The sequence below is a fragment of the Bos indicus genome, chromosome 7 (assembly GCF_029378745.1).
Source record: "Bos indicus isolate NIAB-ARS_2022 breed Sahiwal x Tharparkar chromosome 7, NIAB-ARS_B.indTharparkar_mat_pri_1.0, whole genome shotgun sequence".
Taxonomy (NCBI): domain Eukaryota; kingdom Metazoa; phylum Chordata; class Mammalia; order Artiodactyla; family Bovidae; genus Bos; species Bos indicus.
In genome coordinates, this window is record NC_091766.1 from 40105822 (window position 1) to 40245780 (window position 139959).

General features: G+C 45.9%; 6 protein-coding genes, 1 long non-coding RNA gene, 9 other non-coding genes and 1 pseudogene across 25 annotated transcripts; 6 read left to right on the forward strand and 11 right to left on the reverse strand.

Annotated features, from left to right (window-relative positions):
* The first annotated feature begins 4683 nt into the window (after positions 1–4683).
* Positions 4684–5226, forward strand: LOC109561007 (EP300-interacting inhibitor of differentiation 1-like; annotated as a pseudogene).
* Positions 5227–8355: 3129 nt separating this feature from the next.
* TRNAL-AAG (transfer RNA leucine (anticodon AAG)) lies at positions 8356–8437 on the forward strand. Its single transcript has one exon. It is a non-coding gene; the product is annotated as a tRNA-Leu (tRNA).
* Positions 8438–13225: 4788 nt separating this feature from the next.
* On the reverse strand, positions 13226–13298 carry TRNAT-UGU (transfer RNA threonine (anticodon UGU)). Its single transcript has one exon. It is a non-coding gene; the product is annotated as a tRNA-Thr (tRNA).
* Positions 13299–15819: 2521 nt separating this feature from the next.
* Positions 15820–30298, reverse strand: TRIM7 (tripartite motif containing 7). 3 transcript variants are annotated; one of them, XM_019964784.2, is made up of 7 exons: positions 29399–30288; positions 28422–28517; positions 21477–21707; positions 19964–19986; positions 19563–19678; positions 19045–19080; positions 15820–17410 (listed from the first exon to the last, which is right to left on the reverse strand). In XM_019964784.2, exons 1-7 carry the CDS (start codon positions 29903–29905, stop codon positions 16899–16901), a joined length of 1521 nt encoding a protein of 506 aa, XP_019820343.2. In that variant the 5' UTR covers positions 29906–30288; the 3' UTR covers positions 15820–16898. The 3 variants fall into 3 exon arrangements, 2 of the variants coding, with proteins under 2 accessions (XP_019820343.2, XP_070649476.1); XM_070793375.1 differs by lacking the exon at positions 29399–30288 and adding an exon at positions 29319–29337; XR_002181108.2 differs by having other exon boundaries at positions 17310–17410; positions 19563–19694; positions 29399–30298.
* Positions 30299–33918: 3620 nt separating this feature from the next.
* Positions 33919–33990, forward strand: TRNAA-UGC (transfer RNA alanine (anticodon UGC)). Its single transcript has one exon. It is a non-coding gene; the product is annotated as a tRNA-Ala (tRNA).
* Positions 33991–34458: 468 nt separating this feature from the next.
* On the forward strand, positions 34459–34531 carry TRNAK-CUU (transfer RNA lysine (anticodon CUU)). The gene has a single exon. It is a non-coding gene; the product is annotated as a tRNA-Lys (tRNA).
* A 6675-nt stretch (positions 34532–41206) lies between these two features.
* Positions 41207–43193, forward strand: LOC139184132 (uncharacterized). The gene is made up of 2 exons (XR_011567641.1): positions 41207–41801; positions 42719–43193. It is a non-coding gene; the product is annotated as an uncharacterized lncRNA (long non-coding RNA).
* Positions 42374–42446, reverse strand: TRNAV-AAC (transfer RNA valine (anticodon AAC)). The gene has a single exon. It is a non-coding gene; the product is annotated as a tRNA-Val (tRNA).
* Positions 43194–46594: 3401 nt separating the features above from the next.
* On the reverse strand, positions 46595–46667 carry TRNAK-CUU (transfer RNA lysine (anticodon CUU)). Its single transcript has one exon. It is a non-coding gene; the product is annotated as a tRNA-Lys (tRNA).
* A 659-nt stretch (positions 46668–47326) lies between these two features.
* On the reverse strand, positions 47327–47399 carry TRNAV-CAC (transfer RNA valine (anticodon CAC)). The gene has a single exon. It is a non-coding gene; the product is annotated as a tRNA-Val (tRNA).
* Positions 47400–48452: 1053 nt separating this feature from the next.
* TRIM41 (tripartite motif containing 41) lies at positions 48453–59244 on the forward strand. Of its 4 annotated transcripts, none has more exons than XM_019964774.2 (6): positions 48454–50299; positions 54082–54177; positions 56096–56359; positions 56898–56920; positions 57117–57244; positions 57623–57830. In XM_019964774.2, the coding sequence occupies exons 1-6, from the start codon at positions 49490–49492 to the stop codon at positions 57673–57675; spliced, it is 1374 nt and encodes a 457-aa protein (XP_019820333.1). In that variant the 5' UTR covers positions 48454–49489; the 3' UTR covers positions 57676–57830. The 4 variants fall into 4 exon arrangements, with proteins under 4 accessions (XP_070649469.1, XP_019820333.1, XP_070649468.1 ...); XM_070793367.1 differs by having other exon boundaries at positions 48456–50299; positions 57654–59244; XM_019964772.2 differs by having other exon boundaries at positions 48459–50299; positions 56129–56359; positions 57654–59244.
* Positions 59245–59999: 755 nt separating this feature from the next.
* Positions 60000–64829, reverse strand: RACK1 (receptor for activated C kinase 1). Its single transcript, XM_019964793.2, has 8 exons — positions 64593–64829; positions 63229–63400; positions 62544–62691; positions 62189–62284; positions 61673–61783; positions 61138–61278; positions 60497–60607; positions 60000–60112 (listed from the first exon to the last, which is right to left on the reverse strand). The coding sequence occupies exons 1-8, from the start codon at positions 64699–64701 to the stop codon at positions 60047–60049; spliced, it is 954 nt and encodes a 317-aa protein (XP_019820352.1). The 5' UTR covers positions 64702–64829; the 3' UTR covers positions 60000–60046.
* Positions 62857–62935, reverse strand: LOC139184274 (small nucleolar RNA SNORD96 family). Its single transcript, XR_011567864.1, has one exon. It is a non-coding gene; the product is annotated as a small nucleolar RNA SNORD96 family (small nucleolar RNA).
* On the reverse strand, positions 64272–64339 carry LOC139184283 (small nucleolar RNA SNORD95). The gene has a single exon (XR_011567872.1). It is a non-coding gene; the product is annotated as a small nucleolar RNA SNORD95 (small nucleolar RNA).
* A 4952-nt stretch (positions 64830–69781) lies between the features above and the next one.
* Positions 69782–86718, reverse strand: TRIM52 (tripartite motif containing 52). 4 transcript variants are annotated; one of them, XM_070793377.1, is made up of 2 exons: positions 77658–86718; positions 69782–71108 (listed from the first exon to the last, which is right to left on the reverse strand). In XM_070793377.1, exons 1-2 carry the CDS (start codon positions 78453–78455, stop codon positions 70998–71000), a joined length of 909 nt encoding a protein of 302 aa, XP_070649478.1. In that variant the 5' UTR covers positions 78456–86718; the 3' UTR covers positions 69782–70997. The 4 variants fall into 4 exon arrangements, with proteins under 4 accessions (XP_070649478.1, XP_019820350.2, XP_019820351.2 ...); XM_019964791.2 differs by lacking the exon at positions 69782–71108 and adding an exon at positions 71115–73014; XM_019964792.2 differs by lacking the exon at positions 69782–71108 and adding an exon at positions 73216–74474.
* Positions 86719–86865: 147 nt separating this feature from the next.
* LOC109561936 (H-2 class I histocompatibility antigen, Q10 alpha chain) lies at positions 86866–104962 on the reverse strand. Its single transcript, XM_019964790.2, has 9 exons — positions 104919–104962; positions 104457–104806; positions 102123–102230; positions 95841–96101; positions 94480–94755; positions 90186–90461; positions 89976–90074; positions 89606–89647; positions 86866–89367 (listed from the first exon to the last, which is right to left on the reverse strand). The coding sequence occupies exons 1-9, from the start codon at positions 104960–104962 to the stop codon at positions 89363–89365; spliced, it is 1461 nt and encodes a 486-aa protein (XP_019820349.2). The 3' UTR covers positions 86866–89362.
* Positions 104963–122006: 17044 nt separating this feature from the next.
* LOC109561935 (interferon-gamma-inducible GTPase 10-like) lies at positions 122007–138343 on the reverse strand. Of its 2 annotated transcripts, none has more exons than XM_019964787.2 (2): positions 138059–138275; positions 122007–123603 (listed from the first exon to the last, which is right to left on the reverse strand). In XM_019964787.2, exon 2 carries the CDS (start codon positions 123583–123585, stop codon positions 122326–122328), a length of 1260 nt encoding a protein of 419 aa, XP_019820346.2. In that variant the 5' UTR covers positions 123586–123603; positions 138059–138275; the 3' UTR covers positions 122007–122325. The 2 variants fall into 2 exon arrangements, 1 of the variants encoding a protein (XP_019820346.2); XR_011567640.1 differs by lacking the exon at positions 122007–123603 and adding an exon at positions 135056–135203 and having other exon boundaries at positions 138059–138343.
* Positions 138344–139959: the final 1616 nt, after the last annotated feature.

The following is a 139959-nucleotide window of genomic DNA, read 5'->3' on the forward strand; positions in this document are numbered from 1 at the left end:
GCCGCAGGTGAGGTCTGATGTAAGAATGCACCTGCGTGCACCAGAACCACGAATGCTGCCCCTGCTGCACTCTGACTCTCCCATGTGCCTGAAAACTTGTACTTCTCCCTTTGCAGCTTTCTGCCTCTCCCCCGCCCCTCCTCCATTTAGGGCACATTCACTTGTCTCTCAGTATGAAACCCTATCTTCCCCACAAGTCCATGAGTTCTCTAAGGCACACATCCCTTTATGCTTAAGATCTAGAGCAGGGCCTAGAACAGGAGCAGGTCACAGAAATGTATGAATGAACTGAGTATATGAATGAATAAAAAGTAAAAGTGTGGTTTGCAATAATCCTTCATTCCTTCAACAAGCAAATTCTGACCAGCCCATACTCTTGACGAGGGACATTTCTTGCAGAAGTAGACTTAACTCTAGCCCTGACCAGTCCCAGATGGCATGCCAGTTTCCACCAACTTCTCCCCAGTGTGCTAGTGGAGACCACCAGCACCTCTTTGCTACTTTACAAGTGTGAAACTCTCCCTAACCACCCTGGGTTCTGGGCCCTCCTGGTTCTTGGAAAGTCACTGCTCTTTTATTAAAGGGGGTTGTGTTCCACCTCTCTTGCACTATTTCCAAGAGTCTCAACATTTTTGGGATCGTGAACCCCTTGGTAAGTCTGGTGAACATTATGGACCTTCTCTCAGAATCATGCTTTATGTGTACAAAATACATTGCATCTTAAAGAACCCAATTCTACTGAAAAGAAAGAAAGAAAGTGAAGTCGTTCAATCTTGTCCAACTCTTTGCGACTCCATGGGCTGTAGTCCACCAGGCTCCTCCATCCATGGAATTTTCTAGGCAAGAGTACTGGAGTGGGTTGCCATTTCCTTCTCCAGGGGATCTTCCCAACTCAGAGACAGAAACAAGGTCTTCTGCATTGCAGGTAGATGCTTTACCATCTGAGCCACCAGTTACCATTAAATCAATTTTCAGTATAGAAATAAATATACTGCTTTATTAACACACTTAATAACAAGATCCAGAAGCATATCTAGTAATTATCATAATTTTTTTAAATACTAAGGAGCATAAAGGATAAAAAGTATTTACAACAACTGTGATGAGATGTGAAAACATCTGCAATTTCTATTGGCAGTGAAGTCACAGGTCCTGTTAATCCTACTGGGGTCTGTTTCCTGCATTAAGAATGGAAATAAAGACTCTATTTCACTTAGTGATTAGGAAAAATATGAATTCTGTTCTTTTTTCCCATCCAGGTTCACAGAACCGCCCCCTCACCTCCAAAGAATTCTCTTCCAAGATTGCAACTACCGCTTATTGGCAGTAGAGGGCGCCAACAGCAAGGGGTTCCCTCTGCCTGTTGGGAATAGAACCAGAACAGGCAGAATTGAGTCCTCAAGCTTTGACAGAAGAGTTTCCTTCTGTTAAATCGTGAATATCATTATTAGAAAAACTAAGAATGCTCTTATCTAGATGACCGTTATTTAGCTAAAATTATTATTTTAGCTAAAAGATTCATCTAAATGATTTCTTCAATGAGACAAGACATTACCCACACGGTTTGAAAGGATTCTATCCAGGTGATAGAGTTTGTCATGCCGGGTACCTGCTCACCTATTACTTTCTGGTTTCCCCCCTTGTTGCTTAACATCCATCGCCAGTGTCAATTGTGTTTTATTTCTTACTGAAAATTCTGGGCTTTGTCCACACATCCCTTTGAGCTTGGTTAATAGAGTAAGCAGAGAAGAAATGGACAACTTTCTGATGTTCTGGAAGGAGGTGTTGTGGGGGTTCCTGATGAAGGGTATATCAACAATCCTGAAGAGAGATGATGGCGGCAATAGTGTTGGATGGAGCTACGCTGTGGGCTTGTGAGTTGAACAGCGGGAAGGATGCTGGCAGCACTTCCTGAAGGCAAAGAAAATGTGATGTATCTATAGATACAGGTTCCCACAATGGTGCCCATGCCTAGTATAATCCTTTTCCCATGAGTGGCTATGACCGGATGTCACTCCCAGGATCATGTTACGTTTTATAGAAACAATGATTTTGCAGAGGAAATTAAGGTTACTGGTCAGTTGGCTATGAGCTAATCGAAAGGGGAATCATCTGGCTGGGACTGACTTAATCGGTGGGAACCTTTTCAGTTCAGTTCAGTTCAGTCGCTCAGTCGTGTCTGACTCTGCGACCCCACGAGTTGCAGCATGCCAGGCCTCCCTGTCCATCACCAACTCCCTAAGTTCATCCAAACTCATGTCCATCGAGTCGGTGATGCCATCCAGCCATCTCATCCTTTGTCGTCCCCTTCTCCTCCTGCCCCCAATCCCTCCCAGTGTCAGGGTCTTTTCCAATGAGTCAACTCTTCGAATGAGGTGGCCAAAGTATTGGAGTTTCAGCTTTAGCATCAGTCCTTCCAAAGAACACCCAGGACTGATCTCCTTTAGAATGGACTAGTTGGATCTCCTTGCAGTCCAAGGACCTTTAGAAGAAGATAAAGTCTTAGAGAGGCCTTACAGTGACCTCAAAGGAGGAGTAAACTGCCCTACTGTGAGATGGCCAGTGAACCAGCAGAGGGGCTCTTAGAAGAGCCCCCAGCCAACAGCTAACAGGGAAATGGGGATTTCAGTCCTACAACAGCAAGGAACTGAACTCTGCCAACAGCTAGTGAGGATGGGATAGAACCTGAGCCTGCTGCCATGTAGCAGCAACAGCCAACACCTTGATTTTACCTGGTAAGCCATGAGGAGAGGACCTTGCTAACCTGTCGCCAGGCTCCTGACTCACCAAAACTATATGGTAATAAATTTGTGTTGTTTTAAGCCACTAAATTTGTGGAAAATTTTTATGCAGTAATAAAAAACTACTGCAGTGGTTTTCTCATTAACTCATATTCTTTATAATTTTTGTGCAAAGATATCTTTGTTATGTACTCTTATATGTGCAAAACTCATAAGTGCACAACTAAGTGAATACATGTCTGTGTCTGTGTGTGTCACCCAGATTAATACAGAACATTTTCAGCACCCAAAACACTTTCCTCATGTCACTTGTCAGTATCAGTACTTCCTTCCCCACAGTAACAAAATTTCTAACCTCACCACTGATTAGTTTTACTCATTCTTGAGTGTCATATGTATGAAATCAACAGAATTCAAACTGGTTTTTTGTTGCTATTTAGTCACAAAGTCATGTGTTGTTGTTTTTGTTTAGTTGCTAAGTCTGACTCTTTGCAACCCCGTGGACTGTAGCCCACCAGGCTCCTCTGTCCATGGGATTTCCCAGGCAAGAATACTGGAGTGGGGACTTCCCTGGTGGTCCATTGGGTAGAACACCGAGCTCCCAATGCAGGGAGCCTGAGTTTGATCCCTGGACAGGGGACTAGATCCCACATGCTACAACAAAGGCCTGGCACAGCCAAATAAATAAAAAAATTTTTAAAAAATACTAGAGTGGGTTGCCATTTCCTTCTCCAGAGGATCTTCCCAACCCAGGGTTCAAACCTGGGTCTCTTGCTTGTCAAGTGGATTCTTTACCTCTGAGCCACCTGGGAAGCCCGTACAAACTGTTTTACATCCAATTTATTGTGCTCGATATTAATGTCAATGAAATCATTCATGTTGTTGTTTGTAGCTGTAAGCCTGTCTTAGTCTGTTCAGGCTGCTGTGATACAATACCACAGACTGGGTGACTTATAAACAGAAAAAAATTATTTCTCACAGTTCTGGAAGCTGGAAGTCTGAGATCAGAGTGCCAACCAAGCCAAGTTCTGGTGAGGGCCGTTTTTCAGACGGTCAGTCAGTCTGTTCAGTTGCTTAGTCCTGTCCAGCTCTGTAGCCCACCAGGCTCCTCTGTCCATAGAACTCTCCAGGCAATAATACTGGAGTGGGTTGCCATTCCCTTCTCTAGGGGATCTTCCCGACCCAGGGATCAAACCCACGTCTCCTGTATTGCTGGCAGATGCTTTACCATCTGAGCTATCAGGGAAGCAATGTGTAGACAGCAAAAGCTCTGCTGCTGTCAGGGGCTGTGGTCAATTAATGATTCCGTGTAGTTTTACAGACACATTTTCTAATCCACACTGAGGTCCTCACTGTAGAGCAGAGGAAGGCCCTGTTATTAAAATGATTGAGAGGAAGTTCGTGTTATTAATATTAAAACAAAATACTTAGCCGAGGCCATCTCTGCAAGCCCATGAGGCCTGAAATACACACATGTTGGCTGAAAAACAGACAGCTATACAGTTCTAAAAATCACACCATCATCTTTACATTAAGGTTTAACATAAGCACCAAGAACACGGCCACACAATGCCGCAGTTATCTCAGTGTAGTCTATTCTAGCATTGGTAACCATCCTGTCTTTCAATCTCCCATTCAAAGTCAGGGGCCAGGGGCAGAAATCTGGCTACTTTTTTCTTCTAGAAATTGAGCTTTCAAGTGAAGTTTTGCACTCTGGGAAATGTGGGACTGTGCCATCTAGATTCTAGATTCTAAATTAAAGTTGAATATTCATAATCAGGGGAAAAAAGACAAATGAGATTTTGGAATATTTAATGACACAAAATCTGTCATTTTTTTAAATGACAAAAATCTGAGTTTAAAAAAAACTTGTCTCAAAGCATAGCTCCCTTCTTAGTATAATCGCCTTTTGGGAGGTTGAGCCACTTGCACAATATTGGAAATGTACAATCAGTCTCAGCTCTATGAAGAGAGTATTGACATGCAGACGGATCTGATACATGGCAAGACTGACCTTCCGCAGATGCAGGTAGGTAGCTGGAGCCAGGAGCATCCCCGAACCACCCACAAAGGAGACCTGCCACAGCCGACCAGGAGGCCCAGTCGAGCAGGAGGAGACACAGCCAACGGCAGAGCAAGAGAGGGACCAGGGTTTTGCTAACTGGTCCAAGTCTGGGGAGCAGCCAAGCCAGATTGCCAGCCCTGGCTTCGAGAAGGGGGGTGGGGGTAGGCGGACACAAGGAAGGCTGGGAATTTGATGACTAGGACTATCTGGAAGAGGAGCAATCAAGTGGTGCAGATTACAGAATTTCAGCAGCCCTTGAAGAAGCCAATAAGATGTTTCTGAGAACATCCTGAGCAAGAGAAGCAACTCTGGATGGTGGGTTTCAGATGCATTATGAGAAGACCTCGTTTCATCAGTTGGCTTTTATCGAAGAGCTTTTTTCCACTCATGATTGTCAATCATTTGACTGAAAAACAATGATTAGGTTATCTATATGATAGTAGTTCAACGATGCTATAAGAGGAAACTAGTCGGAAAAGACCCAGCATTCCATTGTCTCTAGGGTTCATTCCAAATAGTTACTTGCCAATGCTTCAATAGTAAGTTTCCCCTTGGTCTCATGGCGCCAAGAATTGAACCTGTGCCTTTGGTAGCAATTCCAAAGAGTCCTTTCTGCTAGTTCAGTTCAGTTCAGTTTAGTCGCTCAGTCGTATCCGACTCTGCGACCCCATGGACCGCAGCATGCCAGGCCTCCCTGTCCATCACCAGCTCCCGGAGCTTACTCAAACTCATGGTGCCATCCAACCATCTCATCCTCTGTTGTCTCCTTCTCCTCTTGCCCTCTGTCTTTCCCAGCCTCAGGGTCTTTTCCAATGATTCAGCACTTCCCATCAGGTGGCCAAAGTATTGGAGTTTCAGCTTCAGCTTCCAATGAATATTCAGGACTAGTTTCCTTTAGGATGGACTGGTTGGATCTCCTTGCAGTCCAAGGGACTCTCAAGAGTCTTCTCCAACACCACAGTTCAAAAGCATCAATTCACTGGTGCTCAGCTTTCTTTGTTATCCAACTCTCACATTCATACATGACCACTGGAAAAACCATAGCTTTGACTAGATGGACCTTTGTTGGCAAAGTAATGTCTCTTCTTTTTAATATGCTGTCTAGGTTGGTCATAACTTTTCTTCCAAGGATCAAGCATCTTTTAATTTCATGGCTGCAGTCACCACCTGCAGTGATTTTGGAGCCCCCAAAATAAAGTCTATCACTGTTTCCATTGTTTCCCCATCTATTTGCCATGAAGTGATGGGACCAGATGCCATCATTTTAGTTTTCTGAATGTTGAGTTTTAAGCCAGTTTTTTCACTCTTCTCTTTCACTTTCATTAAGAGGCTCTTTAGTTCTTCTTCACTTTCTGCCATAAGGGTGGAGTCATCTGTATATCTGAGGCTATTGATATTTCTCCCAGCAATCTTGATTACAGCTTGTGCTTCATCCAGCCCAGCATTTCTCATGATGTACTCTGCATAGAAGTTAAATAAGCAGAGTGACAATATATAGCCTTATACTCCTTTCCCGATTTGGAAACAGTCTGTTGTTCCATGTCCAGTTCTAACTATTGCTTCTTGATCTGCATACAGATTTCTCAGGAGGCAGGTCAGGTGGTCTGGTATTCCCATCTCTTTAAGAATTTTCAACAGTTTGTTGTGGTCCACACGGTCAAAGGCTTTGGCATAGTCAATAAAATAGATGTTTTTCTGGAATTCTCTTGCTTTTTCATAGGTCCAACAGATGTTGGCAATTTGATCTCTGGTTCCTGTGCCTTTTCTAAATCCAGCTTGAACATCTGGAAGTTCATGGTTCATGTACTGCTGAAGACTGACTTGGAGAATTTTGAGCATTATTTTGCTAGTGTGTGAGATGAGTGCAATTCCGCTAGGCCACCAGGGAATTCCCCAGACTGAGGGTATATTGAGAAACCTTTGAAGATTCCACTTTGTGCTCTATCCAAGTTGTGGTTATCAAAGGCTAAATTTGTAATGTAAGATAAACTGAGTATTCTTCAATATCTCAAAAGGATAATCAAGCCCCCAAAGACATATGTATCATGTGTGCTGTATCCAAAAATGTACTTCCAAGAGCATCTGAGATTTTGCTTGTACTTGTATCTTAAACGTTTAGAAAGCTACTGTGATCTGTAAATCAAGAAAATTCTTTGTCTTGACAATTTTTAAAAGTCAAAATTAAGACTTCCTTAATGAAGTTTCAAATTTTATACATTAAGATGTTTGTGAAAGGAAACCAAACTATTTCTAACATCTTTATACTCTAGAGAAATTGTTTATTTCTCTCGCTCTCTATTTTTCATTTGCTTTACAGGTAAAAGACTATTTCAACTTCATAATGTAAGAACTGTTAAGTGAAAATTGTCAAGTGGAAGGAAAGCCCTACATCTAAAAGAGATTTCGTGAACACTCATGTCTGTCAACCCTTAAAGATTTTAAACCTGCCCAGAAATCTACCTCAGTATCTGAAGTTTCCCTCTGTCTCCTCCTCTAATTAAGCTTGTCATAAGTTATGCACTGGCATGGAGATAGATAATTTTTTTTAAAAAAAAAGCTTAATTCAAATCTGTATCTGTAGCATGATCACAAGTAAAGACATAGCCTCACTGTTGTTCAGTCTCTAGGTCCTGTGGGACTCTTGGCGGCCCCATGGACTGCAGCATGCCAGGCTTCCCTGTCCTACACTATCTCCTGGAGTTTGCTTAAGCCCATGTCAGTTGAGTCCGTGACGCCATCCAACCATCTCATCCTCTGTCACCTTCTTCTCCACTGGTGCAGGTAAAAATCAAGAGAAAAGCAAACTGGAGATTAGTTCACCAAGTATTGATGGTTGTCTCTGAGTTTGGGGCTTGCGAGGGGATTTTTTTCTATACATTTTTCTAGGATTTGCTATTTTTTAAGAAATTGGTTTTTATGATTGGTGAGGGGCGGGGAGGCGGGGAGGTCTCCATACAGTGTTCAATCAAGCTTGTTTTGTTAAGGCCCTATACCTCCACCTGGAACATTTGTTTCAAGGGTGGAAACATCAGGCAACAAAACTGCAAGGATGGAGGCTTCTGAGATGGTGGCCACGCGATCGTTAATGAGCCACTTCTGAATGTGTCCATGTTATTACCAAAAAATGTTATGGGGTAAACAAAAAAGAACCGGGAGAAGTAATGTAGGGTTCCTTTCTGTTTTTTTTTTTTTTTAATTTATAAAACCAACAGAAGATCACAGTTAAAATATAAAAATAAAACAAGTGATAATGTAGAAGTCTTCCCCTGCGTCCACGCCCACTTCCCAAAAGTGAAAAGTCGGAGTGACTGGAATGTTCTTCCCCAAACCATTGTGTGCGGTGGTCTGGACTTCACGACTCATCCTTTGTCAGAGGAGCGCAGGGTGCAGATTCCGCTCCAGAGATTCTGGACAATCTAATTCTGCTAGTTGGGGTGTGGTTGGTTCTGCTCTGACCTGTAGAGGCACCGGAACACAAGATTTCCCTCAGGAGCCTGGGGACGTTATCTAAATTGAAAAACAACACCAAAAAAAGTCACTTCCCGGTACGGTAGCGTGGCCGAGCGGTCTAAGGCGCTGGATTAAGGCTCCAGTCTCTCCGGGGGCGTGGGTTCGAATCCCACCGCTGCCAGCTTGTTGACAACTTTTTTTCTCCCGCCCCCTCGCCCCTTCAATCCTCCACACAAAAAGATTATGCATATTGGTCGCTCAATCGCGACCTTACCTTTATTCTGAACATGAGACTGTGTTTGCCAGCTTTCAGCGAAATACCCCTTGGATCATAGAAAAAGCAAGAGAATTCCAGAAAAACATCAACTTCTGCTTCATTGACTATGTTAAAGCCTTTGACTGTGTGGATCACAACAAATTGTAAAAAATTCTTAAAGAGATGGTAATACCAGACCTCCTTACCTACCTCCTGGGAAACCTGTATGCAGGTCAAGAAGCAACAGTTGGAACAACAGACTGGTTCAAAATTGGGAAAGGAGTAGACAAGCCTGTATATTGTCATCCTGCTTATTTAACTTATATGCAGAGTACATCATGCAAAATGCTGGAACGGATGAAGTACAAGCTGGAATCAAGATTGCTGGGAGAAATATCACTACCCTCAGATACTCAGATGACACCACCCTAAGGGCAGAAATCGAAGAACTAAAGAGCCTCTTGATAAAAGTGAAAGAGGAGAGTGTAAAAGCTGGCTTAAAGCTCAACATTCAAAAAAGGAAGATCATGGCATCCAGTCCCATCACTTTATGGCAAATAGAAAGGGGAAAAGTGGAAACAGTGACAGGCTTTATTTTCTTAGGCTCCAAAATCACTGCAGAAGGTGACCGTAGCCACGAAATCAAAAGATGCTTGCTCCTTGGAAGAAAGGCTATGACAAACCTAGACAGCATATTAAAAAGCAGAGATATTACTTTGCTGACAAAGGTCCGTCTAGTCAAAGCTATGATTTTTCCAGTAGTCATGTATGGATGTGAGAGTTGGACCATAGAGAAGGCTGAATGCAGAAGAATTGATGCTTTTGAACTGTGGTGTTGGAAAAGACTCTTGAGAGTCCCTTGGGCTGCAAGGAGAACAAACCATCAATCCTAAAGGAAATCAACCCTGAATGTTCATTTGAAAAATAGATGCTCAAGTTGAAGCTCCAATACTTCCGGTGTGAAGAGTTGACTCATTGGGAAAGACCTTGATGCTGGGAAAGACTGAAGGCAGGAAGAGAAGGGGACGACAAAGGATGAGATGGTTGGATGGCACCACCGACTCAATGGACATGAGTCTGAGCAAGCTCCAGGAGATGGTGAAGGACAGGGAAGCCTGGTATGCTGCAGTCCATGGCGACACAGAGTTGGACACGACTGAGCGACTGAAAACAAGCAAAATCACCCAACTTAGTGAGTGCAAAGTCCCAAAGTGAAAGTGGGGTGGGTTAATACTACTTTCATGGGTTAATGCCTCTTGAGTATGAGAATCCAGAGGTGTAAATGTTAAATTTCTCTTCCCTGGAAAAGTGTACACCTCTGTAACCAGGTGAAGGTGATGACTGGATGTCTTGGACTGGGACGTCCTGGACTAGGACTAAATTTACCTCCAAGTAATAAATTTCCAATAGTGGAAAAAAACAAAAACCCTCAAGATGCTACCAACTTTGTTTCCCCTCAGCTTCAAACTGGAGACCTTTCACCTGTTAGATGAAGATAATATCTACTACAATACAGAAACGCCTGAGCTTGGTCATCTTTGTGACACTATTGATTTTTAGGAAAACTGGTGGGATCAGTGAATATACAGTTCTGTGGTGGGAAAGGATGGTCCCACGACCCAATCAGTGGAAACACCCGTGGGAGGCTCTGCTCCCAGTCTCTCACCGGGAACCATGGGCTCTGAAGCGCCTCACCCACTCTACTACCCGAACTTCTTTCCCATCCCCGAACGTTTGGTAATGCCCATTACCCGTCCAGGACCAAAACTGTCCACATGAGAGATTTTTAGAAAGAAAGGGACAAAGGAAAAAAAGAAAAGGGCTCGTCTGGAGTCTGAACCTGGGACCTCTCACGTCAGAGGCAAAAACTGTAACCTGTAGACAAAATAGCCTGCCCCCCACTCGGGAATGATTGGGTCAGTCCCTGGTATGACGCTATGTGGACTCTTTTACCCACTGAGAAACCAATTTTTCTTTCTGGCACGTTGAAAATGTTCTGTGCATCTCGGACTTTCTCACGCCCGACCTATCCCAGTTCGACGATATCCACGTCCGCCTCCACGTCCGCCGTCTCAGCTGTTAGTTCTGCTGCTGCTGCTGCTGCTGCTAAGTCGCTTCAGTCGTGTCCAACTTTGTGCGACCCCATAGACTGCAGCCCACCAGGCTCCACCATTCCTGGGATTCTCCAGGCAAGAACACTGGAGTGGGTTGCCATTTCCTTCTCCAATGCATGAAAGTGAAAAGTGAAAGTGAAGTCGCTCAGTTGTGTCCGACTCTTCGCGACCCCATGGACTGCAGCCCACCAGGCTCCTCCGTCCATGGGATTTTCCAGGCAAGAGTGCTGGAGTGGGGTGCCATTGCTTTCTCCGGTAGATAGTTCACTCAGCATCAATTCTCAGTATCTCTCGGCCCCTCTGAGACCTCCTGGAATGCCAACGAGCGGCTCGTTGCTAAGATTTCTCGGGCAGCAGGCAGGGGCACCCTTCCACTGTGGGGACTCTTTTCCCAGTGGAGCCCAAATAAGGCGCAAGTCTGGAGAACTGGAGGCAGGGCACAGAAGCCGGGAGAGCCTGAGGGTCCCTGAAGAGAGTCGGGGACGAGGAGAGATAGACTGGGTCAGTACCTGCCGCAGACGAAAGGAAATCTGGATAATCGCTTCCTATCGAGCGCCTGATAAGGGGGCGGGGGCTTTTCTCTATCATTTTATGAAAATGTTTTCTAAAACAACTACTTATTTGCAAAGTATTCCGAAAATGTAGAAAAGTGAGAAATGAAAAGCATACATGAGATGACCAGGAACCCCGCTCCTTCAAGGGTGACCGGCAGCGGCGGTTGGTGCACACCCGGCAAAGTTCGCCTCCGTGCCCTCGCGCACACATAGGCGCGGCGCCCAGGCCGCGTGTCCCGGCTATCCGCCCTTGCTGCCTTCGGCCGGGATCGTCCCACAACAGTCTTAGGTCGGGTGAACCGAAGGCCCAGACTCTGCGGGTGCTTTCCTGTTCCAATTCCACTGGGTAACCCAGTTGTGAAAAGCGGTTATTCTGATTCCTTGCTAGAAAAATTCACGAAAATCCACTTAGAGTTGACCCCAAAGTGTATTTTTGTGCCACTAGCAGAGAAATTCCCCTACACAGATGGCTGTTACAAAACAGCGTGGGAGATGAATGCTGGAAAACCCACTTCGGGATGGGGGTGGGAGGGTGGGGCAGAGAGTGCTCTTTTTTCCTATTGCCATTCTCTTAGATCTTAGCTCAGCGCTCTGCCGTGGCCTCTCCACTCAAGTGCTCCTCCTCTCGGCCTCTTCCTTGGAGACTACGATGCTCACGCACCTCATCTCCACGCGCTGTGTCTTCCCCTTCTCCATTGCGCATTCAGCAATGGAGGTAGGTGGGCTCACCTCTGCTTACCGCCGCGGTGCGTCCTTGGCCCCTTGGCCACTACTGCCTCGGTGTTGTAAGCATTCGCCTGTCTTCTCTATGGAATTATATAAAGAAAAATGCAACAAAAAGAAAGAAAGAAAGAATCCACATTCGTGATACCTGGACCTAAAGACCACAACTTTGTCACATTCACTTCCAATCTTTAAAAAAAAAAAAAAAAAAACTTTTGGTTTTCCTTTTAACGAACCAAAAGCAGTAATTCATGATGACCTGTCTGATTGATTTATTAATGCCGTGAATGGAAATCAAGTGCACAAATAAGCCTAAATCCTAAGTGAACAATGGGGGCCCTGCCCAATGGGCAGAACCAGGCCCGCTGGAGGTCTTGGGTGCCCGCCCGCCATGGCCTTCGCAGGCATGACCCATGGCAGGGGGTGGGGGTCTTGGCAGAGGCAGAGACGTGATTAATCCCGCCGCGCCATCCGGCGGGTGAGGACCCTCAGAAAAGCCCCGAGTGAGTCGCCAGTCCACATGAGGTCTAGCTTGGATCAGCTTTGGAAAATAGAGCCCGGGCCGTATCACCAGAGGAGAGAATACTGCTCTCGGGAACCTGGGCAGACGCCCAGGAGGGGTGAATGAGATAGGTGGGGTGAGTGGCAGAGGAGGGACTCGCTTCTCTCCGTCACACAAGGCAGATCTCACCCAAAGAATCACGCTTTGCGTCAAGAGCCGAATGGACCTGCCCCACACTGGCACGATGGGGCATTTGTGCGGCCCGAACTCCTGGATTCTTCAATCCCAAAGTGACTACCCTACTGGAAGGCCACCTCATTGAAGAAGCCAGATTTCGGGGACCAAAGGCAGACTTCCCGGGGTCTTAAACACAGCCCCACTCTCAACTAAAATAATAGATTCCCAGAGTACGGAGGTGGGTGTGGAGCGTTCACAGGTGCTCCCCGCTCAAGGAAGAAGAACGAATTAGAGAACACGGCAAAGCCCCTGGCCCGAGTCAGTGACGGGAGGGGAACAAAAAGACTCGCTATGAATTTGCCAAGACGACGCGCAGAAAGAAGCGAGGGAGGGGTCGCTGGGGAGAAGGCGCGCGGAGCCAGCGGAATCTGTGACCGCAAGTCCAAGGGAGCAGTGGGTCTGGTTCTTAAAGAGATAATGTTAGAGGAGGGGTGGAGGGAGCGATAAGTGACGGCCACTTGAGGGGCAAAAACACTCAGATCTGCTTAATTTAAGTCTACCCTTTCAGTATGGCGGAAAGTCGTGTTGGCAAGCGCATCTTCTCCTCTCCAGAAATAGGGGGGTGGGGGAAAAAAGGGCAATTAGGCCCCAGCGAGATTTGAACTCGCGACCCCTGGTTTACAAGACCAGTGCTCTAACCCCTGAGCTATGGAGCCAACTGCGATTCTGCACTCTGCGCACGAGCAGTTGATACCGCTATGGTCACCGCGCAGCCGCAGACAGAAGAGCGACGCGGAAAGGCGGGGCCCACGCTCCTCAGCCAGTGACCGCCCTGTCCGGCTGCCACAGCTGAGTCTGCAGCGTCAGTAAGTGTCAGTGTCACAGACTGAGCCGCAAATCCTGGGAGAAGTCCAGCGTAGAGGGGACCACGTGGGTGGGCGGAAGCTGGGAAGGATCGGGTGAGGGCGGGGCGCGCTGCGGAAGAGGGTGGGGCCACCAGTGGGCGGAATTGTTGGAGGGCCGGGGGCCTTCCTCCTGCCCTCGGGATCAGGGGCAAGACTTGAGTAGAGAGGTCCACTAGTAATTGTGTATGAGAACAGGGTTCAGGGAGAAGGCAATGGCACCCCACTCCAGTACTCTTGCCTGGAAAATCCCATGGACGGAGGAGCCTGGTAGGCTGCAGTCCATGGGGTCGCTAAGAGTCGGACACGACTGAGCAACTTCACTTTCACTTTTCACTTTCATGCATTGGAGGAGGAAATGGCAACCCACTCCAGTGTTCTTGCCTGGAGAATCCCAGGGACGGCGGGGCCTGGTGGGCTGCGGTCTATGGGGTCGCACAGAGTCGGACACGACTGAAGCGACTTAGCAGCAGCAGCATAGGGTTCAAGGCCGAGGCCCTGAGGGGAAGGCTAAAGGAATGGTGTCAACATGCCTGTCCTGAGAGGAATCCAGCTAGGCTGGTAGAAGAGATGATCAGGAGGGAGAGATTGGTAGAGAATGTGAGAAAATCAGGTGGTCAGTGTGTTAACAACTGCATCAAGACAGGAGACCCAGATCGCTGGGTAGCCAGGCCCAACGAAGTTTCCTAGGTGCCTTCCTGCCTGGATGCTGAGGACCAGTGTGAGGGTCTGGTGTCAAGGATGTGGGTTCTCATATCTATCGCAACTTAAAGCAAATTAGGAAAAAGCAACCCTTAGAAGCCTGTCTTGGACTTTGGGAAAGCTGGGTCCATCATGGCTCCCCAAAGGACCCACGGAGCAAAGGGCAGAGGTTGAAAGCCCAGGTAAGGGACAGGAACCCTAGCCCAGAAATGGTCAGAAAATGTGTCTGTAGTTGGTAGAACTTGGTCTGATGGCCCAATCTGTTCTTTGGTGCCTTCAAGGCCAGATGACTTTGATCACTGGGTAGCCAGGCCCAAGGAAGTTCCCTAGGTCCCTCCTGTCTGGATGCTGAGGACTAGTGTGAGGGTCTGGTGTCAAGGATGTGAGTTCTCGTATCAAAGTAGCTCTCAAGGATCTAGGACCAATGAACAGGTTGTGTCAGAAGGAAACCAAATTAGGCCAGTCATTGCTTTCAGAGGCCCAGACATCTCAGAGAGCTTACAATGGTCACAGGATGGAAGAGGAAAATGTATACACAGGCATACTCACACCAGTATTGTGACATCCTAAGTCACTGCACCACCCTGGAGACCAAGAGAGAACATCTCTCTTACCAACCACGTGTGATTGTTATGTACTGTTGTTACGTCTTCGGATATGTATATATCTATCTAGTTATTCTACAAACTCTGAAAGACATATAGTCATATTCACAAACATAAAAGCTGAAAATATACACACAGACAGCCAGCTCTGCAGTGCCCAGGCCTGATCCTACAGGCACCTCCACAAGTCACCCTACCTTCTGTGATCCATAATGTGTTGCCGTACTTCAGCACAGTTATTAGAGGATAGAAAGGGTAATTGTGACACTCAGTCAAAAAGCCATACAAGCCATACAGCCATACATAAGGGCTTGATGATTTTCCTTGTAGAAATCAGTATATTCAAATACATGGATTGGGTACAGTGTTCTAGAGCTATACAACATAGGATTTACCCTTTGGGATGCTGCTGTAGGCTGGACTCTTAAATGATCCTGTCCCCAGCCTATAGGACACTGGATTCTGATTGCCTGGTGTTATGTCCACTGGGTCTACCTCTAGAACAGTGTCATGCTGGCCTGACCAAAACATCTCTCTTACAGTCCCTTGTATGCAAAGTGTGCTTGAAGTATCTCAGGGACAGAGCATGGAAACTCCAAGATGCTTGTAAGTCAGACTATTTAATTGTCAGTGTCCCTGCATGCCAACAATATGTGCAGGACAGAATTAGGTCTGAGACTGGCTTTCATCTAGCTAGGTAGCTAGGTAATGGGGGAAGGAAACCTTTGACCTTCACCTAAATATGGGGTGGCTAATATTAATATTTTACAACAACAAATCAATAATAGGGTGTAACCATACTGACTTAGGTCTGTTCGTACCTAAACCCTATATGCATACTTATAAATGCCCTCTATAAAATTTACATGGCCCTGCACCCCATTCCTGAGATCTAAGACATATACACACATACAGATGTTCCTCACACACATAACACACATGGCCACCTAGTCTGGCAGAAACTTTGCTCACAACTGCTCTTGCATTCAAACTGGGGGAGTTAAGAATTCGCCAAGGCACCATACAAATGAGCTCACAGTCTGTATTTCCATCCTCTTTTCCAGGAGCATACTAAGCAGTGAACAGCCCACCTCCACACTCCCAGAAATGCAGCCATACAGAAGCTGGGGAACAGTTAGCCAAGGGAATAACACAGGCCAGGGTACAGACTGAGCAGAGCTTGAAACCAGGGTCTTCTGCCGTTGGCATACATTTGAGAAGCTCCAGGAACTGTCAGGGGTATGCCTGTGCCCTGCACATTTCCATTAATTGGAGTTAATTGCTTCTGTAAAATTATAAGTGCTGCCTTGAGTTTCAAAATTCCATAATCTTTGGTCTCCTTTCCCAGGGGAGACTGTACTTTGGCACTTGGAAAGGTTTAGGCAAATGTGAGAATGTGGGACTGTCATTGTGGCCAAGGATATACATATAATCTCATCAGGCTAAGCTGTGTTGAGTGACAGCAATGTCAATAGGCTGTTATCCTGGGCTGTTCCTATTGTACATATCAAGGGTCTCTTCCCACTTCTGGCCTAGACTCTCCTTTGGGCTGGGAATACCATGCTCCTCCCTGAGTAGACGACTTTGTCAAGCTAGCCAGATTCAGGTTCTGAAGGCAAAGCTGGCAGCTGACAAGAAGGCAAAGCAGAAGGGATCATGAAGCTGAGCAGTCTGGGAGGAAGCTGCTCCCTTGCACAGCCAAGAGCTTGGTTTTGTTCCATGAAACTAGAGGTCCTGGTGAATTGGGGCAGTGATAGGAAGCACCTCTGATGGAGCTGGGCTCCTCTCATCCACCTCCACCTCCTTACAGCTCATGCCAAATCCTCACCAGGACAACAGGCAAGAGACAGAAGGGAGAGTCCAAGGCCATATATTCCCCTGCTGAATTAACCTTAGAACACTTTTCCCCAGTAGCCCAATCTCATGTGTTTGATGTTGTGGTCTGCAGAAGCCCCTCTAAGGCAGCCTGGGGCAACAGTCAGGAAGACAGACCCAAAGTATCCAGGAGGTTCCATCCGAGGGCAACAACCCTTCCCATGGGCAGCCAGGACTGGGAGGAGTTCACCCTTGACTGGTTTACTCCCTCCGGGAGGCTGGACAATGACTCTCAAGGCCAGATTCGCAAGTAGGTGCCGGTAGAGCAGACAGAGAAAAGAGGGAACACGCGCTCTTGGAAGTTGACGCGGAAGGTATAGATGTGGCGCATGTCCTCTGCAGCGTAGAAGGACACAGCCCCCACCTCCAGGTCCAGGGCGACCCGCACGCGGGACAGGTGCCCACAGCTGAGGGGCGTCCGTTCAGGGCTGGTCACCGCCCAGTACTGCCCGTTGTTGAGCTGCAGCGCCCAGACGCCCTCCTCCGGGGTGAAGGGCGTGAGACCCTTGCGGCGCACGCTCTCACGGGCCACGCCGAAGGCCCAGCCGTCCTTGGAGCCCACTTCCACTTCCCAGTGGTGCCTCCCAGAGGAGAAACCGCAGGAAGCCAGAACTCGTGTGTTGGTGTCGAAGCGGCGCGGGTGGCTGGGCAGGTCCTGGGCTTGTTGTCCAAGGCGCACGCTCTTAAGATCCAGAGAGAGGATGAGGCGGGGGTTGGCCGTGTCGGGGTCCAAGGTCAGCTCCACTGCGGGGGATGGGTGGTTTAGGGAGGTGGGGAGACAGAGGACTTCCCATGCAGGCTCCTTGCACAGCTCCCCTTGCCCAACTGTCCCCTCAAATAAGTATATGTTGAAATCACACAGCTACAGTTTATGGGTTTGATTTGGATCTCAATTCACACAAATTGATAAATCCAATTTAAAACACTTGTATCATAATTTATGGAAAAGTTTTTCCATAAAGTTTTCTTTGATATTGTATTACCTTTGTGATACTATGTAAAATTTTACTTAAAACATATATGTATTATGAAACTGTATTTTATAGCAAAAAGACACCTGGGGAATTTTGGACACTAGATACTGGAAAGAATCATTAATTTTATATTTATAACAATGGTTTCCTCTTTATGCTTTTTAAAAAGTATGTCTCTTTAGAGACAGCATACTGAGATATATATGAAATGATATATATGAAATCACAGTTATCTATGATTTGCTTCAAAATAATCCAGTGGCAAGAAGTGGGTAGGGATGTTTATGAAAAATACTAGTCATGAGTTGATAATTGCTGAAGGTATATGATGAATACATAATACTTGTTATGTTCTTCTCTCTACTTTAGTGCATGTTTGAAACCTTCCATAATGAAAAGTTAAAATACGCACAGTTGCTGTAAATACTACTATGTTCCACGTCTGTGCTAGGCCCTGTGAATCCCACAGAGGAATATCCCTGCCCTCCTGCAGCTTCCTTTCTATGGGGAGAAGGAGGAGAGACAATAAATGATAAAGGGATCAGAAGAGCAGGCTGTAATTTCAACTAGACAGGCCAGGGAAGGCCTTACCGAAAATGTGCATATGAGCATAGACATCAAGGAGATGAGAAAGCCAGACAGGTGGCTGTCTGTGGGAAGGGTGTTCCAGGCCCTGGCACAGCCAGTGCAGTGCAAAGGCCCTGAGGTAGCTGTGTGCTCCTGGTGCATTCCAGGAGCAGCAAGCACGTGTGTGACTGCACAGAGTGAACCAGGGGAAGAGTATGCAGTGAGGCTAGATTTCATGAGACCTTGAAGACCAGTTACTCCACCCCTTACTGAGTGAGAGGGAGAGGCAGGGCTGTCACAGAGTCCTGAGCAGAGGAGGACATAGTCTGACTCAGTTGGTTCACTAGGTAAGATATGACTTAGCTTAGTCATCAGCATCAGGAATATTTGCCTTCCCTTCCCCACTTTCCCAGCCCATTGGGGTTAGATCCCACTCACCCCAGAACTCTGCAAGAGTAATAACCGCTTCCCTTCCTGTTTTCAGTCTGACCCCTGACCCAGTACACAATCCCTGTCCCAAGAAGAGGTCTCCGTCTGTCTGGGAGTGGGAACAGGGAAGAGAGATTTGTCCAGGTGACTGACAAGCACTTCCAGATCTAAATACCCCAAGGTGCAGGGCACTCCTACTCTGGAATGACCCATAGCTTTATCAGCCTATGGGCCCCGCTGTGACATGAAGGAATCATAATTATGAGGATGAGGGAGAAAGGACAGCTGATGGCAGAGTTGCTTAGGTAGATGGGCAGAAGGAACCAACCATGCACAGAGCCCAGAGACAGTTACTGTATCTCCACATGGCCAAATGACAGGTACTCACTGTCACAACAACCATCGTACCTTTTTCCTCTTTGTCCAGCTCTCCCCGAAGATCCTCTGAAGAGAAGAAACAGAGCAGGTTGTGCATGAATGACATGGAAAATTTCTATCTGGCAATGACAGTGACACCATCTCTTGACTTGTAAGCCCCACTGACTCACTCACTCCCTAGATAACCTAGAGATGACAGGCAGGTACCGGGCCAAGCACAAGGGTGGAAAGGGGACAGTAGTCTAACTCTACCTCTCCCACTTCCCCCTCTTTTGTCTGGAGCCATTCTGAGCTGAGCTCTCCTTCCTCATCCTTCTTTCCGCCCCTAATGACCCTCGACTCCATCTGTCTTCAGTTGAAGCTTTGTGTCCTGGGGTAGGGATGGGGGTTCTAAATAAATTAGCCACCACTAACTGCCCAAACCAATCTGGCTTTGAGAGACACACTAGTTCCTGTTTTATCACACAGCTTCTGGAAAGGCACATCCTTAGGACCCTAAAACACCAACACCAGGACTGCAAGACCCAGCCCCACACACAGGCCCCTACCTTTGAACTTCTTGAGCAGCCCCTTTAAGACAAAGGTCTTGAGGGAAGCATTCCAGACTTTATTCTTCATCTCAGAAGAGACTGTGGTTGGCTTGGGGGCAGGCACATTGCTGCACCTGCAGGACAAGGACCCTGAAAAAGGCCCACAACCACTGTCCCACTCCCCCTGGGCTTGACAATTAGAATAGTGAGGTCCTCTGGGTAAAGAAAGGTGAAAAGAAGAGCCTGACCCTGTGCCAAATACCCATGGCCAGGCAGCAGATGTTTGCCTCAGAAAGTACTCAGGTAAGTTGGTGAGGGGAACAGGAGGTGAGAAGTCAGGATGGGGAATGACAAGAGGAAGCACAGTAGAAGAGAAGAGCCACCTTAGAGAGGCCTCAGGTATTGTTAGGTCCACTCACCTGCTTAGTGTGTTTTTGAATTCCTGGAAGGAAGGGTGAGAGAAAACCAAATCAGCATTCACCTTTGAGAAAATAAAACTGGTCCCTTGCCCTGCTTCCAGAGGAATAAGCAATACGGAGATGCATTACCCCCTCTACACACACTGCTTGCATGGGCCCCATGTGGCAACAGCTTCCTCATATGGCAGACCACTGCGTGTCTCATCAACAAGGTAGACCCCTCAACCCTGCCCACACCTCTGCAATTGCTCCCATCATTACAGAATCATCACTGGAGACAAGTGCCAGGAGTCAACGTTGCTTCTGCTTTTAACATAGCCTAAGAAAACTGATGGGGCTTCTCTAGTGGCTCAGATGGTAAAGAATCTGCCTAAAATGCCAGAGACCTGGGTTCGATCCCTGGGTAGGGAAGATCCCCTGGGAAAGGAAACGGCAACCCACTCTAGTATTCTTGCCTATACAGAAGACCCTGGCTGGCTATAGTCCATGGGATTGCAAAGAGTTGGACATCACTGAGTGACTAACACTTTCAAGAAAACTGACAGCCCCTATGCAACAACTGGTCACTCAGATCAGTGCTTTTTTCCCCCCATATATTATTATTTTTCTTCTTTTTTATTTTTCAAATTATGAAAGTATGATAACACATTTACCAGAGACTTGGAAAATACAGAAAAAAGTTACATACAGTTCCATTATATATCACAATTATTTTTTAAGTAGATAAGAATTTTAGTTGAATTTTCAATATCAGACTCTCAAAAATTAAAAAAATGAATAGATAAGTAGAAGGATATAATAGATCTGAAAAGCACTGTGAACTAATCCAACATAATTAAGATTTATACAATTTTCAGACAACAGCAAGATACAAATTCTATTCAAGTTCCTATAGACTATAAACCAGGAAACATTGGAACATATCTAGGGACATAAAGTGTTAATTGCTCGGTCATGTCCATAAAACAAGGTGAAAAAATTCTTAGACCAGTGCCTTTTAAATGACCCTTCTTTTTGGGGGGGGGGGGGCGCTGCATGGCTTGTGGGATCTTATTTCCCTGATCTGTGTGGAAGCACGAGAGTCCTAACCACCAGGGAATTCCCTTAAATGACCTCTCAATCCATTTGTCCATTTGTGACTTGTGAAGTTTAATTAGTGGGTTGTGACTATTTATTTTAGAAGGACATATGATAGGAAAGATCAAAGTGCATCATATGTAGTACAGGTGTTATTTTCTGAGACTTTTTTCACACATATGTATATAATAGAATGCATTGTAAGATATATTATTGTGGATCATGGTCAAGAAAAATTTTAATCACATCCTTTTAGACTGCTAACCCCAGGAAAATCAGGGCTTTTCTCTTCAATACCCTTTGGCTCCAGATTGTGTGATTCTACTAAACTAATTCTGTTCTCGCTGCTGTTTCCTCATTTGAAAAGTTGGAGGGATACATTCAAGCCTCCTGCCTTAAAATTAATGACTCATACCCTTGGCCAAGCCAGACTCACCTGGAGAAAGTCAAGATCAGGCTTGCAAGTTGTCTCCTGGATCTGACTGCTGAGCTTGGAGAGCTGGGCAATCTCATCCCCAAGCCGGGCCAAGTTCTCATTCTGCTTCTGTGTCACCTCCCGGGACAGCTCCTCCAGGCGGCCTAGGAGTCGACCCTCCTGCTCCACCAGGAAGGCCCGCAAAGCCTGGAACTCCGCCCCTACCTTCTCCTGCTCAGCTGCCATCTGCTTCTGTCTCAGGAGAAACGAAGTTGAAGAAGGCAAGGGATGTGATCATCGATGGGTCATCGATCCCATCCCATTTGGATGGGAGCCTCTGTGCCATTTCACAGGACAGGGTTCCATCTCCCTCCGTGCTCGGGGGTCAGAGACTCATGTACACATACCCACAGTGCGCACACTCTAGTTAAGTATCACAGTTCCGAGCATGCGGTAGCCTCGACATGTGCTTTCCCTTCCCCTGTCACAGTTGTGCCCATGTGTCACTTTAGACCTGGGCTCTCCCATCAACCTAGAACAACTTCAAATTCACTCCAGAACCACCCAGGGCTGCAGTTTCCTCATTTGAAAAATGGAAGGGATAAATCAGTGCCTTCTGTAGTTACTGTAAAGATTAAGCTGAGGTCCCCAAACACATTTATTTTGTGTTAAAAACAAGACAACAGGCTCCAAATGGAGTCACTTATGCTAAGCCCCATGTCACCAAACCGAGACCTAATTACAGTTTCAGCTCTCCCAGAAATATTACCTTAAACCATCCTATAAGGAATGGCCTCCTCAACATTTGTTTAGTAACCTGTCTGATAAAACCATGCCAGCCACTACAAGGAAAGTAACTTTGCAGTAGCCAACCCACTTTTCTGTGTGTGTGACCAAATTTATGATCTTTATTCTGCGGAAATCCAAACATTATGGTTTCAAGTTACTAGAGTTGGAAAGTTGGAAAACATTAAAGTTGCAGAGTTGGAAAGCACCTTTTATAGCACACAGTGAGATCTCAAACGTAATGCTGTCAAACTCTTCTCACTTCTTTTTAGTTCAACATTTTTGGCAATGATTTAATAGATGATTTACAAGGCAACTTTAAGGTGTGACTTTGAAGCAAAACCTTTGTGGAGCTGGGGGTGCCAGTGAAAATTCATTTTAAGACACAGAAATTTAAAGTGAACCAACAATGTCACTGGCTGTCAGATGGACAAGCCAACATAGTACCCTAAGTCATTGTTAGGCTGCAAGGCTGAAGCAAGGTGTGGAGAGATGGTGTCAGATCTCACATTTAAAGAAGCACATTCAGTGTTAAAACACGTACTAATAGAATATCAAAATTGAAAAATTGGAAGTAAATTTTAAATAACTCTACTTTCACAGCTTTTTGTTTTGTTTTTTTTTGTTTTTGGCCACATGGCATGTGGGATCTTAGTCCCCTGAGTAGGGATTGAACCCATGCCCTTGCAGTTGTAGCATGGAATTCTAAACACTGGACCTGCCAGGGAAGTCCCTCAGAGCACTTCTGATATTTAAATTCCCTCTCTAATCAGACACCCAAGTCACTTTAGGACCGTAAATCATGTTGATGAATCAGTTTATAAGCCCTTACTAGTGCTGACTGAGGCTCCACAGGCAGCAAAGACAGTTCTTATTCAGAATATGTGTCAGTTTCAGCCAAGATAAAATACTTTCCCTTCCAGGGTGGAAGAGGTCCGAGGCTATCCATCTGCTACCAAGTAACTGGTTTCCTTCAAGGATGATGCTGTATCAGGCCTCCACATTGCTTCTGTTGCTACCAGGCTGAATATTGTGTGGATCACAACAAACTGTGGAAAATTTTTAAAGAGGTGGGAATACCAGACCACCTTACCTGCCACATGAGAAACCTGTATGCAGGTCAAGAATCAACAGTTAGAACCAGACGTGGAACAACAGACTGGTTCCAAATTGGGAAAGGAGTACGTCAAGGCTGTATATTGTTACCCTGCTTATTTAATTTCTATGCAGAGTACATCAGCCAAAACACTGGGCTGGATGAATCACAAGCTAAAATCAAGATTGCTGAGAGAAATAGCAAACTCAGATATGCAGTTGATACCACTCTAATGACAGAAAATGAAGAGGATCTAAAGAGCCTCTTGATGAGGGTGCCAGAGGAGAGTGAAAAAGCTGGCTTGAAACTCAACATTCAAAAAACGAAGATCATGACATCCGGTCCCATCACTTCATGGCAAATAGAGGGGGAAAAGTGGAAACCAGATTTTATTTTCTTGGGCTCTAAAATCACTGCAGATGGTAACTGCAGCCATAAAATTAAAAGACACTTGCTCCTTGGAAGGAAAGCTATGACTAACCTAGACAGTGCAGTAAAAAGCAGAGACATCACTTTGCCGACAAAGTGGTAGCCATTTAGTCAAAGCTATGGTTTTTCCAGTAGTCGTGTATGGATGTGAGAGTTGAACCATAAAGAAGGCTGAGCACCAAAGAATTGATGCTTTTGAATTGTTGTAATGGAGAAGATTCTTGAGTTCCTTGGACTGCAAGGAGATAAAACCTGTCAATCCTAAAATAAATTAATCCTGAATATTCATTGGAAGGACTGATACTCAAACTGAAATTCCAATACTTCGGCCACCTGATGTGAAGAGCCAACTTGTTGGAAAATTGAAGGCAAAAGGAGAAGGGGGTGGCAGAGGATAAGATGGTTATATAGCATCACCGACTCAATGGACATGAGTTTGGGCGGACTCCAGCAGATGGTGAAGGAAGCCTGCTGTGCTACAGTCCAGGGGGTCAAAAAGAGTTGGACAGGACTTAGCGACTGAATACAACAGCAAAGAAAGAAGAAAGTGAAATCAATGCCAGTGATCAGAGGTAACAGCATATCCACAAGAACTAAGTGAGAATATGCTGTGTGCAAGCTTTATATTCTATTCTTTCCATTATTACCATTCACGGGATTTTCTCCCCTGTGTTTTTAGACCCAGACTCTCGCCCAGGGACGGGGGAGCCTGGTGGGCTGCCATCTCTGGGGTCGCTCAGAGTCGGACAAAACTGAAGCGACTTAGCAACAGCAGCAGCTCGCCCCTGATCCTCTTGATTCTTGACACAAACACATGGGAGGGACTCTGTGTGATATCACAAGTGGGGCCTCTCGTGGCCAGTGAGAAGAATCCCATCCCTCCAGGACAAGCTCAAATGTCAAAGTTCCTTTTCCCTGAAAATGTTATGGGAGGAAAGAGTAGCTAGAAGAGCAGACTGTAAGTGAGTTCTGAAGTCAGGCAACCCGGGGTTCAGGTCACTGCTGCCTAGTCTTCAGGATGTTGGGCAAACCGGCAGCAGCAATAAGGGGCACTTTACAGGTATCAGCTCCCTCAGTGATGACAACCACACAATGGCATGGATATACTCTCATCCCAATTTACAAATGGGGAGACGAAGACAGGTGAATTACCAGGAAGCGTGAAGTCAGGATTCTAATCCAGGGAGTCTGACCTCAAAGTCCAAGCTTCTTACACAACAACACAAGTGGAAATAACACAAGTGTAACAATATTTGCCAAAGTACTCTAAATCAGGGTTTCCTGCCTGGGTGCTATTGACATTTGAGGCTAGATAATTATTTGTTGTGGAGGGCTTTGTCCTGTGCTTTGCAGGATGTTTAAGCAGTACCCTGGCCTCTACCAGTAAACACCAGTAGCACCTCTGCCCCAGTGTTGACAACCAAAAATATCTCCAGGCATTGCCAAATGTTCCCTGGGGCCCAAAATTGCCACCAGTTGAGAACCACTTCTCTAAATAGTAAAAGCATTTTCCAATAAAAACGTTCTTTCTCTTTGTTCTCATGGCAGCAATAATTGTTTCATTAAGCAGGTATCTTGCAGTTCTAAAGGATGTATGGGCCAGAGAGGGGTTGGCTGGGTGGGTGTAGGACAGAGTAGAAAGTGCTAAGCAAGGCCATGGGATGTAGGATCAGAGACCATGAAGCTGCCCAAGCTGGAGAAGGCCCTCTGGTCATAGATGTACAGTAATGGCCAAAGAACCACAGGTTTATTCCTTTTTCCAGCAGAGAGGGTGGAGGTGTGGAGAGGTAAGTTCTTCCTTATGGAGGGAAGTGAATTTTCAGAAAAGAAGGCCTGAGGTGTGCACCGAATGCAAGTGTACCGGATGCAGTTCAGGATCAGGAAAGAACACTGGGGCATCTATACACATGCCTCCCCTTCACCCCACCTGTCCTCCCTTTAAGGATAGAGGGGTCCTCAGATTCCTTTCCCTCCATTTTCCAACTTCACAACTACACAGTCCTGTGCTAACAAGCAGGAACTGAATTTTCGAGATAGAAAATAACAGTGACCCACATTTTCCCACCTTAAACAAAATGAACCCCATTTCACTTTCCTGTTTCACTTCAAGGAAGACAAAATACCACCCCAAGCTCTGGGCACAGGGGTGCTGGCACAGTCAGCTGCTGAAAACCCAAGTCCGCAAACCTTCTGCCCTCTGCTGGGTGGGGAACAGCTCTGCCATCCTCTCCTCCACCCCCAACCCCCTCTCTCCTAGCCTCAATTTCAAAATCTAAAAAACTCTAAAAATGAAGAAAAAGTTTTTTTCATAACTCCTTTAGTGGTAAAATTTGCCCTAAAACTGACAGAAGGCTACTTATTTTCCATTTATATGTTTCTCTACAGGAATATTAATGTATTCAATTACAAGATGCTCCACAGACCCTAACTGAGGTGTTATGTCATATTAGGGGGACTATACTTCCTGATTCACTGGGACAGTTCCAGTTTAAGCCAGATGTTCGAAAATAATTATTTTAGCTGTCCCTTTTACTCTCAAAAGCTCTGGTTACATAATAAATTATATGGTCACACTATATGATATGCATACTATTATATTTCCAAGAAGAGAAATCCAAAAAAGCAAAATGGCTGTCTCAGGAGGCCTTACAAATATCTGTGAAAAGAAAAGAAGCAAACAGCAAAGGAGAAAAGGAAAGATATACCCATTTGAATGAAGAGTTCCAAAGAATAGCAAAGAGAGATAAGAAAGCCTTCCTCAGTGATCAGTGCAAAGAAATAGAGGAAAACAATAGAATGGGAAAGACTAGAGATCTCTTCAAGAACATTAGAGATACCAAGGGAACATTTCATGCAAAGATGGGCACAATAAAGGACAGAAATGGTATGGACCTAAGAGAAGCAGACGATATTGGGAACAGGTGGCAAGAATACACAGAAGAATTGTACAAAAAAAGATATTCATGACCCAGATAATCACGATGGTGTGATCACTCACCTAGAGCCAGACGTCCTGGAATGTGAAGTCAAGTGGGCCTGAGGAAGCATCACTATGAACAAAGCTAGTGGAGGTGATGGAATTCCAGTTGAGCTATTTCGAATCCTGAAAGATGATGCTGTGAAAGTGCTGCACTCAATATGCCAGCAAATTTGTAAAACTCAGCAGTGGCCACAGGACTGGGAAAGGTCAGTTTTCATTCCAATCCCAAAGAAAGGCAATGCCAAAGAATGCTCAAACTACCGCACAATTGCACTCATTTCACACGCTAGTAAAGTAACGCTCAAAATTCTCCAGGCCAGGCCTCAACAATACATGAACCGTGAACTTCCAGATGTTCAAGGTGGTTTTAGAAAAGGCAGAGAAACCAGAGATTGAATTTCCAATGTCCACTGGATCATCGAAAGAGCAAGAGAGTTCCAGAAAAACATCTGTTTCTGCTTTATTAACTATGCCAAAGGCTTTGTGTGGATCACAACAAACTGTGGAGAATTCTTAAAGAGAAGGGAATACCAGACCACCTGACCTGCCTCTTGAGAAACCTGTATGCAGGTCAGGAAGCAACAGTTAGAACTGGACATGGAACAACAAACTGGTTCCAAATTAGGAAAAGGAGTATGTCAAGGCTGTATATTGTCACCCTGCTTATTTAACTTATTTGCAGAGTACATCATGAGAAACGCTGGGCTGGAAGAAACACAAGCTGGAATCAAGATTTCCAGGAGAAATATCGATAACCTCAGATATGCAGATGACACCACCCTTATGGCAGAAAGTGAAGAAGAACTAAAGAGCCTCTTGATGAAAGTGAAAGAGGAGAGTGAAAAAGTTGGCTTAAAGCTCAACATTCAGAAAACTAAGATCATGGCATCCAGTTCCATCACTTCATGGCAAATAGACGGGGAAACAGTGGAAATAGTGGCTGACTTTATTTTGGGGGGCTCCAAAATCTCTGCAGATGGTGATTGCAGCCATGAAATTAAAAGACGCTTACTTCCTGGAAGGAAAGTTATGACCAACCTAGATAGCATATTCAAAAGAAGAGACATTACTTTGCCAACAAAGGTCCATCTAGTCAAGGCTATGGTTTTTCCAGTAGTCATGTATGGATGTGAGAGATGGACTATAAAGAAAGCTGAGCACTGAAGAATTGATGCTTTTGAACTGTGGTGTTGGAGAAGACTCTTGAGAGTCCCTTGGACTGCAAGGAGATCCAACCAGTCCATCCTAAAGGAGATCAGTCCTGAGTGTTCATTCGATGGACTGATGTTGAAGCTGAACCTCCAATACTTTGGCCACCTGATGTGAAGTGCTGACTCGTTTGAAAAGACCCTGATGCTGAGAAAGATTGAGGGCAGGAGGAGAAGGGGACGGCAGAGGATAAGATGGTTGGATGGCATCACTGACTCACTGGAGATGAGTTAGGGTAAACTCCGGGAGTTGGTGATGGACAGGGAGGCCTGGTGTGCTGCAGTCCACGGAGTCGTAAAGCGTCGGACATGACTGAGTGACTGAACTGAACTGAACTGATATTTCTAAAATCCACCTCTGTTCCACAGGCACACACTTCAAAGCCAGAGTGGTAGGTGGCCCTGTGTTGTCAGCCTGGGCACAGGGTTGGGGGAGGGGGAGCCAACCTGGGGGTTGCCATTCTCACCAGGAGCTCCTTGCTCTCCTTCTCTTCTGTGGAACGAAAGGCCTCATAGTCCTCCAAATCCTTCTTCAAGACCTTCAGCCTGGACTCCAGAAGCTCCTGCAGGAGGGTGAGAAGGAAGACATTGGAGGGAGAAGATTCTGGAAACCCCCACATGGGCCTTCCTGAAACCACCCAGAAGAAACTGAAGGCCCTGCTCACTGAGGTGGAGGAGGCAGGATTGAAGCCACCTCTGGAAGTTGGGATGGATACAGCCTACACAGTCTGCACTTAAGGGTACAGGGCAACTGCAAGCTGATTCCAAAGACCTCAGGGTCTCCGGTCCTCAAGATCATCTGTGCACAATCTAGGCTGAAATGCAAGCACTCCAGCGCCCAGTCTGCCTAGTCCTCTTTTCTACTCTCCTCACCAGCATCAGAAAGCCATCTGGGTAGGAGGGCTGGAGCAGAGTCAGAGCAAAGAGAGACTGGGGACTGTGCCGCAGGCCTCCTAGTGCACACTCCAGCAAGTTGGCAGGAAAGGGAGGCGGCAGGCACCCAGAATCCCAGGTGGCTCTTGGCACTCTACTCAACCCTGGATCCACTCACCCCCTTAGCCCAACCTCCTGGGAAGGTCGTTTCACTTGGCCACAAGAGGTGAGAGAACATTGAACAGAGCTATGCCCGTGGTAAGGGTTGATAGTAGGGGTAGCAGATATGGGGGTGTGAAGGAGGCACTACTAGAAGCCAGGGACCGACAGAAAAATCGCCAAATCTGTGCGGTATCATGCAGTTGGTCCAGTATGGGCCCCAGAGGAAATGATAGGGGTGTGGGAGGCTGGTGACGGAGAAGAGAGCCGCGTTGAGTCCCGAAGCTAATGCCAGGCAGCATGGGATAGGACAAAAAAAAGCAAGGGCTCACCTGGGCCTTCCTGCGTGCGCGGGAATGTAGAACCGGGACTGCAGGTCCCGAGAACCCGCATGGGTGGGGACGACGCTCACCTTAGCCTCCTGAACTGCCTCGTCCAGCGGCAACACGGCGTGAGCGCGGTGCTCGCGGGCGCGGTCGCACACCACGCAAATAGCCCGTCCGTCGTCCTGGCAGTAAAGCTTGAGCGGTTCGCCGTGCTGCGCGCACCCGGCCGCCACGGCCTCCGGAGGCCCGCGTTCTCCTGGTGCTCCGGCCGGCAGGCTGAAACGCCGCAGCAATGTGGCCACCGCGGCCAGCTGCCGGTTGGGCCGCAGCTGGCTGGGGCGCGCGGGCTCGCGACACTGCGGGCAGGGCAGCGAGAAGGACAGCGTGTGGGACACGGCGGTGGCCCTCGTCCCCGGGCGCTCCCAGCAGCGCGCGATGCAGGCGCGGCAGAAGCTGTGGCCGCACTCGACGGACACTGGCTCGCGGAAGAGCTCCAGGCAGATGGAGCAGGTCGCCTCTCCTTGCAGCTCTGCTGCCAGCGCCAGCGCCTCGGCCCCGGCGCCTGGGCCAGTCCGCGGCCCCACTGCCGCCATGCGCGCCCCCAGCTCACTGAAGTCGGGCGACGCTGGGGAAGTTGCTGGACCCGACAGTGCGCGGCCGGGGCGGGCGTCCGAGCGGCCGCTGAAAGAGGAAGGGCGGGGCTGACGCCGGCTGGCAGAGACTAGAGCTGAGTGCTCCAGGCTGAGAAACGCTAGAGGAGGGTGCGTCTTGACAGCTGGCGGAGATGCACAGGTCAAGGGGATCCAAGCGCGGGCCAGTGCCTTGCGTTCCCGCTCTGAGCCCCCTCAATACCCCGCCTTGGCCAGCGGCCTCGGAGGTCCCGCGGCCCTCTCTCCGTCTCTCCCTTATTTCAGCTCTAACGCGAACCTACGCTGTCCAAGCCTGACTCCGTCGGCCGTGAGAAACGGGCCGGGACGGGTGGAAGCACACGCCCACCTGGGCGCCACTCCCAGTTGCTGCCCGAGGCCGACCCAGCACAGCCCGAGGGTCTGGCGCCCGACCACGGTGTCGGGTTCCCGGAGCACAGGTTTGTCCGGCCCTGTACTAAGTTAAATTTAGAATCTGGAACCTGGTTCTTGCTCCTACCCCCACCCACATGAGTGGCCTTTTATCCACTTTTGTAGCTACCTTTCTTGCATTTGTGTCCTCCCCTGCCCGTTTATTCTTTTTTTTTTTTTTAATGCAAGTAATACACTTACAGTCAATACCCCCGCTTTATTCAGTGTTATCCTCCTCCCCTAAAAAAAAAAAAAACCCCATCCTCTATTGTCTCTTTATCTTTATTTGTACAGCTCTCTGCAGCCCTTCTGGAGCTGCCAATAATATTTGCTCACGCCCGGTCTCCCCTCGGGGGCTTCCCTGGTGGCTCAGACAGTAAAGAGTTTGCTCGCAATTCGAAAACTCGGGTTTGATCCCTGGATCGGGTAGATCCCCTGGAGAAGAGAATGGCTACCCACTCCAATATTCTTCCCTGGAGAATTCCATGGACAGAGGAGTCTGGCAGGTTACAGTCCCTGGGGTCACAATGAGTCGGACACGACAGAGCGGGTAACACACACACGTCTGTCATGACTCCCTCTGGAGGGCACTCGAAGCAGATTTCTTCCTCAGCCTCCTCAGAAACCGCGCTTGTCAAGGTCACGGGTGACCGCAGCGATCATAACCCAAAGACTAAGGCAGGCGGCTTCTTAGGCTTTACCTCCTCTCTCCTGGGATGTTTCCTCCTTCTAGCACCATCTCTTCCTTCCGGGGTACTGTACTCCCTGGCTTTTCTCCCACTTCTATGGCCTCCTACCAGCTTCTTGGTCACCATGGTTGTTTCCTCTTCCTCTCCCTGCCCTTGCTTGGTCCTTGGACTTTCTGTCTAGGCTCACTTCCTTGTGATCTCTTCCACTTTCTTGCTTGAAAGACTTTCTCTCTGCTCTACGGACAAATCTCCAGCCCAACTCTTCCTAGGATACCTGGCTCCCACAGCCAACTCACTGGGCAGCATCTCCACATGAGGCGTTCTAAGGGAGAGTTGCACACTCGACACTTCCACAATGCACTTCTGTCTGCCCCTCCACCTGCTCTTCCCATAGCCTTCCCCACTACACTCCATTTAACAGCAACTCCATCCATCCAGGTGCTCAGGCCCAAACCGGTGAGTCTTCTGAGACTCCCCAAGAGACGGGAAATGTACAGGACCCACCCCTAATCCTCAGCATCTCTTCAGTTCTTCCACAGCATCATCACCTATAATTTGATGATCACAACATTTCTTTCCCCTTCTGTCCCTCTCCTGCCCTATCTTCTCCATCCAGCTGTGAGAACAATCCTGTTAAAATGTTAAGTCAGATAGGGGCCCTCCTTTCCTCAAATTCTCCCGTGGCTCCCACCTCTCTCAGAGTAAAAGTTGAAGTCTTCACACCGTCTAAAGGTACTATCCATTCTTTCTCTCCATCCCCTGCATACAAAGTGATAGGGGATGCATCCCCTCACCTCCTGTCACTCTCCCCTGCTGCATGGACCCCCTTATTATTCCTGCAATAACATTTCACAAAGCTCCTACCTCAGGGCCTTTAAACTGGCTCTCACCTTTACTTGGACCTCTCTTTTCACAGACACTTTCATGGCTCACATTCCATCTCCTTTCAACCCTTTTCTTCAAACGTCACCTTCTCAGAATCATGCTTTACTCCATTCTCTCTCTCAAGGCTGGCTCTATTTTCTCTTTAGCACTCAACCTCCTCTGAAACCAGAGCTGAAAGATGTAATGAACTATGTCAGTTTTGCTTATGGCCGAACTCCCAGTTTTCTACAGCAGTTCTAGGTACACAACAGAGCTTGATTAACTTTTCTTGGATTCAATTAATTTAAATATGGCTCAAAATTCAGATGTACAGAGCATTTAACAGTGAAAACCTTTGCCCATCGCCTATGCCCCAGCCCCCTTCCAATCCTGAGCGTCAACTTTGCAATTCTGAATTACTTTGTACAAATATTGCACACTTTACTACACTCCCTCTTCTCAACAATACTTGAAACAAGAACTTCCAGATGTACAAGCTGGATCTAGAAAAGGCAGAGGAATCAGAGATGAAATTGCTAACATCTGTTGGATTATAGAAAAAGCAAGAATATTCCAGAAAAACATCAACTTCTGCTTCATTGACTAAGCTAAAGCCTTTGACTATGTGGATCACAACAAACTGTGGGAAATTCTTAAAGAAATGGAAATACCAGACCACCTTACCTGCCTCCTGAGAAACTGGTATGCATGTCAAGATACAACAGTTAGAATCAGACATGAAACAATGGACTGGTTCCAAATTGGGAAAGGAGTACATCAGGGCTGTGTATTGTCACCCTGCTTATTTAACATCTGTGCAGAGTACATCAAGTGAAATGCCAGGCTGGATGAATCCCAAGCTGGAATCAAGATTGCTGGGAGAAATATCGATAACCTCAGATATGCAGATGACACAACCCTAATGGCGGAAAGTGAAGAGGAACTAAAAAGCCTCTTGATGGAGGTGAAAGAGCAGAGTGGAAAAACTGGCTTAAAACTCAACATTCAAAAAACTAAGATTATGGCATCCAATCCCATCACTTCATGGCAAATAGGTGGGGAAACAATGAAAGCAGTGAGAGACTTATTTTCTTGGGCTCCAAAAGCACTGCAGATGGTGACTGTAGCCATGAAATTAAAAAACGCTTACTTCATGGAAGAAAAGCTATGACAAACCTAGACAGCTCCTTAAAAAGCAGACGTCACTTTGCAGACAAAGGTCTGCAGAGTCAAGCTATGGTTTTTCCAGTAGTCATGCATGGATGTGAGAGCTGCACAGTAAAGAAGCTGAACGCCAAAGAATTGATGTTTTCCAACTGTGGTGCTGGAGAAGACTTCTTGAGAGTTCCTTGAACAGCAAGGAGATCAAATCAGTAATCCTAAAGGAAATCAACTCTAAATATTCATTGGAAGGGCTGATACTGAAGCTCCAATACTTTGACCACCCGATGCGAAGAACTGACTCATTGGAAAAGACCCTGATGCTGGGAAAGATTGAAGGCAGGAGGAGAAGGGAACAACAGAGGATGAGATGGTTGGATGGCATTACCGACTCAATGGACGTGATTTTGAGCAAGCTCTGGGAGACAGTGGACGGGGAAGCCGGGCATGCTACAGTCCATGTGGTGGCAGAGTCGGACACAACTGAGCGACTGAACAACTCTTCTCTTTGTTTAACAAACGTAGCATCCTGCAGCTAATCTTACTTTGCTTCTTTCGGCTCACAATTCATTTTGGGGCCTCGTGCCGGATGACTTTCCCTTCTTTTTTCACCGCTGCCTCCAAGTGTTTATCCTGGTCCTGTGCTACCCTTGGTCGTCATCTCGGTCGAAGTCCACTCGCTTAGAGTCAGTAGAGGACCCTGGAATAGCTCCCAGCGCTGGCCGCTGGCCTTTGCAGCCTTTCGATTGTCAAAACCAGCAGATGCCTTTCGTTCGACCGTGCTTTTTGCCAATAACCACCTAACAGAAATTAGAGGAGCATTTGCGGCGGGCTGGGGATGTAGCTCAGTGGTAGAGCGCATGCTTTGCATGTATGAGGCCCCGGGTTCGATCCCCGGCATCTCCAGAACAAGCAGCAGTTTCTGTTTTGCTTTCTCTCGACCCCAGAGTTTAGAAATGCAGAACCCAAGGAAACACCCTAAATCGTGGAGTTTGCGCAGGTTGTGGGCACGGCGGCGGCCTTCACCCACTCTAGGCTCAACCCCGCGACGGTGCATTTAAACTTCGGACTGAAAATTCACGGATTAAGCTCTGCTATTGCATCAGGATGCAAACATTATCCCTCCTCAGAGCCTGTGTTTCTCAGGGATGGAAAAGGGCTAGGGTGATGGCAGAAAAGGGCGAGCAGAAAAGGGACGGAAGTGGGAAGGACGGTCAGTCAAGCATGATTGGTAGAGTTTGAATTTCTCAGGTTGCCAATAATCTTGTCTTTAGTGGCCCAATTTTGTCCCAATTAAATTCAACTTTAAACTTGAAGCTAGATACAACCGGAAGCCTTCCTTCAAGTAAAAGTTAATGAAAAAGAAGTTCACGTGCCCGGCTAGCTCAGTCGGTAGAGCATGAGACTCTTAATCTCAGGGTCGTGGGTTCGAGCCCCACGTTGGGCGGCAGGTGTATTTTGCTCTTAACTACCGGAAGGTTGATAGGGAAAAATACTTCTGTTCTTGATCCATGTGTATAAGTTGATGTGGGCTTCTTGCTGTTATGCTCTTGTTCGTCGATTACTGTATCCTTTACCTACTAGCAAAGCAACATTTTAGAAATTATTTAAAAAATCCGCCATTCAGTGCAGGGGACGTTAGTTGGATCCCTGGTCTGGGAGGAAGCCGCATTGCCTTGGGCAACTAAGCCCATGGGTAACAACTGTTCAGCCTGGGCTCTGGAGGCATAGCCGCAACTTCTGAAGCCTAGGTACTCTAAGCCTGAGCTCCACAAGATATACCACTGCAATGAGAAGCTTGTGCACCGCAATTAGAGAAAGCATCCGCCCAGCAAGGAAGACCCAATGCAGCCAAAAATAAATATTTTTTTAAATTGTTCAAAATGTATGTAATAAAATATACTATTTTCACTATTAAAAAATAATTATAGCTGATACACAATGTGTTAGTTTCTGCTATACAGCAGATATATATATCAGTTCAGTTCAGTTCAGTCGCTCAGTCGTGTCCGACTCTTTGCCTGTATGTATATGTATATATGTCTATATACATATAGACATATGTATGTATACGTATATACTTTGTCATATTCTTTTCCACTATGGTTTATTAGAAGATTAGTGAGTATAGTTTCCTGTGCTATACAGTAGGATCTTGTTCGTTTTCACTATTTTAAAGTGCACAATTCTGTGCCTCTAAACACACTTACTTGCTAGGCAACCCTCATCACCATCCATCCTCAGAACTTTTCCATATTGCCCAACTGCAATTCTACCCAATGAACATTAGCTCCCTATCTATCTTTCTCCCAGTCCCTGGCAACCACCATTCTACTCTCTGTCTCTATGCATTTGGCTATTCTTTGTTGTTGTTGTCTAGTCACTAAATCGAGTCCGACTCTTTGAGATCCCATGGGCTGTAGCCCACCAGGGATCCTCCGTCCTTGGGATTTCCCAGGCAAGAATACTGGAGTGGGTTACCATTTCCTTCTCTGGGATCTTCCAGACCCGGGGATCCAACCCACTTCTCCTGCATTGCCTGGTGAATTCTTCACTGCTGTGCCACTCTAGGAACCTCATATAAGATGAATCAAAATTATTTTTCCTTTGTGATTGGGTTATTTCACTTAGTGTGATGTCTTCAAGATTCTTCCATGTTGTAGCATGCTCCAAATTTCTTCCTTTCAAGGCTAAACAACAGGGGGTTCCCTTGTGGCTCAGACGATAAAGAATCTGCCTGCTTTGTGGGAGACCTGGGTTTGATCGCTGGGGTCCCAAAGAGTCAGACACGCCTGAGCGACTAACACTTTCACTTTTCAATATTCCATTGTATGTATATATCATATTTTGTTTATCCATTTATCTCTCAGTAGACACTTCAGCTCAGTTCAGTCGCTCAGTCCTGTCTGACTCTTTGTGACCCCATGGACTGCAGCATGCCAGGCTTCCCTGTCCATCACCAACTCTCCAAGCTTGCTCAAACTTATTTCCATCAAGTCGGTGATGCCATTCAACCATTTCATCCTCTGTTGTCCCCGTCTCCTCCTGCCTTCAACCTTTCCCAGCATTGGGGTCTTTTCAAATGAATCGGGGTCTTTTCAGTCCTTTGAATCAGGTGGCCAAAGTACCGCAGTTTCAGCTTCAGCATCAGTCCACTTAGATTCCTTTCATCTTTCAGCAACTGTGAATAATGCTGCTGTGAATATGGGTTTACTTATATCTGTTCTGTTCAAGTTCCTGCTTTCACTTCTGCACATATATCTAGAAGTGGATTTGCTGATCATAAGGTATTTCTATGTTTATTTTTTTTAAATCGTCATACCATTTTCCACAGAGGCTGCATCACGAAATGAGTTTTTAAAACATCTTTTGAGTAGGTAATATACTGTACTGTTCAAAAAGTGAAACATCTATAAAAATATTCAGTGAAAAGTATCCAACTTCTATTCTCCTTTTTTAGGTAACAAGTTTGTATCCATGTACATATTCTTCCAGAATTTTTTTAATGCAAAGATATTTTTATTTTCCTCTATCTTACATAAAGATATAATTACAACTCTGTTATATTTTGATTTTCTTTCTATCTCAAGACATAGAAATTTTACTCAGTCTTTTTTGCAGCTGTCTAATATCCCACTGTAGATGAATCCTAGTTCATTCAGCAGATCACCTACTGATGGATATTTATAGTTTCCAATCTCATGCTATTTCAAGTGATGCTACATTAATAAGCATGTAGTGTAGTCATTTTGCACTTTTGAACTTACATCTGCAAGGAAAATTACCAGAAGTAAGATTCCTGGGTCAAGTAAGATTCATTATATATGAAGCTGTAATTTTACAGAAATAGACAAATTACCAGGCGAGGGCTCCTACAGGGTATTATTACTTCCCACCAGTCATGAATGAGACTGATTATTTCTCCACTGCCTTGGTGGCATCAAGCTGCTTGAAAAACAAACCTAACATGTGGCTGTCCCTATCCCCTTAATATTGCCAGGGTCCGTCATTGTCTGTCTTATAAGATAATAACCATTGCAGGGCCTACAGGATACTACCTACAGAGAAAGGGACCTTCCTTTTGCCTCTCATAGGAGCATACTTGGACAAAAGATTTTGAAGATCACATTGTCACTCTAACTTATGATTTCTAATCCAACTGTATAGGATAACACTGTTTTCTCTTTTCAGACATGTTTTTGTGGGAGCCATCGTGTTTTCTTCACTTGCAAAGCCATGACATCATTGGAAGGCCTGTTAAGTTATTTTTACTTGGCAAATTTTCTCCCTTGGGCAGGAAGACTCCAGTCAGATATAGGAAATTAAATTTGTATGTGATTTTCTATAAGGTCTCGATGTCATGTAGGGCATATATAAATTATTAGATCATGCATGTAGATTGTGAAGTGATCTCGAATAACAATCATATATAATTTATATGTAAAGGGGCTTCCCTGCTGGCTGAGAGGTTAAAGCGTCTGCCTGGAATGCGGGAGACGAGGGTTTGATCCCTGGGTCGGGAAGATCCTCCTGGAGAAGGAAATGGCAACCCACTCCAGTACTCTTGCCTGGAGAATCCCATGGAGCCAGGAGCCTGGTAGGCTACAGTCCATGGGCTCGCAAAGAGTCAGACACGATTGAGCGACTTCACTTTCACTGATCAACCATCTACTTTTTTATTTAAAAATCTCATTTGAAACAGAAAATTATCTTCAGGTTTACTATATTCATGGCTAGCGGGTAAAGAACCTGCCTGCAATGCAGGAGACACAGGAGATGCAGTTTTGATCCTTGGGTCAGGAAAATCCCCTAGAGGAGGAAAGGGCAACTCACTCCAGTATTCTTGCCTGGGAAATTCCATAAACAGAGGAGCCTGGTGGGCTATACAGTTCATGGGATTGCAAAGAGTCGGACACAACTGAGCATAAACAAGTAGACGGATATTCTGACCAGTCTAAAAATATTCTAGTATCAAAAATAAAAATACTCCTGTATCTTTAACAGTTACTGGTTTCCCTTTCCTTAACTTGAGAAAATCATTCTTCTATGGTCTCTGTAGCATCAGCAAAGATGGTTCAAACATCATCAAATTCTCACCCCATTATTTCAATGCTATTTATATCACATTGGTTTAAGGGTGCAAGTCCCCCTAGAAAAAGGCATATCTCAGTCACGTCATGGGGAATATGAATTTTGGGTAAGGAAGAAGACAAAATGTCAACTAGAGCAAGCTAACTCTGGAGGACTCCCTGCAAAAGGAATAATGGCCAAAAAAGATGACCCAGAATGACCTGCTCCTCTAGTCTGTGTCAGGACCAATTGGATTAAAATCACTGCCTATTTTGGGAAACCCTTTCTGCTGTCATTTGAGATGTTCAGTGTCTAAGGGCAGTGGAAGGCTTTTGAAAAAGGAAAGGAATATATACTTCTTTTGTGATTAATATTCATTGTATTATAGTTACAAATGTTAAAGTCTAGTTTTTCTCAAGGTTTTAAATTCAATTAAAAAATATTGTTGTTTTTCTTATAAAGCTAGAAAATGTTGAAACAACTGGAACAATCCCTTTCATTGGTTCTTATGTGAATTAAAGCCACCGAAAGGCATCATTCTGAACATCTAAGCCACTGATGATATTCTCTAAAACATTTTAAATGATAATTACAGACTTTATCTGAACCCTTAATTCACGACGAGGTGAGGGAGGCGCTGGTGAGGTCACACAGCTAGGACCTAGAGCTGATGTTTATTGTTTATTTGAAAATTTCTGAATGAACCTGTGTGTTCATCTTAAAAACTCCGCACTGTTAAGATTCCTACTGTGTTCATTTGCTTGGGAGTCCTCAAACACATAAAATCCTGTGTCCTCCACTCATTTTTCTACCCATCTGCAAACAAAACCAGCAAATGGTGTGGATGCAGTCATCAGAATGCGGGGCCTTGAGGGTATAGCTGTGGCTCCTTAACCTCCAAGGTTGGTTAAGGAGGTCTTGGTTTTTTCCCCCATCCTTAAATCCACCAAATTTATGCCTACTTCAGGGCCTTTGAACCTTCTGCCCCTTCTCCCAAAGTCCATTTCTCCACGATATTTCTAAGGTGGCTCTTTCTTATCTTTCTCAGCTCATTGTCACCTCTTGTGATGTATCTTTCCTGGACTATCTCTCTAATACTGTCCTCTGCCTACCACTCTGTTAGATAACCCTCACTAATTTTCTCACAGTCTGTATCACTCTCTAAGATTCCTTTTCTATCTGCTTATTTGTTTGTTGTTTTAATTGCCTGTTAGAAGGTAAACATCAGGAGGTCAAGTCTTTTTCACTGGCCTGTCTTTTTCACTGCAGTGTAAATGAATGAATGAATGAATGAAGTTTCCCTTTAATGGTGGCACACCATAGGTTTGTTGCAAGAGTGGAAAGAATCAATGTGTGCCCAGCATCTAGAACAGTTTTTAGTCCATGGTAAGGATTCAATTCACAAGGTTTGTAGCTATTAATATTATTTCCTAACACTGAAGTTTTATACAGTAACAGAATAACCAGAGGGAAAGGGAGATGATCAATAGAGTGACTATAGAAGGATATATCATGAGATCTATGAGGAATATAAAGAAATGAGCCAGGGGGTGGGAACTGGTGAATGTAGAGATAAAACAGAAATGGTGAGAGAAAAGTGTTGAAGCTGAGTGATGAGTACTTGGGACTTCTTAATACCATTCTGTCTACTTTAAATTTCTTAATAAAAGTTTAAAAAATAAAAGCAAAAAGTAACACAATTACTTTTGAGTGAGAGATTTAGGTAAATAATTTTGTAGAGTATTGATGTTGAGTATATTTGATTGAGGTTTATTTGGGGGAAAAAAAAAAAGGTAAAGATCCAGCAAAGCTACAATTAAATAGAGCTCTTAGTGTACGTTTACATCCTTTAAAGGATTTCCCTAGGGAACCTCAGAAGTGGGGGAGCCAACCTTTGGTCCCATGCATTGTGTCCTGGTACCCATATTTGACTCTTTTATTTTTTACTAAAAAAAAAAAAACACCTTTCTGAACTTGATTCTTTCAAGAATTCTTCCAAGTGAGGTCCAAAATTATTCTTTATCTAGGAAAAATTAAAGATAGGCCTGAAGTGTGAGTTTCTACCAGGAAACAGTGTGCTTTCAAATTGTCAGGGCAGTGCTGAAAGGATAAAGGGGCCAATTTTAAAGGGGCTTCCACTGACAAGCAGCAACAATTTAAGCATCAAAAAGAGGATAACTTTAGCATTAATTGAAACAAGATGAAACTAATAAAGCTCTCAAGCCATATTGACAAGTTAGCATTAAATGTAACCCAAAAGAAATATGACCCACATGAGACAACTTCCTGTGGAGCTTATTGCCCAGCCCAGCTGCCTCTTTGGTGTTAACTGTGTTGCAGTGGATTTGTTTACTGTCTCCCCAAGGAAGTCAGAGGAGACTCTAATGTTAGCTGAGGAAGGGACCAAAATCCATCTGGTGAAGAGTGACAGGACTGAGTGATGATCCTGGCCTCCCGGAGTCTTGGGTGGGCTTGGAGGGGATACAGCAAGAGACACTCTGACAGTCCAGAGCCTGGGATGCAGGGACTGTTCTGATTTATCTCAAATCAGTCAGTAAAATATGAGGGGGGAAAAAAAAAGAAATTGAGTGAGCAGGGGAAACTCTGGGAAAATTCTTCCAAGTGGGGTCCAAAATTCTTCACTCTTCTAGGGCTCTAAGTTGTACAGCTGGGCCCTAGCCGTTTTGGTCGGGTTTACATCTGTAAACCAAGCTAACGCATATGAGTGAGTATTTTTTAAAAAGCACTGATAAAGATATGGGCATGATATTGATTTTGTGTCTGTGAAAGTTATGTGAATGCAGGTAACCTAACAAGCTTTGCCATCACGTAGCTAGTTTTGATTATGCATTATCTGCATTTAAGATGTGAAAGTGCTTTCACTGCCAGGGCCTGGGATTTGATTCCTGGCCTGGCAACTAAAATCTCTCAAGCTGCCCAGCACGGCATCCCAACCTTCCACCCCGCCCCCACCTCCGCACAACCAACACCCCCGGCCCCAGCCCCGCCCCAATGCAAAAAACAAAAACAAAAACAAAAACACCCTGTGAAACTTTATTTAAAAAGAATTTGATTTACCACTTAGATATTTTATCTATTTGACTTTCAAGCTTGACAGAAGTCCTAGGGAAAGAAGTAGTTGCTTTTCGCTCGTGTAAATTGTTGTACCGTCAGGTGTATGAAAGTGTAAACCCCATTTTCCATGCATAGAAGCAGGCTATACTTCTTCAGAAGTCCACACCGTGTGCCTGTCTGCAGACATCTTTCAGGCCGGGAACTCTGGCCTGAGGATTCCAAGTACCGCTGGTCTGCTTCTCTGAAGCCTTCGCTGACGTTTTGCCCTTGACCTCTGGAGCCCGTTTCCTAAACCACCCTTCGAGTCGCATAGGCACGCAGCAGATACGCAGCAAGTGAGGACGGATGAAGAAGGCGGCTGACCGAGACACCTGTGGAGAGGCTGATGTTCTTTTTACTGTTCTATTCTGCCGCTGAAGACGGATGCGTAGGTGCAGGCCGGGAGTGAAACCAGTCAGGATAGAAGAACTCAGACTCGCTCACGGTGGTGTCCCGTAAGGTGAAGGTTGTCGCGCTAATATTCGTCAGCGCTAAGCGGGAACGAGTCACCAGCACATCTCTGGCAGAACCAGGTACTTTCCCGGCTATGCTAACTTGAATTTCTCTCGGTGCCGTTTCATTCCGCATTCTCCGTCCTTTAGCTCCGTCTGCTACTTCCTCTACCCCACATTTAGTCACCTCGTGTGACGTGTCTGTGGCTCAGTGGCCTCACCTGCAGGAGAGGGAGACACCGACAACAGGACCAGTTAACGTGATTGTGATAGATGGTGAGGTTATTACTGCTCTTTCCTGTGAACTCTCTTTCCCAGTCTGACTTCCACTATATGATTCCAACGCACTTTTTGTACTTTCTACTATTTCATTTGTCTTTGAGTGGCATTCCTGCCTTCTGATCTTCTAGGATTTTAAGTTCTGTGAAGGATGGCTCTAATGACAGACCACCTTCTCTTGCGCTACAGACCTAGAGATCCGTAATATACTCGCTTGAAGTGAACTGGTAATAGATTGGAAAAGAGAGCGATAGTATAAAACTGTAAAAGCTAAGCATACTTTTACGCACACACATTCCAGGGACAGATGATAGAACTTGACAAAACGACCAGAAGAAAGTGGTTGTAGCTGGGGAAAATAGAAACATTCTTGTTGTTTCCGCCCGGTTTCGAACCGGGGACCTTTCGCGTGTTAGGCGAACGTGATAACCACTACACTACGGAAACACCTGATGGTCACCCCTTTCAAATCCCTTATAGACTATAGTCATTGTCATTGCCCGGGCCCTCCTGGAGCCCTTGGAACAATTCTACTCTAGGACATCGGTCCCCTGGTGGCCCCAGGTAGCAGTGTTTGTCAAACTTGTGGAGCACGACAGGTTGGTAGGTTATGAAATCAGTCAAGTTCAGCAATTTTTAAAAAGGCGTGAATGAAAGCAGCGAGCCTCGCCGAAGGGAAGGTAAAACGTGGATAACCCTTTTCATTATCTGTCTTCTAGGGAGACTGCTGATGCTGGGTAAGATTGCGGGCAGGAGGAGAAAGGGACGACGGAGAATGAGATGGTTGGATGGCATCACCGACTCAATGGACATGAGTTTGGGTAAACTCCGGGAGTTGGTGATGGACAGGGAGGCCTGGCATGCTGCGGTTCCTGGGGTCGCAAAGAGTCGGACACGACTGAGCAACTGAACTGAACTGAGGGGGACTGCTGCCGGGTTTAAATTTTCACATAATTTGTGCTCTATTGATAGTTACACTCTAAAGGATTCAAATACAAAGTACATGAGATTTGAATATATTTTCATCAAAATATATATTAAATACGAACAAGCAACAAGGAAATTAATTTTACATATGCTTTCAGAATAACTATTTCTTAGAAATAATATAAAATTATTAAGAATAAAGAGGAGATTGAAACATATCAAGTTTTAAGTCGATGTTACTTAAATAAAGCTGAAATTTTTATTAAATTTTGAAAATGTAGTGAAATCTCTTAAGTACCTTATAAAAATAAAATTCATCAATCCTAGCATTCGATGCCCAGAATTGGGATGAAATTTAATGTATATTATATGTAGTTTACACATATGCAAATTTAAGAGCAGTATGGATGGTTTAAAATACTGCAAAGTGTTTTTCTGCCACCAGCGCTGGTTGCCAAAGACCAAGGTAACCAGGAATTGGAAAAGAGGCTGGGTCGTACTGAGTGGGGATTCTTAATGTGTGAGTAGGGATTCTGTGACAGGGAAGCCCCTCTCCCCCAGAGCACTGGGCAGGAGACTCTCTTGTCAGAGTCTAGTTCAAGGTTAGCAAGGAGACTGCAAGTGGCTGAATTCATGCACGCGTTACAATTTTCCCTTCCTAAACCATAATTTGACTCTACCCATTTGTCCTTCCTTTTTTTGCACATCTCCACTCCCTTGGCTTCAGTGGAAGTTTTGCTGCTGGGTTTCCATCTAATCGGACTCTTCCATGTACTTGAGGCCATGTCCCTGAGGGTCAAATCTCAGCTCACACTTGACCCACTCTCCTTCCCTGCATCTGTGACTCCAGCTGTGACTGCTCTCCCCAAGCTTCAGAACTTCCTGCCTTGGACATGTCCTTTTAGACATCTCCCAACCTGTGCAAGACTGAACTGACTAAACCTCTCTCCTCCCTTCCCTAACAGCCCCAATCTTCAGTATCTGATCTTGATTATTAACCCATATAAAACAGAAATCCAGGAGACCCCTTTCCTACCCTGAGTACAAACCATACATCCAGCTCCTTTGCCGCTTCTCCGTCTGGCTGCTGCCTTGACCCTGGCGCAAGCCCCTTCCTGTCTGGACTGTGGTTGTGTCCTTCCAGCCCCTCTCCCTGAGGAAGTCTCACTTCCCTCACACCTTCAGCTCTTCATTCCTGAAAGGCTCCAAAATGTACATCAGAGTCTTTCTGCCTCTTCGGCCTTTAAAGAGCAAAGATCCTACCGTGCATTAGCCTGATTTCTGAACTGCTGAACGCCAAGAGCCTCATAGGTTACTTACTAGCAGAGGGATCGGAGAAGACAATGGCACCCCACTCCAGTACTCTTGCCCGGAAAATCCCATGGATGGAGGAGCCTGGTGGGCTACAACCCGTGGAGTCGCTAAGAGTCGGACACAACTGAACGACTTCACTTTCACTTTTCACTTTCATGCATTGGACAAGGAAATGGCAACCCACTCCAGTGTTCTTGCCTTGAGAATCCCAGCGACAGGGGAGCCTGGTGGGCTGCTGTCTATGGGGTCGAACAGAGTCCGACACAACTGAAACGACTTAGCAGCAGCAGCAGCAGCAGCAGAGGGATTCCAAACAAGACCTGACCTGAGGGGCTTCTGTGGAATGGGTGGAGAGGAGAGAAAAGCAGAAATTGTAGCAAAAAGCTGGGGAGGGTGTGGCCTTGGCTTGTTGGGAGACAGGGAAGAGAAATGTGCACATTTGGACATTCTCTTAATGAAAAAGTCAGAATCTTTTAATAATGTTTTCCAGTCCCAGTAAAGGTGGTAAAAACAAAAACAAAAACAAAAACAAAAAAACCCTAAAGCAACTTTGCAGATGAATTTGCAAGCCTTTTGCAACACGAAATGCCAAAGTCCGAACTATTTCAACACTGGCTTGTTTAGACCCGTCTATTCCAAGAAAAGATGGTAATAACAGTAACTCCCCAGGGATCTGTGAGTTATGACTGTACTAGGAACTCTACCTGTTTTACCAGCTCTGCCCAATTCCTGTCTTGCACTGTCTTCAGAGGGTGTCATGCTAAACTCTCCCTAACTCTTCCTTTCCATACACTTCTGAGACTGAAGGTGATAACTATCCTTCACTTAGCGAGTTTAATAAACCAGCTTTATATAATCAGCCGACTTCTGTTGTGGTCTGGAATGTATGTGGGGAGACTTCTACAGATGGAAAATAGAAAATGAGATGAATTTACAGGACCGAGGAACAATAAATGGAAAAGAATGAATTCATGTGAAGTTAAGGAAGAAGCTGGTGACAAGACCTGCTGAAGATGTTCATGTTAGGGTCTTTTTAAAAAAGGGCATTTTAGCTGGAGAGGATGTGAAGAAAAGGGAACACTCTTACATTGTTGGTGGGAATATAAACTAGTACAGCCACTATGGAGAACAGTGTGGAGATGCCTTAAAAAACAGGAAACAGAACTGCCATATGACCCAGCAATCCCACTGCTGGGCATACACAATGAGGAAACCATTGAAAGAGATTGAAAGAGACATGTGTACCCCAGTGTTCATCAAAGCACTGTTTACAACAGCTAGGACATGGATGCAACCTAGATGTCCGTTGGCAGACAAATAAGGAAGTTGTGGTACATATACACAATGGAATATTACTCAACTATTAAAAAGAATGGATTTGAGTCAGTTCTAATGAGGTGGATGAAACTGGAGCCTATTATACAGATTGAGATAAGTCAGAAAGAAAAGCACCAATACAGTATATTAATGCATATGTATGGAATTTAGAAAGATGGTAACAATGACCTTATGTGCAAGACAGCAAAAGAGACACAGATATAAAGAACAGACTTTTGGACTCCCTCGGAGAAGCCAAGGGTGGGATGACTTGAGAGACTACCACTGAAACATGTATATCACCATATGTGAAATAGATGACCAGTCCAAGTTTGATGCATGAAACAGGGCACTAAAAGACATTGCACTGGGACCACCCAGACGGACGGGATGGGGAGGGATGTGGGAGGGGGGATCCGGTGACTGATTCATGTCAATGTATGGCAAAAACTACAATATTGTAAAGTAATTAGCCTCTAATTAAAATAAATTAATAAAGAAAACAAAAAATAATTTTTTAAAGAACTGTAAAGACCTGTCATAAGCATATCCTCCAACGCTGACCAAATGCCTTTTCCCAGAATAATGTGTTTGATAGGTCATCAGTCTTAGAACTCTATAAATAAAATGTATCATGATTTTAAGATTTAAAAAGGGGGGGTTATTTTAACATTCCTTTACGTGTGGGGGGAATGAGGAGACTAGGATGTGTAGGGCAACATTTCACAAAAGATCGACTCAGTATCAAGCTTAAAGAGAATATATTGAATGTGAGGGCTTCAGACTTCGAAATAGGGCCGTGGCTTTAAGAGCCCGGAATACTAACCTCAAAATCACCTCGTAAAGTGGTCGCTAATCAGGGTGCCCTGTCGCCCGGTACTCAACCTTCACTGTCCCCTTAGAGCTTGGTGCACTCCATCTGTTCTGTAGCCCAGCTTCTGGGCATCATCAGCGGGAAGATGGATCCCAGAAGGGTCTCGGACTGCTGCCCTTACACTGAGATCTCTTTTATTGTCTCATTTTCCAAAATCAATCATCGCCCAACGTGGGGCTCGAACCCACGACCCTGAGATTAAGAGTCTCATGCTCTACCGACTGAGCTAGCCGGGCTACAAGTAGACGCATGCCTTCTGTCCCAGGAGACCAAAATCCACAAGCAAGGATGCAGCTCACTACTGCTGCTAAGTCGCTTCAGTCGTGTCCGACTCTGTGCGACCTTGTAGACGGCAGTCCACTAGGCTCCCCTGTCCCTAGGCTTCTCCAGGCAAGAACACTGGAGTGGGTTGCCATTTCCTTCTCCAATGCGTGAAAGTGAAAAGTGAAAGTGAAGTCGCTCAGTCGTGTCTGACTCTTAGCGACCCCATGGACTGCAGGCTACCAGGCTCCTCCATCCATGGGATTTTCCAGGCAAGAGTACTGGAGTGGGGGACCATTGCCTTCTCCGGCAGCTCACTACTAAACAACTACAAAAGTACTATGGAGCTCCTACTGTGCGCCTGGCGAAGGGATCTGAAATCTACACCCTCTCAACGTGGGACAGCTGGCCTTGCAGGCTTCCGAGGGGAAGAGCAAGGAGATTAGCTAAGGTGCCAGAACCGAATTTCCACTGGAGCACTTAGGTAGAGTATTGCCTGCTACAGTGCCGCTTCACTGCCTGTCTCCGAGAAACAGAAATACAGGTAAACATAGTCACACACACACTTTTTTGATGTGACGGTCTTCAATCCAGGACGCGAGAGAGGTAATGACTAGAATTGAAAAGTAAAACATGTTTCCGCCCGGTTTCGAACCGGGGACCTTTCGCGTGTGAGGCGAACGTGATAACCACTACACTACGGAAACGCCCACAACAACTCTCTGGCTGATTACTCCCTGAATCTACACATGGCCCCTACTGGTCAGGATGATACAAGATTCCAAAGGGACATGGGGCTCCGTTTAGGGGCCGTCTGAACCACGTTCAGGTCTGGTGGTCCCATTTATCTGCCACAGTAGCGCTTGCAGCTCCTGGCACGGCCTAGTACATAGTTTATGCACGAAGATTCGTAGTTTGGGCGCGTTCCGACCACCATTTTATAAAGTACATGTCCTTTTGTGGAGTTTCCACAAGAGGCGTGAAGCGCCTCGCGATCAGGGTCAATTCTGCGTGCCCAGTTCTGGCATCGCGCAGCGCCCGACACTCACTAGGGAGTCCCGTAAGTTTCCCTGCTGTTTAAAAAAATTTTTTTTAATTAAGCAAGATCATGTTTTTTAAAAACATCAAGTATTATTTCTATCGCACAAATAATCCATTTGGCTGAGATGCTCCAGGTACCACAGTAGCATCTTTACTGATACCGTTCTACATCCTAGCTAGGATTCTCTCAAGTAAAACCCAATGCCGCAAACCCAGTTTGAGCCCCTGCTCTTACACTGGGACTCCACGAAGACAGACCTCGAAGTATTCTGGGCGTGCAGCACGCGTGGTGCACAGCTCAGAAAGAGTTGAAAGACTCAATAGCACTTTGGGGGTGGGAAACAAAATTATTATTTTTTTCTTTAAGGCAATAAATTGACTTGGTTCAAGTTCAAAAGATACAGAACAACATTTACAGAAAAGTGTCCTAGATAAACTAGTATTCATCCAGAGATAGACAACAACGATGATAATGATGGATAACTAAACCTTGTATCTCACTTACTATGTGCTAGGCAATATTATAATAGTTCTGCACGACAGTAATTTCACTAAACCCTCTGAGAACTACCTTTATGAATTAGTACAGGACTATAAAGCTATTACATACATTTAACATCCTATCCCCCTCCCTTCTTTACAATTATACTCTACACATTGTTTAGCACCTTGTTTTTTTCATTTCATTTGTACATTTTGGGGAGGATTCCCTTTTCTACATCTGAAGTGTTCCACTGTGTGAATGTGCATGTCATGATTTGCTACGGTTCCTTTACTGATGGCAGTTAAGAAAGTTCATCCAAACGAAGCGACAGTGACCGATGGTAGTTTCTACAGTGTTTGGAAATGCCAACTACAGCGGGGAGTATGGGAAGGGTCTCCGGTCCCACCTCCACCGTACTTCTACAGACCCCGCCCCCTAGTCAGTCTCGGACCGACTCTCGGAGTCTTCAAACAACAAAGTCCTTCGCCTAGATGGGCCGGAAGTACTTCAGGGTTCTCACCGACACCCGCCCTTCCCATTTCCGGCATCGGCCTTGGGGAGTTCCTGCTGCAGTTCTCCGTGTCCGGTCGGTAGGATGGCGCCGGGCCGATACGGTCATAGCAACGAGAGTAGACGGGTGCCAAGCCCTTCCAAGGTCCCCCGAAATTTATCCCCAGTGGCGGGCGATGGGGGAGGCCGGGCTTTCAGTTTCGTCTTCGTTCCCCACTCCCTCGCATTACAGAGTCGTACGCCTCCGTCCTTCTAGGCCTCCCTCCCTGTTCCTGAGTGCCTGCTAGAGCGTCGCCCCACCGTTTCCTGTCATCTGGGGACCCGGGGCGGGGAAGCGGGGGGAGAAAGGGGCGTAGCGTGACCTAGGAAGGAGCTCGCGATCTTGGATGGTTAGCAGCACCGGAAGTGTTAGGGGAAGCCGGAAGTGAGGGGGCGGAGCCAGGAAGTGAGGAGGGGCGGGGGTTTATGAGGAGGCCAAGGGAGCGTTGGGGCAGATTTGCACTCAGGGCCACCTGAGGGACTTGGCGGTATAGCTCAACTCTGTCCCCTCCCCTTTCAGGGACTCGGTTGTGGTTTGGGAGTAGGGAACTCTGTGTGCAGGGGTGTGTTGTCGGGAGGACATTTCTTTGGCTGCGCTTGAGGCGAGGTGTGGAGGGGCAGGGCTGGGGGTGGGGCTGGGTCGTCAGGGAGTCTGAGAGGGAAGACCCCCCCCCGCCCCCTACCACCCACCACCCGTCTATACTGGCTGACTGGACACTTAAGATGGCTGCCGTTGCCATGGCACCCAACCCTGTGCAGACCCTTCAGGAGGAGGCGGTGTGCGCTATCTGCCTCGATTACTTCACGGACCCCGTGTCCATCGGCTGCGGGCACAACTTCTGCCGAGTGTGTGTAACCCAGTTGTGGGGAGGGGAGGATGAAGAGGATAGAGAAGAGTTAGACCGGGAGGAAGAGGAGGAGGATGCAGAGGAGGAAGAAGTGGAGGCTGTGGGGGCCGGTGGGGGTTGGGACACCCCCATGCGCGATGAAGACTATGAGGGCGACATGGAGGAGGAGGTCGAGGAGGAAGAAGAGGGTGTGTTCTGGACCAGTGGCATGGGCGGATCCAACTGGGACAACATGGACTACGTGTGGGAGGAGGAGGAGGAGGAGGAAGACCTGGACTACTACTTGGGGGACATGGAGGAGGACCTGAGGGGAGAGGAGGAGGAGGACGAGGAGGAAGTGCTGGAGGAGGACGAGGAAGAGGAGCTAGATCCCGTCACCCCACTGCCCCCGCCTCCAACTCCTCGGAGGTGCTTCACCTGCCCTCAGTGCCGCAAGAGCTTTCCGAGGCGGAGCTTCCGGCCCAACCTGCAGCTGGCCAACATGGTCCAGGTGATTCGGCAGATGCACCCAACTGCTGGTCGGGGGAGCCGTGGGAACGAGCAGGGCATTTGTCCTAAACACCAAGAAGCCCTGAAGCTCTTCTGCGAGGTGGATGAAGAGGCCATCTGTGTGGTATGTCGAGAATCCAGGAACCACAAACAGCACAGCGTGGTGCCATTGGAGGAGGTGGTGCAGGAGTACAAGGTGAGAGTAGAAGATGGGAGTTTAGTTGGGGTGGAGAAGAAGTAAGAGGAACTGGGGAAAGGAGATGGTGTCTTTCCCGTTCAGAGAGCCTCGTGTACTGTTGAGCTGATTCTCCTTACCTAAGCACTTACTGGCACCAGGATGATTAGAATGAGAAGGATCCTGGACACAAAGTAGACACAGTGAAGAAGACCAGGGAAGACTGGCTTCCTCAAACGAAATCTGGTGATGTCATATCACTGGACTTTGTCTTTTGGGGAAAAGCCACTGCTGTTTTGCACTTCCACTGTCCCTAAGTTATAGAAATGCAAGTGACAAGCCCTTAGGGCTTTACTACCAGTCTTATTTAACTGTGAATGACTCTTACAACTCTATCCTTGATTAAAACCTCTAGAATTGGAAAGAACTTGCTCAGTCACAAAGTCCTGGCCGACTCTTTGCGACCCCATAGACTGTAGCCTGCCAGGCTCCTCTGTCCATGGAATTTTCCAGGCAAGAATACTGGAGTGGGTTGCCATTTCCTTCTCTAGGAAAGAGCTTGGGCCTCAAATAATAAAGTGCTCTGAGGAACAGAAGTGTATATTGACTAACTACTAGTATTAGACTCATATGCTCTGCTCTTGTTCTAATGGGTTCCCCACCCACTCCAAGATATGGCTTTGTTTTCCCCTTGAGGAATTTTGTTGGATCTGAATCATTCTGATGTACTGGCCAGGACTTCTTACCTTTCCTGGGTATTTAGAAAAGAGGGATAGGCTTTTAAGTCAGAAGATCTGGCCCTTAGTCTCTGAATGTCTTTGAACTTTAATTTCTGCAGGATTAAAAGTTAATATTTACTCTACACTTACTATGTACCCCTGCACTGTACTAAGCACTTTTTCATGGACTGTCTCATTTAAAATCGAAAACAACCCCGTGTGTTTGCTGCGGTTTGTATTCCCGTTTTACAGATTGGGAAACGGAAGGGAAACAGAACCAGAGAGATGTAAGTAATATACACACAGGGCCACACAGTTACTAGTAACTACACCCCCCACCCCACCCCGCCTTTCCTGGCCTATACTGTTTATAACATCACCACTATTAGGTGTCTGTTGTTTGATTTTTCTGACATGTGACTTTTCTTCTCGAAGTTTAATTCTAATTTAGTTAATATCTTTTTGGACACAGGTAAAGGAGATTTGTGTGTGAGATAGCTGGTAGAAATAACATTTACCGAAGGGCCAGATGGTTTGTAGAAGTGGAACCAGGAGGAGAGGGTAGCTTCTTCTGTGTAGTCTGCACAGAGCTTTTCTGTTTCATGGCTTGTGTTTTCATAATCTTCTCCTGATTTGTACAGTAACTTCATTTGGGTTTTATTATCATTACCCCAGTTTTAGAGTAAGATGTCTAGAGCTTCTCAGCTGGAAGTGGTATGTACAGTTAAGACAAACCTACACACCTTATGACAAGTAACTGTTCCTCCCACAGAGTGATTGTCAAACCTGGCTGATTGTTCCAGTTATTAGTGGAGGTTTTCAGAAGTACAGTGGGCCCTACCATCATTGATTCTGAACCACTGACAGGGAGGGTTATCTTTAGGAAGCCCAGGCTACTATGGAAATCACTGCACTGGTACTACCACCTGCCTTTTGGGCCCTACATTAGGGGACATTGTGAGCTCCTTTTGTCCTTCCCTTTTGTATCCTCTTGGCTTCTAGTTACCTGTACCCATCAGTGTGTAGTCACTTTGTTAACTGGATCCCAGGGTGGCATATCCATGGGGCATTCCATCCCTTCTCCACCCTCTCCTTGCAGAACTCTTCTGAAGAGCTTCTGAAACTGGATTTTAATTTGTGTTAGCCGTGGCTGTTGAATGCCAGCCCAGTAGAGCTCTGCAATTTGAAAAGGCCACTAAACACCAAGTCTGACATTAACTGATCAGTAAATATAAATACATAAGTTTTATTGACTAATTTGAGTCTCTTCTAAATTACAGGGTATTTTACAGGCAGGTAGTTTCTTTTCAGATACATACACTAACTAGCACTAGCTTAGCACAGTGTTGTTTTGTAGAAATATTTCTTTATTGAATAGGTAATAATGCACAAGTGATATAAAGCTTCAAAAAGTTAAAGGTTCTTGAAAATTTCTCTTAAATGGTACTCTATTTGGATTCGTGTATGAATTTTTTGTCCATAATTTAGGAAGAATATTAAATGAGAAATATAAGCATAAATGTTGAATTAATAGAGTTGAAATTATTGACCCTACTGGAAAAAAGTAGAAAATAATAGCAAAAGGCAAATTTTTGTGTTGTTTATGCTATTTTTATGTTATGGATTGTAATTCTATTACGATTTTTTTTTTCAACTATTTAACCTTGCAATGACTACCTTTTGTGCTCTGGGTCAGGAACCTCTTTAGATCAAGGGTCATTATCAGATTGTCATTGGAAGCTTAGGCCTGGGTAGGGAATTGTAGATAACATTTAGTACTGATCTTTTGCTCTGTGCCAGACATTGTGCTAAGCGTCGTGTCCACAAGGTAGATTCTGTTATTCCTTTTTAAGATGAGGTAACTTGAAGCATGGTCACCTGCCTGCATTCAGGTTCAGATCAGAGTCTAGGCTTGAGCTCTTCTAGGCTGTATCACCCCCCAAGGAAAAGGAGGCTGAAAGGCAGAAGTAGTAGAAGGCACAAAAAAGGAAAGGGCACAAAAACCAGGCTTATCCATTCTGGTCTTTAAAGCACAAGATTCTGTTACAAACGATTAGAACACAGAGCTCAAGTGCATTTTCGTTGCACAAGTTAAAACTGTAGGAGGAGAGTGTATTTGTTTTCCATTTAGCAAGTAATTGAGTGGGAGAGAAGCATAGAAATTAAAATAAGTGGGGTCCGTGCTCCCATGAGCCTGTGTGTCCTAGGGACAGAACACATGTAAGTGATTACAGTGCAGGGAAGTATTGTAAAGGTGTATTCATGTTCCTTGGGATCACAGAGGAAGTTGGGGGTGGGAAGCATCAGGGGCATGGACAGGTAGCTGGGTTTTAAAGGAAGAATGCCTTGGGCTAAGTGTAGAAGGCAGTCCCAGACAGAGGGAGTAGCATGGATAAAAGTATGGAATTATGCTCAGGAAAAGACTAGAAGTTTTATGACTAAAACTAAAGATTCTGTGTTTAGGAGGTGTAGGAGGGGAGGCTAGAAATGAAGGTGCAATGAGAGCCTCATATATTGCAAGTCATGGAGAACTGTTGAAAGATTTTTAGCATAGGCATAAAATCATCAGAAAAGTATTTAGAGTTGAAAATTATGAGGAAGATTGCTCATGAGGAGGAAGGGACCATATGTAAGAGCAGTCATATGGAAAGACTTTGTGCATTGAGGGGCTCAAGCCATGTTCACTCCCAGCTCTTGAGTGTGGTGCTGTGTAGTCATCAGGATCCTAACTTTATTTATTATTTTGACCAGGCCGAGTGGCATGCAGGATCTTATTTCCCTGACCGGGGACTGAACCTGTGCCCTGTGCAGTGGAAGTGCAGAGTCTTAACTGCTGGACTGCCAAGGAAGTCCCAGAATCTTAACTTGCAGACTTTGTACATGAGTTCAGGAGGAGGGTTGAAAGCCTTTGTCATCATCTGAAGAGAAGAAAGGGGAGGAAGGGAATTTGATGCTCATTTAATACCTGTAATGGGTATCAGGCTTTGAGCCCAGTCCACTGCAGGGAGAATGGGGGATATGGCCTTTGAGGGCAGGTGCTTCTCCTATCCAAGACCTCTAACTTTCCTTTCTCCATTTCTTTAGGCCAAACTGCAGGGGCATGTGGAACCACTGAGGAAGCACCTGGAGGCTGTGCAGAAGATGAAGGCCAAGGAGGAGAGGCGGGTGACAGAGTTGAAGGTGAGTGAATGTCCTTGACAGGGCTGACTGGTTCTGTGGTTAAACCAGAGCAGGAAAGATGGGCTCTCACAGGTGGTGACTGGATCCTCTGAAGAAGGACAGCCAAGCCCTGGGAGAGAAGTAGACACCTTGGGTGTCTGTGAGGAGAGGTGTCTTAGCAGCTCAAAGAAAGAGTTAGTTGCTCAGTTATGTCCGATTCTGTGATCCCATGAAGTGTAGCCCAACAGACTCCTCTGTCCATGGAATTCTCCAGGCAAGACTACTGCAGTAGGTTGCCATTCCCTTCTCCAGGGGATCTTCATGACCCAGGGATTTAAACCAGGTCTCCTGCATTGCAGGCAGATTCTTTACCATCTGAGCCACCAGGGAAGCCTTAGCAAATCAAGAGGCATGTTTATTCCTAGGTTCCAAAATGGAATGAAATAGGTTTAGCTTGGAGAGGGCTGGTCCCTGGCTCAAGGTTGCAGAGCATGTTTACCATCCCAGACACTTAACCCTAGACCTGCTGCCCCATACTATCACTCCAGATAGCACAGAGGACAGAAGAGGGCAATGCAAAATTCACATATCAGCTGTCAGAGAAGCTCCAGGCTCCAAGACAGATGTCAGGTGGTGGGCAAGGCATAAGTGAGAGGAACATGAGTGGAGGAATGTCAGCATTGCAGAGACCTATTATCTTCTAGTCTGGTGTTTTTCAGCCTTTTTTCATTATTGCTTACCCCTCCCCATGGAGTATTTTTAAATATTTTCCCCCTAATTCCAGCCCTTTACTCCTGCCTCTTTTTGTAAAGCTGGCAGGCACTGGAATGACTTGGCAATGAGCTTTGGACACCAAGCCAGGGCATCCCTCCTATCTGACATCTTTCCCCATCTCTCTAGTGCCTGCCATCCTGGCAGGATGGCTGAGCCTTGCCACTTTCCAGGACCCATGCTCATTCATTGCCACCTATACATTAGGGACTTTGTTGCTGGGCACCTAGTAGGAATCTTGAGTCTGGGAGTCAGGGAGTTTCTTGTTTCTAGCCTGCTGCCCAAATTGAGATTTTTGGGCTCCTGGGGTGCAGCGGTGTCAGGAACTGAGTTTCACTGGGATAGAGAGTGAAACTATTTTCTTCACACACTTGACCAGCCAGGACTTCCCTCCACACTCTGGTCTTTTAACTCTTTTTACATACCCTTAAGAATATCTCCAGCTTATATCTGGGTGAAAAGTGTGCTGATCATCCAGGGTTGCCCGGCCGAGGCAAATGGGGTGGCAATGGGTAGAGGTCTTCTCTCTTTATATATTAATGTTATCTACATAATATTTTTTATTTTGCCTCATGGCCCATAAAGTGTAAAATCTTATCTGACCCTTTATGGAAAATTTACTGACATCTAACCCAGAAGGATTGGGTGACTTTCCCGTGGTCATTAGTGGAATAGCCAGGACCCTGATTTTGTATCTTGATTCCTGAATTTTTTATTTATTTCAAAAACTTCTCACCAAGCACCTACTCGGTAGTCGGCACTGTTCCAGGGTCTGAGGACCCTGTGGTAACAGAGCTTACAGAGCAGTGGGGAAAGAGGATTTTAAAAGATACTCCAGTGTAAATATAACCTTTCAAATTGAGGCATATGCCACGAGGAGATATTTATATAAGTAACCCTGATTTAGATCTGGAAGAGAGATAAGACATTTCTCAGGAATATTTAAGCTTAGACTTGAAGAAAGAGTCAAGTAGCCAAGGTGGAGATAAGCATTGCAGGCAGTGGTTGGTGGGTTTGGGACCATTGTGCCAGGAGCATGCTAAAGCCTGCTAAAGCCAGAAGATGGGGAAGGGGTCAGGGGCTCTTTTCCATTCAGAATGTAGGGCTCCTTTGCCTTGGATTGAGGGGCAGCAGTTACCAAATTGGAGGTTTGTTTCTGTGTGTTGAGGTGGTATCCACCATCCCCTTTGCATCATCCCAGAGCCAGATGAAGTCAGAGCTGGCAGCTGTGGCCTCAGAATTTGGGCGGCTGACACGGTTTCTGGCCGAAGAGCAGGCAGGGCTAGAGCGGCGCCTCCGAGAGATGCACGAAGCTCAGCTGGGGCGTGCAGGAGCAGCGGCCAGCCGCCTCTCAGAGCAGGCTGCTCAGCTGAGCCGCCTGCTGGCTGAGGCCCAGGAGCGAAGCCAGCAAGGGGGCCTGCGGCTACTCCAGGTAAGCAATGGCCCCTTCCTTGTCCACCCCCGCCCCCTCCCCCCAGCCCTGTGTCTGCTGTAAAAGGTGGTGCTTACCAAACACCTGTCCAGAGCTACCTCTCTTCTCATTGGGAGGAACCCACAGTGATTTAACCCGAATTTTTGAGGCTGGAGACAGATTGATTGATACTGAATGTGGTGTGTGATAATTGTACCTAATGAAAAGAATGAAGATTCAGTTTGTAAAAGGATTTTAAGAGTTTGGAAAAGAATTTTTGACATTAACATCTTGAAAAATAGGACCAAGTCATATTGTGAAAATTCTTTTACGGGGGCTGTAAATTCTGCTGGGCTCACAGCAGGATGGGTTAAATTAGGCATAATGAGTCATATGGGTGATTGAAATGGATGCATGTTTATTGAAGGCCTTGTGTGTGCTTTCTCACTGTCCAAGTTCAGTTCTTTCTCTGGCTGGAATCAGATGGGGAGAAGGGAACCATCCCTGTGCAGCTGACTCTCTGTTTCTTTCTCCCTCTCCCTCTTTTTGTTATTCCCAGGACATCAAGGAGACTTTCAATAGGTGTGTTCTCACCCTTTATCCTTTGTGACCCAATGGCATCTGGTTCCCCATCCCTGCATCTCTTGGATATCCCGCTCCTCTCCTTCCTTCCCCAGGACCTGAGTTTCTGCCTCCTGGACCCTCTCCTTCCCCTCAGCTTCTGCTCTTTCCTCTGGGAATATCATGGTCCCACCCCCTGCCCGGTCCCCTTCTCCAGGTGTGAAGAGGTACAGCTGCAGCCCCCAGAGGTCTGGTCCCCTGACCCGTGTCAACCCCATAGCCATGACTTCCTGACAGACGCCATCGTGAGGAAAATGAGCCGGATGTTCTGTCAGGCTGCCCGAGGTAGGGAGGTCACCTGTTCGACCTTCCTTTGCCTTTCCCTTCACAGACCTGAGATTGGGTTCTGAGGGGAAGTTGGGCCCTGCGGGAATGGGTGCTGAAATTGGAGCAGGATAAAGGCAGGCCAATTGGGGCTTCAAGCTGAGAGCAGCTTTTGTGCTAGCCCAGGTGGGTGGTGGGGAGTAAAAGCCAGGACCAGAGGGAAAACCTGTCTGGTGTCCTGAAAACAGAGTGGGGAAAAGAAATGGAGTCCCTAGGAACTTGAGCCCAGACTCTGTCGGGGCAGGGAGCTGAAGTCAGTTGGATGGTGGGGAGGGCGAGAGGTGAAGGGGAAAGCAGGAAAGGCCAAACTTTGGAGTTAGCCACCAACAGTCATTCCAGCCCTGGCGTATTTGTCCTCCCTCCTCCCAAGTGGACCTGACGCTGGACCCTGACACGGCTCACCCGGCTCTGATGCTGTCTCCCGACCGCCGGGCGGTCCGCCTGGCAGAGAGGCGGCAGGAGGTTGCTGACCATTCCAAGCGCTTCTCGGCCGACTGCTGCGTGCTGGGGGCCCAGGGCTTCCGCTCTGGCCGGCACTACTGGGAGGTAGAGGTGGGTGGGCGTCGGGGTTGGGCGGTGGGTGCTGCCCGTGAATCAACCCATCATAAGGAGAAGGTGGGCTCTGGGGGGTCCTCTGTGGGCAGTGGGGATGCCAGCTCCTCTCGCCATCACCACCGCCGCCGCCGCCTCCACCTGCCCCAGCAGCCCCTGCTCCAGCGGGAAGTGTGGTGTGTGGGCACCAATGGCAAACGCTACCAGGCACAAAGCTCAACGGAGCAGACACTGCTGAGCCCAAGTGAGAAACCACGGCGGTTTGGCGTGTACCTGGACTATGAGGCTGGGCGCCTGGGCTTCTACAATGCAGAGACTCTGGCTCATGTGCACACCTTTTCGGCTGCCTTCTTGGGCGAGCGTGTCTTCCCTTTCTTCCGGGTGCTCTCCAAGGGCACCCGCATCAAGCTCTGCCCTTGATCAGCCTGCCACCCGCATGGGCCCCTCTGGTTAGCACTAGGGGGGCGGGTGGTGGTGGAAGGTGGCCCATAAGTTTGGGGGCTAAAATGCTCCCGTTCCTGCGTTGCTTCATGCTCCTCCTCTGACCCCAGGCCCCTGCTTCTATTTCTAGGAGTCTAATAAACTCTCCTAGCCTCCAGCTCAGCTTTCTCTCACCTACTGGGTCTGTTCAACAGGTCTGCATGGGTCCCTGATGACAACAGCTGCCTGGTGTTCCCTTCCTGTCTGCCCAGGGATCTGAGTTTTTGAGTAGGGGATAAAGGGAGGTCGTAATCTCATTACTAAACTTCCCTTTCCCCATTTCCTGTTCAACTTTCATGTCAGTTCTGAGGCTGGAGGATTTGGGCAAGACTCATGACAGCCCTCATTCCATTTTCTGATGCAAATTTTAGCTAAGGGATTTGGAAGCTTTTTTGGGGGAGGCAGGCTGGGAAAAGGGTAGAGCTGGATAATCAACAGTCTACTCTCTGGGGGAAGTAGGAAGGATTCTAATTTTCCTTCCATCCCCAATTTCTACCTCCATAGACTGGCCAGAATTTAGCTTCAGTGAGATCTGGAATGGTCGACATGATGGAAACTACATACATCATCCAATTATTTCTTCCCCCTTCCTTTTTCAGCATTAATCTAGGAGCAAGGCTCCTCCCCCACCCCAATCCCTCAGGTCTTTTCACCACCAGGCTCCTTTCATTTTCTGTAAAATCCCCTTGTCAGTTTCCAGCCTCTTTTCATGTGCTTATTTCCCTCCATTTGGTGAGCCCTGGAGGGGAGCCTTGGGACGGATTTGAATCCCTAGGAGAGCCTTGGGCAGAATCTATTTTTCTAGTAACCCTTTGCCTTCTGTCACTTATCAGCTTTTGTCCTCTGCTTTGATGGCTGAGGTCAATTTTATGCTCCTGGGAGAAAGGAAGATGGGTTGTGTTGTGAAAATAAAAACTATTTGCTGCTTTTGTGGAGTCCATTCCTTTAGAAGAGTAAGGTGTTGCTAGTGGTAAACAATCTGCCTGCCAATGCAAAAGAAGCAAGAGATGTGGGTTCAGTCCCTGGGTGGGGAAGATCCCCTGGAGAAGAAAATGACAACCCAGCGACAGAGGAGCCTGGGGGGCTATAGTCCATAGGGGTTGGAAACCAGAGTTGGACATGACTTGAGTGTGCATACACACACAAAGGAGATGCCACAGAATGGAGGAGTGCTTAATTAGATCTTCTTTGTTTCAACAGAGCGAGGTATAAATCCTACCACCCTCCATCTGGGTCCTCTGCCTAGCTTGTTATTGGCAGGCTCCTCAGGTCTACTTCAAGATCATCTGCCACTTCTTTTCTACCACTGCTTAAGACTTTGGTTTTCCTAATAATCTCCATACTGTGGCCCTCATGCCCAAGACTCAGGCACACTACATCTCCAATCTTTTAATGTATCTAGTTGGAAGTCAAAGAAGTCTCGTTGCCATTATGAGTTGGAGGGTATATATACAGTAGACCTCTATGTGCCACACATCTGTCATTTAGCTGCCACCTGAGGAAAAGCCACCATCTCCAGATCACTACACCTAATTTTAAATATCTATGTAAGATGAGTACAAAGGAGTCCTTGCCTTAAAGGACTAAAACAAAACCTTTTTAATCAAAGCCCCGGTTTGATGCAGACTAAGCTAACGTGATGAGTCCCAAGAAGTTTTCAGAGAAAGACACTCACTATAGAAAGTCAGAAAACCAGTTTTTTTAATTTTTAAAGCTCTGCCATGTTTGTTCCTAGCGGGTGCCGATGGTTACCTGCCACACTCGCACCAGGTTGTCCGTGTAGCCAGCAAACAGTGTCTGCAAGGGAGAAATGACAACATTAAGTTAGAGCCATGCAATTCTACAGTCCTGTTAGTGCAACAAAGATGACCCTTGTTTTAAGATGTCCACTCTTCTACTATTCACAGGTGATTATGTATTCCTAGAGGAAGCAACAGCTGGTCGTAAGGATTCACTTGATCAGTTGTAAATTGATAAAGTTAATCAAAGTTTTAATTGAAGACAGGTAATCACTGTCCCTCCACAATTTTCCTACTGACATTAACACATGAAGGCTGATCTGTGTTCACTGGCACAGTTATCCAAGTCCCGCCAAAGGCAATCACCTATGTCACTAGTTTTGTAACTGGCTGAAGCGCAGAAAGGTTAAAAGCTGAATCACCAGAGGATAGATCCACTTACCTGGCCATCAGCAGACCAGGCCAGAGAGGTACACTGGGGAGGCTCTGCCTTACTGCTGGTACTGATAACTTCTTGCTTCAGTTCATCTACAATGATCTTGCCCTCCAAGTCCTGGGGAAGGGGAAAAACCAGGATTAAGGACACTTGACCCTTTCATGCTATTATCGGTTTTTAAAAACCAAGATAGACACGTCCCCTCTCAAACGCCCCTTTAATTGTAATTCAGTAATTCTCAGCAGAGAATTACTTTCTGCCTCTTTGGGGACCCTTGGCAATGCCTAGAGGCATTTTTATTTTTCACTAGTTTGGTACAGGCATCTTGTGGGGAGTAGAGCCTGGGATGCTATTAAACATCCTAAATAATGCACAAGACTGCCTCCCCTCCAACAATGGATTACCCAGACCCAAGTGTCAACTGCACTGAGGTTGAGTAGATCGCTACAATTGGTCTTCCTTTTTTTCCCCCCAATCCCAAGAAGTTATAATTCATCCTTCTTGGGTATCCATTGATAGCATGATGGTTCTGGAGTTGTTTAGGAAGTTCAAATCCCAGCAGCGAGTCAGAAGACACACTGAAAATTTACAACATTGCCAAGGCTTGCACAGCCAGATATCTAGCCTCAATTGCAGCCCACACTCACCCAGATCTTGATGCTGGGACCCGTGGCAGCACAGAGCCAGTAGCGGTTAGGACTGAAGCACAGGGCATTGATGATGTCCCCACCATCTAGTGTGTAAAGGTGCTTGCCTTCATTGAGGTCCCACAACATAGCCTGCCCATCCTGGGTGACAGGAGAAAACCAATCAGAGAAATATGACTTCTTCCACATATTAATCCCACCCATCTTGCCTCAAGATGGGACCTTTATTCTTAACTGTTTACTGCAGTATCCTGTCTTTATAAAATTAATTTCACGAGTATCACCAGTTATCTTTTTATGTAAGAGATGACACTTCACCAACCCTACAAGAACCTGACTTCAAAATGCATCACTGTAAACTCCAAAAGCACAGGATTCTAATCTCATCAACAGCTTTAAGAAACCAGCCTCACATAAGACAATCTCTTAATGCCTTAACTCATTTTCAAAATGTTTCTCCCCTGGACTGCTATCCCATTATCTTAAGTATCCAATTGTTCCCATTGATTAGGGGACTCCTGTGTCTATGAATCACCTTGCCTCCAGAAGCACAGAGGGATCCATCTGGAGAGACGGTCACAGTGTTCAGGTAGCCTGTGTGGCCGATGTGATTGGTCTTCAGCTTACAATTTGCCAAGTTCCATACCTAAAATTGGGTCAAAGGTGAAGAACCTGGGCTCTGGATCTATCAAGGTCAAAAGGGTTCAGGTCAAGAAAAGGCATGGCATCATGCTTAAAAGGCATCCCTGGATAGGACAGCCAATTTCCATTCTGTCATTGACAAAAAAGTTCAAGAATTATTTATCTTGGCCACTTAGGGAAAAAAATGCTTTCCGTGTTGCCACCTTACCAGGGACTCTGGGCTCCCAATTAGCTACTTTAGACCAAATATCAAAAACTAAAGGCCTGTACTGAGAAAGTATCAGGAGGAAAATGGTCAGTTAAGGGACAAGTTGGTCAGTTAAGCATTCGAAGTTGATTATGACCAACTGGGAGGCAATGGGAACACATTCTGGTTGGTAAAGGCCTCACACCCTGGCTCCAAGCTCACCTTGACCAGCTTGTCCCAGCCACAGGAAACAATAATGGGATTGCTGCTGTTGGGCGAGAAGCGGACACAAGACACCCACTCTGAATGGCTTTCATCCTGCAGAGGATGGAAAGGAAATAAGGAGAAATTGTCTTGTCTCATGAAACTCCAGACCCCACACTTCCCCCTCAGTTATGTGGGCTATATATTCAGTATGTTGACAACCTATATTCACACTTCAGAACCCAAACCTTTAAGATAAGATAGAATCCCTTTAGGTTCCAGATGAGGCTTGAAATCACCATATAAAAGCATCAGTTAAGAAGGATAGGGGGAAATGTTCAACATATGCTCCCTGCATGTGCCTTTACTTTACCTGGACAGTATACTTGCATACACCCAGAGTATTCCATAGTTTGATGGTTTTGTCTCGGGAGCCAGAGACAATTTGCCGGTTGTCAGAAGAGAAGGCCACACTCAGCACATCTTTGGTATGGCCTACAAATCGGCGAGTGGTGGTGCCCCTGAGAGGGAGGACTTGGTTACTCTCTAGACAGACTCTGCAAACATTCTTCCACAGTCAGACTGCTTCCCTAGCCCAGTTCCTCACCCAATGGAGCTGCGTTACCCACACAACCCTGGATATGACTTTGATAAATGGCAAGCCCTTGGCCGAGAATATGCCAGAGAATCCCTTCAGAATTGCAGGACATGTCCTCACTCCCATGTGGGGATTGGCTGACAATGTCATCTGTCATCACCAGGATCCTCCATTATGCCTGACCACCCAAGACTGAGCTCCCAATATACAGCATGTTCAAACATGTTGTCCACTCCCAAATACAACATCTGATAAAACTGCTATAACAGACCATTCTTCAGCAATTCTGCGTCTCTAATTAAAAGCAACGGGGAGGGAGGCGGAACAACCACAAATATCTTCTCCAGGTACTCTGCCTTACAGTTCCCACTCAAGTACCAAATCACTACCCTGGGAAACCTGATGGTATCTACCTGCTTTCTACCCAGCTTCCCCCCAGTGCCCCAGAGCAGCTACTTGCGTTGTGAGATCCCAAAGGCGAAGGGTTCCATCCCAGGAGCCTGAGAGGGCAAATTGGCCATCTGAGGAAATGACCACATCACTAACAAAGTGGGAGTGACCCCGAAGAGCACGCTGTGGGATACCATAGTTGGTCTCATCTCTGGTCAGCTTCCACATAATGATGGTCTTATCTAAGGGCAGGTAAAACGAAAAAGAAGACCCAGTGAAAAAACCCCACGGCTCACCATCTGACCTTCTGGATCATAAATCAAGGGCATTTAGGGGTAGGGAAACTACCTAAAGGCTGAGAAAGTAGTTTTTAGCCAAGTCCAAGTAACTCTAGTGAAGAGTCAAGCAGAGCTAAGTTGCACCCTCAGAATTTAACTCAGGTGTGTGAAACCTTACCAGGTTATGGATGCCCCTTTCGGAAATCCAAAACGATTCCACATCTATTTACTGGGCTTCCCTAAGTGGCTCAGATAGTAAAGCATCTGCCTGCAATGCGGGAGACCTGGGTTCAATCCCTGGGTCAGGAAGATCTCCTGGAGAAGGAAATGGCAACCCACTCCAGTACCCTTGCCTGGGAAAATCCCATGGACGGAGAAGCCTGGTAGGCTACAGTCCATGGGGCTGCAAAGAGTCGGACACGACTTAGCGACTTCACTTCCACAATGCATGCGCACAGCAGGCTGGATATGGAAGAGTAGCTGTGGGCCTCCTGAGACTACTGCTAGGGGATGCAAGAAATACCTGCAATAGAAAATTCACTTTAGACGCTAAGGATTGGATGCTTTCACTGCAATGTGTTCCACTGAACAAACTTTCCTAGTAAGTGCCATACATGATGGTAGCCTCAGATGAACTATTTTTAAATAGCGTGAATGCAAAAAGCAATCGACAAGAAGTCTCCAAATGCAGTCAGGTACAGAGAGAATGAGAAGAAAAAAAAGCGGGAGTGGGGGGGGGGCGGGGCTGGAGAAAGGGCTGCCCTGAAGTAGCCGAGAGACTAGACACGAGGTCCGCCTTGAAGTCCACTTTTTAATGAGCAGAGGGTCCGGGCAGCAGCTCAGAAACAGCCTCTGGGTTTCAGCATAGGCACTCAGATGGCATGTTGGGATCATCACCGCGCCGCCCGACCCGAAGGCTCCTGGGCTCACAGTTACATACACGGGTTTGAGAGGTAGAGATTAAAAAGGCCCCAGCCTTGCAACCCTCCCGGCAGCCAGCTGTTTCGGAGCTCGCAAAGTCGGGGACGCCTCATGGGTTTATCCGCAATGAGGCCTAGGCACAGGTCAATTCACAGCCCACCTCGCGGCCCACAGGCCCAACCACGTGACGCGCGCCAACGACCCCTGCCCCTTAATCCAGCACCTCAGCCCGTACCTCGAGAGGCGGACAATATCATGTCCGGGAACTGGGGAGTGGTAGCGATCTGGGTCACCCAGCCGTTGTGGCCCTTGAGGGTGCCACGAAGGGTCATCTGTTCAGTCATGGCGACGGAGAATGCGGGTGTCGCCGCAGCGACAAGGATGGAACTGGATAACTCAGAGAGGCGACCCGCGCACCCGCTTCCACCGCGGCCCTGCAGAGGAAAAGAGCGAGCCGCCCACGCCGGAACCGGAAATACCCGCCCTCCCGAACAAAATGGCGCCCTCCCATAATTCACTTCTGCTCAAGATGGCAGCCCCATGTAGTTCAAAGGGAGAAATAAAAGACTTTTTGTCCAGACCGTCGTACAACGTAATTTGGTAGCACCGTACAAATTCCCTTATTAAACCAACATGCCTGAGTATTTAAAAAGGCTCCTTATGGTTGGGGCATGATGTCTCAAAAGCGTCAGAGAGGAAGTACACGCCCCAGAGCTTAGTAAGGAGAGCCTAGTGGCTTCACTGGCCCTACGTGGCACAGCCTGAACCCCTCCCTTTCCGCTTGGTGTTTCGGAGGGCATCGCAGAGGGAGCTTAATTTCATGGGCACAATTGTGAGTAACGGTGGGCAATGTGAATAATACTATATTAAATTTTCAAAGTAAACTGCGTTCAGGTGAACTATTAAACCCTAACAGATTCCATGCGCGGGCGGCGACTCTTCCCTCAAGAGGTTTATTCACTGATGGTGTTGGGTGAGGAAAGACAGTCCACCCAGGACTAAAGCAGGAATGGGTTACAGAGAGGAAAACCGGGAATGAAGGATAAGTTAGTCTGTGGGCTGCTGGACAGTAAACCCCACTCCCGCCTAAGCAGAAGCGTGGAGAGCTCTCGCAGAAACTGAAAGGCCCCAAGAGGAAGGTTGGCTCGCGCAAAACCACCTCATAGAAAGGTCCTTGGGTCTGGGTGTCCAGGCGTGCCCAAGTATTTCTTTTCTGTTTGTCACATGTATTATTTTCTCATGAAATGAAATTGGGAATAATAGTACCTACCTCACATGGTGTGGAGAGTATATTAGATAGGTAAAACACCCAGAAAGATCCCTGGCAAAGCAAATGCACAGAACTTAGTGAGCACCTCTTGGCTACCAGACACGGTTTTAGGTCTTGGGAACATAGCTGTGAACAGGATAAAAGGGACCTGTTTCTTTGTTTTTTGAGTTCACATCCAATGAGATGGGGAAAAGAGAGCTCAAGGGGGAGATTTTTAACAAAGAAAGATATAGGTGAGAGCTTTAGGGATTTATGGGTGGATGTTCCAATTCGAGGAAAGAATCAGTGCAAAAGTTCAGAGCTGGAGCGTTGAAGGCCTTGGGGACCAAACCAATGCGATGGAGGTGGGGGCGGGGGTGGCAGTTGACAGAGGGCCTTGCAGGCTGGGGGAAGGACCTTGCAGACTACTAGAAGGCCTGCCTTTGGGAAGGAACAGTGTGGGACGGTGGCAAAGCTTCTACGGGCTATGGCTGCTCAGATGTGTGAAGGCCAGAATCCATCCCTTGAAAGCAGCTACTCTCCTGGTGCCTTGCACACCTCTGCCTTCCTCCACAGCCAAGTTGGGCTCATCAGGAACAGCCTTCGCTGTGTTCCTGCACAGCCTAAGGGCGCCCCCAACTGGCTGTCCTGTAGTTTTTCCAACACTGAACTCTACCCCTACCCATGCTTTTTATTTATTTATTTAGCTGCACCCTGTCTTAGTTGTGGCATGTGGGATCTAGTTCCCTGGCCAGGGATCCAACCGTGGCCCCCCTGTATTGGGAACCCAGAGTTTTAGCCACTGGACCACCAGGGAAGTCCCTACCCATGCATTTTGTTTCTCCTGTGATGGTGAGAGATCCTTGCCTTTACCCATCTTAGTATCCAGCTTGCTGCCCACAATTTAGGCCATGATTAAGCCTTCTTGGGTACTCAGCACAATGGAGAGGTGAGTGATTCTGTGGTTATCTCTGTGGAATGTGAGATGTGTTATGCAAAATTTCCTCTGTCCTCAAAAACACTTGCTCCTCCACCTCCTACCTCTACTCTCCAAAGACACCCTCACTCAATCACATTATTATATTTTTTTTCCCCCTCGAAAAACCTCATTCAGCTGTTTTTTGAATTTTGTCCAGGGTACCCCTGTGGAATCTGCATCCTTGAGGCAGGGTGCCAGGAAACCAGGTTTAAAAGGAGCCCAGGTCCCTCATACTGGCTCAAAGATGGGACCTTTCTGTAACACCAGACTCTTTTCCAGAAGCCTCCCAGACGATCCTTGCTCTCCCAGGTTCCCAGCCTGCCCCTGCCCAGCCCCTCCCAGGTCCTCCCTGTCCTGCCTCTGCTCTGAGACAGTTGAAGGTGACTTTCCGAACCCGCAGGCTTCTCCCCACACTTGTCTCTAATCTTGAGATGATTCTGGTGGGAGCCCCTCCTATGGGGTCAAGGAGGGAATTCGGGTTTTGCCCGGTGCTCACCAGGACTAAGCTGGCAATGCCAGTAGAGGAGAGAGAGAAATAGTGGACTTCCCCATAGACCAGAGACCCTGCAGGATTCAGGCTTTCCACTTCAGAGCTCTTTTACAGCCACCACCTGGTCTCTCCTCTCTTGAAGGTGAGGCTGGCAGGCCACAGTGCCACTGAAGGACAGTCTTTAGCTGAAGGAGGCCTTGCCTTGACCCTGGGGACACTGGGCACCTCTTTGGCATTGGCTCTGGGTAGAGATCGGGGTGGAGTGACCTTTGCAGCCCAGCCACATTCACGCCTGCTTCCCTCAAGGGCACTCTGTGGCTCCCTGCTACAGTGGTTCCCAACCTTTTTGACACCAGGGACCAGTTTTGTGGAAGACAGTTTTTCCATGGACGTGGGGGTGAGTAGTTTTAGGATAATTCAAACACATTGCATTTATTGTGTACTTTATTTCTATTATTATTACATCAACTCTGCCTCAGATCATCAGGCTTAGATCCCAGATGTTGGGGACCCCTGGCATGGAAGCCCTCACTTTGCCCTGGTTAGGGATCTGCTTGGACTCCTCACTCCTGTTGAGGAGGCTGTAGGTTGTTTTGGTTAGCAGAGAGATCCTGCCCCCTTCCAGCAGGGTGGTGTCCCTCAGCTGCTGGACAGTTTGAGAATCAGCTGCACCTTTCTCAACAAAGTCTATTTACTACCCCGGCCAGACCTCTTCCTTCTCATTCAGGGCATTTCTTCTTCAACCTCAGGGAGGTGGAAGGCTGCTGGAGGCTCTCATCTGCCCTTTAGGGAAGACTCAGCTCTCCTCCAAGGTATCCTCCCACTTTTCGAGGCAGCCCACACCCTGTAGGTAGAACCAGTCCTGGCTCTGAGCTTACTGCTGTCTCACCTACTTATTGTCTTAGCCCCTGGGCAGCCCCATCTTTCCCTTGTCCCCATGGGCACCACCTCTAGTCCACACAAGGTAAGAATCCCACAGAAGAAATTGGAGATGCTCTTCTAAGTAAGTCTGTCTCACCATTCATTTCCTGAAGGAAGCCCCTAGGACCCACATAGCTGGAAAGGGTCCTTCAGACTTCTTATTTGATGCTCATGATCTCCAGGAGCAGAGGCTTCTCCATCCCCTCCTGCCAGCATTCAAGAGGTAGGAGAGGTCTTCCCTTGAATGCTGAGGTGAGGACCTTAAGGAAAAGGTGTATGGCCGGGACCAGAGGGCCTCCTGACTGCCAGCCCTGGGCAGATGGCTTCCTTTTGTTTTACTGTCCTTCCACAGACTTAGTGTGGTTGGCTCTGGCATACCCCATACTCCATTGTTATGACTACATTGGCCCTCCCTTGCTCCTCCAACTCATCCATCAATTCTCTCCCATACAGAATATGCGTTGTTCTGTCTGGAAGGCCCACCATGTCTTATTACCAACCCCCTCCCCCCCCCCACCCCAACCTTAGTTAAATCTAAGCTTCCTTCAAGTCTCAGCTCAAGTTGCCACATCTGGGAGGCCCTCTGTGACCCTCAGGTGTATGTCAGGCTCCTTTATTTAATGCTGTCCTACTAGTGGTGCAGTGTGTGTTGGGTCTCTTAAATTCTGCCAGCCTCTCCTGTGAGTGCTGTAAGGATAGGGATTAGGCTGTTTCTGCTCACGTTTTGCATTCCCAGCACCAGGTAGAGGGTTTCACATGTGGAAGATTCTAACTTTGGTGGTCAGCCTCACAGGCTGAGTACTTACGAACAAGTAGTTAAAGGCAGGACATTCTAGGCAGAGGGATCAGCTTGGGAGGAAATGTGCAAACTTGTGCATTGTTTGCATGCACAAGTTTGAGCATGATTATTTCAAGAGAGAAGGCAGAATGAAATCCAAGGTGGGCAGTTCACCCTAGTGATTTTGTCCTGAAGCTCAGGACAGTCTCTTAAAGATTATCTCATCCCTCTCCTGCCTACCCTTGATCTTACTGAAAGGCATTTGTTGTCAAAGTGGAGGCTAGGTTGGAGGAGTAAGACTAGAAAAAAGTTAGAATTCAGAAGCTGAAGAGGGCCTCCTGGAGGATCATGAGACTCTTATAAAGGAAGGAATAGAAGATTTACCGAAGGTCTTATGAGTGAGGGGTTGAACATCTCTTCCAGTCCATCTCTACCCTGCTTCCTCCATTCCAGGGTCTAGAGTCAGGTTCTGTATACAGAAGCTATGTAATGATTGAGGCCTAAAGAATTAAGTTAAAAAAGGCTGAAGACAGGGAAATGTGAGACTATAATTACAGGTTTTGTTCCATTCTTCCTAGTCAGAGGCAGGGATGTGGCATTAAATCAATGTTGGGAATAGATCTTGAAATCACATGCCATTTTTTAATCTCTTGAAAGGTCCCCTGTCCATCTAAGGCAGAAATCTGAAGTCTAACAGTCTCCCAGAAAGCTGCTAAGATATCCTGTGGGTCTTTCCTGAGAGATGGACTGGCATTCCCCAGGCTCTGGGTGCTTTAGCACAGTGGTCCCCAACCTTTTTGGCACCAGGGAACATTTCATGGAAGACAGTTTTGTTACAGACGGGGGCAGGGTGGGGAGGTGGTTTTGGTTTCTCTCATCACTCAACTCCTACTATGTGGCCCTGTTTGGGACCCCTGCTTTACCAGATGTGCAGAGTCACAGGCTATGAAAGTGGGCATGATCTGGGCAAGTGGCTATATTCCAGGCAAAACGTAAGAAATGCCAGCAAAAGGCAAACTTCTTTGCTTTGTTAAAGGATTTAAAACAGCACTCGATGGAAGGGAGAAACAAAATGTGACCCAGGGTGCTTGTTCTCAGCTTTTTACCAGGAAGAGAATTTCATATGAACCAGGGTCAGGAGATTGTGCTGGAATGGAAACTTGAGGCTAACTAGCTTACTACAAGATATGAGGGCTACGAAGCAGACAGCCCTCAGCCCATGTAACCTTTCCCTGCTCACACTTGGGTTAAATAGCCAGAGCGTGCTGAGAAATTCCATCCTTTGCTATAGAGGGAGAGAAGGGATTTTACACACCTAGGAAATGGTAGTCAAAAAAGGGGTGTGACCTCCAGGGATCCTCTTGCAGACCACCTGGATCCTCCTTTAACTTTGCAGGGCCCTGCTTGATGCCAAGTGGAACTGTTGACCAGAAGGCCCTGACCAACTCTGGATCTGAATCTTTTAGGATGGGGGAAAAGGCAAGGAAGGTCTCAGCCTGAATGCAGCTAGGAGGAATAAGCCTCCTTGTTCTTTAAGGCTATTTCTAATTCAAATCCCTAAGGTATCCATTTTTCCCCTTCTTTGGAAGCAGGAGAGTTGGGGAGAAGAGTAGCAGGTCTCCTGATAACAGGAGCCTTGTGGCATCTCCACCTATACTTCCCACATGCACAGGTGAGCTGTTGCCCCAAGTCCAAGATTCTCTGAGGGCTCTGATTTGTGGGCAGACACTATCATTTAAAAGTTAAACCAAATAAAAGCTTATTTATACTTAAACTTGTCCTGTTTTGAGGTTCTAGCCCCAGCTCTTTTGGGAAAGTGGGTAATAGTTTTTAGCTACTTTCCATTAGAATTCTCCTCTGTCACATCTCCCACATGTGATCTATATGGATCACAGGTGTAACTGGCTCAAGACCATTTTGGTCAGGTTTAAACAAACAAATCGCCTTTTCTCCTTTTATACCTAAAAATATAACCTTACAGCCTCTCTCCTGATTGAGAAAAGAAAATTGTCTTTTCATCTTCCCTTTGGACTTTACTACTCTTGAGAGTCCTGCTGCTGCTGCTGCTGCTAAGTCGCTTCAGTCATGTCCGACTCTGTGCAACCCCATAGACAGCAGCCCACCAGGCTCCCCCGTCCCTGGGATTCTCCAGGCAAGAACACTGGAGTGGGTTGCCATTTCCTTCTCCAATGCATGAAAGTTAAAAGGTGAAAGTGAAGTCACTCAGTGATGTCCGATCCTCAGTGACTGCAGCCTTCCAGGCTCCTCCGTCCATGGGATTTTCCAGGCAAGAGTACTGGAGTGGGGTGCCATTGCCTTCTCCGCTTGAGAGTCCTAGGAAGGATCAAAATTCAACCTGTTTTTGTATAGAACTATATAGTCCAACATGATTTGATTCCCTTATAGCTCATTCAGTAAAGAATCTGTCTGCACTGCAGGAGACCTGGGTTCAGTTCCTAGGTCAGGAAGATCCCCTGGAGAAGGAAATGGCAACCCACTTCAGTATTCTTACCTGGAGAATCCCATGGACAGAGGAGCCTGGCAGGCTACAGTCCATGGGGCCACAAGAGTCAGACACGACTTAGCAACTAAACCACCACCAGCCATATGTAACTAAAATAAATGAGTTGTACTAATCATGTTGCAAGAGCTCAGAAGTCCTATGTAGTCAGTGTTTCCTCTATCATATTGCATAGCACAGATTTAGAACACTTCCATCATTGCATAAAGTCCTTAGAGCTGGTATAGAGGGCTACTGTCCCTGTCTCCTCTTTGTAACCCAAATTTGTTGGTCAATAACTATCTGTGATAATTTCACTGTTATAGGATAGCTTCCAAAGGGGGTCAGGGATAAGGGGTGGGAAGCAGCATAGAATCTTTAGGTCCTATAAAGGCTTCAGGAGGCATGGCACAGGGACCAGAGGTTGATGGGCAATGGCAGAGGAGCCTTAGGTTTTAAAGAAGTGCTTTAAGGGCTGATGGATCAGTCCAGGGCTACTCCCACTCTGACAGGAACAGAGGCTCTGGTCATAGTTCTGAATACTTAAATACTGCCGTATGGCTCTGCTGAAACTAAGGAACAGATGAAGTGAATGCCTTTTATTATTCATTGTTTCTAGATCTTATTTCATATACTGCTTTATCTTAGTCCTTGATGGCAGTGATATAGGCAACTCAGTTTAAAAAAAGGCCTGTTGACCCTGTTACCTGTATGCCAAGAACTGGGAGAAGTAGGGGTCTTAGTTAATCCACTGATGCTATGACTGCATTTAATAAAATTCCAGCTGGGTGAGGCTATTCTTCCCTGAACACTTTTAAACCCCCCTGCCAGGTACTGACTATACGGCCTAAGTGAGACTAGTAATGGCAGGTCTGCAGACAGGACTAACTTTTCTGAGACTAAAGCAGTGATTCTTAAGCAGGGATACTTTTGCACCACTCCCTCCAAGACATCTGGCAATGTCTGAGACATTTGTGGTTGTCACAACTGGTGGAGGAGTGCTACATACATCTTGTAGGTAGGATCCATAGATGCTGCTGCTGCTAAGTTGCTTCAGTCGTGTCCGAGTCTGTGTGACCCCATAGACGGCAGCCCAACAGGCTCCCCCGTCCCTGGGATTCTCCAGACAAGAACACTGGAGTGGGGTGCCATTTCCTTCTCCAATGCATGAAAGTGAAAAGTGAAAGTGAAGTCGCTCAGTCGTGTCCAACTCTTTGCGACCCCATGGACTGCAGCCTACCAGGCTCCTCCGTCCATGGGATTTTCCAGGCAAGAGTAGTGGAGTGGGGTGCCATTGCCTTCTCCTATAGATGCTGCTAAGCATCCTCAAATGCATAGACTATCCCCCACCCCCCAAAGCAAAGAATTATCTCACTCAAAATGACAAGAGTGCTGAAGTTGAGAAAACCCTGGTCTAGAACACAACATGGATCAGTTCTTCATGCCAAGACTAATCATGAGGTACAGGGTCAGAAGGATAGTAAGTAAGGCTAGCAAGTGTCTGATAAATTGGGAAAGGAAAAAATTAGGAGTCAGTGGAACACTGGCCTCCATAAGATGAAGGGCATGTATAACTGGAGTGTGTTTAACTGTACTGGAATGAGAGGTCATGGTACAACTGGAGTTCAGGATTTCAGGTGTGTAGCAAGTCTGTGTGAAGAAGAGGTCCAGGGTACAGCCACAGTAGAGAGGAGCAAGTTTAAACAGTCTGACTTGTGATACAGCAGTCAACAGCTGAACCTAGTAGGGAAGACATTCAATAAACAGATGAGCATCTGATGGATTTGGATATGTATCAATTTTTCTCAATGTTTTTGTAACCCACACATGTTTTATAATCCCTTTCCCCCCCACATATCTTAACACCTCACATTCTCCTTCCTTCAATGTTATTTAAAATTACAAACTTAAGTTTCATGACTAAAATTAATCAAAGCAATGGTAAATTTTGGAAGGCAAAAATTTATTCAAATGATATAATAACCATGTCACTGTTAAGCCTTTTCTTTCCTGGATGGTGTAGAAAATGCAACAAAACACAAGCTGCTTTGACAACACTCTTGCAGTGTTTTCTCCCACAGTTAGTTATACCAATTTAAAAAAAAAAAAAAGCTTTTAAGATACAAGGAGAAAAATGGAATAATGAAGGATTAAAATGTGAAAATTTCTAGTCAAAACAATCCAACTTTGAGTTCCACAAACTCTTGAAGTTCTTCCAGTGAGAACTGAACATTAAGTGTGAAACATGAGACATTCTTCCCAAAGCTACCACAGGTAGGTTTTAAGAGGTCAACAAAACATCACCCAAAATAGTTTTACATTTTCCCTTTTTTTCCCCTGGAAATAACATTCACGAATCTGGTTCTCGAAAGATTAGCCAAGAAAATTGACATTTTTCACATGAGTGTGCTATTTGTAGAGATTTTTGGCAAGTGCTTAAAGTGCTCATTTCATAACAAGCAGTGATGTTGGTGTCTGTTCCTTGACATTTCAGGGTCAATGTATTTTAAGCTTCAATGTGTTAAATTCTGCTTAAAGTTTTAAAGTACAGATTCTTTATCATTGGTGTCCCAAGTTAGTTGTTCTGTCCATAAATTCAGGTGAACCAAGTTTTCTGATCAAGGAAACTCAGTGCATGACAGAAAATACTCTGAACAGCATTCAGATTTTTGAAAACCAAGGCAAACTGGGATCAGATGGACTACTTTTCACAACAGTTATGCTGACAGCAAGGTTTAAGATTTCCAGTAGATTATGGGCAGGCTGATGAAGTCAATGCTTGGTGATGACTGCTACGGTACATCTCACCAGTTTTCTTCAATTTTTGACAAAGACCCATATCTAAAACATATACTTCTCTAATTTTTTTCTTCCAACCAATTTCATTTCATACAACTTCAAAAATACTGTCTTTAGTGCTAGGCTTAGTGAAAATAGCACATCCAGAGTTTTTAAAGCCTTACTCCGAACAAAGCAAAGTACAATTTTCTTCATCAGTAGATTAATCTCAACTAACAGCAAAGAAGGATGAGCTGATGTTTGTTTTTTGTTTTTTTTTTTTAAACCTGATGTTTGCTAGGCTCAGTCAATGAATTCAGATGCAGAAGTTGATGAAGAAATTCTGGAATTCCTCAATTTCCTCTCAAAGTTATGGCAGCACTTGGAATGCAAGGTTTCACTAGTTTCTCCATTTTTTTCTCCTTTGCAATTAAAAGAGTTATTTAGTATTAGGTAGGCATTCATGGCCTTTGAAGATTCTTATTAATATTCCAATACTGTCCAATCTTAAAACTGCAGAGAACTGTGCTTTGCAGAATACTTCACTGTTTTAGTGGCATAACTTTTAACAGTGTTTGGCATGTATCACTGCTCAACACTTTCAGATAACTCAGCCGAAGAAGCTGACCCTATCTTCTGCATCATTCATGAATACATACTTGATAAAAGCCTCAAAAAATGTTTTGGCTGCCACCTTTAGCTACCTTAAGGAAAAAAACAGAAAAACAGGAGTACTGATGATGGAAGCCTCTGGTCCCTCTTGTAGAGCGATGAATGATTTTACCCGCGGCAGCTGGGTGGCAGGGCAATACAGGCATCCAGTTATGCCTGAGCCTCAACAAGTGACATCTTTGTTCATTTTCTTTTTATACACCCATCTGCTGGCTAAAACCTGACACCATTTAACAGTACCCTTGGTCAATCTAAACGATCTTACTTTCATAATCCTCTGATTCTAGCTTGAAGAGTCAAGACGAACTCTTAACTCATGGGGTGAACAAAATGGAAGATGTAAATAAGTAAGTGTTTCAGAGCTAAAAAAGCCTCTTATACAAAATTAAACTTTAAGGAATAGCAGTATGAATGGTACCATATCCACAACAAACATCTCTGCGTATACAGTTTGTTATATACCTCACTGATTATAGATAGGCTTTACTCTGAATACTTCTTGGTCTGTCTTTGTATTCCCACCAGCCAAGGAGCTCTTTCCAATTTATTTCTTATATTATGAAAAATTAAATCTTTTTTCTTTTTAACATTACAATATTAAGTATGATTTCATAAACTATAACTTTCCTCATACCCTGCAATGCTGATATAATGTGTGAAGGGAGGGGGAGAGAATGCTTTCTTTTCTATTTCTGAAAATCACTAACCTGTTCCTTGAGTCTATGAGTAACAACTTCCTACTGTAGCCCCTAAAACTAAAAAAGCTTGATCACCTCCAAAGGAGATTATAATTTTGGTGAATTGGGAGATGGTGATGGACAGGGAGGCCTGGTGTGCTGCAATTCATGGGGTCGCAAAGAGTTGGACACGACTGAGCGACTGAACTGAACTGAGAGAATTTAATGTAACCAGAACTGTGTGGTGGCTAATGTATAGCAAATTAAATAAAGCATTATACAAAAACAGTTCCATATAACGTTAACTATTATTGTGAGAACTTTGTATCATAAGGCTCTAAATCATGCTACTGTAAGATGCATGTTTACCAATAAAAACCAAAACTATAAACCATATAAAGAAGGCCTACACAATTATTACCTCTTCAGTGTAATTCCTGTGTTTGGTAACACCATCAATCTAAGTTCTGGTATATGTTTGAAAAAAGAAAGTTTTATACTCTTTTAAATAGTATATATTTTGAAAGGGATTATTTCCAATTTAACTTGATTGTGCTGTTTATACTTACAAGTGTGCTTTATAAGTAACTTCCGAGGTTTCAAATGAGTGTTAGCTGGCTTCCCAAGATAAAGAGATCACCTCTTTTTCTCTTGTCTAAATTGGCTTTCAATTAAAATTTTGGTTCAAAAATTCTTTTCAGGAAATCCTAGCAGAGGAATGAAAGGTTACCTCTTCTCCTTAGCGTTAGGTACTAAACCCCAGAAGTACAGGACACAGTTTCTTCTATAGGCAAACTTAATTATTACCCTGGGGGGAAAGCAGATACTAGGGTTTAATCCTTAAATCATATTAATATGATGGAATTAGCAATGGTTTGTAATGAAGATTTGTGTCTTAACTGTGTACTTACCAACAGTTACTGTGAAACGGGGCGGGGGTGGGGTGGGGGGGGTGAGGGATGATAATATCTAATATATAATACCTGTAGGGCAGGGTTCTGTTTGTGTTTTGACTGCAACCCAGAGTAAGCGATATGTTTTGTGGCCCAAGTATACACCTGTGTACGTATAATTTAAAAGTTTCATAAAACAATACTTACCCTTACTATGCTCCCGTGCACTCGATATTTTCTCATTTCATTTAAAAATAATGCTGGGCATTGACCCATTTAAGACCCACTAATTGGTCAAAACCCACAGTTTGAAAACCACTGCTGTAGAATATGAGAAAATACACTTTATAAACTGTAAAGCACTACTGAGACATGAGCAACTGCTACTAAGACTTTTAGGGACCTGAAGACAACCTTTCTCTCCTTTGGGTACTGCTAGGAGTCATATCCATTTAGGCTTTTTGACAGTCTTCATGCTGTCACTGAGATAATTCTCTAATACTCAGATCAGAACTAGAAATCAAGGTTTTAACCATATCAGAACCCATAAAAATTAGAGGAAACTAGAGGAAAGCCAAAGAAACATCTGTTTAGTGCTTTATAGTTTATAAAATACTTTCATATAAGATCTCTTTTAATTTTAACAAGCTTAGGAGAAAAGTAAAGCTAAGAGGTTGAGGCTTGCCCAAGATTAGACAGTAAGTTTTAGAGCCAGGTCATCTGATCCTAAATCCTTAACTTCTTCCGCTATGATAAAGTAACAGGTAAGGAAAATGATCGGGGCAGGTTTATTCTGATGTTTATGTCCTCTGCCTTTCTCTACAGGGGAAATGGGCCCCACTGAAGGTAGCAACATAACTCCAGACTTTACTAGGCAGGTATGTCCAGCTGCTCTTATTAGCAGGAACCACACCCTGGCTTTTTGGTCTACCAATTAGTCCTCAGTTTTGACACTGCTTGTGCTGATGTCCTAAATGTCTAGTTATTTACAAGCATATGGCTTTCCATTCCTGTGTATTAAGGGTCCTAGAGTCTTGGTCAGGTATAGACTCAGTACTTACATAAGAGGGAAATTAAGTCGGGGAGTGGGGAGGAGTCTGTCACTTGTACCCCCTTACACTTGGGCAAACTGAAAGGGAGTAAGGACAGTGGTCAACTCCTGATTACTGTCTTTAGTCTTTACTCAGTTTCCTCTGGGGAAGCCAGTTAGCCTCCGCCAATGTTTCTTTTCTCCACATATGTCCATCTCTCTTCACCCTGTGCCTCATCCCTCACAAAAAAAGAGGCTCAGCTACAAAGTACCCAGCTGCCCTGGTTTCTCCTCCACTTCCTTCAAATCCCCACATTCTCCCATGCTGCTCACCTTGTACTCGTGCACCGCTTCGTCTAATGGCACCACACTATGCTGTTTGTGGCTCCTGGATTCTCGACATATCACACAGATGGCCTCTTTGTCCACCTCACAGTAAAGTTTCAGAGCTTCCTGGTGTTTGGAGCAGATGTCCTGATCATTCACCCGGCTCTCTCGATTAGGAGTGGGACACATCTGGCGAATTATCTGGACCATGTTCGCCAGTTGCAAGTTGGGACGAAAGCTGCGACGCTTAAAGCTCTTTCGGCATTGGGGGCAGGTGAACTGCCGTGGAGGGGCTGGAGGCGGGGCCAGGTGAGTGTCAGGGTACAGCTCTTCGTCGTCCTCATCGTATTCTTCCAAAATCTCCTCCTCTTGCAGGTAGACGTTAATTCTCAGGTCATGTCTCAAGCCTCCCAGGTAGTAGTTCGTATCTTCCTCCTGGTCCCACACATAATCCATGCTGTCCCTTATGCCACCGTCACCGACCCAGGGTTCATCATCCTCTTGGTCCTGGAACAACTCCTCGTCAGCATTCCCCTGGTATAAAACCTCCCGAATGGAGTTGCCCCATCCACCGATGGCCCCTACTGCCTCCTCGTCGTCCTCGTCCTCCTCCCATTCATCTTCCTCTTCCTCCCTGTCTTGCTCATTATCTTCCTTGCCCCACAGCTGGGTCACACACCCACGGCAAAAGTTATGACCACAGCCGATGGACACGGGATCCTTGAAGTAATCCAGGCAGATGGCACACACGGCTTCCTCCTGAAGTGTCTGCAAGGGATTAGGAGTAGTGGCACTGCCAGCCATCTTAACGCGCGGCCGGTTGGTGTGGATGCGTCGTCAGTTCAGAGCCGAGGAGCAGGGGACGCACATGCGGACATGCCTCCAAGCTACGCTGGTGATTCAAAGCTGTCCCCAACTCTGCTCTCCCTCCTCAGGCTCTCAGAGAAGCCTTGCTTCCTTCTCTCGGGCGCTCCCTGAACTCACAGCTGCCCTCTGAAGGCAGTGGGAAAAGAACCAGGCTGCGGCCCCCCACTTCCCTTCGAGACCCAGCGTTCAAACTCAGACCACTCCACGCTTCTCGCCTGCCTCCGGGTGTACGCGACCCGGCGGCGTTCCCCTCAGAAGCCGGCCCTCCTCACTCCGTCGGAGGCAACCGAAAATGACGTAAGCACGCTAACACGCGGGAGACGGCGGACTGGGCAGGCGGAGGACCACGTCTCTATGGTGCCCCCGGAAACGCGCCAGGCAAGAGCACCGGCCGCCCATTCAGCTACCACATAGAAAAAACTGCCTGGTCAGAATGGGTGGAGGCGGCGAGAGAATCAATTTAAGCCACGATTTCTCTAATCAGCCAGACCCAGAGGGTCCAGCAGCTGCTCAGGAAAGCCCGTCCCCGCATGCACCCAAAAGGGCCGTAAGTGCGGCGACCAAGCTCTGGTGCTCTCCTGTATTTCCGACCCCGGTCTACCCAGAGTCTTTTGTGGTAGGGAGGACTCCTCCGAGGCTCCCGCGCTCGAGGGTGTGGTCTGTAGGAACCTGGCGGGATTGAGTTCGCTGTGCCCCTGAGTGGCCGTGAAGTGGAAGAATCTCGCATAAAAACCCGGGTGCTTCCAACTTTCCTTCTCAGATCAATTCACCCCTTTCTTGCTACCTGCCCTCAGACACCTTAGACTCGGCATACCCTACACTGACTTCGTCTGTGGATCTTTTCATCTCCATCTATAATCCTTCCGTTCAGCATCTACTCTCCATGCATGCGACTTCCCTGGTGGCTCAGACGGTTAAAAAGTCTGCCTACAAAGCGGGAGACCCGGTCTTGATCCCTGGGTGGGGAAGATCCCCTGGAGAAGGCAATGGCAACCCACTCCAGTACTCTTGCCTGGAAAATCGCATGGACGGAGAAGCCTGGTAGGCTACAATCCATGGGGTCGCAAAGAGTCGGACACGACTGAGCGACTTCACTTACCCAAATAACCATTCATTTTTCATCCATCCCTCTGCCTTTGCATTCATCCATCATATTCATGAATAACCCTTGCATCCATTTATCCACCCACTTTCATCTGTCCACATTATAAGAACAATAACAACAGAAAATGAGTAAGGCATGATAGGGTCCTTCAAGGAGTTACAGAATTATAGACGTTTGGTCATCTGTCACCCAAGGTTTACAGGGTTTGTTTGTTTAACTTGGCCCTCAGTAAGAAGTACATTGCACATATTGATCCAATACAGGCTTCCACATACATGACAGAAACAAAATTTGGGGAAATTGTTCTTTTCCTTCAGGCATTCATATCACTCTGATATGTTCTGCTTCAATAAGATGCTGTTCAAGACCCACTGGAGTGATTGCAAAGTGACCTCACTAATTGGTCACTTTGGTGTGAGGAACTCCACTTGCCCTAACAGAAACTTCAGCCAACCCTGGATCCCATGCTCTTCCTCTCTGGGCCTGAGCTTGAACACAGAGTAAGAATGATAAATGCACTATTCAACATTGTGCACACAGCTCCATCATAGTGCTGAATATACAGCTAATACTCCCTATATATCTGCAAAGTAAATAAAGGAAACCCAACAAATTGCTAGGATCATGTCCTGCTGATTTTTATCTCCTCAAATCTAGGTCTTCTCTATTTCTGTTTCTTCCAGCCTATATTTTACCCTATCAGCTTCCAAATGGACAAAACATTTTCTGAAGGGTCATTTGCACTCATTTCAGTGCATCCTTCAGCTACCAGTACCATTTACCTGAAATGAAGGTCTGACACACTCTTACCAGGCTGTTGCCTCTGTCTTTGGACATGTTCACTCACCTAGAAGGCTTGCACTTCGCTGCTTCACGTAGGTATAATGCCTAATTAAGCTTCAGGTCTCTGCTTAGGCATAAACTCCTGAAGGAGACTCTTCCTAGAGGATGGCTGCTGCTGCTGCTGCTAAGTCACTTCAGTCGTGTCTGACTCTGCGCCCCCCGTCCCTGGGATTCTCCAGGCAAGAACACTGGAGTGGGTTGCCATTTCCTTCTCCAATGCATGAAAGTGAAAAGTGAAAGTGAAGTTGCTCAGTCGTGTCCGACTCAACAACCCCATGGACTGCAGCTTACCAGGCTCCTCCTTCCATGGATTTTCCAGGCAAGAGTACTGGAGTGGGGTGCCATTGCCTTCTCTGCAGAGGATGGCACTGAGAGTCAATTCCTAGGCAGGCTGATAAGAAGTCCGGGGTTCCTGAGGAGGAGGAGGAGGAGAAGAGAGGGGTCCCGAGCCCTCGAGAAGGAGAAAGGGGTCTGGGGCTCTTAAGGAGAAAAGGACCAACAATTTTTTCTACATTGCTTTGTCTTAGTCAATATAACAATTTATCTTGCTCAAGGACATGTTTCTTCTTCTTGAGAACCTTTTGACTAATCCTGTCATCTTAAAATGTATATTATGGGAGCGGGTCTGGTGAGACCTTTCTGTTGTTAGTTCTAATCTTGTTAATTTAAGATGTATGTTGTGAAAATGGGTCTGGTAAAGGTACATAAGGCCTTGATAATACTAGCAAGTGGGGGCACTCTCGTCCCCCTTCTGATGTCTATGTCAGCTTTCTCTGTCCCTTTTTATGCTTTAATAAAACTCTGCTACACAAAAGCTCTTGAGTGATCAAGCCTGGTTCCTGGTCCTGAAGCTGCACGTTTCACAGTGAGCTATCAGCACCAGCCTGTGTTCAGACCCCAACTCTGTTACTCATTTTCTGTATGACCTTGGGTTAGTTACTAACATCCCTATGCTGCAGTTTTCCCACATGCAACATAAAGATGATAGTAGCACACACATCATGTGTGTGTTAGTCCCTCAGTCGTGTCTGACTCTTTGTGATGCCATGGGCTGTAGCCTGCCAGGTTCCTCTGTCCATGGAATTCTCCAGGCAAGAATCCTGGAGTGGGTTGCCATTCCCTTCTCCAGTGGATTTTCCCAACCCAGGGATTGAACTCAGGTCTCCTGCATTGCAAGCAAACTCTTTACTGTTTGAACCACCAGGGAAGCCTAGCACCTACTTCATGGGTTGGTATAAAATTGGATTAGTTGTAAAATGGTTAGAACAGTGCCCACTGGAGTTATTTTTGTGTTTTTATCACCTACCACTGTATTACTTTCCTGTAGTAGATAAGTCTCAGAAGAAACTCTCCCTTATCTCCTATTCTCTCTTACTTCAAGTATGTTCAAGTGATTGGAACCCTGAGGGGAAAAATAACCCATCATATGTCATCCTACTTTTTTTTTTTGCCCTCAACAAGCAGGGTCCAGAGCAGGGATCAAACTCCTTCCCACTGAAGTGGAGGTGCAGAATCCTAACCACCAAACTGACAGGGAATTCTCTGTTATCCTAGTGGTTCTGAGAGCCTTTATTCTGGAGAGGGCAGGAGTAGAAACCCAGGTCTTCCCTGTGTAAGGTGGGACACATATCCATGTTGTCTATTTGTTAGAAAACAAACATGTGAGCTCCCATATACAATCTGAGAGCCATCCTGGAAGTAATGACTGAGATGCCACAGTGGGTAATACGTACAACAGGAACTGGAATTGAGTTTCAAGGCTGGAATACTTCCCCATCCCTGAATTCAGGTTCTCCCCTGCACATGGAAGGGGGTTGGCAAAGAGCTGGGGAGCAGACCAAGAGAAGAGGGGCCTGCTTATGAAAGCAAGTTCCTGTTTGCCCCAGGGAGCAGAGCCCAGGTGGGAAGGAGAGCTGGAGAAAGAGCAAGGAGGAATGAGTGAAAGAAGATGGTGAGAGGAGGCTAGAGGGAGCATCCTGAAGGAACCAAAGTGACTTAAACATATAGTGGACACCCATTATCAAGAATACCTAGCTGAATGAAGTCCTAATTCAGTACCTATTTTATTTTGCTTCTCTTCTGAATTACCTCCCCTCAAATCTAAGCGGCACCTGAGAGAGGGACTTTGTTTAATTTCCATCATGTAGTGAAACCTAGCTGATATTTTCCAGGGTATACAGGCGGCTTGGTTTTAAGCCCTCTTGCAACCTGTACACCCTCAGCAACCAGGCACACTCTCCTATTCACAGAGGACTGCTAGCCTTCTCTTGAACTCAGCTGGGGGCTGTGGGTACTTGGAGCAGATCACTTGGCACACACAGGGCCTCGGTGTCATTGTCCCGGGGCACTGGGAAAACAGAGCTGTGGAGGGCACTCAGGAGCTAGGGCTCAGCAATGAAGGTGGCTGCCAGGGCATTTTTCTCAGGATTCTGATTTCAGAAGACTTATCCATGGAAACTCACATCAGCCTTTTTAGGCTGAAGAATCCCATACAATGGCAGATGATTATATTCCAATTTATGGTGAGGAGGCAAGCATTTGTCACACAGACACTGGAAACCACTTTGTCAGAGGTATCCGAGAGGCAGTAGAGCATGGGCTTGACCACACAGGGGTTGGCAAATCTGGCCCTTGGTTTCTTTTCGTAAGGCTCAATAGCAAAGAGCAATTCTTAAATTTTAAAGGGGTTATAAAACAAGAAAACAAAGGTGAATATTTAGACAGAGACTGTGGCCAGAAAGGTCTAAAATATTTACTGTCTGACACTTTACAAGAAAAGTTTACTGAACCCTGGGATATGGGGTTAGAATGGAGGACCTCTAGAATGCCTTGTTGTTTTTTTTCAAAGTATAGTTGATTTACAATATTGTGTTAGTTTGAGGCATACAGCAAAGTGATTCAGTTACACATATATACTTATATATATTCTTTTCCAATACAGTATATTAGAGGTTATTGAATATAGTTCCCTGTGCTATACAGCAGGACTTTGCTGTTGGTGGTGGTTTTTTTGCTGTGCCACGTGGCATATGGGATCTTAGTTCCCTGACCAGGGATGGAAGTTGCAAGCTCCTGCATTGGAAGCACAGAGTCCTAAGCACCAGAATGGCAGGGAAGTCCCCAGAATGCCTTCTAATGTTACAATTCTGGTTTGTCTCTACCTTCTGGGTTCAAGACTCAGGCTTGTCCACCATGCCCTAGCACCGTCTTCTCCCTGTCAGAGTCCAGAGGTCCTGGCTGGACAGAGTGAGTATGACCAGTGGGTCAGCCTTGCTTTTCCTTAATACAGGCCCAGCTTCTTCTCTGCCTTGGCTGCGGTGCAGAGAGCTCGGGCTTCCTGGGTCTCTTCCCTATCCTGACTCTGGCACTGTGGAGTAAAAGGACCTGGAGGGACAGGCCTTTGGCATAGACAGCTGAAAGGCTGACCCCCTCCTCCCTGGCTGTTTGCTTTGAGATGAGGTTGTGTGGTTCCCTTTGTACTGTGTGGCAGTTTGGGGCAAGGAGAGTCTAGAAAGACACAGTTGTGAATGAGCCTATGTCCTTGATTATGCTTTTGATGCCACACTGATCTGTGAACATTTCCAGAAAGTTAGAGGAGAAAAAAAATACCAGGCCAGGGCTGGGCCTTCCTGTTGGCCTTTGTCATTAGTTCCCATCTGACCAGGCTGTGGCTGCTTGGATATCCTGCATAATTCATCATGGTACCCAGGGCAGGCACGTCCAGGTCTCTGAGTTCTGGATGGCCTTGGGAGGAAGGGAGGCAAGGCTGGAACACTGATGGAAACTGGGTGAGTCAAGCTGCACTGGAGATGATATTGTAAGAAAGCCTTGCTGTTTGGAGAGTTTGGATTCTAATGATATTCTTTGAATACCCATGATTCATATTATTCATTAGTGAATTCCTTCATTCAACGCATAATCACAGCACTGGGCCATACTGAACAACCAGAGAATTCTGTTCTGAATGGAATAGCCCCTTAAGAAGTTGTGGTTTGGGACAGGACTCCTGAGTGAGCGGTTAGCATGTTAGATTTGTGCAAATGGGGGTAGGGAGGCCATCAGGGTGGCCTGAGGCTTAGAAGTATGACTTAGCAATCCACCCACAGGTTGAGCTAGGGGTGTGTCTGTGAGTAGAGACCTCACAGTTCTGAGCCACAGCCCAGAATGGCTGACAGAAGGAAGCAGTTCCCTAGAGAGGCCTGTGGCCGTGCCCTCAGGACACAAAGTCAGTGCCCTGCTGGATAGGAAGGCTGTTCCCTCAGATCAAGGATTTGAGGGAGGAGCTCTTGCAAAGCTGCCATCCTACCCCTGCCAGATTCCTATGCCCTTTCTAGGGCACTCAGAACCCTCCTTACTTGCCTTCCTGCCTCTGTCCACTCCTGAGACCATGGTGTCCATCGGTGAAGCTGAGAGGAACACTCAGAGCTAAGACAAACTCCCTGTGCATTTTCCTTCTGTCCCCTCACAAGTTTCTCTCCTGGCAGCAGTGGCTGGGGAAGGAAGCCAAGAGAGGCAGATGTCCAGGTGGGTTCAGCTAGGCTCAGAGCACCAGACTTTGGTTGACACCATTGACTAGCTGCTACTAAGCAGTGAAACAAAAATGGGGATGGAGGGACTTCCCTGGTGGTCCAGTGGTTAAGTGTCCACCTTGCAGTGCAGGGGACTTGTGTTTGATCCCTGGTTGGGGGCCTCAGATGTCACACGCCCCAGAGCAACTGAGTCCACACTCCACAACTACTGAGCTGGTGTACCACAATGCATGACACAGCAAAGGTCCTGCATGCTACAACCAAGACTGATGCAGGCAAATAAATAAATATTTTTTAAAAAGCCAAAAAACAAAAATGGGGGTTGAGCAAAACCTGGGTTATGGGAGACAGCCATGCTTTCTAAGCCTGCTCATCCCTTGGTGCCATTAGATCCCTGCGTTCACTCCTACTGTTTGTGGGGTGGTAACTGAATCATGTTCCTTTATTTCAATTTTTGCAACTGCACCAGACATAAACCAATAATATGCTGGGGTGTGGATGGAGGTAAAAGAAATGTGCTTGAGAGAGAGCTCACAGCCTGGACAGGAAGGACTCTAACGTGAGAGGCCTCAAAACCTCAGCAGAGGGAAGTAGTGTGATAGGGGTGGGGCAGTTAGTGAGAGGGTCAAATTATCAGGGGTTCAAAGAAGTGCTTCAGGATCTTTTTAGGTCCAAAATGTATTATTTTATTTTGTATTTATATATATTTTTTATTTTGTTTTGTTTTCCTAAAATGTATTTTATGGTCCTATGGGCCAACACTGAACTAGTCTATAAGGGAGATATGATTAAAACAAAATAAAAGCGATCCAGTTACCAAAGATTTCATAATCTGTTTATGGAACACACACTTCTTGAACATCAGGACAGTGGTGCCACTGGCAGCAAAAAGGCTGGTAGGTTCTGCCTGGGGTGTCAAGTTTGGGGTGGGGGCTACTCCACCAGGGAAGGGTTAGTGGGACTCAGGAAAGGGGAGGAAGGCCCCTCAGGCCAGGGTAGGCAGTGTAACAGCTGTCTCCTTGCCTCAGGCATTTCTATCAGACCCCTGGTCCCAGAGCCCCAGGTTTTCTTGCAAATGTTATGTTCTGATGAGGAGATCAGAGGCTGGGTGGACAGAATGAGTAGAACCAGCAGGATAAGGCAGTGAGGTGTAAAAACCAGGGTTTGTGGATGGATATCCAGGACAGATGTAGACGGCACATCCCTTGCCCTCTGGCAGTTTCTAAGCCAATTAGCCAATGAAGCTAATGGAAGAAGGAAAGACCATACCTTTAAGGGGCAGGTGCTTGGGCCCTGCTGCTGTCCTATAGGGGCTCTTATGGCACTGTTCTAGTTTATGGCCTCTCTGTCCCTTTAATTCCACAGCCCCAGAAGTATTCAGGGTCCTAGACACAGGGAAGCCCAGAACTGGACAGGAACTTCCAGCCTATTCTGCCCAGTGCATAATTACAGAAGCCAGACCCTATATCTAAGACTCCCTGAATATACCACCTCCTTGCATCAAAGAAGCCATGCAGATTGTCAGTCTAAGGGCTACACTTGGTTGGGTGAGATCAAAACTGGGAGGTGGCTCTGGAGGGTCTATAGAGGAACCTGAACCCCCATAACCTTGGGGTACAGAAGGGTGACCAGGCTATACCAATTCAAAGAGAGAAAGACTAATCAGAAGCCTCCTTCTATCTGCTTCTTCCCAAAAACGTTCTGCCTCTACTCCTTCCCCAGAGAAGAAACTTCCACTTCTTCTCAGGAGGCCCTAAGTGTACCCAGGGCTGAGGGAGCATTGAGGGTCCACCTGGGCACTTGTGCCTCCCATTGCTGGGGACCAGACCTGACCTTTGTTATAACTCATCTCACCATACAGCCAGAGAACTGAAAAAATAAAACATGTTTATTACCACAAAACCTTATTAATACAGGTCCACAATCCCTTACCCAAAACCCTTAGAGTCGGATATAGTTTAGAATTTAGAATTCTTTAGGCTTTAGAAAGATACCAAGATGTGAATGCTGAATATTATATAATGGAGAAGGCAATGGCACCCCACTCCAGTACTCTGCCTGGAAAATCCCATGGACGGAGGAGCCTGGTGAGCTGCAGTCCATGGGGTCGCTAAGAGTCGGACACGACTGAGCGACTTCACTTTCACTTTCCACTTTCATGCATAGGAGGAGGAAATGGCAACCCACTCCAGTATTCTTGCCTGGAGAATCCCAGGGATGGGGGAGCCTGGTGGGTTGCCGTCTACGGGATCGCACAGAGTCAGACATGACTGAAGCGACTTAGCAGCAGCAACCAGAGATGTCTGGGGTGACATCTAATAATCCCCCAAATCAATATTTCCGTGAAAAAAATGTGAAAAGGCACATTAGAGGAAGTAAATGAAGAATATGAATAACCCCACTTGACTCTTTCTTTTTTGCTCCATAATGGGGCATGTGGGATCTTAGTTCCCTGATTAGGGATCAAAACTGTGCCCCCGGCAGTGGAAGCACTGAACCTCACTTCCCTTTAGGATTTTTTTTTTCCCTTCCTGCCCCTCTCCCAGGTCATGTTTTGATGACAAATTTGGGAAGACACTTCTAGCTTCCAGAGGTTTTTGTAGATTTCAGAATTGCAAATAAAGGATTATAGACCTGTACTTACTTGCCCATTTACAGAACAGCTCAGTTATTGTTGAGGCTTTGGTGCAGTGGTGAGGTGGCCAGGCTGCAGCAGTCCTCACATCCTAGCTCTGGCATGAGTCAGCTGTGGGACCCTGGGCCTCAGTTTCCTCATCTGTACCACAGGAGTATTAATTCCCCCTCACAGTCATGCTTGGAAGATTAAACAGCTTAGTATACAATAAAGTATAAAATAAAGGGCTTCCCTGGTGGCTCAGATGGTTAAGAATCTGCCTGCAATGCAGAAGACCCAGGTTCGATCCCTGGGTCAGGAAGATCCCCTGGAGAAAGGAATGGCTATCCACTCCAGTATTCTTGCCTGGAGAAGTCCGTGGACAGAAGAGCCTGGTAAGCTACAGTCCATGGGGTCTCACAGAGCTGGACACGACTGAGCAACTAACATGTAATAAAGTGCTTAGAACTCTGCTTAGTAAGTGGTTTGCACAGCATATATGGGGCATGACAACATCAGTGAGAAAGACAGACATATAAGACATGTCTTCAGTACAAGTCAGTCATTACAAGCTCACTGCTTAGGTCTCACAGGCCACCAGGGCAGGTTGAGTCTTTTTCTAGTATTACAATCATTCACATCCTTGGCCTTTGGGCCTCCCAGGGCTATAGACACAGAGGTTTCAAACTCCCCACAGGAGGCTCTGTCACACTTTGGAGTCAGCTGAAGGGGAGGCAGAGGGTGCTCTGGAAGGGGTCTGACCTTGTGTCTTTTATGACAATGGAGCACGCTATCTCTCTGCCTCGGCTCTGGAGTCCCAGCTGCTGGCACATCAAATGGCCCTAAGATTGGATTCTTGTTCATTGAGGGGACAAGGGGTTTCTGCTCCACTGAATATGCAAAGGTGAGGCTGGGCCTTCTCCAGACATATCCTTCATAGGCATTTTCACATGACATAGAGAAAAGGGGTCTTTCCTTACTGTAACAGTAACCTGTGCCTATTGTAAAAATTCAACCATTCAAAAGGATAGGACATAGGGAAACTGAATTGTTTCCCAACCTTCAGTTGCCTGGGACTAACTAACAGGTCTCCAGGTACCTGTCTTCTGAGCTTCCCCTCAAATACAAAAGAATACCACACACCACACATACCACTCACCCTCACATGCACCCCATATATCCTCTCACCCTCAAACATACACACCCACACATCCTCACCTTAACACACCTCCTCAGTTTCACACACCTACCCTTACTGCCTCCCCTATACCCTCACACACCCAACACTCTAATCTATACAAAAGGAGATCATACATATATACAGAACACACCTATGAAAGAGGCAGGCATTCAGCCATTTCTTTCTGATGCTAGCAGCTTCACACATGATGCTGCCGCTATAACTCTTGGATATTTTTCAGGTTTTTCCCTGACTGCCCAGACCCTTGGTTTTCATGTTGGGCAAGTGGGAATAAGAGTAACATTGCCAAACTCATAGAGTGCCTGAGAAGCTCAAGTGGTATTTACAATTAACATGAAATCACTCTGCAAACTGTCAAGTGTAAGAGGACCTGAGGGATTACTACTGCCCCCCCTTCCCACCCCCCAAGACAGAAATAATTAGACGGCAGGAGGCCTTCAGGCCCCCTAACACCCCACAAAACACTTCCTTGATCTGTGACAGTGACTTCTGTCAGGAGATGAGTTGAGCAGCTCCTGATCTTGCTGGGCTTTGAGAATTATGGGGGTCCTCTTAACCTGCAGGAAGAAAGGAAGGGAGGTGATCCCAACAGGCTCCCCAGCCCTCTTCCAAACCCAGATGGTGGCTCTCTGGAGTGCTCCCTACCCCCTCTGCCTAGGGGCAAGATGGTGGCATGGGGCAGGGGGCTGAGGCCTGGGAAAGCATACACCCCATGCCCCACCCCCATCCTGAGTTCTAAGGCATCTCCGCCGTGTTGGGAACATTTGGGGTTTCCTCTCCCCAGCTGGTCCATACCACAGTCACCTGGGGGTTGCTCGTAAGGTTCCTTATTCCTGGCTGTGGAGAAAAAGAACACAGGAGACCCAGTGAGTGTTGGGTCCCCACCATCCCTCTTCCTCTCCCCAGCTGGGCCTTTTCCCAAGTCAGTCCCAGGTCTCCCCTGACTGTGGGATCCACAAGGTCCTCCTGGTGGTGTGCAACTGGGGTAGGGTGGCGACATGTGGGCTTTTCTACAGGTGGGGGACAGGGGGCAGGACCTCAGCAGTAGTTGCTGCTCCCAAGAGAAAACAGTTCTTGCTGTCGCAGGGAAGGATACATTGTATTGTTCCCTAAAAGGCTGTACCAGCCAGAGGGCTTCCCACTCCTTTGTTCCTTACCCACCTACCTTGAAGGCACTTGGTCAAACTCACACCACCACCAAACACCAGCAAGATCAGGATGAGAGAGATAACCATGGCCGTAAGTCCTGGATGAGAGGGCATTTCTAAGAAAGACAGAGAAAAGTGAGCACTCCCAGATCATGGGCCTGTCTCTGGTCCCCTAGGACCCTCCCCTTCCGCTCCTCAGCCCCTCCCGGCCAAGCCCAGCTTCTCACCCCAGGACACAGTGAGTGTGTGATTCAGGCTGCAGTGCTGCACGTGGCATGTGTATTGGGTCTCATCTCCAGCCGGCACCCACACGGCCATCCACGTCTGATAGGTGCCATCTCCACTGGGGCGTGCCTCCACATACTCAAGCTTTGAATTCAACTTCTTCTCACCCAGCCACCAGCTCAGTGTGATGTCTTGTGGATAGAAGCCCAGGGCCCAGCACCTCAGGGTGGTACCCCCGTCCTGGGCTGAGTGCTTTGTCACCCGTACTGTGGGTGGTTCTGCAAGGAGAGGAGGGAGGAAGACTGCTGAGTGGCTGTTCTCTGCCTATCCCTTATGCTTAATTCTGGGCTCCTCCAGCATCTTCCAGGGTGGAGGACAAGGAAATGGGGACAAGGTCTCTCTCTAGGGGAGGTACCCAATCACTGTTGCAGGCAGGGATGACTGATTTCCAGCTGTTACAAAGAAGCATTAACCTGTTAATTGCCATGAAGGGGACTGACTTCCTGTCCCCAACCTCCAAGGACCTACCTCTGTGGGGCTGTTGGGTCCTAGATACACCCCCTTCTTTCTACAGAGATCCTAGGGTTTTCTCAGTGACTTTATTTACTTCCTCTGTGACTTCCTGCATACAGTAGGTATCTAATCAGTTCAGTTCAGTCACTCAGTCGTGTCCAACTCTTTGTGACCCCATGGATTGCAGCACTCCAGGCTTCCCTGTCCTATCACCAACTCCTGGAGTTTGCTCAAACTCATGTCCACCGAGTCGATGATGCCATCCAACCATCTCATCCTCTGTCATCCCCTTCTCTTCCTTCCTTCAGTCCTTCCCAGCATCAGGGTCTTTTCAAATGAGTCAGTTCTTCCCATCAGGTGACCAAAGTATTGGAGTTTCAGCTTCAGCATCAGTCTTTCCATTGAATATTTGGGGTTGGTTTCCTTTAGGATTGACTGGTTTGATCTCCTCACAGTCCAAAGGACTCTCAAGAGTATTCTCCAACACAACAGTTCAAAAGCATCAGTTCTTCAGTGCTCAGCTTTCTTTATAGTCCAACTTTCACATCCATACATGACTATTGGAAAAACCATAGCTTTGACTAGATGGACCTTTGTTGGCAAAGTAATATCTCTGCTTTTTCATATGCTGTCTAGGTTGGTCATAGCTTTTCTTCCAAGGAGCAAGTGTCTTTTAATTTCATGGCTGCAGTCACCATCTGCAGTGATTTTGGAACCCCCCAAAATAAAGTCTCTCACTGTTTCCATTGTTTCCCCATCTATTTGCCATGAAACACAGTTCTGCCCATCAATAGAAAATTGGATTAAAGATTTACTGAGCATGGCCCAGTAGAAAAGAGTTTCAAAAAAACATCTACTTCTGCTTTATTGACTATACCAAAGCCTTTGACTGTGTGGATCACAACAAACTGTGGAAAATTCTTCAAGAGATGGGAATACCAGACCACCTGACCTGCCTCCTGAGAAATCCGTATGGAGGTCAGGAAGCAACAGTTAGAATTGGACATTGAACAACAGATTGGTTCCAAATAGGAAAAGAAGTATGTCAAAGCTGTATATTGTCACCCTGCTTATTTAACTTATATGCAGAGTACATCATGAGAAACGCTGGGCTGGAAGAAGCACAAGCTGGAATCAAGGTTGCCGGGGTATCAATAACCTCAGGTATGCAGATGACATCACCCTATGGCAGAAAGTGAAGAACTAAAGAGCCTCTTGATGAAAGTGAAAGTGGAGAGTGAAAAAGTTGGCTTAAAGCTCAACATTCAGAAAACGAAGATCATGGCAGCCAGTCCCATTACTTCATGGTAAATAGATAGGGAAACAGTGAGAGACTTTATTTTGGGGGGCTCCAAAATCACTGCAGATGGTGACTGCAGCCATGAAATTAAAAGATGCTTACTCCTTGGAAGGAAAGTTATGACCAACCTAGATAGCATATTCAAAAGCAGAGACATTACTTTGCCAACAAAGGTCCATCTAGTCAAGGCTATGGTTTTTCCAATAGTCATGTATGGATGTGAAAGTTGGACTATAAAGAAAGCTGAGTGCTGAAGAATTGATGCTTTTGAACTCTGGTGTTGGAGAAGACTCTTGAGTCCCTTGGACTGCAAGGAGATCCAACCAGTCCATCCTAAAGATAAGTGCTGGGTGTTCATTGGAAGGACTGATGTTGAAGCTGAAACTCCAATACTTTGGCCACCTGATGCGAAGAGCTGACTCATTTGAAAAGACCCTGATGCTGGGAAAGATTGAGGGCAGGAGGAGAAGGGGACAAAAGAGGATGAGATGGTTGGATGGCATCACCATTCAATGGACACGGGTTTGGGTGGACTCCAGGAGTTGGCGATGGACAGGGAGGCCTGGCGTGCTGCGGTTCATGGGGTCGCAAAGAGTCGGACACAACTGAGCGACTGAACTCAACTGAATAATGAGTGACATTGAACATCTTTTTATGTATTTGTTGGTCATCTGTATGTCTTCTATGAAGAAATGTCTACTTAGGTCTACTCATTTTTTGATTTTTTTTTTTTTTTTTAATATTTGAGCTGCATGTTCTATTTGTATATTTTGGAAATCAATCCTTTGTCTGTTGCTTTGTTCACAAATATTTTCTTCCATTCTGAGGGTTGTCTTTTCCTCTTGTTTATGTTTTCTCTACCATGTAAAAGCTTTTAAGTTTAATGAAGTCCCATGTGTTTATTTTTGTCTAGGAGGTGGGTCATTACTCTAGGAGACAGGTCAAAAAGGATCTTGCTGCAATTTATGTTGAAGAGTATTCTGCCTGAGATTAACATTTGAATCATTGGACTCAGTGAAGCAGACTGCCTTCTGCAGTGTGAGTGGGTCCATCCACTCAACTGAAAATCTGAACAGAACAAAGAGGTTGAGTAACAGGGAGCTCCACTAGCGTGACTGCTGAGCTGGAACATTGGTCTTTTCCTGCCTTCAGACTCAAACTGAAACACTGACTCTTCTTGGGTCTCAAACTTTCTAGCATTTGAAGGAACCATACCACTAGTTCTCCCAGTTCTCAGGCCTTTAGTCTCAGACTGGAACTGCAACATTGGCTCTCCTGGGTCTCCAGCTTGCCAACCGCAGATGTTGAAACTTAGCCGCCATAGTCACATGAGCCAGTTCCTTAGAACACAACTCTTTCTCTCTCTCCATGTAGCCTGTTGGTTCTGCTTCTGTGAAGAATCTCACTAATCTCCCAGGTGAAGGACATAGGACAAACCTGGTGCTAAATGAGAGTTCCACAGTACTCTAATGCACACCTAAATGAGAGTTCCACAGTACTCTAATGCACACCAATATGGTGCTTTGGAGAGGCAGCGGCTATTATTACTATCCTCATTATACTGATGAGGAAACTCAAGTGCAGAGAAGGAGAGTAACTGGCAGGAGGTCACACAGCCAGTTAATCTTGGAGCTGGGATGTGCTATCTGGAGGCTAGGCTCCAATGCCTGAGCTCTGTCCACCATGCCCTGCTCTCACAATCACATCTTCTACTCCTGATGTTATCTGTCCTGTCCTCCCTTTGAGGAATATCCTACTACCTCAGCTGATTCACGTCCCGCCATTCAATTGCCAGACATCCATGGTGTCCTGGGTGTTGTGATCAGCTCCACCCCTGGCAACCTCAGCCAGAAAGGCTTTCACCCTAGGCACCCCCAAGAACCCACTTTCCCTAGTGTCCACCCCAGCCTTTGTGTCTCTAGCCTTGTTGGCTGGGGTCAGGAGAAGTTTATGATGCACCTGGAGTCTGGGGAGCACATTGAGCATGAGGGGTGTGAGGGCAGAAAGGGGAAAAAAGCTTAAGCTTTCCTGTCAGTCCCCAGTGGTCTAGGGAGAGGTGAGGGCTGCTGTTCTCCTGGAACCTGAGATCTGTTTCCCAAGGAGCAGAGTTACAGGCTGGTAAATCCCCAAAGGATTTTAGGAGGACCTAGTTTAACCCACTTTCTCTGCAGATGAAGAAAATGAGACCCAGATTAAGAGACTTTATTCCCAAGACCACTTTGGAACAGGGGAGACTCCAGAACTCTGCACTCTATCTTATTTGGAGCGAAGACCTGAGGTCTGGGCTTTGTTCTTAGTCTGCAGCAAAAAACAGTTGGCTAGCTGGCCATCTTTCTGGATCCCAGAGGGCTTGCCTGGGCCAGGGGGACACAGCCTGGGGACGCAGCCCACCTCTCATTCCCCAGAGACTTGTCTGTCAAATGGGATGGCTCTTGAGAATGGGAGCATGGGGCCAATCTACATTGCCACAGGCTGAACCTTACCTCTCCGGGTGAATCTCTGGCCTCCCAGCTCCAGGTATCTGCGCAGGGAGGCGAGGCAGGGGCCTTCCAGGTAGGCTTTGTTGTACTCAGCATAGCAGTGCTCTGTCTCCATTCTACGCTTGGTCAACAGAGCCACGGGGTTAGCTGACACCCAACTCAGAGTTTCCATGTCCAGTGACACGTGGTCTTGCCCATCATAGCCAAACTGCCAGAAGCTGTTGGAGTGGCCATCTTCCTGGATCTCACAGCCAAACATGCGGTGAGTGCTGTGCATGCCTGTGAGTACAGGTAAGAAAGCTGTCACTAGTGGGGACTGGGGGTCAAGTCCCTGATAGCCAGGGAGAAGCCCACCACCCACAAGGACATCAAAAAAGTAGAGGGACAGGGCATCATCATTTAGATAAAAATCCCCCAAGTAATTTTCATAAGCAGCCTGGGTTGAGAAACCTGCTAGGCCTCTCATGTGGGACAAACACCCCAGTTCATAATTAGACACATCCTTATTTCATATCCCACACTACTTGAAAGTGAAAGTGAAAGTTGCTCAGTTGTGTCCGACTCTTTGTGACCCCATGAACCATACAGTCCATGGAATTCTCCAGGCCAGATACTGGAGTGGGTAGCCTTTCGCTTCTCTAGGGAATCTCCTCAACCCAGGGATTAATCCCAGGTCACCCACATTGCAGGCATATTCTTTACCAGCTGAGCCATCAGGGAAGCCCACCTGTGGGTGTAAAATGTTCTCAATGGTAAGACTAAGTCATGCCATGCTTATTCTGGGGGCCCTTGGCTGATGCACAGCCCTTCTCAGTCTCAATCTTTTATATCCTTTGTATCTACTGATTCTGAGGCCTCTGGGGACCTGAGGCTTTTAGTCTGGGCATTTGGGTATCCAGGCCCAGAGAGGGATGGTGTTGTGTGAACAAGCTGTGCTCCATAAGCACTTCATTCAGAATAAGCAGCGGCCCTGGTGGTGGGCCCAAGCGCACTGTTGCTGAGAGGGGGAAGCTGAGGTGGTGCCAGAGGGCCTGGGGGTACTGCATGAGTGAGGATGAGGCAGGAAAATCCTCTCCCCATCAGCTGAGTTTCAGAGCCCAGGTTAGCTAAGGGGTAGGCAAGGGCTGAGGGGGAGACATCATGGGCCCCCAGCTCCTGTGATGCTTGCTGCACTGGCCTGTGTGCTGGCTGCTGAAGCCACAATGGATTTTGAGGCCCTGAGGCCCCTGCTTGACTGTGGGGGAAGGAGACTGAAAAGAGCCAAGTATCAGAGGCTTGCCCCACACCCTCTGACAAACCTAGCTGCCCGGAGAGTGAGTGTGCAGAGGGTGAAGGAAGGAGAATGGGGCGTCCACCCAACGTACCGCTGCTGTGGTTGTGGTAGCCCATCATTTGCCATGTCTCCACCTGATGAAGCTCTGCCCATTTCTTCTGCTTCTTGGTCTCCTTCTCCCAGTACTTGGCATTCATGGGCATAATCCATGGAGCCTGGGGCTCAGCTTTGTCCACACGACTGTCATACCGGATAAAAGGCTGATCATCCACGTAGCCTACAGCCTGAAACTTAGGGAGGCTCGGGTCCGGCTCTGACAGGTCCAGGTAGTGGTAGCGGAGGGAGTGCATCCCTGTGGAAACACAAACTGGTCTTGGGTTCACATAGACGACCAGGATCTGCACCAGGCCTCAGTGTGCTGGGTGAGGTTGGTAGTAGAAACTTATCCAAGAGAATTTATTATGAGCAAGAATGTGTGTGCGAGTGCTAAGTTGCTTCAGTCATGTCCAACTCTTTGCAACCCCATGGACTGTAGTCCACCAGGCTCCTCTGTCCGTGGGATTCTCCAGGCAAAAAAACTGGAGTAGGTTGCTGCTCCTCCAGGGGCTCTTCCCAACCCAGGGATCAAACATGAGTCCCTATGTTTCCTGCATTGGCAGGTGGGTTCTTTACCACTAGCGCCACCTGGGAAGTCCATTAGCAAGAGTAAGCACTAGCAATTTCAGTGAAAAAAAAAACATAAGGGCATCCAAAGAGATTAATATAGAGAGAACCAGTTGAACATTGAGGCCAAAGGTCATGCATTAAGGCTTATGGACTTTATTCTCAGAAAGTTTCTCAGCTCCTCATGCAGGGCCTACTTACTCATACTTCGTATTCATCTCTAGTGAGTGTGATTGTCTGGTTTCCAATTTCTCACAAAAAGGGTGGGATATTTTTAAAAAGTTGGTTGCTTGGGAGCTTAATTTATGTGGTTGCTGCTGCTGCTGCTATGTCGCTTCAGTCGTGTCTGACTCTGTGCGACCCCATAGATGTCAGCCCACCAGGCTCCCCCGCCCCTGGGATTCTCCAGGCAAGAACACTGGAGTGGGTTGCCATTTCCTTCTCCAATGCATGAAAGTGAAAAGTAAAAGGGAAGTCGCTCAGTCGTGTCCAATTCTTAGCGACCTCATGGACTGCAGCCCACCAGGCTCCTCCGTCCATGGGATTTTCCAGGCAGTAGTACTGGAGTGGGTTGCCATTGCCTTCTCCAAATTTATGTGGTTAATTAAGCTTAATTCATTGCCCAGATATGCTTGAGAAAGGTTGGACATCATTCTTAGCTTGAACCATTACTGCCAAGCTGGTGGCACCTTGACTCCATTCCCCACTCCCTTCTGTTCCCACAGCAGACATTACTGTGTGTTAGTTGCTGAATCATGTCTGACTCTTTGTGATCCTAGGGACTGTATCCCACTGGGCTCCTCTGTCCATGGGATTCTCCAGGCAAGAACCCTGGAGTGGGTTGCCATTTCCTTCTCCAGGGGATCTTCCTGACCCAGGGATCAAACCCAGGTTTCCTGCATTGTAGGCAGATTCTTTACCATCTGAGCCACCAGGGAGGCCCAAAACTAGTTGATCTCTTATCTCTTTGAGTCCAAATGCTGCCTCTCTACCATAACTCCAAACTCACTGATTTAACTTGGTGCTGGAGATGAAATCTACTTAGCAGCCAGTCCTGACTCAAGCTATTCAAATAAATGCTGTATCTTAAACTCAGGTCACATTTCTCAGAGATATCCCTGGCTTACTTTCGTATTTTTAAAAAACTTGCTCAGAGGTTTTTATCCCCTAACACGCCTGTCTCTGTGTTATTTTTCTCCAGAGCACTGGAGAGAGTATGCATTTGCACTGACTAGAGAGTATGCATTTGTTTGTCTTGTTAATGGACTCTTTCCTCTGCAGTGTCAGCTCTCCAAGGGCAGGGATTCCTGTATGGATTGTTCTGTTTCCCCAGCACCTAGAACAGCTTCTGGCATACAGTGGGTGCTCGTTGGTTGAACATTCACATGTGAAAAGAGTCAAACACATCTCTACACTCACAGCTCTCTTTTTATTGCCTCCTTGTTACTTCAGGCTATACCAAACTCTGGCCAGGTCCTCTGTACCTGCTGTTTCTTCTGCCCTAGGCATTCCCCTTTCTGCTTTCTCTCAGCCACTCTCCACATCCCTCAGGTTGCAGTCAAGCATCCCTTCCTCCAGGAAGTCCTCTCGATTTCAGCCTGATGTCTCACAGAGGGATCTCAAGAGTGTCCTGTGCTTCCTGTGAAACTATGGATTTCATGAGGGTGGGAAGTCCATCTGCCCTCTATTTATCCAGGACCTAGCACACAGCTGGCAATGGCACCCCATTCCAGTACTCTTGCCTGGAAAATCCCATGGATGGAGGAGCCTGGTGGGCTGCAGTCCATGGGGTCGCTGAGGGTCGGACACGACTAAGCGACTTCACTTTCACTTTTCACTTTCATGCATTGGAGAAGGAAATGGCAACCCACTCCAGTGTTCTTGCCTGGAGAATCCCAGGGACGGGGGAGCCTAGTGGGCTGCCGTCTATGGGGTCGCACAGAGTCGGACACGACTGAAGCAACTTAGCAGCAGCAGCAGCAGCACACAGCTGGAAGTTGCTAAATTGGACAAAAAACAAGAACATGAATGGTATGAGGATAATCAGAGTTGCTATTTTTGGTGACTGCTGTGCCTGCACTGGTTTAACTCCTCCTCATTCACTATTTTAGTTCATCCTTACAATAAACCTAAGAGGTCAGTGTGATTGGTCCCATTTTACAGATAAGGGAATCAAGGCCCAGGGGAGACCAAGTGTAGTACTCAAAGGCATGTACTAGAATGAGGGCAGCCCAGATTCTCTCCCCAGGGACTGCTGTCTTCTTCTAAACTGAGAAAAGGCATGCTGTCTTCTCATGCCTGGAGAACCTCCTCATGGGAGGCAAGAGTGGTCAATGTCAGGAGTGTTTGAATGAAGGTTAACATCAGGCCTGAACTGATGTGGGCCTCCTGGGAAATGACTGAATTATCTCTCCTGGTGCTGTTTCCATGCACATCTTTGAGTTACTCAAAGGGCAGTGTGGGGGTACTCCTGTGCTGGCAGCTGTGAATGGGCACAAAGTTCTTTGGGGGAGAACAGAGGCTATGATTTCTTCATGTCAAGGTGATCCACCCACTCCTTGGCTCTGATCTGCAGCAGCTCTACCTGCCCTGGAAGTGAGGGACAGAAAAGATCCTGTGTCTTTGTGTAGCTGCTGGGACTCCTGGGTAGTGAAGAAGCCGTATAAGCTGGGCCTCTGGTCCTGCCTCCCTCTCCACAGCTCAGAAAGCATAGTGGGGTAGGCTGAAAAATGCCCCCCGAGATATCCCTGCAACTGTTGAATGTTAGTTTATATGGTAACAGGAGTTTTGCAGATTAAATTAAGGATCTTGAGATGGAGAGATTATCCCAGATTGTCTAGGCAAGCCCTAAATGTGTCCTTAGAAAAGGGAGGGAGAGGCAGATTCCAACAGAGAAAGATGCAGGAAGGCACTATGTGCCAAGAAATACAGTTCTAGAATGGAAAGGCCTCCTCCAAAAGGGAATTCTTTATAAAAGACAGGAAGGAACCAGCCATATAAGGATCTGACAGCATTCCAGGTCTGCAGAGGGGAGAGCCAGTGCAAAGGTCCCAAGTCAGAAGCATATGTCAGGTGTCCCGAGGCTGCTGCAAGAAGGCAGGGAAAAATAAAATGGTGCTGTGATTCAGTGTAGCAGATGTGGGGTGAAGGAAGGGGCTGAATCCTGAATCTTTCCCAGGCTTGTCCAGATCTGGCCTGGCCCTCCTTGCCATGAGGGGTCTGGTTCCTGGAATCTGCTCTGCCCTGGACTACTTACCATGGCCTACATCCTGGCATCTGGTACCCATCCTGGGAGTCAGGGACCTGCTTTTTAGAACAAGTTCATGACTGTGGCCTGCCTCAGTTGACTTTCAGGTACTGCTTCCCATGTACCCAGTGAGGGGCCTGTCACCCTTCCCTCCCTGAAAATCCTACCAGTCTCTGCTCTGCCTACCAGATAGTCTTGAGAGTCCAGCCTGCTCTCTGTGGGGGCTCACATACTGCACATTGCCATTTTTGCCTAGGAGAACAATCTCAGCTGGGACTAGATTGCCACCTGCTAACTGGACCCAAGTGGAATCATCATGCCTTGGACTGCAGCCCACAGTGAAGCAAAAACAGCTGAGGAAGGCCACCTCCCTGGCTTTGGAAGTGATACCACCTGCCAGGCTGGGGTCAGTGCCAGGCACTGTGAGACCAAGGCAGGAGGAAGTGGGGGCTACACGGCAGGCATCCAGCGGTATCTGCTCCTGCAGTGACATGGCCTAAGGAAGTTGCTACATGCCCATTGTTGTTTCAGGGCCTGCGTGAACATTAGTTTTTCCCCACTTCCACCCTAACTCTCCACTTCCTAGTCTCTTGGCCACATGGCTGGTCTTCAAAAAGGAGCAGTCCTGTACCCCATTAGCCTAGCCTCCTTCTTCCTCTGACCATGGTTGGGGAGGAAGGAGCCAGTCCCTTTGCCACCCAGGCCAGGAGATGTTTTTGTGTCTGCCCCACCTCTGAAAGAGATGGGAATACAAGACCACCTGACCTGCCTCTTGAGAAACCTATATGCAGGTCAGGAAGCAACAGTTAGAACTGGATATGGAACAACAGACTGGTTCCAAATAGGAAAAGGAGTACGTCAAGGCTGTATATTGTCACCCTGCTTATTTAACTTCTATGCAGAGTACATCATGAAAAACGCTGGGCTGGAAGAAGTACAACCTGGAATCAAGATTGTCCGGAGAAATATCAATAACATCAGATATGTAGATGACATCACCCTTATGGCAGAAAGTGAAGAAGAACTAAAAAGCCTCTTGATGAAGGTGAAAGAGGAGAGTGAAAAAGTTGGCTTAAAGGTCAACATTCAGAAAACTAAGATCATGGCAGCCAGTCCCATCACTTCATGGGAAATAGATGGGGAAATAGTGGAAAGTGTCAGACTTTATTTTTTTGGGGCTCCAAAATCACTGCAGATGGTGATTGCAGCCATGAAATTAAAAGATGCTTACTCACTGGAAGGAAAGCTATGACCAACCTAGATAGAATATTCAAAAGCAGAGACATTACTTTGCCAACAAAAGTCCATCTAGTCAAGGCTATGGTTTTTCCAGTAGTCATGTATGGATGTGAGTTGGACTGTGAAGAAAGCTGAGTGCTGAAGAACGGATGCTTTTGAACTGTGGTGTTGGAGAAGACTCTTGAGAATCCCTTGGACTGCAAGGAGATCCAACCAGTCCATTCTGAAGATCAGTCCTGGGTGTTCTTTGGAAGGAATGATGCTAAGGCTGAAACTCCAGTACTTTGGCCACCTCATGCAAAGAGTTGACTCATTGGAAAAGACTCTGATGCTGGGAGGGATTGGGGGCAGGAGGAGAAGGGGACGACAGAGGATGAGATGGCTGGATGGCATCAACGATTCAATGGACATGAGTTTGAGTGAACTCCGGGAGTTGGTGATGGACAGGAAGGCCTGGTGTGCTGCAGTTCATGGGGTCGCAAAGAGTCGGACACGACTGAGTGACTGAACTGAACTGAACTGAACACCTCCCCTACGATCCATATAGCACTGCCAGTCCCTAGCTGCATGGCTCTGAGGAAGTTATTTCAATGCTCCAGGCGTTGGTTTTCTCATCTGTAGGTAGGCTCAATGAACTGACCTGCTCCACAGTGCTGGAGCATCCAATGAGATAATGAACATAAGAAAAAGTTCAGGCATGGGGCAGGCTTCCCAGGTGGCTCAGTGGTTAAAGAAAAAAATGCCCACAGTACGGGAGACTCAGGTTAAACCCCTAGGTCAGGAAGATTCCCTGGAGAAAGACATGGAAACCTACTTGAGTACTCTTGCCAGGGAAATCCCATGGACAGAGGAGCCTGGTGGGCTACAGTCCATGGGGTTGCAAAGGGTCAGACATGACTGAGCAACTAAACAACAGGCATGGACACAGCACCTTCTTAGTCTCAGTCTTTTCCTATTCTGAAGGGAGAGGCGGCCTTGGGAAGGAGACAGCTGGAGTTTCGGGTGGGGTGAGGAAAGATGCTTGGGTCAGCTCTCTGGAGGCCAGGTCTCAGTTCCTGGGACACTGTCCAGAGGCCCTGGCCTCTGTATCCTCTATCCTGGCAGAGTTTCCCGACCCCAAGACAGTCCTCCAGATTCCTAGACAGTGAACATGGTCTCCTGCAGGCTGGGGGCTCCTGGCCTCCACCATCCTATCCTTGCTTTAGCAGGCAGGCAAGGTCTTACCTCTAGGCCATGACTTGTTTTCCAACTTCAGGTTTGCCAGTTCTGCCATCACCACCTTTGCCATGGAAGCTGGGCCATCGGCCACCAAGGGCAACCCCCAGGGACTCTCTACAAGGGGAAAATGGAAAAGGATAGTATGAATCTTAAGGCATAAACATCCTTCCCATCCTTGTGTTCGCTGGGAGAGATAGTATGGAATGACAATGAGAGGCACATTGGAAGGGAAGACAAACATGGGGGTCTTGTCTCAGGAGTGACGGGAAACTTCCCCAGCAGGCAGGCACAAAGCCAGGAGAGCAGCCAGGACTGGGATGTCTCCATCTGGCTGCCTAACACCACCCGGCAGCTTTGACAATCCTGCCATTGACATGGATTTAGTTGGTTTGGAGGTACAGGAGGGCTGGACACTGGCAGGCGTTGAAACCTCCCAGGAGATGCTCATATGCTGCCAGAAGGAGAACCCATGCACTCCTGCCTGGCTCAGCCCTGCCCAGCTGCTCAGCTAGGCAGCCCTGACCTCTCCCTTTGCAATATTACTCATTTGACAAACATGTTTGTTGTTTAAGGAACACTGGAATGGGTTGCCATTTCTTTCATTTTTTTTAAATAACAGATTATATAGTTAATAGGAGAAATGGAACATGCATATACATCTTTGGAAAAATACATATTCATTTTCTGAGGACAGATGTATATTTAGTATATGAAACAGAATACCCAGATACAGAAATCCTCCCCCACATTTTTTATGTTCAAGGACATTTATTATACCATTCTTTTTTAAAAATTAATTTAATTGGAGAATAATCACTTTACAATATTGTGCTGGTTTTTGCCATATATCATCATGAATTGGCCATAGGTATACATGTGTTCCCCCCATCGAACCTGCCTCCCACCTCCCTCCCCACCCTATCTCTCTGGGTTGTCCCAGAGCACCAGCTCTGGGTGCCCTGCTTCATGCATCAAATTTGCACTGGTCATCTATTTTACATATGGTAATGTACATGTTTCAATGCTATTCTCTCAAATTACCCCATCCTTGCCTTCTCTCACTGAGTTCAAAAGTCTGTTCTTTACATGTGTGTCTCCTTTGCTTGGCAGGTGAATTCTTTACCACTAAGCCCCCAGGGAAGCCCTGAATCCTCCTATTGCATTCAGGAGCCTCAACTTGGAGGAAAAAAATAACCTCTTTATTTTCACTAAGCTCTAGCTGAAGTTTGGCCCATTTTCCATGCTGAATGGAAGTTCAGGAGGATTAGCAGAACCTGTGCAGTGGTCCATGATAGAATCCAGATGTTTTCCAATCATATGACAGTGGTTTCAGACACCTGTAAATATGCTTTACTCTCAATGCTTACAAATTCTGGGAACTGTAGCTATTTAATTGGTGATTTAATGTGTTAACTTAGAAGCATATATATTACATATCACAAATTTATACTTATAGCTAAAAATTTTAATAGCTTATAAAAATATAATTTGGATCCTTAGGAATCATATGTATTTCATTTATGTATAAAAAACATTCTGAGACAAGGCCCAAGTACAAATATGGTTAAAAACTCTGAGAAAAAGAAAGGAAAAAAATTTCCGAATCTGGATCCCAGTGTTGCCCCCTAGCGTCCTCTCCGGGCCCTATTTTAAATCTGTAAATTGTACATTTTGAATTTTCTACAGCCGAAATGGCTACTTGTACTTGAAGCTTTTAGTACAGAGCCTGGAATAAAGGACATCAGTTATTATTACTGCCGTGACGGTGGACACTCCCGGTCTGTGCTAATAATCTTCAGGCCTCTGGGCAGTTAGGATGGGTGGTGCTCGGTGTGGTGGTAGGGAATCTGGCATGGGAGGGGCGGGGAGAGGATCAGCCCTGCAGTTCTGCGTGCAGAATGGAAACTGGAAAAGGATGGAAATTCCCCGCCAAGTCAATTAAATCCTCGCTGCTCCTCTCACCCGCTACCTCAACAAGGAGCTGCCCGGGCCACACGCGATAACCTCGGCAGGGAGCCAGGGAGACCTATAGCAATGGGCAGGTGCCTCGTCAAGCAAGTAAGCAGAGGCTTGTGCAGATTCCAAGGCCGCGCTCAGATTCCTGCCCCCAAGGAGCTTTTCTCCGGGGCCTTCCTGGAGGACCAGGTCTGGGAGCCGAGTGCGAGCGGCATCCTCCAGACTGGCCAAGGGATCCCCAGGAAACTGTGGCTTTGGCTATCTTGGGTCAGTCAGCTCTCCAACTGACCATGCTCTCCTCTCCTCCAAACCCGGAATGGCCTCTGTATTCTTGGAGGATCCTTCCCTAGCAGCTCCCCCGCGGCCGCCGCCGCCCCGCGTTACCTGCGGCTCCCTTCTGCACCAGTCCTGACAGCAGTAGCAGCAGCCGCAGCAGTGATGGTGGTGGCGGCGGCCGCGGGTGCTGCGCACTCCCGGAACTACGAAGCCACATGGTCGCCAGCCTCACGCACCGCCCGAGGGCGCCGGTCCCCGGGGGGGGGGGGGGGGGGGGCGCCTTCAGTTGTGCTAACGCCGGCCGCGTCCGCTCCCGGGTCCCAGGCGGGTGAGCGCTCAGCTCCCTCTGGGCCGCGGAGGGTGCGACCACATCCTGGCTCAGGTTCAGACTTCCGGCTGGGACACTATCGCACCACTGGGACCCGCCCCCAGCTCCTCGATGGCTCCCTCTGCTGGGCCTCGGATGAAAAACAGGAACGAAAACCAATCGATTAATTGTGAAATACAGCCTCACAGCCTTTCGTGTATACTACCTCACCAAAGTAGACCAGGCGGTGAAGCTCACGTTACAGCCGTCTGGCAAGTCGAGAGGTGTCTCCGACTACTGTCGTCATTCTAAAACTCTTGTGGTTTCTGTTGGGGACCAAGGCACCGCTCCTGCTAACCTCACTGAGCTTTCTTACCTCCATCCATCAGGGAAGAACGGCGAAATTTCAAATAGAAGTTAGTGAAAATAAAGGTTATTTTTCCCATCTGGGTTCACAGAACCCCTGAATTCTCACTAGGGACTCTCATGTTCAGAAAAATGGTTTTCAGCCCAGCGTTCTCTGATATTTGAAAATTCATAGGGAGGGCTCTGGTGATCCTGATTGGGGTGAGTGAGGGGGACAATTTTCACATCAGAGGGAGGGAGCAGGAGTGTCAGATGTGCAGTCCTGTCCGGGGACCACCACACAAATGGTGTCCTGCCAGCTAACAGGAGGAAAGGAACCAGACTCTAATGATCTGAGTCTAGAATACAATGTTTGTTAAGTTTTAATATTGTCAAAAAAACACATGGAGTGAAAAGAATAGAGGAAGGTGGGCATCAGAAAATTTAAGCAAATACAAATTTGTGTGTAAAGGAAAAAACCTACAAAATTAATGAATCTGCTTTATGATATGACTATTATATTCACAAAGATTGTGACATAGCTGCAGACATTGTTGTTTTTCTCTTGTTCAGTGGTGTCTGACTCTTTGCAACCCCATGGAACTGCACCCTCTACAGACTTCCCTGTCCTTCACCATTTCCCAGAGCTTGCTCAAATTCATGTACTTCGAGTTGATGATGAAATCCAACTATGTCACCTCTGTCACTCCTTTCTCCTCCTGCCTTCATCCTTTCCCAGCATCAGGGTCTTTTTCAATGAGTCGGCTCTTAACGTCAGGTGGCCAAAGTATTGGAGTTTCAGCTTCAGCATCAGTCCTTACAATAAATATTCAGGGTTGATTTTCTTTAGGATTGACTGGTTTGACTTTCTTGCTGTCCAAGGGACTCTCAAGAGTCTTCTCCAGCACCACAATTCGAAAGCATCAATTCTTCAGTGCTTAGCCCTTTTTATGGTCCAACTCTCACACCCATACATGACTACTGGAAAAACTATAGCTTTGACTATATAGACCTCCTTTGCTGGTTAGGTGATGTCTCTGCTTTTTAATATGCTGTCTAGGTTTGACATAGCTTTGAAAGTTATTTTTCTAGATAATCCAGGTTTATTTGGGGGGCCAAATGGTGGCTCAGATGGTAAGGCATCTGCCTACGATGCAGGAGACCCGGGTTCCATTCCTGGATGGGGAAGATCCCCTGGAGAAGGAAATGGCAACCCAATCCAGCACTCTTGCCTGGAAAATCCCATGGACGGAGGAGCCTGGTGGGCTACAGTCCATGGGGTCGCAAAGAGTCGGACACGACTGAGCATCTTCCCTTTCTTTAAATCAAATAAAGCAACCCAGTTAGCTTTGGTTTGTTTCAAGGTATAAAGTGGGGTAACCAACTGTCCTGGTTTTAGTATTGAAGGTTCTGTTGGCTATAGGACATGATGGGCCTACTCATAAGGAAGCAAGCAACTGTCATTTTTTGCTTCCTTTGTACACACTGACGGAGAAGGCAATGGCACCCCACTCTAGTACTCTTGCCTGGAAAATCCCATGGACGAAAGAGCCTAGTAGGCTGCAGTCCATGGGGTCGCTAAGAGTCAGACATGACTGAGTGACTTCACTTTCCCTTTTCACTTTCATGCATTGGAGAAGGAAATGGCAACCCACTCCAGTGTTCTTGCCTGGAGAATCCCAGGGACAGGGGAGCCTGGTGGGCTGCCGTCCATGGGGTCACACAGAGTCGGACACAACTGAAGTGACTTAGCAGCAGCAGCAGTACACACTGAATCTTTCAGGAAGGCAGCTGTGCTGCAGATAAAAGAGAAGTTGTACTTAGTGGTGTGGGGTACTTTACCAAGAGAGGCTTTCTGTAGTGCTGTGTCACCCTCAGGGATGTTCCAGATTGTCCACACTGCATACTCAAATCAATCTGCATTTATAGCTATCATATTTACAGAATTTTTTTTGCATACATGTAATTACCTATGTCATCAGTTTATTTTGTATATAGTCAACTGAAACATTTAAGTATTCAAACACATGCTATTATTTTACATATTATAATTTAATTTTTAATACTTTTTGTTATAATTATAGCACTACATTGACTCCAATTTATAATTCTATGGGTTGTTGTTCAGTTGCCAAGTCGGACTCTACAACCCCATGGACTGTGGCACACCAGGCCTCCCTATCTCTCACCATCTCTCAGAGTTTGCCCAAGTTCATGTCCATTTAGTCAATGATGCCACGAAACCATCTCATCCTCTGTCACGCTCTTCTCCTTCTGCCTTCATGAATCATTGCCTTGTTATGGTGAAGGGGCTTGGGTAACTCAATGAAGCTATGAGTCATCCCATGCAGGGCCACCCAAGACAGATGGGTCACAGTGGAGAATTCTGACAAAACATGGTCCACTGGAGGAGGGAATGGCAAACCACTTTAGTATTTTTGCAGTGAGAACCACATAAACTGTATAGAAAGGCAAAAATTCTATGGGTATATAGATTAAATTATCTTTGAATTTCTTTTCAGAAAGAAAATGATGTTATAAAATATTTGTAACAAGGAGAGCTATTCTGATGGGGCTTTGATACCCACCACTGGTAAAACTTGGATACTGAGCAGGAAGAGGGGCCAGGCTCTTAGAGGTGGTGAGAACTGACCTAGTTCTTGACAAAGGGGGCAAGGAAGATGAAGGTATAGGATGAAAGGCAATTCTGGGCAGGGATATGCAAATAGAGTGGTGTGTGGGGAGCAGCGGGAGGTGCCGGGTGGCGGAGGGGACAGATGGAAGGACAGCTCACAGAGCTGAGGGTTGCTGGGGGCCTGATCACAGAGGGTCTTGAGTGAAGAACTAAGGAATCTGCATGCTGGCCTCAAGGTGTAAGCAGTCAGATACAACCGTCCATTCAGCTGGGCAGGAGTGTCTGCTCTGCAGCAGGTGCTTGGCACAGGCAGGAACCAGGTAAGGTTACTGCCAGGAGAAAGTCCACAGTCTGGAAGAAGGTGATTTACATTAATTATCCTAGTAAACAGCTAACCCCAACACATAAATAATGGTGGATGGATCAGACAGGTCCTGGTCCAAACCCTTCACTTACAGCTGCCATTTATTCCACTCAATAACCTGAGTCAGGAGCATCGTTATTTCTCCATTTTGAAGATGGGTAAAGTGAAGCAGTAGATATAATGGTCATCTGAGTTAAATTCACCCAGTCCAGTCCATTTTAGTTCACTGATTCCTAGAATGTCGACATTCACTCTTGCCATCGCTTGTTTGACCACTTCCAATTTGCCTTGATTCATGGACCTAACATTCCAGGTTCCTATGCAATATTGCTCTTTACAGCATCGGACCTTGCTTCTATCACCAGTCATATCCACAGCTGGGTATTGTTTTTGCTTTGGCTCCATCCCTTCATTTTTTCTGGAGTTATTTCTCCAATGATATCCAGTAGCATATTGGGCACCTACTGACCTGGGGAGTTCCTCTTTCAGTATCCTATCATTTTGCCTTTTCATACTGTTCATGGGGTTCCCAAGGCAAGAATACTGAAGTGGTTTGCCATTCCCTTCTCCAGTGGGTGAATTTAACTCAGATGACCATTATATCTACTACTGCGGACAGGAATCCCTCAGAAGAAATGGAGTGGCCATTGTGGTCAACAAAAGAGTCCGTAATGCAGTACTTAGATGCAATCTCAAAAACAACAGAATGATCTCTGTTCATTTCCAAGGCAAACCATTCAATATCACAGTAAGCCAAGTCTATGCCCCAACCAGTGACGCTGAAGAAGCTGAAGTTGAACGGTTCTATGAAGACCTACAAGACCTTCTAGAGCTAACACCCAAAAAAGATGTCCTTTTCATTATAGGGGACTGGAATGCAAAAGTAGGAAGTCAAGAAACACCTGGAGTAACAGGCAAATTTGGCCTTGGAATACGGAATGAAGCAGGGCAAAGACTAATAGAGTTTTGCCAAGAAAATGCACTGGTCATAGCAAACACCCTCTTCCAACAACACAAGAGAAGACTCTACACATGGGCATCACCAGATGGTCAACACCAAAATCAGATTGATTATGTTCTTTGCAGCCAAAGATGGAGAAGCTCTATACAGTCAACAAAAACAAGACCGGGAGCTGACTGTGGCTCAGATCATAAACTCCTTATTACCAAATTCAGACTTAAAGAAAGTAGGGAAAACCACTAGACCATTCAGGTATGACCTAAATCAAATCCCTTATGATTATACAGTGGAAGTGATAAATAGATTTAAGGGCCTATATCTGATAGATAGAATGCCTGATGAACTATGGAATGAGGTTCATGACATTGTACAGGAGACAGGGATCAAGACCATCCCCATGGAAAAGAAATGCAAAAAATGGCTGTCTGGGGAGGCCTTACAAATAGCTGTGAAAAGAAGAGAAGCGAAAAGCAAAAGAGAAAAGGAAAGATATAAGCATCTGAATGCAGAGTTCCAAAGAATAGCAAGAAGAGATAAGAAAGCCTTCCTCAGCAATCAATGCAAAGAAATAGAGGAAAACAGCAGAATGGGAAAGACTAGAGATCTCTTCAAGAACATTAGAGATACCAAGGGAACATTTCATGCAAAGATGGGCTCAATAAAGGACAGAAATGGTATGGACCTAACAGAAGCAGAAGATATTAAGAAGAGGTGGCAAGAATACACAGAAGAACTGTACAAAAAAGATCTTCATGACCATGATAATCACAATGGTGTGATCACTCACCTGGAGCCAGACATCCTGGAATATGAAGTCAAGTGGGCCTTAGAAAGCATCACTATGAACAAAGCTAGTGGAGGTGATGGAATTCCAGTGGAGCTGTTTCAAATCCTGAAAGATGATGCTGTGAAAGTGCTGCACTCAATATGCCAGCAAATTTGGAAAACTTAGCAGTGGCCACAGGACTGGAAAAGGTCAGTTTTCATTCCAATCCCAAAGAAAGGCAATGCCAAAGAATGCTCAAACTACCTCACAATTGCACTCATCTCACATGCTAGTAAAGTAATGCTCAAAATTCTCCAAGCCAGGCTTCAGCAATACGTGAACCGTGAACTTCCAGATGTTCAAGCTGGTTTTAGAAAAGGCAGAGGAACCAGAGGTCAAATTGCCAACATCCACTGGATCATGGAAAAAGCAAGAGAGTTCCAGAAAAACATCTATTTCTGCTTTATTGACTATGCCAAAGCCTTTGACTGTGTGGATCACAATAAACTGTGGAAAATTCTTCAAGAGATGGGAATACCAGACCACCTGACCTTCCTCTTGAGAAATCTATATGCAGGTCAGGAAGCAACAGTTAGAACTGGACATGGAACAACAGATTGGTTCCAAATAGGAAAAGGAGTATGTCAAGGCTGTATATTGTCACCCTGCTTATTTAACTTATATGCAGAGTACATCATGAGAAACGCTGGGCTGGAAGAAACACAAGCTGGAATCAAGATTGCTGGGAGAAATATCAATAACCTCAGATATGCAGATGACACCACCCTTATGGCAGAAAGTGAAGAGGAACTAAAAAGCCTCTTGATGAAAGTGAAAGAGGAGAGTGAAAAAGTTGGCTTAAAGCTCAACATTCAGAAAACGAAGATCATGGCATCTGGTCCCATCACTTCATGGGAAATAGATGGGGAAACAGTGGGAACAGTGTCAGACTTTATTTTTCTGGGCTCCAAAATCACTGCAAATGGTGACTGCAGCCATGGAATTAAAAGTAAAATTAAATTACTCCTTGGAAGGAAAGTTATGACCAACCTGGATAGCATATTCAAAAGCAGAGACATTACTTTGCCAACAAAGGTCCATCTAGCCAAGGCTATGGTTTTTCCTGTGGTCATGGAAGGATGTGAGAGTTGGACTGTGAAGAAAGCTGAGTGCTGAAGAATTGATGCTTTTGAACTGTGGTGTTGGAGAAGACTCTTGAGAGTCCCTTGGACTGCAAGGAGATCCAACCAGTCCATTCTGAAGGAGATCAGCCCTGGGATTTCTTTGGAAGGAATGATGCTAAAGCTGAAACTCCAGTACTTTGGCCACCTCATGTGAAGAGTTGACTCATTGGAAAAGACTCTGATGCTGGGAGGGATTGGGGGCAGGAGGAGAAGGGTACGACAGAGGATGAGATGGCCCTATGGCATCACTGACTCGATGGACATGAGTCTGAGTGAACGGGAGTTGGTGATGGACAGGGAGGCCTGGCATGCTGCAGTTCATGGGGTTGCAAAGAGTCGGACATGACTGAGTAACTGAACTGAACTGAACTGAAAGTGAAGCAGATTGAGGTTAATTCAGGCAGCTTGTAAGAAGCTGAGCTAAGATTTGAACCCAGGCAATCTGAGTCCAGACTCCAGGCTCTCAAACACTCTTTGAGCACATAAGGGCCACAGGGCACTCTAAGCGCTATGATAGAAGTTTAGAGGAGACATTGGAAGGGATTGGCCATTGCCTAATGGGAATTTACAAAGGGTGTACTGACAGCTGTCCCTGGGTCCAGGTAAGGGTAGGACACTAGCTCTGTGACAGAGGAAGAGAAAGACCTCAAGAGGCCATCCTCATCTAGCACCCCATGGGAAGGGCTTTCTGAGAAGTCTGGGCACCATCCACACCCTGCTATGTACTTGCTGGTTGCCCTGGGATCAGCAGTGTTTCTAGAATTTCCCCTAGACCTCCTCTACTTGCATGGTTATTTAGTCTTGGTCCAGGGGCCCATTCACCTAAGGTCTTTGTTTTAGGGACATTGGCCAAACTCTTCCCCATCCCTGGCTCCATTTTCTCCTCTGGATCTCCGTCCAGACATCCAGGGGTGATTCTCCATCAAATGCTTCTCATGAGAGCTGAGGGCTGAATTCTCCTGTAGGTGCACCTGAGATTCTCAGAATCCCTGATCAATCCCTGTAGAACAGCTCACCATCAGGGCTAAGGACCCAGATATTGGAGCAGAATCCCTTCTAGGTTTACTCCTAGAAGGATGGGAGGCTCACCATCAAAGTTAAGTTGTCAAAATCAATTACCTTCTATCTCAGTCAGTTAATACAATAATCAACAATTCTGAAATTAGCAATGTTAGCATAAACAACATTCATTACTTCTGCGGAGTGAGTCTGGGCCAGGATTTCTACAGCCAGGACTTCCACAGGCTTTTGTAGTATATGTTGGCTTCTACAGAGAGAACCCAGGCAACCTGGATTTCAGAGGACCTCATTTGATTGTGTAAACCCCTTGTTAAAGGAAGAAAGGAAAACTTAAAAGCTGAGACACAAAACTGAATGTGAGATTCAGTTAAGAGATTAAGCATGGACAGCTTATAAGACACTGTCTCTTTAAGCAAAGCTGAAGCGGGTTTTAGTGTGGGTTTTGCAGAAGCCAGTGCTCAGAGGTTGGGGATTTTCAGAGTTGAGAGTGTTTACTTTCCGGGCTCTGGCTGACTGGCTGACTTTCAGAACTGTGGTCACAGGGGACTTGTTATAGATTGGTGATCACACAGGTTGAAAACAGATTCCGGTGGTTTCTTTTTACCATGGCTACATGGTAAAGGCAGTAAGAGCTTTTAAATTCTTACCCTTCACAACCTTATCCTTCACTACCCTTCATCCACCATAGGCTCCCTGATCAAAGTCTTCACTGCTCTGGCCTGAGATCTTTGAGGAGAGAAGGAAGAAAGGAAGTTGGTGAACAGGTTGGGGAGCATTGCCTGAGAGCAGGAAGGAACCTCAGAATGCTCCGAGCTGGAGGTCTTGCCCTCTCTCACACCTTTCCCACCTTCCGAGGTCTGCTTAACTCACCTTTAGAGTAAGACAAGGCAAAAGAAGAGATACTAAAGGTGGTCTAGGTCCACAGTCAGGAAGCACTGGGGCATGTGTGGGGCTGGAAGGAGAGAGAAAAGTGGAAATGGATGAGGACCCCAGGCCAGTAAGCATGAGAAGCTAAAATGACCATGGTCCTGGCAACCTTATCTAAGAAACTTGCTTTATGGTAGCAAACCCACGTGTGCGTGCATGCTAAGTCGCTTCAGTCGTGTCCGACTCTTTGCCATCCTATGGCCTGTATGTAGCCCACCAGGCTCCTCTGTCCATGGGATTCTCCAGGCAAGAATACTGGAGTGGGTTGTTGTGCTGTCCTCCAAGGGATCTTCCTAACCCAGAGATCAAACTCACGTCTCATACATCTCCTGCATTGGCAGGCAGGTTCTTCACCACTAGCTCCACCTGGGTAGCCCAGCAAACCCTTGAAGGCGGTGCTGATGGAGGGAAAGAGACGGCTACAGGTGGGATGCAGGGTGCTGGAACTTCCCGTCAGAGGGTCTTAACATCCACACCTCGGACCACGAGGAGCCACATGGGGTACCCAAGTTTGATTAGGCCTTTTATCCTTTCCAGGGTGAGAGTACATTCCTTGTCCCTGTTCCCCCCACCCCTGATTTCTGGGGGCAAACCCTGAGCAAGGAATACTTGTAGCCTAGGGCTTCTTCTCTGGGAACCCAGAACACTTGGCTTTTCATACTTGCCATCACCCTCCCCTTGGAGCCCGAGACTTCTCTCTGTGTGGTGAGGACCCCACTGTACCCCTGCTTGAAATGCTTCACCTGGGTGGCCTCTACTGCCAGTCAAATGACTCTTCTATATGTCAGATCTTTGAAGTTCTGGAAATTCACTAAATGCAGAGATAAACTGTAATATACTGAAGAGTTTCGGAGAAGGCAATGGCAACCCACTCCAGTACTCTTGCCTGGAAAATCCCACGGGCAGAGGAGCCTGGTAAGCTGCCATCTATGGGGTCGCTAAGAGTCGGACATGACTGAGCGACTTCACTTTCACTTTTCACTTCATGCATTGGAGAAGGAAATGGCAACCCACTCCAGTGTTCTTGCCTGGAGAATCTCAGGGATGGGGGAGCTTGGTGGGCTGCCGTCTATGGGGTTGCACAGAGTCGGACACGACTGAAGCGACTTAGCAGCAGCAGCAGCAACTGAAGAGTTTAGCAAAGTGTTTTGCTTAGAAAGTGTTAAAAACCACAAGGAACTGAAAGAAGGTTGGTTAGCTGAGATGACACACATTTGAGCGTGGGGTGCACAGCAGATACTCCATCATGTTTGGTGCTAAATTACTATTACTTTGAACTTTCTGTGAAACATGATGATATTAATGTAGCTGTTCCTTATATGTCAATGGAGTTATATTAGATTGATTTGTGGTGACTTCAAGTTTTCAAAAAAGGCTCCAAAAAATAAATGCAACTTGTCCATTAAAAAATTTACCCTCATTTTCCAAATGAAGAGATGGAGATATATATGACTCGTGCCTGGAAAATCCCATGGACGGAGGAGCCTGGTAGGCTGCAGTCCATGGGGTCACTAAGAGTCAGGCACGACTGAGCGACTTCACTTTCTCTTTTTACTTTCATGCATTGGAGAAGGAAATGGCAACCCACTCCAGTGTTCTTGCCTGCAGAATCCCAGGGACGGGGAAGCCTGGTGGGCTGCCGTCTAGGGATCACACAGAGTCGGACACGACTGAAGTGACTTAGCATAGCATAGCAGAAATGGAATCAAGACAAGTGCTATATGCTCTTGCTTAAGTTAATTTTTTCAAAGCTAATTAATTTTCAGCCCTTCCTGTAGGAGGACAACCTCTGCCCAGGAGACAGTAAGGCCCAGGTGGACCCTGGGATATCCTCAGCCTCGTATCCCCAGAAGCCCTGCATGGGGAAGTACTTTCACATTTGCTGAATGAGGTGTTGATACTGTGGATGCGCAGCCTCTAATCACTGGAAAAGCAGTGAGCAGCATAGCTTGGCCATCATTCTACAAGAGCACAGTGAGCTGCTGTGATGAGGGGTTGGAGGGACAGGTACCAGTCTGGTCCATAGGCTTGCTCTTGTCCTTTAGGAACCTCTTCAGAAGGTAGACACACTCATGCTCCAGTCCAGACTCTGCTTCTCAGTGGCCATATCACCTCCCAGTTGTACTTGGTAATGAGAATGACAAGGCGGATATTGGTCTCTAAGTTAGTCTCTAAGTGATGCAGTAGTCCTTCACAAACTGGCAAAGCCCTTGGATGCTGCCATCAGCCAGGATCTAGAATCTGACCATGAGCTGGAGAACATGGCCCTGGAAGGCTCCAGCCTTATTATGGTTTTTCTGGGGCAGGAGGTAGGATGGGGTGTAAGAACCCAGGGAGGCTGCCTCACAAGACTGGCTTTCTGCTCAAAGCCTGAGGATCCTTTCAGGTACAAATGAACTTATTTACAAAATAGAAATAGAGACACTGATGTAGAAAACAAACTTATGGTTACTAGGGGATGATGGGTGGGGAAGGGATAAATTGGGAGATTGAGACTGACATACACACTACTATGTAAATGAGATAACTAATAAGAACCTGCTGTATAGCACAAGGAACTCCACTCAATACTCTTAATGACCTATATGGGAACATAATCTTAAAAATAAGAGTGAATATATGTATACATATAACTGATTCACTTTGCTGTACACCCGAAACACAATATTATAAATCAATTATACTCCAATAAAAATTTAAAAATAAAACCAGAAGGGACTTCCCTGGTGGTCCAGTGGTTAAGAATCCACTTGCCGATGCAGGGACATGGGTTGAATCCCTGGTCCAGGAAGATTTCACAAGCCTCAGAGCAACTAACCCCATGTGCCACAATTACCGAGCATGAGCGCCTAGAGCCTGTGTTCTGCAAGCAGAGAAAAGAAAGAAAGGGCTAAGTCGTGTCCAACTCTTGGGATCCCATGAACTGTAGCCTGCCAGGCTCCTCTGTCCGTGGGATTCTCCAAGCAAGAATACTGGCGTGGGTTGCCATTCCCTTCTCCAGGAGATCTTCCTTGCCTAGGAATTGAACCCAGGTCTCCTGCATTGCAGGCAGATGCTTTACTGACTGAACTACACAGAAGAGAAGCCACTGCAATAAGAAGCACCAGAATGAAGCCCTGCTCGCCACTACTAGAGAAAGCCTGCACAACAATGAAAACCTGGCACAGCCAAAAAATAATTAATTTAAAAAAGGAAAAATAATGATGCATATTCAAACACACTGTCACTATTAAAATTTTATTATTAATGAGAATATTTACTGTGTGAAAAGGTTTTAAGTATATTTAATATGTAAAATAAATGTTAAAATGTAAAAAATAAAGCCTGAAGACCCTTTCAGGATATGCAATTTGTATTTGTGCTTTTTGGTACATTGAACATGGATAATTGGAAGCTCTCTGAGTCTGTTTTATGATTCTCTCCTCCACACAGTGCTTTTATGTGAATTGCCCTACTTCAAGGCTGCTTCCACCACTCCAACCTTGACAGCTTATTCCTCCCCAGGGTACCGGTACTGGTCAGCCAAGCAGGGAATGTCTTGCTGCCCCCTGACCTGCTGGGTGAGATGAGTAGTCCTGGACCTCAGGTCTGGGGTCTCTACGAGGTGATGATGTGCTGCTTCCTGAATCACTCACCCTGGCTCTCACTGAAGTAGCCCATCATGATATGCAGGCAGTCTTGGAACCAGCGTGACTCCACTTTCCAATGCTCAGTGTCAGCCCGGGTGACCATTAGGTCCTCCAGGCACATGAAGGCACTGTACCCAGGGATTCTGGGGGTGAGCCTGTGATATCACATGGCAAGAACAGCAGAGAGTGGGATCCTGGGAGGGGAAGAAGTTCCTGTCTCTAGGTCATGATGGACCTGAGTTGTCCTGACTTCACTTGTTCAAGCCTTTTCATGACCCCCACTTTAGAGATGAGGACACAGAGACACAGAGAGGTTAGTCTTCTGCTCATGGTCACAGAGCTGGGAAGCAGATGAACTGGGTCAGAAGCAAGGCTGTGAGGTTCCAGAACACACACAGGGTCCCTGCAAATCTGAAGGGAAAACCCAGTGATCTTGCCACCATACTCCCACCCTTCATAGGCTCAGAAGCCCTGGGATCCAGCTCTGGGTTGGTCCTTATTAACTGTGTAACTTGGACAATAGTCTCTGCAATGGAAATACTAAATCTCTTTGTGAGGCAGGAGAGTGGACATGGGTGAAGGGCTGGCTGGGACTGGAAAAGGTGGGTATACACAGGGCTGCACAAGAAGAGGTATATCATGTTACTAGTAGAAGAGCTGGGCTTTAAGGCTTCTTTGGGAAGTAGGGATCCTGGGTAATCACAAGGGCTCCACATCCCTCTGCATCTTGCTGCACATAAAATAGGCTCAGAAGGAAATGAGACAGGGAGGGGAACAAAAGCCACACTAGGAGGGTTTGGACAAGGGGAAGCAGAGGACAGGGGCCAATCCAGGTTCCTACCCCTAGAGATGGCCCCTTCTCAGGAGCCACTGACTGATCTTGAATTGCTTTCAGCTCCTCAATTCTCCATCCCCACCACCCCCCTAGTGTGGGCAGTGCTGTAAACCCTCAGGAGACAATAAAATAGAGGTGACCTGGGAAACCTAACTGAGGTAAGTTATACTTGGCAGGAGAAGGAGGGTCAGGGAATAGCCAGGCTTATTTGGGAATGGCATTCTAGGGACAGATTCATCATCACTGGGAAAGAGTCTTCCAGACAGGGGTGTCCTGGAGACCTAGGAACAGGTGTTGACAGAGTGGGATTTTAGAGAGAGCCATGGAAACTAGCTGCTGGTCAGAGGAGCTTGAGCCCAGGATGCAGTAGAGGAGGCACTCCTCTGGTTCACCCAAGACCCCCTTTCTCCACTGGACCTTCCTGGACCCTCTGTTGTGTTTTCCAGGTGGTGCAAATGAGGCAAAAGTTGGGAAAGCAGCACCTTCCTTTCTTGCGTTGTGAAGTGTCTGCTTCTAGCTGGTCTCTTGCTGCTGTAGGTGCAACAGGGGTGGCAGCTGGTGTAGGGAAAGTGGCAGGTGTGTAAGCAAGTGCTTTCTAAGTGTTAAAGCCAGCAGATAGCTAGATATGAGCAGAGAAAAGGGGGGCCATGGACCAGGTGGCAAGAAACCACACATCTTGTGGTAACAAGGTTCCTAGAGGCAGACAAAAGAGGCAGAAAGGTGGGACTCTCTAGCTGTAACTTTCTGCTCATTATGTCCTCATTACAACATAAGTAGCTTTGCAGATAAGAATTTGCCATCATAAGCTGACACCGTGACACTTCCAATCAAGACCAAATATGAACAAAAATCTCTCCTCACCTCCGGAAGGTGGAACCATAATAGCAGAGGGACTGCTGCTGTTACTGCTAAATCGCTTCAGTCGTGTCCGACTCTGTGCGACCCCATAGACGGCAGCCCACCAGGCCCCCCAGTCCCTGGGATTCTCCAGGCAAGAACACTGGAGTGGGTTGCCATTTCCTTCTCCAATGCATGAAACTGAAAAGTGAAAGTGAAGTCGCTCAGTTGTGTCCGACTCTCAGCGACCCCATAGACTGCAGCGTACCAGACTCCTCCGTCTATGGAATTTTCCAAGCAAGAGTACTGGAGTGGGTTGCCATTCATTGTCTTCTCCGCAGAGCGACAGGAGAGCGCTATGGCAGCCCTGCTCAGCCATTGGTCGGTGCCGAGTGGGCCCCTCCCCCAAGCAAGCAACTGTCAGTCAGCGACTCTTCGTGGTTCTGCAACTGTCAAGGAGCAACCGGCAGTGATCCTGCTCAGCCATTGGTCGGGGAGCAGTGGGACTCTTCCCCCTTCTGTATAAAAGGAACCCGAATTGGTACTGAGGAGAGATGGTTTGTTTGTGTTTGTTTATTATTTATTTATGGCTGTGCTGGGTCTTCACTGCTGCGTACGAGCTTTCTCTAGTTGTGGCGAGCAGGGACTACTCTGTAGTTTTGGTGCCCAGGCTTCTCACAGTGGGGGCTTCTCTTGTTGAAGAGCCTGGGCTCTGGGCTGTGCTGGCTTCAGTGGTTGTGGCAGCCCAGCTTAGTTTCCCCTTGGTAGGTGGTATCTTCCCAAACCAGTGATCGTACCTGCATCCCTTGCACTGGCAGGTGGATTCTTAACCACTGGACCCCCAGGGAAGTTCAAGAGATGGTTTTTGGGTAATCTTCTATCTTCTTGGTGTGCTAGCTTTCCAACTAAAACTTTTATTCCTGTTCCAACGACTTGTCTCCCAATGGTCTGTCTATTGTGTGAGAGGCAGAGAGAGCCTGGGCTTGGTAACAGAAGTAGGATGAAAATCAGGAAATACGATCCAAGACCCCTCTCTCTTCGGTGACTATTCCATCCAACCATTTTAATACCCGTATCACCAGTTTGCCAAAGGAACTCAGGGCAGTTACTCACATAAGCCTGCTCACTCTCCCTTCTGAGAGTGTGCTGAAGTGAAGTGAAGTGAAATCGCTCAGTCGTGTCTGACTCTTTGCGACCCCATGGACAGTAGCCTGCACCAGGCTCCTCCGTCCCTGGGATTTTCTAGGCAAGAGTACTGGAGTGGGTTGCCATTTCCTTTTCCAGGGAATCTTCCCGACCCAGGGATCGAACCCAGGTCTCCCTCATTGATAGACAGACGCCTTACCATCTGAGCCACCAGGGAAGTCTATCACTTAATAAATCCTCACTTTGCTTTCTTGGCCACTATTTCTTGTCTCTAAATTCTTTCTGTGAGAAGACACAAATAGCATTAGTGGCACAATGCTATTTACACAAACACAAGGTTGGCTTTATCATCCTCTGGTTCAGAAATCATTGTTTACTGATAGAGGGGATGTTGTGTAATGTGGGTGACTGACTGCAGTAATAACTCTAAAGCAACTACCTGAGATGACAGTTTTGCCTGCAAGGACTATTTTACTCCTCTAATACAAAGTGTATGGAAATTGCTTTAGCTAATGAGGAAAGAGACTGAAACTAAAATCCTTCCCAGAGAGCTGGGGGGACCCGTGCAGACCTGATCACACTACATCAGACTGTCAATGACCCACAGATTCCGCTCTAGTATTAACAGACAAGATGCTGGGTCATCTGAGAGGAAATTGGTCCATTCTCACTTCTCAGCCCTGTGCTGAGGCCAGGCCTGGAGCCTACACTACTTGGTGCAGGACCCCTTGGGGCTGTGGAACAAATGCAAGGCTGGAGGGGAAGGGCCTGGAGAATTCCATGGATAGTCCATGGGGTCGCAAGGAGTCCGACATGACTCAGCCACTCTCACTTTCTTTCTTTCAGTCAGTGATTTGGGACTGACGACAGGATGGGGACTGTAATTTCTCAGCCAGTAACACTGAGCTGCAGGGATTAGAAGAAGGCCTCTTTCCTTTCTCACTAATACCAGCTCTCTCGCTGTCATGAAAGGAGTTTTGTACTCACAGAGTAAGACATATGGGGACCAAGGAAGTGTATGGTACACTGATGTGATATATCTGGCTATAGGCTGAAGGCTACCAAATGAGACAGGTTCACTCAATGCTTAAAATGTGGTCAGCTATCATATAATCTCCTGAAGGAGCTACAAAAGCCTCCTCTGACAGAGTCTGGAGGGACCTCAGATGCTACCCTTATAAGAGCCTGATGCTTATACACATTGATAGGTGGACTCACAGGTCTCAGTTTGGAGACATCTCAAAGTTCCATCCCCTCCCACCAGACTCTGAGACTTCCCTTCTTCTTCTCAGCCACCTCCCAATTCCCCACTTCGCTCTGCCTGTGAAATCATTCAGTCCCTCCTGAATGCCGTGTTAGGTATAAGAAACTTCCCTTTCACCCTTGGACCATGTTGATTAAAGCAAAGCACTGGAACTGCCTCTCTATTTTCCTCCTCCTGAGTTCTTTCTTCCCAGATGGAAAGATTCATTAACCCTGCTGTCTCATCTGGAAGAGGGAACTTTGAAAATAAAAAGCACAGATGTAGATATTTGATAACTCTTGTTTTGTAGCAAGGGTGTTTCCAAGGGACCCACACAAGATACATTTGATTTGTCCTTTGCAAATTGTCCTTTGCAACAAGTGGCCTTGTTGGAAGGCCACTGAAATGGAGTAAAAAGGTCCAGGGACCTTGGAAAGTCATGACTTCTGGAGGAGGAGAAGATTGTATGAGTCCCTGTGTTGGCCACATCTGATTGACAAGCTGAGGTAGAGGTAGAAGGAGGATTTCCTCAATATCCATGCTCTTTATAAGGACAGATGAGGTCTAGGGGCAAGTTGACAAACAGACTGTATTCTGAGAGTGTAAATACTGCACAGGGATGTGAGGAACAAAAGAATTTTTAAAATCAATGCATCCATAACAGAAGGTCACAAGCTCCTTCCCTTTTAACACTTCACATACCTATTAAATATGAGGCAGCGCACACAGTGATCTCCTTCATCCCCCACTGACTGCACCCTCTCCTGAGCAGAGGGCGAGCATGGAGGAGTAAAGTGATGGTGGGCTACGCATGCCCTCTTCCACATCTCAGTGCCCTCCACCCTCTGAGAGGACCTCCAGAATATGGGGATTTGAGGGATGACTTCTACCATGTACATATCTTACTCAGTACAGATCCTGATCCACTATCCTATACCAGTGATGGAAGAAGGAAGAAAAGTCACATATGTGACTATAATTACTATAACATCAGGAATGAGAATCCCTAAGACTGAGATAGGTGATGTTGATATGTGCTAGGTCGTATTTCAGAAGTTTGATATAAAATTTGGTGAGTGAAAAATGCACTCATTTTCTCTCTTCTGCCAGTTCACTTATTCTTTGCTTTCCTTCCTAATTCATTTTTGCTCTTTCATATCTCTGTCCCTCATATTGTCTTGTTAACCCAGTGTTGAAAAAGTTCTGGAAATATAAACCCTGAGTTGGTTTCCTTCCCCCTAATCCTCAGAAATATCTGAAAATATGACATTCTATACTCTCTAATCCTCTCTCAACTATTTCTCCTATGTAGTTCTCTAAACTCTTCACTTGACCATGGTCCCAAATGTGTGTATTTTCCCTCATTTTCATGAGGAGGACATTGAGATGATAATGTCCCAGTGATGATAATGATAACAGGGGATCATAATTCATAAAAATCCAATGGATAACAGTCATCCTCATTGTTGCCAAAATTTTATTATCTGAATAAATCATGCAAAAGCAAGCTACTTTATAACACTGGAAGATTAATGAAAGGTACATGGTGCATTTCTATCATGATTCAAGGAAAACAGCTTAGAGAGTGCAGTAAACAGGCTATGGGCAAATTCTCTTGTAGAGCAGTAAAGCATCAATGTGGAGCAATAGGCTTACTCTAACAGAAGATATTTTCAAATTGGGGAGCATTGGCCTTGGTGGTATGCAGAAGATCCTGACCCACTCAGAGAACACAACATGTGAGGTTCACTTATTCACATAGGCAACTCCACCCGTCTCTACTTCATCCTACCAGACTTCATCTCCTCAATCTTAGCCAGGACTCTCTCAGCATCTTCCGCCACTATATCAATGAATTTCAAATGTAGAAAGTAGACTTTATAAAACTGGAAAACAGAAGACGGGAGGAGTCCAGTAACTGAGAAAACAAACTCAGCACACTTCTTGACATTGGCTATTATACTGTCATCCTTCACAAGTGAGTTGAAATCTGTGGACTTCATGAGGCTGTAGATCTCTTGCTCAGATGTGCCCAGGTTCTGGGCAATCTGACTGACCGACTCCTCATCCAAACCAAAATGGCTCTGATACTGTTTCAAGTCCCTCTCGTGTTCAGACAATTCAAAGCCACAGCAGAAAGGTGTCAAGGGAATGAAGGCCAAAACGGCTGCCCGGAAGGCTGTCAGCCAGAGCTTCTCCTTGATCGTAGCTCTCTTCAGCTGAATGAAAGATTCAGACAAATTTGGCAACAAGAGGAGAGCGGTGTAGCGCTTTTCAGCAGGGAGATCCTGCAGCAGTGTCTCCTGCAGTTTTGGGAAATCAAACTCCTTCGACTTAAAGTTGGACACCAGGAAGACAGTCGGCTCAGATACAATTTTGCTGAGATTGATCAGACAGTTGTCTCGGATCTGCTGAAGGACTGTCTCCTTATTGAAAGATCTGGGTTTGCTTTTACTTTCATTATATAAATCACTATCCACCTTGGTTCTAACAAAGTAGAATTTTTTTCCCTTCTCCTGAATCTTCTGGGCCAGGAAAGCATCGTTTGAGCTAAACCGTGAGGACGAAATAATGATGAAATAGTCATAGTTATCATCTCCCACTACCTCTTGATAAGGGTTTGGAAAGGATTCTGGGGTCCCCGTTCCAGGCAGGTCCCAGAAGGTCACGTTGGGATACTTTGGATGTGGATAGGGAGTTTTCTTTCTGGTGGTTGGCACAACTCCAACAGAAGCAGATCCAGCCCCTTCATGACCAATTCCTCGCAAGACATTGATGAAACTGGACTTGCCAGAACCAGATTGCCCAATCACAGCCACATTCTGGGGAGCATTCTCGGCGCTCTGAAGTGCTCTCTGAATCTCATCAGCCACGTCTTTCGGTTGCCCCTTCTCAAAGCCTTTTAGAATACGTTTAAGGCTTACCTGAGAGAGGATCCCCCCCACTTCACTGACTAATGTTTTGTAGCCAGACAGAAACTCTGAGGCTAGTTGCTTAGAATCATTTTTTTTAATGACGTTTAAGAGGAGTGGATCCATGCCAGTTAACTGAATAATCTGTGGAAAAGAAGAGAGAATTAGGGGATAAGGTGAATGAAGCAACAGAACAGACACAAAGTCAGCTGAGAAAATACACTGGTCTTAACCGACCAGTCCCATCCCTCATGCAGACTCATGTCTCTACAGTTAATTTATTTTCTCTGATGACTTATTTTATTGAAGTATAGTTGATTTATAGCATTGTGTTAGTTTCTGGTGTACAACAAAGTGATCCAGTTACACATATATGGATTTATAGGTGGCTCAGTTGTGAAGAATCTGCCTGCCAATTCAGGAGACACAGGAGGCATGGGTTCTATCCCTGAGTTGGGAAGAACTCCTAGAGGGGTAAATGGCAACCCACTCCAGTATTCTTGCCAGGAAAATCCCATGGGCAGAGGAGCCTCGGGGGCTACAGTCCATGGGGTCACAAAGAGTTGAACACGACTTAGTGACTGAACAACAACAGCAATTAATAGTTTATGTCAGCTAATTGTGAACTTCTAATTTATCCCTCTCTCCTCTTGCCTCTTTGGTAAGCCTAAGTTTGTTCTCTATGTCTGTGAGTTTGTTCAGTTCAGTTGCTCAGTCGTGTCTGACTCTTTGCCACTCCATGAATTGCAGCACGCCAGGCCTCCCTGTCCATCACCAACTCCTGGAGTTCACTATCACCAACTCCTGGAGTTCACTCAGACTCACGTCCATCGAGTCAGTGATGCCATCCAGCCATCTCATCCTCTGTCGTACCCTTCTCCTCCTGCCTCCAATCCCTCCCAGCATCAGAGTCTTTTCTAATGAATCAACTCTTTGCATGAGGTGGCCAAAATACTGGAGTTTCAGCTTTAGCATCATTCCTTCCAAAGAAATCCCAGGGCTGATCTCCTTCAGAATGGACTGGTTGGATCTCCTTGCAGTCCAAGGGACTCTCAAGAGTCTTCTCCAACACCACAGTTCAAAAGCATCAATTCTTTGGCACTCAGCCTTCTCAGTCCAACTCTCACATACATACATGACCACAGGAAAAACCATAGCCTTGACTAGACGAACATTTGTTGGCAAATAATGTCTCTGCTTTTGAATATGCTATCCAGGTTGGTCATAACTTTCCTTCCAAGGAGTAAGCGTCTTTTAATTTCATGGCTGCAGTCACCATCTGCAGTGATTTTGGAGCCCAGAAAAATAAAGTCTGACACTGTTTCCACTGTTTCCCCATCTATTTCCCATGAAGTGATGGGACCAGATACCATGATCTTCGTTTTCTGAATGTTGAGCTTTAAGCCAACTTTTTCACTCTCCACTTTCACTTTCATCAAGAGGCTTTTTAGTTCCTCTTCACTTTCTGCCATAAGGGTGGTGTCATCTGCATATCTGAGGTTATTGATATTTCTCCCAGCAATCTTGATTCCAGCTTGTGTTTCTTCCAGTCCAGCGTTTCTCATGATGTTCTCTGCATATAAGTTAAATAAACAGGGTGACAATATACAGCCTTGATGTACTCCTTTTCCTATTTGGAACCAGTCTGTTGTTCCATGTCTAGTTCTAACTGTTGCTTCCTGACCTGCATACAAATTTCTCAAGAGGCAGGTCAGGTGGTCTGGTATTCCCATCTCTTTCAGAATTTTCCACAGTTTATTGTGATCCACACAGTCAAAGGCTTTGGCATAGTCAATAAAGCAGAAATAGATGTTTTTCTGGAACTCTCTTGCTTTTTCCATGATCCAGCGGGTGTTGGCAATTTGATCTCTGGTTCCTCTGCCTTTTCTAAAACCAGCTTGAACATCTGGAAGTTCACAGTTCACATATTGCTGAAGCCTGGCTTGGAGAATTTGAGCATTACTTTACTAGCATGTGAGATGAGTGCAATTGTGTGGTAGTTTGAGCATTACATAAGTTCATTTGTATCATATTTTAGATTCCATGTATAAGTGATATCATATGATATTCATCTCTTTCTGACTTAGTTCACTTAGTGTGGTAATATCTAGGTCCATCAGATTGCATTTGTTCATTCTTCTTTTATGGCTGAGTAGTACCTCTTGATGGCTTTTGTTTCCACCGTTGCAGAAGACACTGCCTGTTTTCTATGCTGGTAATTTATGTGTCCAAAGAGTCAGGACAGTATGGAAGACAAAATAATGGTTCCTAAGATGTCCACATTGTGAACTCCATAACTTGGGAGTGTGCTGCTTTACATAGCAAAAAGCACTTTTTACTGGACATTAGTTTTTAATTCCACTGCTAGACAAAACCTAATGCTTAACCTGTCCATGTTTGATTATTGCAGGTAAAAATATCATCTAAAAATTTGAGGACAAGAATAAAGGCTTAGTGTATTCAGGAGTTTTTGAAGGTAAGTAAGTTAATGATGCTCAGATGAAAAGATTATCTTGGCTTATCCAAGTGGTCTAAATATAATAACAGGAATCACAGGCAAGATGGAGGCAGGGCCAAATGCTGAAAAGAAGATAGGCTAATAGAGCAGAGGTTGGAGAGAAGATCTAGGAAGATGGAGGAAAGGCAATGAGCCAAGGATTGTCAGGCAACTTCTAGAGGCTGAAGTAGACAAGAAAATGGATTATCTTCTGGGGCCTCCAGGTGGAACAGGCCCTGCTGACACTTTGATTGTAGCTCCTGAAGATTCATTTTGTCTGCTCACTTCCAGATCTATAATAGAATTAATCTGTTACACAGCAAGGGGAAACCAATATAGACAGTCTGTACTGTCATGACCCCTGAATACAGAGACCAGCACCTTTCCATTCTGCAGGAAGAATCACTTAGGTGAAGACATTAGTGAGCACAGAAGGCTTCCAGAAGGATCTCATTTCCAATAATCTGCAGCAAATCAGGACGGGACCTAGCTTGTGGGAGAGGCAGGAAGCAGAGACAAATCCACCAGGTGGTGACTACCAGGACATATATTCCAAACATGTGTTATAAAATCTGTTTCCCATATGTCCTGGAGAACAACCAAAAACATAGTCATTGTGGTATAGCTGTCCAGTTGGAGCTTAATATCTATTTACCTCACTTTATGGACCAATATTGGTAGAATATAAAATGTGTAACAAGAAGCTGTAGAGGAAGTAAATAAGAGCTCTAATTTTCCCTACCCAGTTCAATACAGTTTTGAAACATGGGTATCTGCTTAAACCGAGGTAATTTAAAGAAGTTATTAATATTATATCGATGGAATCTCCTATCATTTACTATGAGCAAGGACGGTTATATCAAGAAAGTGTGATTTAAGAAATATTTATACACATAAGGTTGTCTCAGGAATTACCAGTGGGCTCTCTCCAATAGGGGTGTGCTGAATGCTCTCCACCCCCATCCTACATATCGAGCAAGGACAATCTTAAAAAAGTAAGGAAAATCATGATTCTCAAATATAAAATAAATACATGTTAAGGATTTTATTAACTAATGACTTATGAAGGAAGTGAGCAGATGTTACTGCTAGTTGAATGAATACTCAGGAAGAGATACAATTGTAGTTCAAGAATATTGAAATGAATGTCAAAGTGAGACAAGAATGCTGTTTTCTAAGGAGAGGGTGGGAGGTCTATTGAACTGTAACAGACAGATTTTATATATGTCTCCTGTTCTCATAAATTCACAGGTGAAATTAATGCTCAAAGTGATTGTATTAGTAAATGGACCCTTGCAAGTTGCCCGGGTCATGCAGGCAGAGCCATCACAAATGGATTAGTGCCCTCATAAAAGAGACCTCAGAGATCTAGCTTAACCCTTCTGTCACATGACTTTACAGGAAAAGGCACCCACCTAGGAAGTGTGCTCTCATCAGACACCTAATCTATAGTTGCCTTGATCTTGGTTTCCAATTTTCCAAAAATAAGAGAAATAGATTTTTTTTTTTTTTAACTAGGGAACCCAGTCTGTGGTATTTTGTCATAGCCTGCATGGATTAAGAAAATGGCAAAGAAAAGAATTACTTTTCATTCCTCTTAATTATCAAAACTCAGAGAGATTTAAATAGCTCTATGGTAATAAGGCTAGAGGAGAAGGCAATGGCACTCCACTCCAGTACTCTTGCCTGAAAAATCCCATGGACAGAGGAGCCTGGTAGGCTGCAGTCCATGGGGTCGCTAAGAGTCAGACACAACTGAGCGACTTCACTTTCACGCATTAGAGAAGGAAATAGCAACCCACTCCAGTGTTCTTGCCTGGAGAATCCCAGGGACGGGGGAGCCTGGTGGGCTGCCGTCTACGGGGTCACACAGAGTTGGACACGACTGAATCGACTTAGCAAGCAAGCAAGCAAGCAAGCATTAAGGCTAGAATCAGAAAACTCTCAATGTGCATCAAGCATTACATAATTTACCATTGGTGAAAGCAGTAAACATTCTCTTATTCCAAATTTTCTTACAACTTTTTCAATTTAAAAAAAGGAGAAGAAGAAAAGGCATCTTTAAACACCAGGGTTATCTGTTTTCCAGAGAGGTTGGCATGAACTTCTGGATGGAATTTCAGCTCTCTACCAGCCACCCCTGCCCTCAGTCCTTCAAGCACAAAGCCAGAATTAGCCACTGCAGATATACAGCATGCTTCCTCACCAGTTCTAGAGAGAAAACAGATTTCCTATGACAGAGCAGATCCAAATGTTTCCATGAAAACAGCAGATGCTGCACAGGAACACTTCCCAGAACTGTTTTTACTAGGAAATGCAATCAGAGTGTGCTTCTGTGCTCACGGTAAAGAACAAGGCTTAGCAAGTCTCTGTGCTCCCTGGGTAATGAGGCCCGAATGGGAGGCATCAGGAAGCCTCTAACCTAAACGTCTCTCTCAGGAAGAATTTGAGCAAACTCTGGGAGATAGTGGAGGACAGAGGAGCCTGTCATGCTGCAGTCCATGGGGCTGCAAAGGATCAGACGCAACTTAATGCCTAAACAACAACAGGAAGATGTGGTTGATATTTTAGAACTCACATTTTGAAAAAAAAAAATGGGAGGAACTTCCATACCATGTATGGTATATTTTATACATCATGAAAACAAACAAAGCATATTTTATACTGCACTTTGGTGCCAGCATAGAGATAAAGCAACTGACCCTCAGAACACAACATTGATCCTTATGTTTGACTCAAGTGTGTGTGGAATTGTGTTTAATAGGAGACATATATGGCACGTCAGTGAGTAAAGAAGGTACTGTGTAGTAATGGAGCTGGAAAAATTGGTTATCCTGGTTATCCATATGGAGAATGTTACTGATTCTCTACTTCTATCACTATTGATAATCCACTCTAGAAGGAGAATAAAGACTGAAATTTCAAATGGAAAACTCTAGAAGAAAATATAACTGATCTTAGAGTAAAAAAATTTCTTAAACAAGATACCCAGATGATAGCTGTATAAAAAAAGATTGACAAATGAGGTGCTTATACTACATTAAAATGAAAAGCTTCTTTTCATGAAAAGAGATGCTTAAGGGGGGTAAAAAATTTCTTTAGACACAGGGAGAAGATATTTGCACAAATGTGTTAGACTAAAAATCAATGCAAAGAAGATATTTTAAAAATGTAGAAACACTAAAAAGCAAGACAATCTAGTATGGAAGTGGAAGAGAGGAATAAACGGATCTTTCTCAGAAAAGGAAAAGGAAAAAAAAACCACCTGTGATTAGTAAGCACACAGAAACTTTAACAGCCTCCTTAGTAATGCTGCTGCTGCTGCTAAGTCACTTCAGTCGTGTCCAACTCTGTGGGACCCCATAGATGGCAGCCCACCAGGCTCCCCCGTCCCTGGGATTCTCCAGGCAAGAACACTGGAGTGGGTTGCCATTTCCTTCTCCAATGCATGAAAGTGAAAAGTGAAAGTGAAGTCACTCAGTCATGTCCGACTCTTAGCAACCCCATGGACTGCAGCCTTCCAGGCTCCTGCATCCATGGGATCTTCCAGGCAAGAGTAATGAGGCAGATGCAAATCTGTGCACACTGAGATGACTGCTGCTGCTAAGTCACTTCAGTCCTGTCCAACTCTGTGGGACCCCACAGATGTCAGCCCACCAGGCTCACCCGTCCCTGGGATTCTCCAGGCAAGAACATTGGAGTGGGTTGCCATTTCCTTCTCCAATGCATGAAAGTGAAAAGTGAAAGTGAAGTCGCTCAGTCGTGTCCGACTCTTAGCGACCCCATGGACTGCAGCCTACCAGGCTCCTCCGTCCATGGGATTTTCTAGGCAAGAGTACTGGAGTGGGGTGCCATTGCCTTCTCCACACTGAGATGACAGTGCATATCAATTCAATTGGAAAATTTTAAAAGTTTGACAACACTGAGTATTAGGGTCTCTGAAACTTTGAAAAACAAGTATGGATAAATTTTATAAAATTGTGCATTCATGTACTTTGTGACCCAGCATCTCCACTCCTAAGATGGTACTGAGGAGTCAGTGTGCAAAAAAGTACAGGTGACATGTAAAAAGTATTCCTAATGGCAGTCTGCAGATTGACAGAGGATGGATAAATAAATTGAGTTCTACAGCACTGATAAGAATGATCCACTGTTATGCTGCTGCTGCTGCTAAGTTGCTTCAGTTGTGTCTGACTCTGTGACCCGATAGACGGCAGCCCATCAGGCTCCGCCGTCCCTGGGATTCTCCAGGCAAGAACACTGGAGTGGGTTGCCGTTTCCTTCTCCAATGCATGAAAGTGAAAAGTGAAAGTGAAGCCACTCAGCCGTGCCCGACTCTTAGTGACCCCATGGATTACAGCCTACCAGGCTCCTGCGTCCATGGGATTTTCCAGACAAGAGTACTGGAGTGGGTTGCCATTGCCTTCTCTGCCATTGTCATGCATAGGTTAATAAACACTGTTTTAGTAACACGATGTTGAGATTAAAATGTATAAACAGAAGTTAGTAAAAACAATAGGAAAAAAAGTAGAATACCTTTTATATCAAAGAGTGTTCTTATATTTTCTTCAAAGAGTTTTATAGTATCTGGCAGGCTTTCTAAAGAAACATTTCTCTAAGAAAGGCATACAGATGGGTAAAAAGAACATGAAAATCTGCTCAGCATCACTAAACAAGAGAAATATAGATCAAAACTACAATGAGGTATCACCTCACACCAGTCAGAATGGTCATCATCAAAAAATCCACAAATAAATGCTGGAGAGCGTATGGAGAAAAGGGAACCCTCCTATACTGTTGGTGTGAATGTAAACTGTCACCGCCACTAAGACGAATGGTATGGAGGTTCCTTAAAAAACTAAAAATAGAGCTACCATATGATCTTGGGAAAGGAGTACGTCAAGGCTGTATGTTATCACCCTGCTTATTTAACTTATATGCAGAGTACATCATGCAAAATAACAGACTAGATGAAGCACAGACTAGAATCAAGAATGCCGGGAGAAATAACAATAACCTCACATATGCAGGTGACACCACCCTTATGGCAGAAAGTGAAGAAGAACTAAAGAGCCTCTGGATGAAAGTGAAAGAGGAGAGTGGAAAAACTGGCGTAAAACTAAACGTTCAAAAATTAAGATCATGGCATCCAGTCCCATCACTTCATGGCAAATAGATGGGGAAACAATGGAAACAGTGAGAGACTTTATTTTCTTGGGCTCCAAAATCACTGTAGATGGTGACTGCAGCCATGAAATTAAAAGACACTTGCTCCTTGGAAAAAAAGCTACGACCAACCTAGACAGCATATTAAAGAGCAGAAACATTACTCTGCCAACAAAAGTCCGTCTAGTCAAAGCTATGATTTTTCCTGTAGTCATGTATGGATGTGAGAGTTGGACCATAAAGAAGGCTGAGCACTGAAGAACTGATGCTTTTGAACTGTGGTGTTGGAAAAGACTCTTGAGAGTCCCTTGGACTGCAAGGAGATCCAACCAGTCCATTCTAAAGGAGATCAGTCCTTAATATTCATCGGAAGGACTGATGTTGAAGCTGAAACTCCAATACTTTGGCCACCAGAGGCGAAGAGCCCACTCATTGGAAAAGACCCTGATACCGGAAAAGATTGAAGGCAGGAGAAGAAGAGGACTACAGAGGATGCGATAGCATCACCGACTCGATGGACATGAGTTTGAGTAAGCTCCAGGAGATGGTGATGGACAGGGAAGCCTGTTGTGCTGCAGTCCATGGGGTCGCAAAGAGTCGGACATGATTGAGCGACTGAATTGAACTGATGATCTAGCAGCCCCACTCCTGGGCAAATATCTGGAGAAAACCATAATTCAAAAAGATACATGCACCCCAGTGTTCGTTGCAGCACTATTTACAATAGCCAGGACTTGGAAGCAACCTAAATGTCCCTCAACAGAGGACTAGAAGAAGTTGTACATATAATCTATGGACTATTACTCTGCCATAAAAGCAAAATAATGCTTTTGCAGCAACATGAATGCAAATAGAAATGATCGTACTAAGCAAAGTCAGAAAACAAAAGACAGAACCATAGCTATCACTTATATGTGGAACCTAAAGTATGGTGCAAATGAACCTATCTATGAAACAGAAATAGATTCACAAACATAAGGAACAGACTTGTGGCTGCCAGGGGGAGGGTCTAGGGGAAGGGAGTACTGGGAATTTGGGATTAGCAGATGTAAACTATGATATATAGGATGGATAAGCAACAAGGTCCTATTATATGGCACAGGGAACTATATTCCATATCCTATGATAAATCATAATAGGAAAGAATATATAGAAAAGAATGTCTATATGTATATAACTGTCATTTTTCTGTACAGCAGAGATTGGAAAAACATTGTAAATCAACTATGTGTCAATAAAAAGCTAAATTAAAATTACTTAACTAAATAACTAATAAGGATTTATTGTATAACACAGGAAATGCTACTCAATACTCTGCAACGGTCTATATGGGGAAAAAAACCTAATAAAGGGTGGATATATGTAAAAGTATTTACAGATTAACTTTGCTGTACACCTGAAACTAACACAGCATTGTAAATCAATAAAAAAATTTTAAAAGGTAGAATACCCTTAAATATATTTTCAAGGAAACATAACAAACTCTTGTTTGGGCAGGCATATTAAGTGATAACATAACAAATGAAACAAAGCTGTCAAACACATAGTTTATGAAGTTGTTACCCAAGGGCTGGTGACAGGACATGGAGTAAATAGGAACATATAAGTAGGTATAGTCATTGAAGGTGTTCTGTTTCTTGGAATGGTTGTACAGTGTGTAGGTGATAAAGGATTTTAAAAAAGAAAATATCTCAGTTCTTTGCACATTGGTGCTGCATTTATTCTTTCATCTGTAGTCATGAATCTCTCCCTCCTTCCCTAGTTTGGGAATATTCTGTCTGACATACAGAGACAATCAATGTTATGATGGAAAAAGGAAAACTGAGGAATTCTTAAAGGAGGTGGTGGGGACAAGAGAGATTGGCATTCTAGGAAGAAAAAACTGCAAGGCAAAGATGAAAACCCAATGAACTTGACAACTAGCTATGGATTCAGATGAACACACACCGACACCGAATGAAAGACCTCAGTATTAAAAATACCGTTCAGGTTTCCTCAGGGCTGGGCTGGTCCTTATTTTGAGGGTCACTCCAAGTCTCACGCCCCATTTGCTAGACTCTGGTATGGAGTGGCCATTTCTCAGTGGGCTGGGGCATGATGTCCCTGAATGCACAACTCACAATCAATAGTCAAACTTTGTAGCCCTAGGTCGACTAAGATCACATAAATCTTCCTAAGAACAAGAGATGACACAATTTGTCAGGGTCACTACTGGGCACCTACAGAGTCGAACTGTTCCTTGGACACAAACACTGCTTCTGCTTCTTCAGGAGGAACTCCTAACAGGCCCCATCAGAGGTCTGTGAGCCTCTGCGAAGATGCCTTCTTCCCACACAGAGTAGGAATCCAAAGTAGAATCTAGGCAGAGTCCACAAGAGACATACCAAGGTTGCTTGCTGACTGCACTTTAGAGTCACATTTTGAAAAGCTTTTCTATGTTTGGATTCCACTTTCAAGGCTAATCTGGCCATTAAATGCCTGAAATGTTTTGGGACTGGGTTCAAAGGAATTCACAGGGTCCAGGAAGGAGACCAGATTCAGCTTCTTTTGCTCCTACCACCTCCTTTCATGTTCCCCCACCTTTCGACAAACACTTAACCCATAAGATGCTTAAATGTCATCCCTTCACAACCAGAACTGGGCAGGCTGGAGTGTGGACCATGAGGCTGAGTGCCAGGCCTCCATTTAATCCAGACTAGGCTCGCGGATTCAGGTAAGAAAAGCAGGGAACAGGAGGAAATGGAAGAATGTTGTGTCAGTCTGAATGTGGGCTGGAAAAGAATTTCCAGACACAGAGTATTGCAGAAGGAAGTGAGTTTACTAAGCACAACGAGCACTGCATATATGTACCACAACTTCTTTATCCATTCATCTGTTGGTGGACGTTTAGGTTGCTTCCACATCCTAGCTATTGTAGATAGTGTTACAATGAACGTTGGTACATGTGTCTTTTTCAGTTATGATTTTCTCAGAGTATAGGCCCAGTAGTGGGATTTTGGGGTCATATGGTAGTTTATGGGGTTTCCCAGGTGGTGCTAATGGTAAACAGACTGCCTGCCAATGCAGAGACATAAGAGATGCAGGTTCAGTCCCTGGGTTGGGAAGATCCCCTAGAGGAGGGCGTGGCAATCCACTCCAGGATTCTTGCCTGGAGAATCCCATGAACAGAGGAGCCTGGCAGGCTACAGTCCATTGGGTTGCAAAAAGTCAAACATAACTGAAACAACTTAACACGCATGCATGGTAGTTTTATTCCACTTTGTTTTAAGGAATCTGCATACTGTTCTCCATAGTGGTTGTATCCATTTACATTCTCATCAACAGTGCAAAAGAGTTCCCTCTTCTCCAAACCCCCTCCAGCCATTTTTATGGCTGAGTAATCAGCCATAAAGAACTCATTTTAAAAGTGAACTCATTTTATGGTTAAGTAATCAGCCATGAAAAGGAACTCATTAGAAGTCAGTTCTAATGTGTGAATGAACCTAGAGCCTGTATAACAATACAGAGTGGAGTAAATGAGAAAGAAAAACAAACATTGTGTATTAATATTTATATATGGAATCTGGAAAGAGAGTATTGATGAACCTGTTTGCAGGGCAGCAGTGGAGATGCAGACATAGTAGACTTGTGGACACGATGGGGGAAGGAGAGCGTGGGACAAATCAAGGGAGTAGCACTGAAACATATACTTTACCATATGTGAGAAAGATAACCAGTGGAAATTAGATGTATGATGCAGGGAGTTCAAACCTGGTGCTCTGTGACAATCTAGAGGGGTGGGATTGAGTGGCTTAAGGGAGTGGGGATATATGTATACCTATGTCTGATCCATGTTGATGTATGGCAGAAATCAATATAATATTGTAAGGCAATTACCCTCCAATTAAAAATAAATAAATTAATTTAAAAAAGAAAGTTACTCCGGACACCTGCTTCCAAATGACATAGAAGTATCTTTTATTTAGAATTAAATCTTCTGATTTAGATCACAAATTCAGCAACCACGGGACTACCATTTCTTGTCTGGGATTTGCAGCTGTGCATTTCAGCTATGGTCCGGCAGCAGGGGTGTTCTCTTTTACTAAAAAAAAAAGAAGAAGAACAAGAGGGGTAATGTGGGTGCTGTGAGCACAGCGGCTGACCTCCTGACAGACAAGGGAGACAATGGGACACCGTTAGAACAGCAGGCAGGCTCAAGGGAGAACTGACACTTTTCATGGGTTAGTAGCTTATTTCTATGGTCTCAAGACAAAGAAAAATACTGCTGGAAGGGTGGCATTAGGTGATTTGTTAGGGTGCTAGAGAGTGTGTCCTGGGCTGGGCATTTTGCCTAATTTGTGACCAGAAAGTTGGCCTGTAAGGATCAGAGGGGATTTTGGCAATGATTACATGGGGATCAGTCAATTTTGGAGATGACCTTGATTCTGGGCTCTACTTCTGTGGCATTTGTGTAAGGCTTCCCACCTTTGGCCTTGGGAGAGGACTCCATGGAGGATGGGTATAAAAAGAGTTGCTTAGAGCCCTCAGGCTGTGTTGTGGACCAGCAGTTTTCAGCCTCATTTTACTCAGAAAACCCTCTGCAACCGGTTTAACTATAAAAGCAGTTGCTCAAGTAGGAAAGGGGTGGAGTCTGTGAATTACTCTGCAAATGCTTGCTAAGATTTTCAGTGGCAGTGATAACAGTTCTGTGGTGACTGACATGGCTAGACTTCTAATATTTTCATCTTCTTTGGGCATAACATGTTCAGGGGGAGGCAAGTATATCTGGACATCATACGGTCTCTGAAATTCAGACGCAAAGTACACAGCTCCTGGTTTGCAGAGGCAAGGAATGGCTCAGAAAATATCCTGTCTCCTGGTCCCAATCAGGTAGACAAAATTCCAAACAGTCTAATAAACAATTTCCAAATGGTTATAGAGTTGAAATCTCAACTGCCCTGATTCAGTCCCTCCTCCAACTGAGGCAATTGCTTCAGGGAGAGGAAAAGAGGCAACTTCTCCTCTCTTTCTTTCTCCCATTATAAGAATAGGAGCTGACTGAGAGGATGACACTAGCATCAGGGATCTTAGCCTGGAAGCAGGGCATTTAAATGTTTTAAAAAACATGTGACTCTTAAGGGATACAAAGGAAGGAACTTTGAGCAATGAGAAGACATTCTGTTTCAAAGTGAAAGAAAAATAAGATAAATGACCAGTGTAGGGGAGCAAAATTACCACCCCAAAATGTTTCTCTGGTATTAGGATTATTTTAGATTGTTTATTTTTCAGAAACAGAACGCTCAGGAAGCTTTCTTTTTTACCTCCCCCTTAGCTGCCTAAAAGCATTTAGATAGGGGGCTTCCTCCAAGAAAGGAGCTATCACCAGAGGTAACTAAAACCAATAGGAGCTGGGCATAGTAGGCTGGGAAATTGACCAAGGCCTATTTGCTTACATTCTGCTCTGTGTCCCGCTGTCTCTATATGGCAAGACAACTACTTGTTTACCAAACTTTTGCTCTTCCCATTACTATGTGCATTGTCTTCCTCACCTTTGAAGTACTAGCCCCCTAAACCCACCAACTTTGCTCAGAATGGATACATTCTAATTGCCTGATTGCCTCTGAGTCTCATATTCTTCTACAGCCACCCCCTTACCTATGTATAGTAATTGTTTTTGCTTTTATTTTCCTCCTGTTGATTTATCTCATGTCAATTTAATTCTTAGACCAGCTACAAGAACCTAGAAAGGTAGAAGAAAAACTTTTCTGCCCCAAAATCATTTTTTTAAAACTAAAGCAGTTTAAAAACTGTGGCTGACCAATCTTGTTTTGTTTGCACTTCCCCACTGCAAACTGAGATCTACGATTGGGTGTGTCTATGTTGTAAGGGAACAAAATATGCTGCCCCAAATGTGTCTCCTTGGCATTAGGGTTATCTAGAATAATTAATTTTAAGAAACCAAAGACTCAAGAAGAGCTTTTACCTTCACCTTAACTGCCTTAAAGAATTTAGATAAACAGCCTATTCTAGGAAGGAGAACTATCACCAGAGATACCTACAGAGTATGTGCTAGGTAGACTAGACTTGGGGAAACTTAGCAAGGCCTATTTGATCGAAGTCTTCTCTCTCTCCCATTGCTTTCTGCCTGGCATGGCAAACATTTACCAAACATTTGTTTTTCCATCTTTCTAAAATTGTTTTCCCCTTTGAAGTCCTAGGCTCCTACCTTTCTCCTGAAATCCAAATGGCATATAAGCACCAGTTGCCTGAATGTCTGTGTGCTATATATTATGGAGTCCCCGAACATAGAAAATTTAATTTGTTTTTTCCTCATATTAATCTGTCTCATGTCATTTTAGTTGTGAGACCAGCCCAATGCACTCACAAGTGTAGAAGAAAATTATTGCTTCCCCTAAAACAGGCTCAGTCCTGATGCTGCTCCACATACATTCACCATTTAGGTTTTCTTACCCTGTCCCATGTTACCCAGCACCACCTCTGTGCTGAAGGTGCTGAAGTCTTCCCTAACCTCACTCACATATATCCCACTGTTTACACAACATCTCCCACTTGTGTGTCTAGAATGATCTTTAATAACTGAACAAGGCCAAACCTAACTCAAGTCCCCATCCCTTTCCTTCTATAGTCTTCTCCCTTCCAGGTAATGTCAGTGCCACCCTTTGTTTGCACATGGGGTCATCCACATAATTGTCTTCCACTCTTATCTCATATCTACAATCCTCTGACCTCCCCAAGTCTATCTGGAATCCAGTTACTCTGCTTATTTCCATCATCGTTGCCTAGCCCTTGGCTTGTCACTCACTCTCTTAACTACCTGAGGATGACCAGGTCTTCTGCACCAACTCTCAGCTTTCCACCAGCCAGCTCTGCCCTTCAGGCCTCCAAGCAGAAGGCCAGCATCCCATCACTTCAAGTACAAAGAATTTGCTCACTTACCAGTTGAAAGAGGAAAGATATTTCTGGTCAAAGCTCAGATCTGAAAGTTTCCACTAAGTGAGCAGAAAATGCAGTCTGGTGAATCGCTCCCTGCAGCGCCCAGCACAGGAACACTCCAGAGAGCTGTCCTTGTCCAGGCAAATGCAGACAGAGTAGAGAGCAAGGACAGCTAAACCTCTAGCCTGCCTGGGAAATGACGTCCAGGATGGGAGGCAGTAGAGAATATAAGAGCCTGTGGCTTGAGCCCTTCCTTGGGGGTGGGGAAAAAAAGATGATAGTTGATAACCCACATTTCTAGGAAATGAAAATGAAACCATGGCAATCATGTTTATGTCTTTCTCTACAGCAGAAATATTTCCCAGAAAAGAAAAATACAAGAGTGTAACTTTAGGAAGCTCAGTGATTAAGGAGAGGGCACAGAGGTACTAGAGGCGAGGAAAGGCAGGTTTCCAAGGACCCCTGGGAGGTCACCTAATGAAGACACCCAAGGGAGCACAAGGGACAGGGAAGGAGGAAGGCTGTGAGCAACTTTTCAAAGCTTCCAATGAGTGAGGGAGAAACATTTCTCTAACCTTTCTCTGTTTTTATTTTTTTTTCTTAATTTTATATTTTATATTCATAATCACAGAAAACTAGCCAATCTGATCACATGGACCACAGCTGTGTCTAACTCAATGAAACTAAGCCATGCCGTGTGGGGCCACTCAAGACGGACGGGTCATGGTGGAGAGGTCTGACAGAATGTGGTCTTCTCTAACTTTTTTCTGTCTTTATGTTTTTTTTCTTACTTTTAAATTTTATATTGGAGTATACCCAATTAACAATGTTGTGGTAGTTTCAGGTACACAGCAAAGGGCCTCAACCATACATATACACGTACTCGTTCTCCCTCATCTCCTTCTGTTCTTTTGTCATTAGGAGCCCTATACCTGACTGCCACGTAGTCAAACCTGGATTGGATTACTCTGGCAGTCATGGGGTTCCTAAATTCATGTGGAAGATTAAGGGGAAAATACCAAATTTTTTAAGAAAAAAGAATAAATGGGAAGGTTTGCCATACCATTTATGGCATATTTTCATGTATATTTTAATACACTGTAAAAAGAAACAAAGTATATATTAATGCTGTACTTGAGAACAGCACAAGAATGAACTAACAGACCTATAGAACACAGTACTGAGCCTTGTGTCAGACTCAGGCATGTATGGAATTCTGAGGAATGGAAGAAGTGCATGGCATTTCAGTGGGTAAAGAAAGCACTGTCTAACAAATGGAGTTTGACAAACTAGTTATCCATGTGGAAAAAGGTACTGCCCCACCTTTACATCACTTTTGATAATCAACTCTGGAAGGTGGAAAGGTCTAAGTTTCAAGTGGAACATTCTAGAAGAAAATATAGTTGATCTTAGGGTATAGATAACCTTTTTCTTAAACCAGAGACCCAGGTGCCAGACACCCAAGTGATAGCTATATAGTAAAGACTGACAAATGAGGTGCCTTTGACTACATTAATAAGAAAAAATTCTGTTCATGAAAAGAAAGGTTTAAGGACATTAAAAACTAAAGAATTTCCAAAAACCTGGAGAAGATATTTGTATACATGATGTCAACTAAGGATCAATAGGAAAAAGGTATATTTGAAATTTCAGAAACCACTAAGCGCATGAGAAACAATCTAGTGTAGAAGTGGGCAAAAGACATTAACAGACCATTCTCTGAAAGAAGAACAAAAACAAAACAAAACATGTCTGGCCAATAAACACATAGGTAGCTTAGCAGCCTTCTTAGTAATTAGAAAAATGTAAATCTGTGCAAAATGAGATGACACTCTACATCAATTCAACTGGAAACATAGAAGTTTGATAATATAGAGTATTAGTGAGAATGTGGATCAGTAGGA

What these genes read in the sequence shown, in the direction of transcription:
- RACK1 (XM_019964793.2), bottom strand. Translation starts at nt 64,701, where the DNA reads ATGACTGAACAGATGACCCTTCGTGGCACCCTCAAGGGCCACAACGGC. An exon ending in GATATTGTCCGCCTCTCGAG is followed by an intron (nt 63,401 to 64,592) that starts GTACGGGCTGAG and finishes ACCTGCCCTTAG; the next exon opens with ATAAGACCATCATTATGTGG. An exon ending in GCTGGGACAAGCTGGTCAAG is followed by an intron (nt 61,784 to 62,188) that starts GTGAGCTTGGAG and finishes ACCCAATTTTAG; the next exon opens with GTATGGAACTTGGCAAATTG.
- TRIM41 (XM_070793367.1), top strand. Translation starts at nt 49,490, where the DNA reads ATGGCTGCCGTTGCCATGGCACCCAACCCTGTGCAGACCCTTCAGGAG. An exon ending in GGGGCCTGCGGCTACTCCAG is followed by an intron (nt 56,360 to 56,897) that starts GTAAGCAATGGC and finishes TGTTATTCCCAG; the next exon opens with GACATCAAGGAGACTTTCAA. An exon ending in GTTCTGTCAGGCTGCCCGAG is followed by an intron (nt 57,245 to 57,653) that starts GTAGGGAGGTCA and finishes CCTCCTCCCAAG; the next exon opens with TGGACCTGACGCTGGACCCT.
- TRIM52 (XM_019964791.2), bottom strand. Translation starts at nt 78,455, where the DNA reads ATGGCTGGCAGTGCCACTACTCCTAATCCCTTGCAGACACTTCAGGAG. An exon ending in AAGCGGTGCACGAGTACAAG is followed by an intron (nt 73,015 to 77,657) that starts GTGAGCAGCATG and finishes CTTCCCTACTAG; the next exon opens with GTTCAGCTGTTGACTGCTGT.
- TRIM7 (XM_019964784.2), bottom strand. Translation starts at nt 29,905, where the DNA reads ATGGCGGCAGTGGGGCCGCGGACTGGCCCAGGCGCCGGGGCCGAGGCG. An exon ending in AGGCAGTTCAGGAGGCTAAG is followed by an intron (nt 28,518 to 29,398) that starts GTGAGCGTCGTC and finishes ACCCTCCTGCAG; the next exon opens with GAGCTTCTGGAGTCCAGGCT. An exon ending in CTGATCTTGACTTTCTCCAG is followed by an intron (nt 19,987 to 21,476) that starts GTGAGTCTGGCT and finishes CCTTCCTTCCAG; the next exon opens with GAATTCAAAAACACACTAAG.
- LOC109561935 (XM_019964787.2), bottom strand. Translation starts at nt 123,585, where the DNA reads ATGGATCCACTCCTCTTAAACGTCATTAAAAAAAATGATTCTAAGCAA.
- LOC109561936 (XM_019964790.2), bottom strand. Translation starts at nt 104,962, where the DNA reads ATGACGACAGTAGTCGGAGACACCTCTCGACTTGCCAGACGGCT. An exon ending in GGTGCAGAAGGGAGCCGCAG is followed by an intron (nt 102,231 to 104,456) that starts GTAACGCGGGGC and finishes TTCCCCTTGTAG; the next exon opens with AGAGTCCCTGGGGGTTGCCC. An exon ending in CCAGAGATTCACCCGGAGAG is followed by an intron (nt 90,462 to 94,479) that starts GTAAGGTTCAGC and finishes CTCTCCTTGCAG; the next exon opens with AACCACCCACAGTACGGGTG.